This window comes from Dendropsophus ebraccatus, chromosome 3 (assembly GCF_027789765.1).
Source record: "Dendropsophus ebraccatus isolate aDenEbr1 chromosome 3, aDenEbr1.pat, whole genome shotgun sequence".
Lineage (NCBI taxonomy): Eukaryota > Metazoa > Chordata > Amphibia > Anura > Hylidae > Dendropsophus > Dendropsophus ebraccatus.
Window position 1 is genome coordinate 21,528,651 of NC_091456.1, and position 144,179 is coordinate 21,672,829.

Genomic DNA, 144,179 nt, shown 5'->3' on the forward strand with positions numbered 1-144,179 from the left:
CTTGGGAAAAGTCATAATTCACAGTCCAATATTAACGTTAATTGTTCCATGCTTAGACTGGTCACATAGGTAAGGACTCATCACTTTTAATGCATTCAGAACAGGATACCTTGTGGAATAATAATAGATGACAACATGTTCTTCACAGCCGATGTCCTTTTGTTGTGATGGTACAAGTAGATTATGTTTGGTACCTAAGGAAATGACACCATGTAACCTGTTTCCTGTTTGTCATCATGAAACTCAGGAAATGGGGCTGAGGGGTTCCGCCATGCCCCCTTTCACTGGCAGCCAATAAAATTTATGACACAGATACAATTTCTTTATTGGTTCTTCTGAGTTTGCGGAATCCTAAAGCCTTTAGTTGAATATTCAGGTTTGTCATATGTTGGATGAGTCCCCAGAGTGTTCTGCTAGAGGAAGCAAGATGAGGATGCAGCTCAGAGATGGATGTCCACTAAATCACGGCACCTTGTGTATATTCTGACCCCAAGTTCACAGCCAGATAATGCATGTAAACCAGGTGCTAGGAAGTGAAAGTTTATAGGAAAGGATATATACTGCAGTAACGTAATGTAAATGAATATAAATATAAAAAGCATAAAAAGTAGAAAATACTCACATCATCTACATATAAAAAATGGAGTCAATTACTGCAAGTGGAGAAGAGTCTGTTAATAAATTTGCACAGAGTATTTAGAGTAAACTAGGGCGATCATTATTTCCTTATTCTATTAATAACCCTTAATCGTATTGGGAAGAATCCAATGGCAGGTAACAACCCATCATTGATAGTTATGAGCAATATCTGAATTGTGTTATTCATAGACCGTTCCAAATACTGACACTTGCCGAGCTGGCGGCACCTTTGGATAGATATCAATGAAGCATTCAGAACATGCCCTGATTATGCAATTTTTTTTTTTTTTTAAAGAAAATGTGCAACATACTGCTGAATTCCAAGTTTGCCTTGTTATATAGTGATAAATCCACCATATCTAGCAAGAAGGACTTTCTGTTCAGGCTGCTGGAAAAGCTGAGTGATGACACTGTGCCACAATGGTGACCACCGAGCTGGTACTGATATATACACACAATATACCATTGATGCATCCTGCGTATTTACCGTCAATTTATCTTACATCACAGCTCCACAGAGGTTGTTACCCAGCATTCCCAAACCACAATGTCTGCCCAGGTAACTAAATAATAGACAGATTTACCTTTTTGGGTCTGGGTAACATTAAATCTACCTAGATAAACACTCTTGCTTAGAATAAAACCAAAGAACACACAATAATGGCACAACACATTGTAATAAGGTGTCACATTTTATTCAAAATTACATGACATTGAAAAAAATGGCAAACCCCTGACTCATGAAGAGTCACCCTCCAACACTCAGGTGAGGAAAAACCCCCTGTGGAGGAAACCTCAAGGGAGTATAGGACAGGGTAAGGAGTCAAGCTCAAGATCCTCTGGTGTATCCAAGATGGCACTGATCCAGGCAACGGGCCTTTCTTTTATGCCACCTTCTTTATGACATAAGCGATTTCAGTCAATCACCTTCTACTCTCTGGGACTCACTACCTATCCATCAGGCTGGTTTCACACATTGCAGTTTTTGAGCCAAAGCCAGGAGTAGATCCGGCAAGTAGGAGACATATAAGTGTTTCCTTTATTTTACCCATTAAAGGAGAAGTCCTGGCTCGGGCTGGGGAGAAGGTGGTTGAACATAACAATGTGCACCTACCTCCTCGACTCCAGCGATGGGGTCCTTTGTCCTCCGCTCTGGTTCCTGGTTTCCTGGCTGCTTGTTGGTCTGAACTGTGTTGTGACTTGTCACGCCTGCTCAGCCAGTCAGCATCAGGGTCCCTGCTTACTGATGGTCGGCTCTGTCAATTATTGGCTGCCACGAGACAGAGCAGTGATTGGCTGAGTGGGCTGTCAGTGAGCAGGGACCTGGAGACTTGTGCAGGAGCGCACCAGGGCATCACGGGCAGGTAAGCATTTGCCGTTTATTATTTTTAATCCCACGGCAATTAAATAGTTAAATATGGCCGTCACTACATTCTCTCAGCTGACTGAAAATCTGCTGCCGGATGTAGGCCATAAACTATAATGTTATTGAGTATCGCAGCCAACTCGCTAAGTGTGAACGCACCCTTAGAGTACACCCACACTCCCTCCACCAGCTGGATCTCCGCAAGGAAAAACTTGGCATTTCACCCAACCAATCAGCAACTTGCATCTCATTTCAGGGAGCATTGCTTGGAATGGCCTCTACACCATCTGGACGAGAGAACCATTACCTTCCCAACACAGTTCGCTTTACAAATCACAAGCGACACTAACATCAAGCGGATTGTCCGTGCAGTGACTGTCCCCAGCTGGAACCCAGGACCTTAACAATCACCACCATGCTGTTTGCACTGTAACTGGAATATGGTGATTCGGTGCCTAATTATGTGACAAAAATTGTCAGGGCTGATGAAAGCCGTAGAAATGACCCATGGGAGGCGCTGATGAAAGACAGGTCAGGGTGAGAGTCTGGCTACTCTGAACCTCCCCGGCATCACCAACAAGAAACCTGAGTCCAAACTCACACTGTGGTTTTTCAACAGCCCCCTGAATACACAGAAGTTTTGCCGTTTTAGACGTATTAGAGGGCTGGAGATCCATGTAAAATTAATAGTAACCAGAGTCCCTCAGTCGTCTTTCATTTGGGTTTCAAATCGATAAAGATTCTTTTTTCCGCCTTAAAGAAATGTGCATTATGAGCAGACCACACAGGAGGGTGAAATGCTACCCTCCCCGAGAGGGGCCCGAGTGCCCATCTGTTCCAGGGCGTCCAGATGAAAAATAACCGTCTCTAAAAAACAGTAAGGTAAAAATAAAAACATTGGATACCTATTGGTGTGGCGTATTATTGCAGAACATTCCTGGCTGAGACGCCATCAGGGCCGGGATTCGTGTTCTACTATGTGATCAGTAATTAGAATGGTGCGTGAAATTCTGCTTTTCCTTAGACTATGAATATATATATATATATATATATATATATATATATATAAATATATATAGAGAGAGAGAGAGAGAGAGAGAAATAACGCATGTATGCTTCAGTACAAATCAGACAATGTATTGTATTTACTGATCTGGAGCTTGCTATATAAGGCTATGTTCACACTACGTAAGTTCCGTAGTAATCACGGCTGTTGTAACAACGGCCGTGATTTCTACGGCACTTACGTAGTGCTGCCTTCTGAGGAATCGCGACCAGAGTGTATACACATAGTATACGCTCTGGTCGGGATCCCTAGCAGCGCCGCGAGAAACTGACATGTCAGTTTTCTGAAGCCGCTATTCAGTGAATAGCGACCGCAGAAAACCCTGTCAGTGCACACAATGGAGCGTGCGGCTGCGGCCACTCGCTCTATAGGGTGCAGTGGGGAGTTCTGATGCGGGTGCACATGGATGCGCCAACATCAGAACTCTGCGGCGCTAAAGATCATCCGGCCGGTACTGCAGTACTGGTAGGGATAATTTTTTCTGAGACCGGCCGTTCAGTGACCTGGCCGGGTCACGGAACGGCCGGTCTCTTACCAAGTGTGAACAAAGCCTATAGGTGTGTGAACCCAGCCTTAGGTTCTAGGTCAGTGCTGAAGTAATGCTGAATGGACTCACCGAAGCCAAGCAATCTGCATTTGACCCCTGGTAACTGGAGAAGTTGGATGTCGCCTTAAAGGGGTAGTTCACCCCCAAATTTTTTTCATTCAAATTAACTGGTGCCAGAAAATGCCAGAAATTTGTAATTGACTTCTGTTAAAGAATCTCAAGTCTTCTAATACGTATCAGCTGCTGTACGTCCTGCAGGAAGTGGTGTATTCTTTACAGTCTGGGAAGCAGAAGAGTTTTTTTTAATATTTAATAGGGATTTTCTGCTGCTCTGGACAGCTCCTGACATGGACAGAGGTGGAAGCAAAGAGCACTGTGTCAGACTGGAAAGGATACACCACTTCCTGTAGGACATACAGCAGCTGATAAGTAATGGAAGACTTGAGATTTTTTTTTTTTTTTTTAAATAGAAGTAAATTGCAAATCTCTGGCACCTTCTGACACCAATTGATTTAAAAGAAAAATTTTAACAACCCCCTTTAGGGCTCCCATTAAAAAAATGCTGAGCGTTCGGGTTTGGAGAACGTTGCTGAAATCAAACAGTTTGAAAAGTCAGGTCAACACTAGAGATACGTATAACTTTTTTATTTTGTTCTCATCACCTCCTGCCCATCATTTTTTATTTATTTTTATTTTGCCTGGACTACTCCTTTACTCAGGTGAAATAAAGTAGTTATCAAATCAACAGATGTCAGAAAGTTATACAGATTTGTAAATAACTTCTATATAAAAAGCTCAAGCTTTCCAGTACTTATCAGCTTCTGTATGTCCTGCAGAAAGTGGAGTTTTTTTTTCCCCCAGTCTGACACAGTGCTCTCTGCTGCCACCTCTGTCCATGACAGGAACTGTCCAGAGCAGTAGCAAATCCTCATAGAAAACTTCTCCTGATTTGGACAGTTTTAGGTTGGACAGAGGTGGCAGCAGAGAGCACTGTGTCAGACTGGAAAGAATACACAATTTCCTGCAGGGCATACAGCAGCTAGTAAGTAATGAAAGATGTGTGATTTTTAAAAAGAAGTCATTTCCAAATCTGTATAACTTTCTAGCACCGGTTGATTTGAAAGAAAAACATTTCACCTGAGTTCCCCTTTAAAGGAAACCTGTCACATTAAAACTGCACCCCAAACAGTAGGAAGCATGACATAGAAGAGGAGGAACAGATCAGATTGATATACAGTGGTGCCTTGGATTACGAGCATAATTCGTTCCGGGGCCATGCTTGTAATCCAAATCCACTCTTAAACCAAAGTAAATTTTCCCATAAGAAATCATTGAAATGCAGACAATTGGTTACACACACCAAAAATAATGATTTTTTAAAATTCTTAATACCATGTAAAACAAATAAAAAAAACATTGAGAAACAGCAGAATATGTGATATTATAAGTTACTGTACAGTTTAACAATCAGCATGTGGAGTATAATGTATAGTAAGGGCATAACCCTGATAACACAGCAGCAGTTTGTAGATACAGGATGGAGCCGCAGATCCCCATAATGCAGTAGCGTAGTACAACAGGCTAGAATAGAGAAGCAGGGCTGCTGTCAGAGGTCTGTGTGGTCACATGACAGCAATGGAGAAGGGGTGTGTGTTCAGCACGGACCAATCAGGAAGTGAGAATCACAAAGCTGTGCTGGAGGACAGTGACAGAAACTTTATATACAGCAGTTTGAGTGTGAGTGCAGGTACATTATAGCAACAGTGTGCATAGCTGAGTGTAAGTGCAGGCACATTATAGCAGCAGTGTGTATAGCTGATTGTGAGAGCAGGCACATTATAGCAGCAGTGTGTATAGCTGAGTGTGAGAGCAGGCACATTATAGCAGCAGTGTGTATAGCTGAGTGTAAGTGCACGCACTTTATAGCAGCAGTGTGTATAGCTGAGTTTGAGAGCAGGCACATTATAGCAGCAGTGTGTATAGCCGAGTGTGAGTGCAGGCAGATTATTCTAAGGGCTGACAGAGACTGCAGGGAGGAATAAGCAGGGCATATGTGGGCACATAAATGCAGCACTCTCTGTCCGGGGAGAGAGGCGTTACAGTTATAAATAGATTACCTCCACAGACCTGTCCCCTGATGCACGTCCCAGCCTGAAGAGGATCTAGTATGACTTGGAAGGTGACGGAGACTTCCTGGGTCAGAGTACAGTGCTGTAGACCCTACTATGCAGGCCATGCCCCTCCCCCTCCCACCCAGTACAGGGAGCTCTTAAACCAAAACGCTCTTAATCCAAGTTACTCTTAAACCAAGGTACAGCTGTATAGTTTTGTTAGAAATGCTCCAGGATAACTTATCATTTAAATAAAGAGATTCAAATAAATAAATGAGAATTCTATGAAATATCCTGTGCATTTCAACGTGCTCAGCTTCTCTATAACGTGCCGCCTGCAGATGGGACTGCATTTAAGCGGCAAGTTCCTTTCAATCTTAGCAACAATATTTCAAAGCTTTCAAAATATCCGTCTTAATCTTATTAGATTTAATATTTCACCAGGTTCTAGACTTATATAATACAAAGTGTTCTGGGAGTCTAAGGAAGAGATCATGGGCTTTATTCATAAATCACATATAATAACATTATTACACTATTATCATAAATTGTGTAGGCATGAAAAGTGTGTTTTTTTTTTTTCTTAAAGGGGTTCTCCAGAATTTTTTTTTTTCATATCAACTGGTGTCAGAAAGTTATACAAATTTGTGATTAACACCTATTTAAAAATCTCAAATCTTCCAGTACTTATCAGCTGCTGTATGTCCTGCAGGAAGTGGTGTATTCTTTACAGTCTCACACAATGCTCTCTGCTGCCGCCTCTGTCCATGTCAGTAACTGTCCAGAGCAGTAGACATTTACTATGGGGATTTGCTACTGCTCTGGACAGTACCTGATATGGACAGAGGTAGCAGCAGAATGCATTGTCTCAGACTTGGAAAAAAACCAACACTTTCTGCGGGGTATACAGCAGCTGATAAGTAATGGAGACTTAAGATTTTTAAATAGAAGTAAATGACAATCTATGTATATTTTTTCAACAGATTAAAAATAAAATATGATATTATTTTTATTATTATTATTATTATTATTATTATTATTATTAATAATAATAAAAATAATAATAATAGCAGTAGGGGGTTAAGTGGGCACCTCTGCCACATAAGACGACATTAGCATACCGTATGCACATGGGGGTCCCTGTTACACATAAGAGCGTATACAGTTGAAGGGCCAAGTGCAGATCCCGGTGGCAGTTACCTGGATGATGATGTTGATCCGGGGTGCCTAGAGACTAGAGATGAGCGAACCTGGAGCATGCTCAAGTCGATCCGAACCCGAACCTTGATTAGCGGTGGCTGCTAAATTTGGATAAAGCCCTAAGGCTATGTGGAAAAAATGGATATAGTCATTGGCTGTATCCATGTTTTCCAGACAACCTTAGAGCTTTATCCAACTTCAGCAGCCCCCAGCTAATCAAATGCCGAACGATCGGGTTCGGATCGACTCGAACCCGAACGCGGTTCGCTCATCTCTACTACAGTCACATCCAGAAATCCGTGCAGTTTCCAGATGCGCATTGGTCAACCATGCCAGAATAAAAAATTAAAAAAAATGGACAAGTTCTAGTTTCCAGAATGGACACCTTTCAGGAAAAGAACTGAAGGGTGTCCCTGTCTAATAGAAGATAATGGTTTCTGACATGTATAAGGCTGGGTTCACACTACGTTTTTGCAATCTGATTTTGCAATCCTTTTTTTTCATCAGTTTTTCATTTGTTTTTTGCAAATAAAGGATTGCAAAATCAGATTGCAAAAACGTAGTGTGAACCCAGCCTAACTTTATAAATTCTAAATTTAACGGACGTGTTCATCAGGCCTGACTTTTATAAAATATCAATGTATATTGTGCTTCATACCATATATCATATTCACATAGAATCTATGGTGAGTCATGGGTAAATGTTTACCAATTCTAAATTGCTTTAGGGCGAAAATATTAATTTTACCTTTACTTAATAAAAATTTTAATAATAATTTTTACTGTCATTCACCTTAAACCATAAATTACAATGACTTTATATCTTCACCACCTAACATAGCCTTACAGATCCCTGAGGATACCGGAGTAAAAGCAAAACATGTCGGGGGGGGGGTTGCAACATGTGTGAATGCTTCTGACAGGCCTGGCAAGCAGTAGTGACTATCGTAAATGTATAATTATGGTGCGAGCTGCAGCCCCACTCTCATAGACAAATGAACGTACTAATTGCATAAAACACTTAACAGCAGATGTAACTACAATTATATAGTGTGTCATAGCTGGATGGGCAGACAGTAGGATAGCAGCAATATTTTAATCATGGCGAAGGTGTAGAATTTATTGTAATTTATGGTTTTAAGTGAATGACAATAAAAGTTAATTTTAATAGGTGTGGGAAAAATGGATTTTTTTTTTTGCCCTAGGGCAATTAGGAACTGACACGCCAAATATAACGCAATGGAGGTGATTACAAGAACGTTTGCCAGATGGATTATTATGCCAGGTTGTATGTGGACGTTGGTACTCGCATTTTGAAAAATAACTAGGCACTGGACATGAGATCACTTCCTAAGATGAAAAATACACAACAGCAAATAAAATAAACAAAATGAAAATAAAATGGGTATTCCCATCTCAATTACAGTTAAAGGGGAGCTCCGGTGAATTTTTTTTTTTTTTCATTCAAATCTACTGGTGCCAGAAAGTGCCAGAGATTTGTTATTTACTACTAATACAAAAATTTCCAGTTTTCCAGTACTTATCAGCTGCTGCATGTCTTGCAGGAAGTGGTATGTTCTTTCCAGTCTGACACAGTGCTCTCTGCTGCCACCTCTGTCCATGTCAGGAAAAGTAGCAAATCCTTATAGAAAACCTCTCCTGTTTTCCAGACTGGAAAGAACACATCACTTTCTGCAGGGGATACAGCAGCTGATAAGTACTGGAAAAATTGAGATTATTATTATTATTTTTTTTAATAGAAGTAATATACAAATCTCTGGAATTTTTTGGCACCAGTTGATTTGAAGTTCTCTACATGTAACTTTTAAATGTAAATATTTTCTGCCAAAGGAAATGGTGTAAACTTTTTGTTTAACTAATGTTTTATGTTAAACATATTCTTAAAGATTTTTTTGTGAATTTTTTCTTTTTCATTTTTCTATCTATATTATAAAATAATCCTGAGATCTTGCAGTTTTAATTCTCACCACTGGGGCTAAAACGAAGTTTAGACTTCCTGTTGTGTCTGTAGTAATAACAGGAGGCTGCTGTAAAGTGATCCGTGCAGCGTTATGTGACACCACTAAAAAGAGGAGACAATAGCAGCTCCCTGTGAAATGACCGCTTCAAAGGTCACAGAGTATACTCAGTAATGTTTCACATTCATCTCAGAGTCTGTCTATTGTCGTCTATGTCCATGAGTCTTGCTGTAAAGCATGTCACTAAATGCTGTTAAGAACAACCTAGGCAAGATGGCAGCCCCTCTATCAATGTACAAAGTGAAATAAATAAAATTACAATCAGAAAAGAAAACAGAAGCAGATTAGAATATCTGTTTCAAACTAATCATTTAGAAAAGAAGAAGAGGAATATGTGTGAGCAGCTGTATAACATCAGCATGCATGGTAGTGCTTGTAGGCAGAGAATGGACTGAATAACAATGTTTTATGAAAGACAGCTGTTTGCCAGGAAAATGAAGACCTGTGAATTTGGTTACACACCCACAGTCCCTCACACCCACCATTCAGCTAGTCACCTACGGAATATTTTTAGCAGCCATTTCTTTACAAGCGGGTGGAACTTTGGCACGCAATCCCCAAACCGTATAATTTATTGCACATTTCTATAACGCGAACACATCTATCAAGTCATAATTTATATCAAGCCAAAGAAATGTCTTTTTATTACACAGCGCCTGGAGATCGCCCCAAAAACGATTCGAGATATTAGAAGGAAATGATTCATTACCTGTTATTTACCAGAAAGCTGAGGCGAGCTGTGGACAAATTCAATTAGAGAATCGCAATCATGGTTTTTGGGTGTCAAGGATCTTCCATGCTCACTAAGGACTTCGTTCTAGAAATTCTAGACGTAGAGGTTGTGTTTTAATAAAAACTAAGAAAAAAAAATAAAAATTTCTCAGGCTGGTATCACACATGGCAGTTTTTTTTTTTCTTTTGGGACAACTGCCATTGCAGTTTTTGTACCAAAACCATAAATGGATCCAATAGGAAAGAGAAGTACAAGTCCTCCCTTTATATTTCCATCCCATTTGTATCCATTTCTGGCTTTGGCACAAAAACCGCAGTGGCAATTGTCCCCAAAAAGTTATTTTTTTTTTCATGAATAAAACGCATGGAGAAACACATGCAATTGTGTGCATCCGTTTTGTTTCGTTTTTCCATTGACGTCTATTATAAAAAAAAAAAAAAAGGATTAAAATACATCACACATGTACAAAAATGTACTTGACCTTATTTTTGTGTACATTAAAAAACGGATGTGTTTTGATCCTTTTTTTTTTTATAATGGAAGTTGATGGAAAAACGGATCAAAACGGAAGCACACAAATGCATCCATATTCCTCAGTTTTTTGCAAAACCAAACGGATTGCAAAAACATGGTGTGAACCCAGCCTAAGGCTATGTTCACACTACGTTGCCGATGGCAACAACGGCCGTACTTTGCACGTTGTGGTACACTGCCTCTCCTTTTATGGGATCCCGTCCGGACCGTATACACATCGTATACGCTCCGGCCAGGATCCCATGCGGCGCCGCAAAGAACTGACATGTCAGTTTTTTGCGGCCGCAATTCAGTAAATTGCAGCTGCAGACAACCTGTCAGTTCACGCAATGAAGCGAGCGGCTCCGCTTGCTTCATTGTGCGCTATGGGAAACTGCCGGTCTCTTACGTAGTGTGAACATAGACTGGATTCTCACTGTTTTTGCGGTCAGTTTTTTTTCATCAGATTTTTGCAAGAAACGGAAGAAAAAAACAGATGCATTTGTGTGAATCTGTTTTGATTTGTTTTACCATAGACTTCCATAATAAAAAAAAAAATGGATCAATAAACATATAATAATACATCAGTTGTTTTAGCATACTGAAACTCCCAGACAGAGGAAGATTAAGGGTCGATGGCAGCCCGATCAATAATGTAAATTACACGGCTCGATGATCGTTTAGTCTGGGTTCACACTATGTTCTTGCAAACCGTTTTTTTATCTTTTTTTTTTTGCAAAAAACTGATGAGAAACGGATGGAAAAAACAGATGCATGCGTGTGTGCATCCGTTTTGATCTGTTTTTCCATTGAATTCCATTAAAAAAAAAAAAAGATCAGTTTTTTTTTACGGACACAAAAATGAGGTCGACTACGTTTTTGTGTACGTAAAAAAAACGGATCCGTTTTGATCCATTTTTTATAATGGAATGCAATAGAAAAATGAATCAAAACGGATGCACAACTTCAGAGTTGACAGGCCGCTCTACCAATCACTGGCAAGTGAAAGCAGAGGGCAGGAGAAGACCGGGAGGGTGAAGAGGTAACGTATAACAGTTTATTCAATGGTTAGCCGTCGGCTGTACATCATTCCGTGTAATAGGTGCCGGCAACCGATATCACCGACTGATCGTTGTCTCTATTACACTCCATGTAATAGGGCCCTAAGACTATAAAATATACAGAATAGGCCACACTTGTCAATCTGCCGGCCATAAGCCACCAACCTAGAATGACTTAGAACGTGATACAATCTTCTGTGGCTGACCCAAACAATGGCCACAGCTAACCAAACTACATGTGGGAGAAAGTCACTCTGAAGGGATCCAAACATAGTACATAGTACACTACCAAAAACACAGAACATTTACTATAAATCCTGATCGGGACAGCAAGCCTTGGGAATGACTTTCAGCAACAGGAACTGGAAGGCCGGGGCCAGGGGGTAAAACACATGCAACAAATCACCATCCTAGGGGAAAACCTGTTGCACTCTCCAAGAGAGAAGAGACATGGCGCAAGATTTATTTTCCAGCAAGAAATGTGAAGACAAGGTTGGATGTGTTATGTATTCAGAGGTGATTCTTCGGAGTTATTGGCTGTTACATTGCACTTTCACATATAACTAATACTCAATGGAAGTTTATCCTTCTTTCCACCATTTTCCACCATAGATACTGTGTGGTTCAGTAGATACTCTACCTCCAGTCATCCCTGGGATAAACCCATTGCTTTACTGGTCATTGCTTCTATCTATCCGAAGCTGTTTTTAGGCATAGAGTCACACAGATACAGTATATTGACTGAGCTTGTTTTGTCTTTGGTTTTTCTTAATGGTAGGTGGGTCCACACATTGTGATAATAATTTGTGCATCATTCTGTTCAGCCGTTCTCCTAATGTGCAGGAGAATGGGATTTGTGCTGCACCCCTCTCCCTGTCCTCCAGCTGTTGACTGACATTTGACTGCTTATACAAAACATGGATAGATAGCTGCCAATCAGCAGCTGGTGGGCGGAGTTTGCCGATGCTCATGAATATCCTGGACTACTGGGCTCATGCACATAATAGAGAGGGCTACTAGTTGTCTATGTTATTCAGGAGGAGATCTCCGAATCAGCTGCACAGAACAATGTAAGTGATACATCATTCTGTCCGGCTTCTCTGTTACTAGTTTATGCTACACTTAGATAGATCAGCATAGAACTACCGACCGAGTCTCTTTAAGTATTTGACCCTTTCCTGAATTTCCACTTACATGTATGTCGGAGATACAGTACAGTGGAGTGAGATGGAGCAGGCTGAATTATTACAATAAACCATTATTGATTCCACACAGTGATTTCCCATTTCCCAATTTTTAAATAAAAATTCTAAACTGCCCCTAAAAAAACAATCCAAAAACAACATGCCAAAATTTCAGTAATTAAAGGAGAAGTCTGGCAGATTATAAATTTATAAATGATTATAAATTGAGTACAAGTATTAACTTACCTCTGCCTGTGCAGAGTGGCAGGACCGGCTTTGGGACCCCCACCAGACTACGGGATCTCTGGAGCTGACACGTCATGACCCGGCTAATGGACTGGCCGCTCAGCCAGAGGTAAGTTAGTGCTTGTAATCAGTTTGCCCCCTGCCCCTGCCGGATTTTATAATTTGCCAGACTTCTCCTTTAAAAAGTAAATAAATGATCAAAGAAAGTTCTAAATGTTATGTATCCCACCTGATCCATCTAATCTGCCCTTTTAGTGTCTCCCTTCTTATTATCTTAGGATAGATATATGTATAGACCAGGCAGGTTACATTCAGTTATTGTAGATTTACCAACCACATCTGCTGGAAGTTTATTCCAAGAATCTACTACTCTTTCAGTAAAGTAATATTTTCTCATGTTGTTTCTTAACTTTCTTTTAACTCACTGCACTGTTTATTTTAATTTTTTTGCATTATGGTAAATTTCAGGGCATCAAGAAAAATGACAATTGGTCAAACGGCTGTATCCCTGTTTGCAAGGAGCAGCACTTCTGACCTGCTTTATCCTATTTAAAGTGACTGTACCACCAGGCCCAGGCAGAAGCACTGGAGGCGGGCCGACCCACCCCCAGTGGGAAGAAACCCCAGCCCCTCCATGACGTGACTCCATTAGAATCAATGCAACCCTATCATAGAGGGGCAAGGGTTTCTTCCCACTAAGGGTGGGTCAGCCCACCTCCAATGCTTCGGCCTGGGCCTGGTGGTACAGTCACTTTAATGGCTTTGTTTTTATTTAGGAGAAGGTGAGTGGCACTATTTTCCTTCATTCTTTTGTTATATTTTTATGCATCTACAGCAGCCGGGGATGGTGTACTGGATGCTTAGTGGGATGCAGGTGGATGATGAAGGTGGTAGTTGATCGCGTTGCAAAGTCTGTTCTAAATCTGCGCTCGCTTACACAGCCTTTTACACGACTCGATGATCGTTCGTGACGTCCGCATAGCCCTTGCAGCATATTTAAAAAAAAATAAAAATAATAATAATTAAAAAATTACATTTACACGCTGCCGGGTGTCCTCCCGACTTCTCCTCTCTCACTGCAGCCGCCACTGACACGTCTCTGCAGTGACAGGCTACTCCACAAATCACTGTCCAAGACGAGACAGTGCCGCAGCCAGTTATTGGCTAAGTGACCTATTAGTTCAGAGCAAAAAGGATGGAGGAAAAAAGGGTCTTTCTGCGCAGGCCGTTATTCACACACACTTTATTGGTCCTTACAAATAATGTGTTTCAAAGTCATCAGACTTCTTCTTCAGATTAATAGGACAGCATACACACTCAAAGGATTCCCAACATTAAACGGAGCTGGCCCAGGAAGTAGGTTGCGGCTTTTACCCCACCCCTGCTCCATCAAATAGCAAAACAAATAACAATGTCCAGACCTTTCAGAACAATACAGCAATTGCATCCTTATGGGAAAGCATATATATATTTTGTAACAAAACACTTACATTTAAACTTGCAGCTTGTATTCCCCATGTGTATCTCTCTGGAATACAGAGAGGTTGTTCAGGACCTTTGCACATGTGCAGAAAGCCCAGATCAGCAATCACCTTCCAGGACCTTCCTAGGGCAGTGAGGTCGTAAAGGACCTTTGCACATGTGCAGAAAGCCCAGGTTGGTATTGACCTTCCAGGACCTTCGAAAATCACTACACAAACACTGTAACCCTTTTACAGACTGCAGTGAGCTTCCCCAGTGCATGATACATCAAAAAATTGGACCATGAAAAGTATATAAATAAATACCAAATATTTTTAAAAAACATATCTTGCATACCTTACATGCTCTGTTCATAAAAATTGTGTGTGTAAAATTACATATATATATATATATATATATATATATATATATATATATATATATGATTTAGCTAATATGTTGCATACCTGATTTTAGATTATATTGTATGTTCTTTCTCTAATTATAGGTAGTACATACTACAGGACGACATAGTCCAATTTTTTGATGTATCATGCACTGGGGAAGCTCACTGCAGTCTGTGAAAGGGTTACAGTGTTTGTGTAGTGATTTTTCGAAGGTCCTGGAAGGTCAATACCAACCTGGGCTTTCTGCACTTGAGCAAAGGTCCTTTACGACCTCACTGCCCTAGGAAGGTCCTGGAAGGTGATTTCTGATCTGGGCTTTCTGCACATGTGCAAAGGTCCTGAACAACCTCTCTGTATTCCAGAGAGATACACATGGGGAATACAAGCTGCAAGTTTAAATGTAAGTGTTTTGTTACAAAATATATATGCTTTCCCATAAGGATGCAATTGCTGTATTGTTCTGAAAGGTCTGGACATTGTTATTTGTTTTTTTTGTTTTTTTTTGTGGGGTATTGAAGCCTATTACCCTATGAGGCACTCTGCCTTTTTTCTTTCTGTTTTGTTGCAACTATCAGTTCAGAGACGGCCCACAGAGTGATGCACAGCCAGCAACGATGATTAACCAGCTGAAAGTCAACTTTTAGTAAACTCTTTTGTTGACCATTGTCTTTATTACACATGGCAATATCTGAATGATTCTGCCTGATTGGGCATACATTCGTCCCATGTATTAGGACCCTAATACTCAACTTACCATCCCTCTGCTTGCGTCAATTTACCTAGCTCCAAAGACGTCATGTGACCCTTGCCGGCTGCAGTGGTGCCCTCGGCATTGTTGATACCTTAACGTTAAAGTCAGTATCGCTTAGACACGCTTAGTTATACGCGGAGCCCAATAAACAGATACCAGCACTGGCAGGGGGCAGCAGCAGGGCATTGTTAAGGTGACGTTTACTCTTGTTATTTTATACCATTGTAAACTGTTTGCAATTTTTTTATGAGGTTGGATAACCCCCTTTAATACTAGATAAGCGCGAAGCAGGTGAGCCATACACGACTGCAGAATCAAGCGGCAGACTGTAAACAGCTGCGCGCACCTGGAACACACAGGCCTGCATAGAAGCTGTATACGTAAAACGAGATTAGATGTCAGGCTGATTCACTGTTTATTGTAGATACATTGGAGCAATGAAAAATGGCACAAAAACCTTAAACACGGCATAAAAGTAATACAGACCTCACGTGTCACATCAAATTCATTACAAACACATTCTGATATATTATAAATAACAAAAAAAATCATTTGTTATATTCACACATAATACTCACAAAATCCACCACCATCCCCAGTATAGTTCACTGCGCGGACTTGCACCCACATGTGGAAGCTGGCCGTACAACCTCCAAGTCATTTTTCAAAGAAAAGGGCCAGGTTGTCACCCATGAAAATAAACAGTAGGCAGCAATTAGTGTGTGAACTTGTGAGACTCGGGAACGGCGGATCTGAACGTACAACGTCCGTGAGCGAAACTAACTGAAATATAAAATCTATGCATTGTGGTATATTAGGGAGTTTCTTATTATTAGGCCTCATGTATGTATAGTGTTTACCCTTCCTTTTTATTCTTACTTCACCTTAAAGGAATCCACTGTGTCTAAGGAGGAAAAAAAAAACTGAGAGTAAAAACTGGGATAAAACAAACATAATAATAAAAGCTATCTAGAATGGTGGGATCCTGCCGCTGGAGTTCTAAGGGCTTCTTCTATCCCCGCACACTGGAGTCAGGTTGCAGAATGTTTTGTCTACTGGGGAATACTGCGCCTACTACTAAGCCCATCTACTTTAAAGAGGAAGGAAGTTAAAAAAAAAAAAGATAAAAAAGTTTCAAGGAAAATGGCGGCTTAAGTGTTCCAGTAATCAGGGCTGCAAAGTGGAAGCTCTGGGAGCACAATCTGTGGGAGGGTCCATCTTTGAAGTCTGGAGGCTCGTTCCTATCTTACCACTGACTGCTTGGTGCTAGAAAAGCGTAAAATCATTTCCAAGGGTTATAGACACAAATGTTTTTTATAGTGTGTTATTATTATGCAATCATTCATTCTATAGGATTTTTATGTTGGTCTTGTACTGTCTCCATCTGTTTGTTTTCTCAGTTTAAGGCTATGTACACACCACCGTACAAACAACAGCCGTTCCCCGCGAATGGCCGTTGTTTAAAGCTACCTATGTCCGCAATTAATAATCAGGATCATTAATTCCAATCGTAGGTACTTATCCATTCTTGCAGAAGCGCCGTTGTTTGTACGGTGTGTGAACATAGCCTTACGGAAGACTCACACATAACGAGTTTGCAGCGGATTTCACCCTGTACATATCACTCCAAATCTGTTGTGATAGTCGTTACTAGTACAGGCTATAGCCCTGCATTCTCGTTGTGGATTTTATTTCTGCTGCGAGAATGTAGTGGTAACTCCCCCCCCCCCTTCTGAGACAGAAGTCACGTGATCTCTGTCTCTTTTGTTGCCAGGCAAGCTGTGATACCTCATCTGTAACCCCCCCCCCCCAATACTGACATCACACAATGATCACCTGGCCAAGGACAGGGAAACAACAGCCTCTCCTGAGTATTATAGGGGTAAGGAGACACTGTTGTTTCATTTGTTGACACTGTTGTTTAGAGCGATAGATAGATAGATAGATAGATACCATGTCTACCGGCAGTTGTTTCTGAGGTGCAATGCATGCTGGGGGAAGTAGTTTGCCGGCTAGGTGCCATGATGTGAAACTGACATAATTTTAAAAGTTTGAATCTGGGTCTATGAGCAGTGTAGACAAGAGGGATAAGTGTCAAACAATCCATGAGGGATCTATATGCTTTTGTGCATTTAAATTTTTTCATGGAATCACTGGAGTTCCCCTTTAAGGAGCTGTATGCCATCTTGGCTCCAGTCTGCAGGGTACAATAGGTCTGTGTTAGTTCTATACTGAAGAACACATGCTGCCATTGTAGCCATGCCTCGCATAGGTGACACTGTCTGTGTGAAATATTGCAATAGAATAATCTTTTCATTACTTCGATAACAGGATAAGTCTTATGTACATACTTACTCGCTCATTTTTACCACTGCAGATTTGGCCTTTTGTTTTTCTGTATATTTAAAAATGTCAAATCAATGGCACAAAGACACTCTGGAGTGCGGAGTTAACATGGTAACCCCATGAGTCACCATACTCTCAGATCTCTGTACACATCGGGAGGAATATTTGATGCCCTAGCAGTCCTTGGCATTTCATACTAGCAACTGGTGTTAAGAGAATTTTCCCCTCTAAACTGATCCCTATTTGGCTTAAGACCTCTGACCTCAGTCTAGAGGTCACCGAGTTAATGCCGCTGAGAAGCTCCACCTGTTGATGTCCACAGCTGAGGAGGATCCCTGGAGGAAAGCCCAGGTGCTGCCTGTAACCCTAGCTTATAATCACTCGGGTCGGCCTTCTCCCAAAGTCCTACCAAATGTACAGCTAGCATCTAATTAATCAGCCCTAATAGCCATTAGTGTAACCGCATTCATTGTTTGGCTAAAGCAGCATAGCTATATAACGCTTCTGTTACTTAGTAGACGTCCGCCTAATGTCCACCTGCCAGGATTGGAAAAGAGGTAGTACCGGCGTGGTGTTATGTCACAAATTGGTTCCTTGCTTTCTTTTAGTTATTGTATAAGACGTTTTGGAGGGAGGGAGGAAGAGAAGCCGCTGTTGCCAGTACATATAATGGGGGAGATTTATCAAACATGGTGTAAAGTGAAACTGGCTCAGTTGCCCCTAGCAACCAATCAGATTCCACCTTTCATCCCTCACTGACTCTTTGGAAAATGAAAGGTGGAATCTGATTGGTTGCTGGGGGCAACATAGCCAGTTTCACTTTACACCAGATGATAAATCACCCCCATAGTATACACAGGAATGGGGCTATTTTGAATTGGGCTCCATTCTTCAAGGTCTCAAATAGATATACCCATATTTTATGTCCATTCCAGATATCCTAATCTACAGAAGGAACGGCTGCTGGATACTATCCTTTTCAATTATAAGATGGGACATGGATCTATGATCAATTTAAGGACTCCAAATATAAATATAAATATATATATAAATATATATTTTTAAATTAACCGCTAACAGAAAGTTATATAGATTTGTAAATTACTTAAATTTAGAAATCTCCAGTCTTCCAGTACTTATCAGCTGCTGTATGTTCTGCAGGAAGTGGTGTATTATTTCCAGTCTGACACAGTGCTCTTTGCTGCCACCTCTGTCCACGTCTGACTGTTTAGAGCAGTAACAAATCCTCATAGAAAAGCTCTCCTGCTCTGGACAGTACCGGACATGGACAAAGGTGGCAGCAGAGAGCACTGTGTCAGACTGGAAAGAAAACAACATTTCCTGCAGGACACACAGCAGCTGATAAGTACTGGAAGACTGGAGATTTTTATATAGAAGTAATTGACAAATCTATATAAGTTTTTGGTGCCTGTTGACTTTGGAAAAAAAAAGGATTTTTGCTCGAGTACCCCTTTAAGATGCATAGATCTTAATAGTCTGTAAATAGTTATGCTTACAAAAAAAAGAGAATAAAAAACAAGAACATAGGTTATGGAATACTGCATATTACACTAAAACGACACATACTCTATTTAAAGTTCTGTTATTCTTTCTTTTATTGATCTTTAGTACAGTACTTCATTACTTGCCTTTTGGATCTGAGTTGTAACTTATTATATATGTAGGTTTAGGCTATGTTCACACAACGTATGTTCAGTGGGAATCACAGCCGTTGTTACGACGACCGTGATTCCCACGGAACTTACGTAGTGCTGCCTTCTGAGAGAATCCTGGGCGGAGTGTATACACATATTATACGCTCCAGCCGGGATCCCTAGCGGCGCCGTAGAAAACGGACACGTCAGTTTTCTGTGGCCGCTATTTAGTGAATAGCGGCCGCAGAAAACCATGTCAGTGCACACTGAGGAGCAAGCAGCTCCAGCCGCTCGCTCCATAGTGTGCTGTGGGGAGTTTAGATGCGGGCGCACACGGATGCGCCCGCATCAGAACTCTGCAGCGCTAAAGATCATCCGGCCGGTACTGCAGTACCAGCCGGGAAGATCTTTTCAGAGACTGGCTGGTCACGGAACAGCCGATCTCATACGTAATGTGAACATAGCCTTAGTGTATATTACCATCTCTTATAGTAGTAGTTTGCTTTTCTAATTTGGTTTGCCTCTTCGTTTTCCCTTTTTTGTGTCTGTATTATAGATGCGCTTCCCAGCCTGACCGCCGGTCTGCAGACAGCTGCCTGTCCAGGTCATCAGACTTATGTTCCTAATACAGACAGAAACATACACATGTAATATGCTAGTGTGAATATGGCTGTATTTTGGACTTGCAGATGGGTAGTAAAAGTAAATGATCTTTTGTCAATTAGTCTATGAACAAGCTATGATCAGAAGAATTTTTCCTGGGATGTGTACATACAATGTTGGATAATAGAGAGGATTCAGTGTACAGGTGTACACAGGAGGTGGCTACTCAGTGTCATCCTATGGTCCTGAAGTTACTATTAGGACAGAGGTGGGAGAGACCAATGCATTTATTATATCAACTTATATATTATTATTATTATTATTATATACAAATTCCATAGAGACAAAAATGAAAACATGTTGACATACTGGTGGATAATAACAGGGGTCTAATTTACCTTAAAGGGTATGTTCACACTGAGTAAATGTGGCAGAATTCCACAGCGGAACTCTCCACCGTGGCAATCCTGCCTACCTCAGTGTACCATAGCCTGTCTATGAAAGAGCTTGGGCGTCTCCCTTCCAGCCGCTCTCTGCGCAAAGAACTGACACATCATTTTTTTGCGTGGAGAGTGGTGGGAGCGGAGGCTGTGGCACACTGAGGCAGGCGCCACGTTCACTCAGTGTGAACATACCCAAAGAGTTTATAAAATTAACCATTAACCATTATATTTATTATTCTTGTTACTGTTACTAATACCTTATTATCGCTAATTTATTGTTATTTGTGCTTTTTGTTATTGATACTTCTACTGATGATGATAATTATGTCTTATTACTGCTATGTTATTGTTATTATTATGTAAGTAATATTTTATACAGTGATATAATATGTTTTTAATACAGTACAAAACAGGATTAAAGCAAGAGAGTCCGATCTGTCAATAAGCTTAGTACTTGCCTCTTAGCAGAACTAATCCTGGACGCATTATTTTAAGGCTATTGTTTCACACAACGTACAAAATTAATGTTTGTGTCATTAATTCTCGGCCGTTACTGCACAAACAGTGGCCGTAATTTTAAGTTGTTCACACATGGTGCTTTTGTTTCACTGTCCTTTATATTAAAATTGATGGTACGTTAGGTAAACTCAGAATTCCTGATTCACATATTTAAATATTTAATGCTCACTGAGCTCCTTTTCCCGACTTCAGATAGGGGGAGTGACGGGCTGATCACATGCTCTGTTTTTAGTTTTTTTTTTCCCTCTTTGTTTTTTGTTTTGTCTTTTTTTTTTTTTTTCTTTTCTTTATTATAAGGGATATATTGTTCTATGTCATAATGCTGCTTATCATTTTTATATACGGCATACTATCCGTACAATTTTTGCTATACTCTGCGATGCTCTCCATCTACGGACAATATTACTAAATTAGGCCTAGTTTACATATATAAATGTTGCATCTGTTTCCGTTTTTTTGTAAGATATTATCCACAACTGATGTCACAACTGATGCCAAACTATTAGTTTCTATTAGTTAATATAATTTGCCATACGTTTATTTCATTAGTTGTCATCGTTTTTTTCCTATACGGCATTACTGGGGGCCATCGATATAGGGGGGCAGCAGCACAGGGAGCCCCCTACCTTGGGCAGCAGGACATGGGGACATCTCCTAGACCAGGGGTAGGAAACCTTGGCTCTCCACCTGTTGCAAAACTACAACTCTGTATACACACTACACTGTATAGAGGAGCTGGGGGGCTTCCCCCCTGCAAGGGGGCACTCTGTTGCACAGCCAGGGTCAGCCAAGGGTTAATGGGGGGCAGGGACAGGGACTACTCTATAGTCCATAGACTTTAATGGATGCGGTGCCGGATGAGGGAGCTGGCCTCACGTCAGAATGCTGCAAGCTGCGTTCTGATGTGCGGTCAGTCCGGCGGCACTAATCAGATTAGTAATACTAATAAATCAGTAATACTATGTATGTTTCATCATTTACTAAGGCAATGAGCTTCTGTACTTTATACTTATCTTTGTCAAAATGACAAAACTTTCACTAAAATTTTTAGAAAAAAATAAATAAAATAAAATATAATCGATAGACCTTTTAAATAAACACAGATCCAAAAGGACCATCTTTGACTTTGAACTACAGTAGAATAATGTTTCAACAACCTTTATTGCAATGATGGCCTCTGGAACATTCTAAACCACCGCCGTTGTTTGGTACTAAAAACGACAGCCATTATTTTGAGTATCAAATAACGGCCATAGAAAATGGTTGTGTGAACATAGACTTAGGGTAATATTACACCAACAGATTTATCTGACAGATTTCTGCAGCCAAAGCCAGACCTTTTGCTCACATGACCAGTTATTCCTATGGACTACATATTGCCAAGAAGTAGGCGGTAAGATGAGATCATCAAAAAGTTTATTTTATGCCCATAGAACCTTGGGAAATCCCCTTTAAGCACCTGTGTTACCATTAGCAAACATAACATACAGTATATAGCAGTATATCACCATTAAGGGGCTGCAATGAAGTGCAAATAGCACCTGCAAAGCACAACAGTGATAAATGAGGAAAGTTACAATCATTCTTGTCACTGGAGTTGCCCTTTAAGGTGTATTTTTCCACTTCAATTCCTATGTAGTCCTTTCCAGGTGCATTTATATTCCCATCCGGTACATGACTAATGAAGTTCGCTAATCAGTCCCCGCAATAAAAGAAAAGCAGGCCGTGGCTTTGTACAAGGAGGGGCGGGTTTTCAGCATTGTAGAAATATTGTGACAGTTAAGTGCGAGTGTTTCTCCAGGATGTGTGTCAGTCGCTGAGACGCTGTGAGAATAGAAATATGAAAACAGTCTGAAGAAAACAAAGAGTCGCTCATGAAAGCAAATATTTAGAGACACAAAAACTCCGAAGTGGACTAAGAAATGGCCTTTCAGCACCCGCTAGATTTGTGTATACAAGCCTGCACCTAAATACTACCTGGCTCTTTTATAGTGTATTCTAATGGATATGTACAACATGACTGAGTCAGCCTCTAATCTCCCACTATCAGTCCACATGGCCAGAAAGCACATGACATAATATGTAGCATGGGGTAAGTAAACTATGGTCGTCCAATAGTGGTGGGAAGTCGTGTCCTAGCAGGCCCTGCCATCCTTAGGGTTTGTCTCATGTCTAGTAAATCTACAGTATAGACTGTATTAGGGTGCGTTCACACGTACAGGATCCGCAGCAGATCCGATGATGCAGATTTGATGCTGTGTTCAGTTATTTAGATGAAATCTGCTGCAGATCCGGTACGTGTGAACATACCCTTACCTGACGTTGTGTATGGTGGTCACTTTGGTGATAGTCTAAGGGTCCTATTCCACGGGCCAATGGGGGCCCGATCAATAATGTAATTGAGCACCGCTCTGCTAGTTCGGCGCTCAGTTACTGGGCCTATTACAAGGCCCGATAATCGTTTAGCGAGGGCTGCAGGGGCATCGTTACCGATGTCCTTGCAGCCATTGTTTAAACACCATACATTACCTAAGCATGTTGCAGGTCTTCTCCTGCGCTCCTTCTTCCTCGCGGTCCCGCGCGCAGCAGCAGCTTCGGTGTGGCCTGTCTGAGCTGACAGCCCGCTCAGCCAATCAGTGGTCCTGGTGGTCCTGGCCAGTGATTGACTGAGCGGTCTGTCAGCTAAGACAGGCTGCACCGAAGCTGCTGCTGCGCGCGGTACCGCGAGGAAGAAGCGCAGAAGAAGACCTGCAACATGCTTAGGTAATGTATGGTGCTTGTGAAATCATTGGTTGCTATTCCACTCAGCGATGCACCGTCGGTGCCCGATGATTTTCAGTTTGAACCTAAATAAGCAATCAGCCGATCGCTGATCTTTGTCTCTATTCCACGGAGCGATAATGGGACGAATCTGGCTGATTCGGCAGATTATCGCCCCGTGGAATAGGACCCTAACTGTGACTGCTCTTCGTTACTTTATAGAAATCTCAATCCCTATAGACCGGTATAGACCGATGCCGTGCACAGGAACCAGGCAGTGGTTCAAAAAAGGGACTGCGGCACCGGCATCCCCGCACTGGCAGCGGTCTATTCATGTAAAAACACAAAGCAATGTACATAGTGGTACATTCGCTTTATAGGGGTTATCCAGCATTAGAAAAACATGGCCACTTTCTTCCAGAAACAGCACTGCTCTTATCTCCAGTTCACTGTTCGCTGTGTAATAATGGTAAATTTCCTTCTGTTGATGTAGCAGAACTACTGGATAATTACTGTTCGATTCTTCTATTGCCGGGGTCCAGGCAGGAGGACACTGTGGGGGACATTTATCAAGGGCTTTGCGCCTATTTTTCAGTGAATAAGTGTTTGGTGCCCCTATTTTCTGGTATAAGTGGTATTTATGAACCAGTATTCAGTGTGCGAATAATTATTAGCTACAATCTGTCCCTTTTGTAGATTCACCTAAATATTCGCATAATCTGGGATTTGCGCCTTATTTATCATGTGCTCAAAAATTTTAAATTTGCACCTAATGGCGCAGGCCAACGTCTAGTCCAGACCAGGTGAACACATTTCACTTGTTTCTTTTAAATTTTAAGCCATGTGCAATTTATTTATTTATTTTTTAAACTTGCACAATGTCTGATAAATTTACCAAGCACAACGAGAAATACAAATGGCTAAAACGAGTAAGAAAAAGTGCTGCTATTAAAGGGGTACTCCAGCAAAAAAAATAAAAATTATTTCAAATCAATTGGTGTCAAAGTGCCAGTTACTTCTATTTAAAAAAAAATCTCAAATCTTCCAGTACTTATCAGCTGTTGTATGTCCTGCAGGAAGTGGTTCATTTTTTTCCAGTCTGACACAGTACTCTCTGCTGCCACCTCTGTCCATGTCAGGAACTGTCCAGAGCAGTAGCAAATCCCCATAAAAAAACCCTTGCTCTTCACACTGGAAAGAATACACCACTTCCTGCAGGACATCCAACAGCTGATAAGTACTGGAAGACTTGAATTTTTTTTTCTAAAATAAATGATAAATCTCTCACATTTTCTAGCACCATTTGATTTGATAAAAAAGTGTACCCCTTTAAATTCAACAATAATTTGTGATCAACTCATCATCAATGGATCATTCAAACAAGATGTGATAGTAAAAATGGACAAGCCCTTTAAGGAATTACTGAATAATAAACTAGAAGTGTTTACCATCTTATCATTATTGAGTCAAATGGTTTGATGCATTTAGAACAAACACACAATTTTTTTTTTTCTTTGACCTAACCCCTTTAAGAAAAACTATTTGTATTCTCCTAAAATACCTCTAAAACAAATCTTTTCCAGAGCAAAGTGGGTAATTTGTCCTGATGTGGCGCTTTCCGCAGGTAGATGGAACGACAAGCGCCCACTGCTTCATAAATTGTCTTTCTGGCCGGGATCCAAGTCCTGTACAGACACACAAAAAATGATCTTTACCCCCAGGCAGGTTTTTGACAAAGAATATAAAAGCAATCATCGAGATAAATTACTGCGCTGCTAAAATATTACTGTTTCCTGCCAAATCTTGTAAACCAAGAGAGAAGTATTTTGGGATTCATGCTGGTAAATCTGCTGTTAACACAGCGAAGCAAAATAATCATTTAGTCAGCGGGGAAAGCATTAATATGGCAGCCGAGACGTCATGGACCAATGTCAGGTCACCGTGGAACTGGCAAGTGTTTGGACAATCCCGAGAATTCACTGGAAACATTTCGTGAATTAAGCTGCATACACAATATACAATGTAACAAAGGTGTTTAGATAGCGGAGACAAGTATCACATTTACCATTTACCTTTTCACCTCAATAACGAGAAGCCCAGCAAAAAAAATAATTATTTCAAATCAACTGGTGTTAGAAAGTGGCGTAGTTTTGTAATTTACTTCTATTAAAAAATATCAAGTCTTCCAATACTTATCAGCTGCTGTGTGTCCTGCAGGAAGTGGTGTATTCTTTCTTCTGACACAGTGCTCTCTGCTGCCTCCTCTGTCCGTGACAGGAACTGTCCAGAGCAGTATAAAATCCCCATAGAAAACCAGACTGGAAGGAATACACCACTTCCTGTAGGATATACAGCAACTGATAAGCACTGGACGACTGGAGTTTTTTTTTTTTTTTATAGAAATAAATTACACTTTCTTGCACCAGTTTATTTAAAATAATTTTTCTTTGCTGGAGTGCCCCTTTAAACAATATAGTAATTAGACTACTGTATATGATATACATACTTGTGTCTGTACTGGGAAAGATTAATTAATCAAGGCCAATTGGGCGGGGAGATTCCTTCTGGGACCACCTATTTGACTTTTCGCTCTCTTTTTAAGTTACAGCCTATCTAACCTAACTAACTCATGGTTTGTTGTACAGACAGTAGAATTGTAAAGGCCAAAACACACAATAAGTTGTAAATCTTTTCATTAGTTTTTCTCTCAGGTGGTTCAACTCCTGGTTTTAGCTAAAAGTACTGACTGACCGACTACTGGAGTAATTTTTTGCCCCTCTGTGAATATTCTTAGGAGGGCTTAGTAGGACGGTCATGGCCCCTTGCTGCCCAACAGCTTTACAATAATTTATGCCAAAAAGATCTGCTTGGGCTCCTGGTCTATGATGCTTTGGCCAGTGATTGCGGCTGCGGTGAGTGGGGAACAGGCAGGAGGACACCAGGGTAAGTATGCAAAGGTAAGTATACTGTTTATTATTTTCTACATACTTTCTTCTTCACCAACCATGGACCTCCTATTACATGGAGCAATGTGTGGTCGGCGGCCAATGATTTTTAAACTTGGTGAAAGACAATGATCAGCTGATGGTCGGCTCCTCGGCTGATCATTGTCTTTATTACATGGGGCGATATCTGATCGATTCTGCCTCATTGGGCAGATATTTGCCCTGTGTAATAGGACGCTTAGTCCAGTGCCAATACAGCAGTGTGTAAAATACTGGTCTGTAGTAAATACATGTGAATCCAGCCTAAAAGATTTAGCTTAAAGCGAATGTACCACTTCACTACGTAATTTTTTTTTTTTTACAGGACCTGGTCGGCACAAGTGCGTAGATCCCGGTGGTGCAGTTCATTTTTTAAAATGTCGCCCAGTTCACGTCATCTGCCCCAGTTTCTTCGTATGCAAATAGGGCGGCTCTATGCACTGGAGGCGGGCCCAGTGCCCCCAGTACACCAATGTCCTCTCAGTGATGTAGTGCATCCAGTGCATTTTTTCTGTGGCTTTTTTCTCTTTGGTGTTTTTTCTGGCTCTGTGGCAGTTTTTCCAGCATGCAGGCTGAGGGTTTGGCTTTTTCTCTGTTTCCCTCCCAAAGAGTTCAATGGAGTTTCTTATTTTAAAGCAACGGCCATTGTTTTAAAATAACACCAATTATTTGCCATTAATGGCACTAAATTTCAGCAGTGTGTGAACATAGCCTTTCTGTGTTTTCAATCCACACCTGGTTTTGGTTAGAAACATAGAACATTGTCGGCAGAAGAAGACCACTGGGTCCATCTAGTCTGCCCTTTTAGTATTTTCTTTCTTATTATCTTAGGATAGATATATGTGTATCTCAGGCAGGTTTAAATTCTGTTATTGTAGCTTTACCAACCACCTCTGCTGGAAGTTTGTTTCAAGTATCTACTACTCTTTCAAAATTTGGTTGCAAAATACTGAGCAAAAATACTGTGTAGAAACAAAGCCTTGATCTGTATTCTTATACAGAACTGTGAATGCATTTTTTTTAATGTTATTTGAAGTGTAATTCCAGTCCTAGGCCATGTTCACACACAGTATTTCCGTCAATCTTTTTTCAATCAAAATCAGGAGTGGAACTGACAAGGCAAAAATATAATGGAAAGATTTGCACAGTTTATTGTTCTGTTCATCTCACTCCTGGTTTTGGTTAAAAAAAAGGCAGACCAAAAGACTATGAAATACTATGTGTGAACATGGCCTAACTGTACCTTTTAGAGAGAATACTAGTATTCATCTTGATATCTATTATGGTATGCCCTGGAAACAGTACTGGATGTCAGTGGTGAGAAGCATGCTAGTGATAACCCCTCGTATATAAATAATAAGGTGGTAAAAGAAACAAATAGCAAAGGCTGCACATACTGATACTGAGATCCTTGGCCTGTTTCAATGGCAGGAAGCATGCAAGTATATAAGATTGTAAAGGCCATTATTAACACTCCAGAAAATTATATTGTGGCTTCCGTTTTATCTGTTTACTCTATTAGCTGATAAAGTATAAGGCTTTTTCTTCTCTTCAGACCTCTGGTTGTCTATCACAGCGGCTCTATGCCGGGTATGAGGCCTCCACTAGATCTGGAAACATTAGTTTTGGCATTTCTCTGGCAGGAAGTGAGCATTGTATTGTGCATTCTGGAAGCCGGCCATTCCAAGCTGTATTTACACATATCCAGAGACCGAAAAGAACCCTTGTTGTCCAAGTCTAAATTCAGGGATTATGCCTAGAATCTTCACACCATTTCCTTCATGTCACAGAGGAAGCTTTTATCATTACACCGCCCCTATCTAACCAAGGTGACATTTCAATGACAATTGGGTAATATGGAAACCTAATCTCCGTCCAGGTATTTGTTATGTGATCCGAGGAATAGAAAAACCACCAGGAAATGTGTGGGGATATTATTATTGATGGGCAGAGGGATGGATGTCTGTGCCACTAGGTGAGGATTAGTGATGCCAATGCACAAGTGGAATGACTGTCACTGGCATGGATAATAATTGTCTCCACTAAAGGTTATATATAGGACCCACTGCTATATTCCATCACCATAGTGGAGCGCTGCATCTGCTAGGCCTGCTCGTTATAATGTCAGATGAATGTATAGACCAGGGGGGGGAGATTTATCAAGCATGGTGTACAGTGAAACTGGCTCAGTTGCCCCTAGCAACCAACCAATCAATCAATGAGATTGAGAAAGAGATGAGCGAATCACTCAGAATTTCATTTTGCAAAATTTGAGAATATTCGTGGGAATTTGCGAATTGCATACAAAGAAATCTCATTCAAACAGTCAAACTATAGTAGCTACAATAGCGGGACTGTTACAGAGTAGACATTTTTTTAACAGCTGTTGCTGTGACAGTGTCAAAAATTGGAGAATGTAATTTTTTTTTTTTTTTTTTAAAAAGGTCAGTCAGCCTGTCAATCATTCCATTTCTGCCATGGACAGTAGTGGTCACTGTGACCTCCTATAATACACACCTAGCACCCAGTGACTTCCTATAATGCACACCCAGCACCCAGTGACTTCCTATAATGCACACCCAGCACCCAGTGATTTCCTATAATGCACACCGAGCACCCAGTGACCTCCTATAACACACACCCAGCACCCAGTGACCTCCTATAACACACACCCAGCACCCAGTGACCTCCTATAATGCACACCCAGCACCCAGTGACCTCCTATAACACACACCCAGCACCCAGTGACTTCCTATAATACACACCCAGCACCCAGTGACTTCCTATAATGCACACCCAGCACCCAGTGACCTCCTATAATGCACACCCAGCACCCAGTGACCTCCTATAATGCACACCCAGCACCCAGTGACTTCCTATAATGCACACCCAGCACCCAGTGACTTCCTATAATGCACACCCAGCACCCAGTGACTTCCTATAATGCACACCCAGCACCCAGTGACTTCCTATAATGCACACCCAGCACCCAGTGACTTCCTATAATGCACACCCAGCACCCAGTGACTTCCTATAATGCACACCCAGCACCCAGTGACTTGGTATACTGGACAATGGCTCCAGTGCTCCCACAGAAAAGCACCCACAATACTCCTGCCTCTCCTCTCTGTCCCTATCTCTCTGTATTTCTCTCCCTGCTGCAACCTGCTCTCCACTATACGCAGCCGACTGGCCGCCTCCAGGAAGCCAATCACCTTATATTGGGGGGGAGTTACTAACATTACAGTGGGGTTTAAAGCTGATTGGATGGGCACAAGGCATTATGGATAATCCCTTGCTCTTGCCAAAAGACACTACTGTAAGCTAACATGTGCGGCCGCCATGTTTAGCGGATTTGTAGAAGGAATCACTGTAAATTTGCTTCTCTCATCTCTTATATATATATATATATATACTGTATTTGTGTATATATATATATATATATATATATATATATATATATATATTAGAGATGAGAGCAGCGAGTTCACAGTGATTCCTTCTACAAATCCGCTAAACACGGCGGCCGCACATGTTAGCTTACAGTAGTGTCTTTTGGTGATACAATATAGCAGTGGTTCCTATATAAAACCTTTTGTGGAGACGATTATTATCCATGCTAGGTGACAGTCATTCCACTTGTGCATATAATACTTCGCTGAGTAGAGTTGCTCTTTGTTTATTATAGTGCCATATAGACGATGGGGCTGAATATCTTACCTGTTTCCGGATGTACTGCAATAACATTTTAATGCTGGATCCCATAAATCATGCAGCATCACCTTGGCTTCCTTGTAGCGTGTAAGAGGACCTAGTCACTATCAAAATATTACAAGCAGAAAACGTTGCTACACAGATTATTAACTTGTGCACAACCAAGGGTTTATATACTAGTAAATAAGATCATTAAAATTGAGGTGAAAAAGGGGCGTGGCCTGCAGCGAATGGCGGCGGACGCATAGATCAGCAGCTCCGTCCTGTGACCGGCCAACTTGCGGCTCATAACGGCTTAATGCGGACATAACTGACCCACACGACTGCTCTCACACCCGAGTACTCACCGGGACCGATGAGAACCCGCAAAAGACCAAAGAAGAGTCCAATGAAGCTGACACACTTCTTCCCCGCCGCGGAGCACAGCCAAGATGGCGCCGGTTCCCCGTCTGTCACACAACGGGACCGATCCTCTCTGGAACTACAAATGACCTCCAGTGGCGGTATCTCGCCCTCAGCCTCCTCGTCTACTTCAGACAGCCATGGATGCTCGCCCCGGGGCAAGAACAGCAAACATTCCGACAGGGAGCCGAACCTCATGCAGGGTAGAGGTAAGCAGGCGCCATCTTCCTCCCCTCACATGGCATCCCTGTCCGTGATCCCCGAGGCTATGCCCCCGCACTCTCAACACTCCAAATCCCCGATAACTGAAGAGCTACTAAGAGAACTCCTGGATGACATGAAATCTGCTCTCCAGGCTGATGTTAAGTCTATGCACAAAGATATAATGGCTATCGGGGCCCGCACCTCCCATATTGAAACCAAAATGGCGGAACTTACACAGTCACATAATGAGGTGGTGGACACTACTAATGCATTGGAGGACGAGGTAGCTGTCCTGAAACTAAAGATTGCAGACATGGAGGACCGCTCGAGGCGGAACAATCTGAGGTTCAGGGGCATACCGGAGGAGGTCAGAGCTGAGGATCTCCAAGAATATCTTATGGATTTCTTTACAGCTCTGCTTCCCGAAGCCAGCACTATGGATCTCCTTATAGATCGTGTTCATAGGCTCCCCAAACCAAAAAGCATCCCTGCCTCCATACCGCGGGATACTATCGCACGCATCCATTTCTTCCATATGAAAGAAAAATTACTTGAAGCTTCACGGCGGCACCCGACCCTACCAGAAAGGTTCAGCAACATCTCCATCTACACTGACCTGTCAGCGGTGACATTAGCCCGACGGAGGGAATTTGCCTTTGGAACTAGACTGCTCCGGGATAATAACATTGCATATAAATGGGGATTCCCAGTGAAGATAATTATCTCCAATAATGGCACCAAGAAGATTGCGGCCTCGCCTGAAGCGCTGATGCGCATTTGCAAAGAATGGGATCTTGTCTCTGAAGATAACCCTGGCTCCATATCGCCATCAGGGCGCCCGCATGGAATACAGGAAGAGTGGTCAACAGTGGCCACTAGGAAACGCAGACCCAAATGAAGCACTGTGTCCCCATTTCTCTGGCATGGAAGAGTGCCTTCCACACACCTGCTCTGGTCACCAGTGCCTAATTATATGGCACATTAATACTGTTCCAGTTTATGGTTGGTTTATAGTCTGTTAAAGTTCTACTATCATAATGGCCAACACAGCTCACTGTTTATGATGCTGCTACAACTTTTCCTATTCCACCCCCTGTACGTTTACGTACACTATGTACAAATGTTATTATCACTACTGCATACCTGTTCCTGTTCTCCAGAGATGCTCTGGTACTTGTTTTGTTGTTTATATGTTCTCACCATCACTAGCAGAGTTCTACTTAACAGGGATCTCTACCTGGGGACCACCCCGCGAGGACACCCAGTACCTCTCTATACAGTTAAAGGCAACCTTAAAGCTTTCCACACGCTAACTTATAATGGGTCTTAAATTTCTATCCATTAATGCTAAAGGGTTAAATACTCCTTATAAACGATCCATGCTGTGGAAACAAGCGCTTTCCTCTAATACTGATGTACTATATGTACAAGAAACTCATCTCCTAGATAAAGATTCTCACCGCTTACAACATAAACGATTTCCACATATCTTCTACTCCCCTGCACATAAAAAGAGAGGTGGTGTCGCTATTGCTATCAGAGACACAATTGCTTTTCAGAAGCAAATGGTGGAGGTGGATTCCGGAGGGCGATTTATCATTCTCCAATGCATAATAAATAATGTTGCCTACACCCTTTCCACATTATATACCCCTAATAAGAAACAATGCGCCTTCTTAAGGGCCACATTGCGCAAAATCACCTCCCTGACAGTTGGGTTGCCCATCATAGCAGGGGACTTTAACTGCACTCTATGGCCCTCCATGGACTCCACCTCCAAAGCCCCATTCACCGAACCGACTGCAGCCTTCTCATTAGTCCAAAAAATGGGGCTCTTCGATGCGTGGCGCGTGTGTCATCCCACAGATCGGGAATTTACTTTTTTCTCCTTTCCCCACAAAATTTATACCCGTATAGACCTCTTTTTGGTTGATAAAACCACATTACCACTTGTATTGTCCACCGATATAAAAACCATCACATGGTCAGACCATGCCCCTATCACCATGGAAATTAAAGAAAAATTCCCCAGTCACCCATCCCCCCTATGGAGATTAAACAATTATATTCTTCAAAACCCTAAATACCAATCGCCTACAAGCACTGCTATTAAAAACTACTTCGATCTGAATGACACACGCGCCACGTCCGACTGCACTTTATGGTGTGCCTTCAAGGCTACAATTAGGGGTCACTTTATAAGTCAAACTGCCTATGATAAAAAAGCGAAGGCCCAACTGCAGCTATCTCTTCAAACCACCCTTGCCACCCTGCACAGGCAAAATAAAATTGCATATAACAGGGAAAGGGCGGCAGAGATAGCTGGTGTACATGCCCAACTGCACTCTCTCAACATGTACAAATATGACATGGCTTTGCGTAAACTCAAGATGAATTTCTATTGGCAGGGCAACAGAGCCAGTTCACTACTAGCTAAACAACTGAAGCGCAAAGAAGCTAAAACTAGAATACCCTTTGTCTATAATAGCTCTGGATCCAAGGTCTTTGACCCACAAGGAATAGCAGACTGCTTTGCCCAATATTATTCCTCACTATATAACCTTAAAGAGGATGACTTTACCCCCCAACCCACCAAACAACTCATCACTAACTTTCTGGATAAAGCCCGCTTACCCAGCATCACGGCCGAGCAGGTGGCACACCTTGATTCTCCCTTTACAGAAACGGAAGTATCTGCCCTATTTAAAAGCCTAAAACCCAATAAGTCACCAGGCCCGGACGGGCTAACAAATGAATTTTATAAAATGTACAGCCCTTCCCTAACACCCTATCTCACCAGAATTTTCAATGACTTCGCAGCAGGCCACTTACCTCCTAAAGAGATGTTAGAGGCCGTAGTTGTGACCCTTCCGAAACCTGGAAAGCCGACTGACTCCCCCCCCAACTTTAGGCCCATCTCACTCCTCAACACGGACCTAAAACTCTACGCAAGATTGCTGGCAGCGAGGTTATCGGGCATTCTCCCATCAATAGTTAATAATGACCAGGTGGGATTTGTGGAGGGCCGCCAGACTGTTGATGGTACCCGCAGATTTCTAAATATAATACACTCTGCGCACGTTGGTCGGACGCCTTCTCTGCTGATATCTCTTGATGCCGAGAAGGCGTTCGACCGTGTACATTGGGATTACCTTAAAGCGGTCTTGAAACAAATTTCTCTCCCAGCGCACTTTATTACGGCTATTATGGCCCTCTACTCGCAACCCTCAGCGAGAGTATACCACGTAGGGACAATGTCCAAACCATTCAATATCACCAATGGCACACGTCAGGGGTGCCCTTTGTCCCCCCTGATCTTCGCCCTAATGATGGAGCCTTTTGCTCAAAATGTCAGACTCTCGTCGGACCTGCGAGGCATACACATAGGCACTGTAGAACACCGCATAGGTCTGTTCGCAGACGATGTTATTATATCTATAACTGACCCCATGACCTCGCTGCCAGCGGTTGTGGCTCTGATAGAGGAATTCAGTTCCGTCAGCTATTATAAATTAAATGTTACCAAGTCAGTAATACTGGACGTCCACATAGACCCTCTGATGAAACTCACCTTGCAAAGACAATTCCCCTTTAAATGGTCGGACGGTTCCATATCATACCTGGGCATTAAGCTCTCAGCCTCCCCCAACAAAATTATATCCATTAACTATACATCCTTATTGGCACAACTTAACAGTGACATTCTATCATTCTCAACCTTGCCTATTTCCTGGGTAGGCCGCATCGCGGTCACTAAAATGATATTACTCCCCAAAATACTCTACATCTTTCGTAATCTCCCAGTTTTTATCCCCCTACCCCTCATACGCAAACTACAAACTACCATTATGAAATTTATTTGGCTCCATCAGAAACCCAGAGTAGATATTGGCACCCTATACTTACCGCTCGACAAAGGCGGATTAGCATGCCCCTGCTTAATCTCATATTATAGGGCAGCAATTATGGAACAAGTAAAGAAATGGTGGTGGTGCGACCCCTCCTCGGCTAAATGGGTTCATATAGAACAACAATTCCTAGGATCTGCAACGCTGCAAAACCAATTATGGGCTGCAGGGATATCCCCCCGCACCCCACCCCCCCTCCCACCCACGGTTATAGCAAGCTTAAAGGTGTGGTCCTTGCACTCTCCTATGAGAGCTATATGTCCCTTGCGCCTTAAGGACCTTCCCTTAGGAGCCATCCAACTCCTACTCCCGCACACCGACCTGACCTCTTGGATAGAGGCTGGAATACTGACGCTTGGTGATATTAGCCTACAAACAGGCTTAAAATCCTTTGCCCAAATAGTTAGCGAACATAACATATCTCAAAAGGAATTTTTTAAATACCTGCAAATAAGGCACCTAGTCAACACCTTTGAGTGGCAATGGGATTCCAGGCCCACAACTTATGAAAGTTACTTTTATAATAAAAGCAAAACCACAAAGGGTATATCCACGACATACACTGCTATAATGGATGTAAGTAATGACTTTATACCTAAATTTCGCATTCGGTGGGAGCAGGACCTAGGAGTTTCATTTACGGATGAGCAATGGCGCTTCACATACCTACTCCCCAAAAAAGTATCCAAATGTGTGAACCACTTAGAAGCCTCTCGTAAACTACTTTACCGGTGGTACTATACACCCCTTCGCCTTTCAAGGATCTACCCCACGGTATCTCCTATGTGTTGGCGCTGTAATGCTCACACTGGTTCTCTCCTCCATATCTGGTGGGAATGCACCCCCCTTCGTTCCTTATGGTCCCAAGTTGAAACAAAAATTAACAAGGTCATTGGATACCCAGTACCGTGGGGCCCTGAAGTGGCTCTATTATCTCTTAAACTAGATGATTTACCCCTGCAGCACCTCACCCCAGTGTTCCATATTTTAACCACTACCCGCACAGCTATTGCCAGAAGATGGAAAACTAACCATCTACCCACCCTGGCAGAAATACTTGCTATTGTACAATCTAATTGCGCCATGGAGGATTTACTTGCGCGCCGAACAAGCTCATACAAAACATTCCTTAACAAATGGAATCACTGGCAGACTCATTGCTCCTAGGTCCAACTATCCGTACTGACGTGCACTGAAACCTCTGAATCATAGCTATAAAGTAGAGAATACCCACAATACACTTATCTTTATCCCCTGCAACAATGACATGTATAAGTGATGGTTTAGTTAGTTATGTTAACTAAGTTACTGTAATGTTGTTCCCCCTTTTCATCTATTCCCCTCCCCCTCTCCCTCCCTACCCTGGCTTAACCAGCCCCATACGCCCCCCCCTCCCCTATCTCCCTCCCCTTTCCCCCTTCCCCTTTCTCACCCTCCCCCCCCCCCCTCCCCCTACCCCACCATCATGACCCCCATCCCCGAGCCTTCCCCTCCCCCTCTACCTTTCCGTCTAATATAACTTGTCATTACCATAACTGCTTCTAGGCTTGGAAGTACTTTACTCTCAATATTACGGAAATGTACATGATTGTAAAATCGGCAACAAGAAAGTATACTGGTACAAGATAACATGTATGACGGAAACGCAACTTACCTTCCTTTCCTCTGTATTGTGTATAAATGAAAATAAAAATAAAGTTTTACAAAAAAAAAAAATTGAGGTGAAAAAAAAAATACAATAAAAAAAATAATAATAAATCAATAAATTGAATAACCTTTCTGAAGCCTTTGGAAATTTCACCTAATACAAGGAATGTGTACGGGCCCCTAACACGCCCCTCTGAGCAAAAAATTTAAAAAAATGTAAATTGCTCAAAAACAGCAAAAACTGCTTCATAAATAATGGCCAAAATGTTACGCTCTGTGCAAAAACACAAAACATGCCAAAATAATGAAGCAGAAAGAATGATACATGTGTTCCACAGTACTTATATTCTTCTAGTGGTGCCAGGAAAGCCGCTGATACTCGGCCTTATTGCATGAAATGATTTAATGATTTTCTACTGTGGATTTTGGTGTAAAGTATGCAGTCAGTATGCAATATGATTTTGCCACAGATCCTCAGTGTTTCTGGAACAAATTCTTAACACTGCAAATTTATTGTGGATTTTGACTTTTCCTCTGAAGTCAATGAGGAAAACCTGCAGCATTTTTTTTTTGAGGGTCTTATGCATTTCTTTCCCTCCACTGTTCATCACCGTCCTCCCAACTTGCCTTCTCCCCTCCCACAGCACTCCCGCCAGTTCCCCGCCCAAAGCTGTTTCACTGCAGACTATTGCAAAAACAGTGTGGTTGCAGCATCTGCTGCTTTCCCTCCCTGTCTGCTCATTCTATAGCATCATGTATCACAAGGCAGAATTCTGTAAACATAGTTTCCCTAAGTGCCTGTTCAGACCTCTGCCCCTAAAGTAGGTCCAAGACTGTGCTTTTAGCCTTGGTTCGGTGTGCGTGTTTTAAACCAGTCTTTTTGCAGTACTTTCTCTGTGGTAATTGACAGGTTCCATCACATCCTTCTGGTTTCTTCTATCTTCGCCGGACTGCAGATGGTCTAGACTGAGTGGTGACGGACAGTTGCCTTCTCCACGTATCTCCCTTTCCTATCTGTCTGTGTTCTGTGTGGTCTAGATGTCAGAGGGCTGGTCCAATCACGCCTTGGACCGGAACTCTGGCGTCTCATAAGAAGTCCACTTGTGCTCTTGGACATTGCTCGCAATAGTCTCTTTTAGCTAGAGTTGGTGTTTTGTATAAATCTCCGTTTTTGCCTGCTGTTCTCGTACCGTTCTGCTATCGCCTGTTTGACCTGTATCTATCTGACTAATCTTTATTGTGTTTGTCCATCTTGTTTTGTTCTGTGTTTCACTTACATAGCACAGGGACTGACGCCAGTTGTCGTTGACTGCCTAAGGTTAGGCTGGCAAGTAGGCGAGGACAGTCTCGGGGGCCTAGCTCTAGGGCTCAGATTTTCTGTCTGACCATGTATTCTATATATGTATTAGTGTATATGACGGGGAGATGGTGATGTAGGCTGGAAGGGCAGGTCAGGGATGGTGACATCACTCAGGGGGCGGGGCTAGAGCTCAGAGACAAGATCCATCCAGGTCTCCAGTGACATCAGAGGATGAGGGCATTGTCTTGGCAGAGAGGGAGGAGTCACGGAGCTGGAGACAATGAACATTTTATAGTTCTTCTATTCATTTTTTGTCAGTGGTGAAGCAAATTAAAGCATGTATTAGTGATAACACTATATTAGAAAGCCATGCATATCTAGGAGTAATAATTGTATTGTAATTTAATTTTCTGATACTGAAATAACCCTTTAGGGTGCCTTCACACCTACTGGATCCACAGCGGATCTCACTTCTGCGGATTCGAAGCGAGAACCGCTGCGGATCCGGTATCAATTCACCCCTATGATAGCACATATTCGCAGCGGGGTTAACATCCCGCTGTGAATATGTGCTTTAACTCCCTGGTGCCCGCAGCCCCGCCACCGCATCCCCCATCCCCGGCGGCGGCACATCCCCCCCCTCCCGTCCACATCCCCCCATCAGCCCATCTCCGGCCCGCCGGCGCGAGCATACATTACCTGCTCGGCGGCGCGGCTGCAGTGAGACTCCCGGATCCGGTCCCGCTCAGCTGATCTGAGAGGGACCGGAGCCGGCAGCCTCACTGCCGCCAAGCAGGTACTGTATGCTCTCGGGGGCGGGATGCGGGCAGCGACGGGCTGGGGGTGGGCTGATGGGGGGATGTGGCCGGGATGGGGGGTGCGCCGGGGATGCGACGGCGGGGCTGTGGGGGAATAAAAGCACATATTCACAGCGGGATGTCAATCCCACTGCGAGTATGTGCTATCATAGGGGTGAATTGATACCGGATCCGCAGCGGTTCTCTCTTCGAATCCGCAGAAGTGAGATCCGCTGTGGATCCGGTAGGTGTGAAGGCACCCTTAAGGTCAAAATCTTTCTCAAGGGGATGGGGAAGAATCAGTCATGATATGGTGGATACTCAATAGGGTATAAAAAAGAGAATAGTACTCACACTATTAAACAAGATAAAAGAGACTTATTGGATATACCAACAATATATAAAATAAAAGAACTCATTACTTTCCATAAAAGCATGAGGCACAATGAACTTGGTCTGACCCGGGGTTTTGCCTGTTGCCGCTTGTTCCAGGATATGTTCGGTATACAGCTCTCAATATATAGCCACAATCATTTTTACATCATAAAATCTCCCTATCCATAGATTACATATAACCAGATGATATTATATGTAAATTTCCAAGTAGTACTAGTTTCCATATTGATTACACTGGTATACATCAATTTTGCTGACTACAAGATAACATGTGATCTTTATGTATTGTAACGCCTGGAGTAGTGGATCCACTGGACCGTCACCAGCGATGGCACTAACCTCACCAGGGAGCGGAGTCTAAGGGGCCGCTGGTTTTCACCAGAGCCCGCCGCAAGGCGGGATGGACTTGCTGCGGCAGGCGACCCCCAGGTCGCTACCCCTGGCTTGGTTGCTGGTGATGGCAGGCGAGGCGTGGCAGGAGCAGTAGGCAGGAGATGGTAGTGGCAGAGGTCTGTAGTCGTGACCGCAGGAGACAGGCTGAAGACAGGAGCAATAGAGTAACGGGGAAGCAGGAACCAGGAACAAGGACTAGGGACCAGGTAACGGGCAGGAATCAGGAACAAGGACTGGGGACCAGGTAGAGGACAGGAATCAGGAACAACAGGGAGCTGGGCCAAACGCTATGGGAAGCATGTAGAGGCTCCAACACAAGGGACAGGGCATGCTGGGATTTATAGGGGAGTGATTGGTGCAACTAACCAATTAGGGACGCACTGCCCCTTTAAATCTGAGACAGCCGGCGTGCGCGCGCCCTAGGAGGCGGGGACGCGCGCGCCGGCCGGCACAGCGACGGACAGGAGCGTGGAGAGGTAAGGCGCCCCCCGGGGCCGAAGTGACAGCAGCGCCGGGTCCCTGCCTACGGACACCGGCTGCTGCATGGGGCAGTGGGGAGTCGCGGCGGCGGCCCGGAGCACGGGACACCGCCGCGGCCGTAACAGTACCCCCCTTTGGCCTCCCCCTCTTTCTGGCCTGTAGGAACCTCTTGATGAGGTCTTGGTCCAGGATGTTAGCCTCGGGTTCCCAGGACCTCTCCTCAGGACCAAATCCTTTCCAGTCCACTAGGAAGGATAGTCTGCCTCTGACAGTTTTCATAGCCAGAATGTCTTTGACAATGTAAACGTCATCAGAGACGGCTTGTGGAGCAGAGAGCGAAGCCATATCGGAGAACCGGTTGAGGACCACTGGCTTTAAGAGGGAGACATGGAAGGCGTTTGGAATCCGCATCGTAGGGGGTAGGCGGAGTTTGTAGGTGACAGGGTTGAGGCGTTTTAGCACCGAGAAAGGACCGAGGAATCGAGGACCCAACTTGTAGCTGGGAATCTTGAGTCGGACATATTTGGCCGAGAGCCAGACTTTGTCACCAGGGAGAAAATTCATGGCGGGTCTTCTTCTCTTATCCGCCTGGTCCTTCATGCGGACAGATGCCTTGAGCAGAGATTGTCGAGTCTGTTCCCAGATTGACTGCAGGTCAGATAACAACTCCTCCACGGCTGGGACCTCAGAGGATGGAGAGAGAGGCAGAGGAGGACGAGGGTGACGTCCATAGACCACATAGAAGGGTGACTTGCCTGTGGAGCTTGAGTCCAGATGATTGTAGGAAAACTCTGCCCAAGGAAGCAGACTGGACCAGTTGTTCTGGCGAGCGGAGACGAAATGTCGAAGATAATTGCCAAGGACCTGATTGACCCTCTCCACTTGCCCATTGGTCTGGGGATGATAGGCCGAAGAGAAGTCCAGCTTCACTTGGAGTTGAGAGCAGAGAGCACGCCAGAATCTGGAGACAAATTGTGAGCCTCGGTCAGAGACTATATGAAGAGGAAGACCATGGAGGCGGAAGATATGCTGAAAGAACAGCTGGGCCAGGCGAGGGGCTGATGGTAATCCAGGAAGAGCCATGAAGTGGGACATCTTGGAGAAGCGGTCCGTGACAACCCAGATGACTGTGTTACCCGCAGATGGAGGTAAGTCTGTGACAAGTCCATGCCTATATGGCACCAGGGGCGGTCTGGGACTGGCAAGGGCTGAAGTAGGCCGGCAGGTCTTTGATGAGAGGACTTGTTTCTGGCACAGATGGTACAGGACGCCACAAAGTCTTTGACATCCAGGAGTAGGCTAGGCCACCAGTAGTGGCGGGAGATCAGTTGCCCGGTCTTTAGAACTCCCGGATGCCCGGCCACCATAGAGGAATGACCCCATTTCAAGATGCGTTTACGGAGTGCGGGGCGCACATAAGTCTTACCGGGAGGCAACTGCTGCAGAGTAGAAGTGGCAACTGGTACTAGGCGATCAGGAGGTATTATGTGTCGAGGAGATTCCTCTTGCCCCATAACATCGGATGCTCGGGATAACGCATCGGCCTTGATATTCCTCTCGGCTGGACGGAAATGAATGGTGAAGTTGAACCGAGAGAAGAAGAGGGACCACCTGGCCTGCCGGGGATTGAGGCGTTGAGCCGATTGGAGGTAGAGGAGGTTCTTGTGGTCCGTGTATATGTTAACGGGATGTTTAGCCCCCTCTAGGAGATGACGCCACTCCTCCAGTGCCAGCTTAATAGCCAGGAGTTCCGGATCTCCTATCGTATAGTTCCTCTCGGCAGGGGAAAAAGTCTTAGAAAAGAACCCGCAGGTTCTGGTCTTGCCTGATGTGTCCCTTTGCGAGAGGACTGCTCCGGCGCCCACAGAGGAAGCATCAACTTCAAGAGAAAACGGCTTGGAGATATCCGGGCGAACTAGAGCAGGAGCGGAGGCAAAGGCAGACTTTAGGCTATTGAAGGCATGTTCGGCCTCGGGAGGCCAGCGTCTAGGATCCGCCTTCTTCTTAGTGAGAGCCACTATGGGTGCAACCAGGGTAGAGAAGTGAGGGATGAATTGCCGATAGTAGTTGGCAAATCCAAGGAATCGTTGGATAGCTCTAAGTCCCTCAGGACGAGGCCACTGGAGAACAGCTGAGAGCTTGGCAGGATCCATCTGTAGGCCCTGGTCGGAGACAATGTATCCAAGAAACGGCAGGCTGCGCTGATGGAAAACGCACTTCTCCAGCTTGGCATACAAACGGTTGGCCCGTAGTCTCCGTAGAACCTGTCGTACATGGGACACGTGGGTCTGCTGGTCGTGGGAGAAGACCAGGATGTCGTCAAGATAGACTATGACGCAGACATAGAGGAGATCGCGGAATAAATCATTCACGAATTCCTGGAAGACCGCTGGGGCGTTGCATAGGCCGAATGGCATGACCAGATATTCGTAGTGCCCATCTCTGGTGTTGAAAGCGGTCTTCCATTCGTCTCCTTCACGAATACGGATCAGGTTATACGCTCCCCTGAGATCCAACTTGGAGAAGATCCTAGCTCCACGGAGACGGTCGAATAGTTCTGGGATTAGCGGAAGAGGATAGCGGTTCTTGACAGTCACCTTATTTAAGCCCCGGTAGTCTATGCATGGGCGGAGGGAACCGTCCTTCTTCTGCACAAAGAAAAATCCAGCGCCAGCGGGAGACGTGGATTTACGGATGAAGCCCTTCTGTAAGTTCTCCCGGATGTAGGAGGACATGGCTTCCGTCTCGGGCACAGAGAGAGGGTATACTCGACCTCGTGGGGGAGAAGTTCCAGGAAGAAGGTCTATAGGGCAATCATAGGACCGATGAGGTGGTAGAGAGTCTGCCTCCTTGGCCGAGAAGACATCCATAAAGTCTTGGTATTCGTGCGGTAGACCAGACAAAGGCTTGGCATTAGCAGGTGACCTCGTAGAGCACTTGGGTTGAGGAGGTCTCAGACACCTATTTGGACAGTCCTGGCCCCAGCTGAGAACCTCCCCAGTTCTCCAGTCCAGCTTAGGGGTATGTAATTGCAGCCAAGGAAGACCCAGCAAGATGGCGGAAGAGGAATGGCGCAAGACGTAGAAGGAGATCCTCTCCTGATGTAAGGCGCCCACCTGGAGGACTAGGGGTTCAGTCTGGCAGTGCACAGCTTCGGTAAGAATCTCGCCCGTGATCGAAGAGATAGACCGGGGTTGGGCTAGCTGTATCACGGGTAGCCGCCATCTTTGGACCAACGAAGCAGAAATGAAACTGCCAGCAGCGCCAGAGTCGATGAGGGCAGTAGTCTGGAGAACTTGCCCTGAGGGTGTCTGGATGGAGACTGGCATAGTCAATCTTGGAGAGGTGGCATTCACACCTAGGGAGACCTCTCCCACTGGACCTAGGTGCGAGCGTTTCCCGGACGCTGAGGACGTTGGGGACATCTCTGCCGAAAGTGATCAGCGCCACCGCAGTATAGGCAGAGATTCAGCTCTAGTCGACCGGCCCTTTCTTCAGTCGTCAAGCGAGCTCGATCCACCTGCATAGGAACTTCTGGAGACGACTGGGGCATAGGAGCAACGGGATTTTGGAATACCGGTGCCAACCGAGGATGGCGACGGGGCAGGCTCAGACGCCGTTCTTGTCGGACCTCCTCCTCTCTCTCGGAAAACCTGGTGTCGACTCTGGTAGCCAGTAGAATGAGTTCGTTCAAGGAGGTAGGAAGGTCTCGGGCAGCGAGCACATCTTTCACTCGAGTAGAAAGGCCCTTCTTGAAGGTGGCTAATAGGGCGGCCTCGTTCCAGTCCAATTCAGCTGCCAGGGTGCGGAACTGGATGGCATAGTCACCAACAGAGGAGCTCCCTTGAGAGAGGTTGAGGAGAGCTGTCTCAGCTGAAGTAGCACGGGCAGGTTCCTCAAAGACGGAGCGAAACTCGGCCAGGAAGGTTCGGAGATTGGCAGCAACAGGGTCATCTCGGTCCCACAGCGGCGTGGCCCAGGCCAGAGCTCTACCCTCCAATAGGCTAATGATGAAAGCCACTTTAGAGCGCTCGGTGGGAAACTGACTACTTAAAAGTTCAATATGCATGGTGCACTGAGCCAGGAATCCCCTGCACAACTTGGAGTCACCAGCATATTTAGTCGGGAGGGCCAGTCGAAGTCTCGAGGTGGCTGCTGGTGGTGGTGAGCGCTGGGCTGTAGCATGCTGCTGTAGGGTGGCAGTCAATTGCTGGATTTGCTGCGACTGTTGCTGGATTTGTTGAGCCTGTTGCGCGACCACTCTGGCGACGTCACGGAGATCAGGCACCTCGCCGGGATCCATGGTTGGAGCCTACTGTAACGCCTGGAGTAGTGGATCCACTGGACCGTCACCAGCGATGGCACTAACCTCACCAGGGAGCGGAGTCTAAGGGGCCGCTGGTTTTCACCAGAGCCCGCCGCAAGGCGGGATGGACTTGCTGCGGCAGGCGACCCCCAGGTCGCTACCCCTGGCTTGGTTGCTGGTGATGGCAGGCGAGGCGTGGCAGGAGCAGTAGGCAGGAGATGGTAGTGGCAGAGGTCTGTAGTCGTGACCGCAGGAGACAGGCTGAAGACAGGAGCAATAGAGTAACGGGGAAGCAGGAACCAGGAACAAGGACTAGGGACCAGGTAACGGGCAGGAATCAGGAACAAGGACTGGGGACCAGGTAGAGGACAGGAATCAGGAACAACAGGGAGCTGGGCCAAACGCTATGGGAAGCATGTAGAGGCTCCAACACAAGGGACAGGGCATGCTGGGATTTATAGGGGAGTGATTGGTGCAACTAACCAATTAGGGACGCACTGCCCCTTTAAATCTGAGACAGCCGGCGCGCGCGCCCTAGGAGGCGGGGACGCGCGCGCCGGCCGGCACAGCGACGGACAGGAGCGTGGAGAGGTAAGGCGCCCCCCGGGGCCGAAGTGACAGCAGCGCCGGGTCCCTGCCTACGGACACCGGCTGCTGCATGGGGCAGTGGGGAGTCGCGGCGGCGGCCCGGAGCACGGGACGCCGCCGCGGCCGTAACATGTATTTTGGGGTGCTGAATCCGTTTCCTTCAGTAATGTCCAGTTTTCCCGTGAAACGATGTTTACTAGTGAACTTTTGCAGTCATAACGTAATATTATATATAATTATTTGGAAAAGCTGAGTGTGAAAAAAGATAATAGTGTGCAGAAAGATATGCAGTAGGTATAACTAAATGGAAGAATACTGCATAAGTAGTTTAAAACTGCTGATATCGGCATTTTGTGGCTATATATATTTATGGAACATAGATATCAGGGCAGATGGAACACAAACATGATGGCAGACTACTGCTGGTGTTTACAGCATCACAACCCTGATCATAACTATTACAGGGCATCCAAAAAGAGAATTGCGGAGGGGAGATCCCTTCATCTCACCCGGCCGGACCTCAGAGTCACACTGACACTGATCCCAGCTCGGCAATCTGTAGATCTGAGCTACAACAGCCCAGAGTAATATATCTCTGATCTAATCAATCAGTGCTGTATTATTTATACTGCAGTGATCTCTATGATAGACCAGTGCAGTTGTATTAGAATTCTCACAGGGGGAATTTAAAGCAACTCTGTACCCACAATCTGTCCCCCCCCAAACCACTTGTACCTTCGGATAGCTGCTTTTAATCCAAGATCTGTCCTGGGGTCCGTTCGGTAGGGGATGCAGTTATTTTCCTAAAAACAACTTTTAATCCAGTATTGCTGTGTCTAATGGCCGGGGCTTACATTTGTATATGCATTAGGCTGGCACACCCTCTCTGTCCTTCCTCCCCACCCTCCTCATCATTAGGAATGATCCAGGAACAACATTTACTGCTGTTTCAGCTTTGCACAGGTGTATTAACGATCCAGCCCATGTTCATTATACACACAGGTGGGGAATAGGAAGCAATCTGCCTGGGGCATTCCTAATGATGAGGAGGGTAGGGAGGAAGGACAGAGAGGTGGTGCCAGCCTAATGCATATAGAAATGTAAGCCCCGGCCGTTAGACACAGCGCTGTAGGATTAAAAGTTGTTTTTATGACAATAACTGCATCACCTGTCGAACGGACCCCAGGACAGATCTTGGATTAAAAGCAGCTATCTGAAGGTACAAGTGGTTTGGGGGGTCAGATTGTGAGTACAGAGTCGCTTTAAATTAATGTATGTAAAAAACTATTTAAATCACCCCCCTTTTCCCTTTTTACAAAAATAAATAAATAAACATATTTGGTATCGCCAAATGCGTAATAGTCTGAACGATTAAATGATCACATTTCTCATCTTGTACGGTAAATGGTGTAAGCGAAAAAACCCGCCAAAGTGCAAAATTGCAGATTTTTGGTCACAACAAAGTACTGATAGAAAAAACAGACCATGGTGTAAAAATTGACACCTCACACAGCCACATACACCAAAAAATAAAAGCGTTATAAGGATGGTAATAGGGCAATTTGAAGAATTTTTTTTTTTTTTTTTTAAGTTTAAATTTTTTTTAAAAAGCCATCAAATAAAATAAAAGTTATACAAGTTACATATCGCTGTAATCATACCGACTTGAGAATACGGGTGAATGGTGTAAACAAAAACCCCCTCAAAATAAAAAGAATTGCACTTTTTTCAATTTCAGTGCACAAATAATTTTTTTCTGGTTTCACAGCATATTTTATGAAAAAATTAAGGCTGCCATTGCAAAGTATAATTGGTGTTGCAAAAATAAGGGCTCATGTGGGTCTGTAGGTGAAAAAGATGCAAGCGCTATGGCCTTTTAAAGGGGTAGTGCGTCACAGAATAACACACATTACAAAGTTATACAACTTATGTCTGTGAATCGCCCCCTTCCCGTGTCCCACCACCCCCGCCCGTGTACCCGGAAGTGTGTGGGGCATTATACATTACCTGATCCGTACACAACTGTGCTCAGCCGCAATTGGCTGAGCACAATTATGCTCCGCCAATCGCGGCTGAGCACAGTTGTGACGCGGCGGAGGGGGGACAGCCCTCGACACGGATCAGATAATGTATAATGCACCACACACTTCCGGGTACACGGGCGGGGGTGGTGGGACACTGGAAGGGGGCCATTCACAGACATAACATACATTACAAAGTTGTGTAACTTTGTAATGTGTGTTATTCTGTGAATAATTTTTTTGCGCCGCACTACCCCTTTAACCCCTTAACAACATCGGGCGTAAATTTACACCCTCGCGCCCTGGTACTTAACGCATCAGGGCGTAAATTTACGCCCGATGTTTCCCCGATCGCTGTGTGTTCGCACACAGCGATCGGGGAAGATGGCCTGCTATAAATCATAGCAGGCCATCTTAGCTTCTCGGCACGGGGGGGGGGGGGGGGTGGTTAACACCCCCTGTGCTTACGATCGCCGCTATTGGCTGATTAATTCAGATCAGCCAATAGCGGCGATCGGAACCTTTCCGGGTCATAGGTGACCCGATGACCCGGAAAAAATGGCGGTCGGTGCTGTCCGATGATGGCACCGACCGCCATTACTGTAAAAAGTAATGGTGATCACGGTGCCACCGGCCCGATCGCCGTGAACGGCCGACCGGTTCACAGCGATCGGGCCGGTGGCACGGCGATCAGAGTCCCCAAAAATAGTAAATACCTGCTCTGGGCCCCTCAGCTAGGTAGCTGGTGTTTTTTTTCTATATTCTACTGCCACGGTCTGCTGATAAGTGCCGCGCATAAGTGCGGCATTTATCAGCAACTCCTTTGTTGGCGTAGGTTTTTTTTTATACTTACTGTAAAAAAAAAGTAAAAAACACTACATTACACCACACTACATTGAATAAAGTTTGACACTACACCACTACATACCCCATATACCAATCCCCGTATAAAGATGGCCCCCAGGGTGTTTTTGGCGTCGGACGCATACGTTATTATTGCCTCCGACACGAAACAGCCAGTGAGGATGAATGGGGGGTCCTTCTTTCCTCCATTCATCCTCATCATCCAGTGACGTGTCTGGGGGTAGCGTAGTGTACGCTGCCCCCCAGACACGTTTTTTCCGCCAGTACCGTCCCAATTAGAGATGACGGTATGGCGTAAAATTCTACAAACTCTGTGAGCGTACCTCTGGGTACACTTACAGATTTAGGGTACGTGCACACTGCGGAATGGCGAAGGATAACCCTTCGTGCATTCCGCAGCTGGCACCCGCCGGCGGACTAATGCCGCACGTGTCTCCACCCATGTCATAGACTCCAATCTATGCATGGGCGGATTCCATTGTCCATCCAAAGAATGAACACGTTGGACGGAGAGTGGAATCCGCCCGTGCATAGAATGGAGTCTATGACACGGATGGAGACGTGCGCATGCATCACTCCGCCGGTGGGTGCCAGCTGTGGAATGCACGAAGGGTTATCTGTCGCGATTCCGCAGTGTGCACGTACCCTTAGAGTGTATGTAGGAAGGGAAACCCGAATCCAGCCCCAGATGCCCCCAGATGCCCCCAGATGCCCCCTCCCCCCCATCCTCGGAGTTAGTGGGGAGATCATTCAGGAACTGATCTTCCCACTGCTGGATAAAGGTTACCACCTGTACGGGGATAACTTTTATACCAGCACCCCCTCTTCCGGTTCCTCGCTGCCCGAGCTACTGTAGCTTGCGGCACGATCCGAACATATCAGAAGCAGTAATAGAGCCCTAATATTTAGCAGCCATGGAGCGGACCCAGCGCTTCTGGATATGAAGGACCCCGGATCGCCCCCGGGCAACGTTTTCCAGGTGACGTCCCCCACACTGGAGAACGGGAGACCCCAGAAGAAGTGCAGAGTGTGGTGTAACAGGGGGATCAGGAAGGACACCATTTTTCAGTGTGACACCTGTCCTGATCACCCCGGCCTCTGCATACTGGATAGCTTCAAGGCGCACCACACGTCATTAGGGTTCTACATTATCTAAATTCTGTCCCTTATTCCTATTTCAGGGGTCACATTGATCCAGGGATTATTCTGATCGCCATTATGGAGTCGGGAAGGAATTTTTCCCCTGTGATGAGGCTACTGTCGTCTGCCTCACGAGGGTTTTTTCCTTCCTCTGGATCAACACAGGTTGAATTTGATGGACACCTGTCATTTTCAACCTTATAAACTAATAATTGGCCTAATACCCCCAAATAAATTAGAATTGTCCCTTTTCCCCAGCTAAATAGGTATGGCCGCCATTTCCATTAGAGACTTGCCATGATGCAATTACAAAGCCTCTGTGCGGCCAGGACAGTAGAAACCCCCCACAAGTGACCCCATTCTGGAAACTACACCCCATAAGGAATCTAACAAGGGGGGCAGTGGGGATATGGCCCCCTGGTGACGGCCACATTTGGGACGTGAAAATGAAAAAAATTGTATTTTTTATTTTCTCGGCACATGTTCTACGTAAGTGCCTGTCACCAGTTGGGTCCATTTGCTCACTGCACCCCTTGTTAGATTCCTTATGGGGTGTAGTTTCCAGAATGGGGTCACTTGTTGGGGGTTTCTACTGTCCTGGCAGCACAGGAGCTTTGTAATTGCGACATGGCCTCCATCCTCCATTCCAGCCTCTAAATGGCGCTCTGTCCCTATGGTGGCTTGCCCTGCGCACATATGGCACATTATGTCCACATGTGGGGTATTTTCGTACTCAGGGGAAATTACTCTACACGTTTTGTGTTCATTTTCTTTTTTAACCCCTTGTGGAAATGGAAAAAATCAAGGCTAGACCAACATTTAGTGTAATTTTTGTAAAATTTTTACTCAATCATTAATCTTGTCATGATTTTTTCATTTTCACAAGGGGCTAAAAGATAAAAAAAAACAGTAAATGTGTAGTGCAATTTCCCCTAAGTACGGAAATACCCCACATGTGGACATAAAGCGCCATGCGGGTGCAGGGTAAGCCTCCGAAGGGAAGGAGCACCATTTGGTTTTTGAAGGCTGGATTTGGATGGAATGGATTTCGAGGGGCCATGTTGCATTCAAAAGGCCCCTGTGTTGCCAAGACAGTTGAAACCCCCCACAAGTGACACTATTATGGAAACTACACCCCTCAGGGAATGTAACAAGGGGTGTAGTGAGCATATGGACCCCACTGGTGACGGGCACAAATGTGGAACAATGTGGCGTGAAAATGAAATATTACATTTTTTACACTATGTTGGTTTAGCCTTGAATATATCATTTTCACAAGGGGTTAAAAGAGGGGGAAAAAAACAAAATGTGTAGAGCAATTCCCCCTGAGTCCGTAAATACCCCACATGTGGACATAAAGCGCCATGTGGGCGCAGGGCAAGCCTCCGAAGGGAAGGAGCGCCATTTGGATTTTGGAGGTTGGATTTGGCTAGAATGGATGATGAACGCCATGTCGCATTTACAGAGCCCTCGTGCTGCCAAAACACTGGAAACCCCCCACAAGTGACCCCATTCTGGAAACTACACCCCTCAAGGAATCTAACAAGGGGTGCAGTGAGGATATTGACCCCTTGATGACGGGCACATTTGTGCCATGAAAGTGAAAAAATGAAAATATTCCTATCACGTCATATTGTTCCACATTTGTGCCCGTCACCAGTGGGGTCCATATGCTCACTGAACCCCTTGTTAGATTCCTTGAGGGGTGTAGTTTCCAGAATGGGGTCACTTGTGGGGGGTTTCCAGTGTCTTGGCAGCACGAGGGCTCTGTAGATGCGACATGGCCCTTGAAATCCTTTCCAGTGAAATTCAGCTTCCAAAAGCCAATTGGCGCTTCTTCCCTTTGGAGGCTCGTCCTGCGCCCCCTTGGCGCTTTATCGCCACATGTGGGGTATTTCCGTACTCGGGAGAAACTGCTCTACACATTTTGTGTCTTTTTTTTCCTCTTATCCCTTTAAGAAAATGAAAAATTGAAGGCTAGAACGTTTTAGTATAAAAAATTTTTTTTTCTTTTTTCACGCCATATTGTTCGGAAAATCTGTGAAGCACCTATGGGGTCCAGATCCTCACCGCACCCCTTGTTATATTCCTTGAGGGGTGTAGTTTTCTAAATGGTGTCCCTTTAGGGGTGTTTTTTTAGGTTTTGTCACCCCAGAGCCTCTGCCAACCTGAAGTGGTACGGTCAAAAATGACCAAATATAACGGAGGCGTTGAAATTCACTAGGCGCTCCTTTATATCTGAGGCTTGTGGTTGCGTCAAATAGCGCAATAGGGCCACATATGGGGTATTTCTATAAACTGCAGAAACGGGACAATAATTATTGGGGTGCATTTGTCTGGTAATAGGTTTATAATTATGAAAAATATTGGATTACAATAAAATCTCTGCACAGAAAATTAAAATTTTCAAATTTCTTACACACTTAGCTTTTATTTCTGTGACTCCCCTAAAGGGTTAAAAAAAACTTTCTGTATATGCTTTTGCAGAGTGTGTGGGGGGGTGCAGTTTCTGAAATGGGGTGCTTTGTGGGGCTTTCTAACATACAGGCCCCTCAAATACACTTTAAACCTGAACAGGTCCCTAAAAATATCTGATTTTGAAATTTTACAGAAAATTTGGAAATTTGCTGCTAATGTTTTAAGCTTCCTATTGTCTAAAAAAAATGAAAGATCGTTTAATAAATGCCGCCAACATAAAGTAGACATGTTGCTAATGCTATTTAATATATTTATAATTTATGTGGTATAACCTCTTTCTGAATCAGCCGGATAGGTAAAAGCATCCCAAAGTTATTAATGAATAAAGTGACACAGGTCATATTCATAAAATTTGTCTCTGTCATTAAGGCCATTTCAGGCTCTGCCCTTAAGGGGTTAAACACAAGGAAGACAAAATAAAAGCACAAAAAATTAAATTGTCTCAATCAAACATTTCTCATTTGTTAAAAAAACTGACGTATTGCTAATTTTTTTGCCTTCAAATATGAAATCAGCACCTTTTATTTGGGTAAAATCAGCAAAAATATTTAGGTCAGCAGAGGTTTTTTAAAAAAAATTAAATAACGGATGTTTTTTTTTTACAGCGGACGTCAAAATAATGAACATGATCATTATTTTTGGACATCTTTTGCAAACAGCAGACATTTTTTAATTAGTTGTTCACCCACAGTTTTTCTTTTGTCACCCTCCTTTCTTCGTTTTTACTGATAAATCCAATGGACTTTTCAGTTAGGCCGCAGCCAAAGGCCAATTAGTAACCAAACTAGAAAAATGTACCTACAGCCGTCATTGCACTAAGGGAAGGCCAGACAGCTAAAGGACATCTGTTATTTTAGACTCAAAATGACGGACGTAATTTTAAACGGAGCTGAAAAAAACGTTGTGTGAACATAGCCTTATAGTGTTATCGCTGGTATTACTGGCATCAGTGTACTTTGGTGTGATTGACCCCTGAACGGAAGTTAAAAAACAAAGAACTACCAATATGTATGGTCCACAGCTCCCAGCTGCTCCCTCTCTGAAGACATTGCTAAATTAATGTACTTGCAAAGTTATTTAAAGTGAATGTACCATAAGGTACAGACAATTTTATTTGTTACTAGATGAGCGAACCTGGAGCATGCTCGAGTCGATCCGAACCCGATCGTTCGGCATTTGATTAGCGGTGGCTGCTGAACTTGGATAAAGCCCTAAGGCTATGTGGAAAACATGGATATAGTCACTGGCTGTATCCATGTTTTCCAGACAACCTTAGAGCTTTATCTAAGTTCAGCAGCCCCAGCTAATCTAATGCCGAACGTTCGGGTTCGGATCGACTCGAACCCTAACCCGGTTCGCTCATCTCTATTTGTTACATTACCCTGTCAGCACCAGAACAGTGATCATGGTAGCACAGTCCATTTTTCAAAACTCCACCTTGTTCCCATGCGATTTTATTTTTTCCTCTTGGTGATGCGCCATGCTTGTCTTAAAAAAATACTTTTAGTAAATTTTCGGCTGTCCAGGCATGATGGGAATTGTAGTTTTGCAACAGCTGGAGGGCCGAAGGTTCCGCATACCTGATCTATAGACAGAGAAAAAGCCACATCTGCAGATCCCCCCCAGAGCAAGGATATCACCAGACCAATCACTTATTATCAGTTTTGCAGAAGAATGAGAACTAGTCTTAAGACACAGATGTCAACTATTACAAAAGGCAACAAATTCCTTGAATTACCTGAGAACTGATCAAGCAGGTTTATCTCGGGTTCAGGAGAAGGAACCAGGTGACAGCACCCTGAGCCTGTAACAATGGTTGTCCATCAAGTATTTAGACAATACACAATTTCTATAATAGTCTGCACTTCATCCAATCGGTATTGTACCTGCTTTAGTGTTTGGATAGCTATATGTTTCTTTTGATGCCCAATCCAGCATTTGTCACCTATTGCACCCTTTTTCTCCTGAGCTCAGTTATATTTGAGGTACCCACTGAGTAACCACTGGACTTCCACTGCCTCAAACTGACCTTGTGGTTAAAGAGATACTCCAGCTAAAAAAAAAAGAAAAAGAAATTTCTATCAAATCAACTGGTACCAGAAAGTTATATAGATTTGTAATTCCGGTACTTATCAGCTTCTTTATGTCCTGCAGTAAGTGGTGTATTATTACCAGTCTGACACAGTGCTCTCTGCTGCCACCTGCTGTTCAGAGCAGGAGAGGTTTTTTATGGGGATTTGCTACTGCTCTGGACAATTCCTGACATGGACAGAGGTGGCAGCAGAGAGTACTGTGTCAGACTGGAAAGAATACACCACTTCCTGTGGGACATACAGCAGCTGATAAGTACTGGAAGACTTGAGATTTCTAAAACTAAGTAAATTACAAATCTATATAACTGACACCAGTCGATTTGTGCAACCAGACTAATATAGGAATAAAAAAATATGTTTTTTTATGGGTAACATGGGTAATGGACAAAACGTTTGTTAGATGTACCAGGAGTATGACATGGTGGAATAGCACTGGGCACATGAAACAAGTGCTATAGTATAGAGTATTCAGGCAGGATTTGGGGATTTTGATGTAGGAGAGCTGGGTATCGGGTACAAAAATAGTTGTAAGAAGGATAGTCAGGCAATTCAGGGTTGAGTAATGGTGGTGTGGCAGAGACTACTATATAAATCCAATAGACTAGTTATAGACCAAATTAGTCAAAACAGCAAGAGACTGGTCCAAAGTCTAAAAGAAAAAAACAAACCAAAAGCAGTTAGGAACTCAAACTTAGGTTGTGTTCAGATGTAGTATTATGGTCAGTATTACAAAAGCAGATCACAAAAAAGTAAAAAAAAAAAAAAAAATCTTTTCATTGCAGTTTCTCATACTGGTAATAACATTCCTGGATTTGGCTAAAAATACCATAATACGGGCCAAATACTATGTATGAACCCAACACCTATAGGTGGCCTTAGGGCAAGCGAACAAGTGACTGAAATACAATGCCTATCTCTCTGATCATATAAGTGGAGTAGACAGTAAGAGCTATGTACTATATAAGAAACCTTTTAAAAAAAATGACAAAGAGAGTGGGAAGAGAATGACTGTAAAATCTTCCATTTTAAAATAATAATAATAATAATAATAAATATAATTAAAAAAAAATCTTTTTGAAATTTTGAGCTGCTTGATTTCCCAAATATCTTTATAGTATTTTTTTTTTATGACCCAGGTCTCCAAATGTCCGGCGTAGACATATATTAAATCATAGCAATTACAGCCACCAAGAAAGGAAAGTTTGTATTCTGTAAGTTTCTAAGCTCCCCCTAGTGGTGGCTGAAGGCAGCTATAATTTTATCATTCAACTGCATATCTTGCTAGGAACTTGGAACTTTGAAAAACCATATTCTGACCTATGGAATGAAGTATTAGGTCATGGATTAGCACGGCATGTTGAACCTGAAAACACCATGGTCTTATTATATGGTTATTCTCTAAGAATTATACTGTGCCTCATCCATCTACATGTCAGGTTTTAATTTATCAGCTCAATGTATTGGATGGTATAATGGAAGTACAAGTTGACGCATCATACCCGATTAGATCACATGTAATACAATCATCTTGGCTTCTTAACTCCCATTTGATCGGGAAATAAGTAGTATAACTGTTACTTTTGTAGACCAAGTATTTGAGATGCTTTGGAGCATGTCGCAGACAGGTACGCACACCAGTAACCGATCCTTGCAGCACGTAGGCACATGGTAAGAAGAAGACATATCATGCACCTCTTGGTTTCCTTGCACCCTGAGCCACCTCTCTCTGTACTCTATGAGAAGGGGGGGGGGGGGGTATATACCATCCAAAGCCACAGATTACAACACGGCTCCAACTCCAACAGGAAAGGCTCATGTAATACAATGTTTGTCTAGCATTGTGTGGACTCCAAAGCAAACAGGCAAGCATGTATTCTGAAACCTCAGCTTATACAAATGTTAAGGCGCCCATGTTTGCAATAGTCTCCTTTTTTTGCTATTTGCTCAGACAGAAGGTAAAGCCACTCCGGGGAAGTAAATAAGCTAGGAGAGAACATGTCATACCAGGCGATGAAGATTAATAGTTTGTATATGCTGGGTCTCATGTGCAGCCTAGAAGGACACATGATGAATGATAGCCTTCCATGACTTTGACTTTTTGTTCGGTGGCAGGTCCAGAAAATTAACTCTTTGTTTTCCTAACCTTGATAGAGGCGGGCGGCCAAACCCTGCACATAATACTTTGTTTCGGCACCCTAAGAGTTACGAAACTTCATAACATGGCGACTAGAGAGGAAAAACCCAACTGTCCAATGTTCTCCATCCAATGACTGCTAACCTTCAAGGATGGAGTCAGAGTGTAAATCATTGTTTCTTATAGGCGCCAGTAAGGTGAGAAAAAACATTCTTCATACCACAACTTCTCACATCACTTCTGACTGCCACGTTGTCCATAGTGTCAGGATCACTAACACAATACACTTCATTTAATTCATTCATTCTTTTGCATATGGGTTCATAAAAATCCTAAAGTGTTTGCAAAGAGTTAATGCATAGTGTTTGCATAGAGTTAATCTCATTTAAAGGGAAACTCCGGGGGATGAAAAAATATCTTTCTAATCAACTGGTTTCAGAAAGTTATACAGATTTATAATTTATTCTATTTAAAAATCTCCAGTCTTCCAGTACTTATCAGCTACTATATGTACTGCAGGAAGTGGTGTATTCTTTCTAGTGTGACACAGTTCTCTTTGCTGCCACCTCTGTCCATGTCAGGAACTGTCCAGAGCAGGAGCAAATCCCCATAGAAAATCTGTGTTATAATTCTAAGTACATTATATTTTTCAGCAACATAGTTCACCTCTGTATGTGATCAATCCAATTGCTGCTGTAAGAAGATTAGCACAATGTCCTGTTGCTTTGTATAATTGGTCTGGAATAGAGATCAGCGAACCAGGTTCAGGTTTGAGTCGATCCAAACTGGAACTTTCGGTATTTGATTAGCTGGGGCTGCTGAACTTGGATAAAGCTCTAAGGTTGTCTGGAAAACACGGATACAGCCAATGACTATATCCATGATTTCCACATAGCCTTAGAGCTTTATCAGAGTTAAGCAGCCACCGCTAATCAATGCCGAAATTTCGGGTTCGGATCGACTCGAGCATGCTCCAGGTTCGCTCATCTCTAGTCTGGAACCTTCTACAGGTATTTTTACAGTACATAAAGTTTACATGCAAGTTCAGAAAAGGCCTTTTCTGCTTGGTGTGGATTATACATCACAGACTGGAGCACCTAGAATTTCATATTCAGAGCTTCCTTCTGTATGTTGGGATGATTTGCAAATGATAAAGTGTACCTGTCGTTATAACTTTTAAAATCTAAATCAGCAGTAGATGTGATGTAAAGCATATCCGCAATATACTGTACATTCATTATTTTTTTAGTTCTCATGCTGTAAAACAAAGCTATACTTACTAGTATCTAGGTCGAGTCTCTTGAAGGCTGCCATATAACAGTTATACTTACTGTATCCAGGTCTAGTCTCCTGAAGGCAGCCATATAACAGCTATACTTACATGTATCCAGGTCTAGTCTCCTGAAGGCAGCTATATAAATGCTATACTTAGGCCTAGTTTACATAAATCCGGCGATCCGGCGGCGTTTCCCTCCGTTGCAGGAGAGAAGCACCGGAGGGAAACGCATCTCTGAACTGATCCCATTGTTTTCAATGGGACAGTTCAGATCATCCGTTCTGCAACTGATGCCGCCGGATCGCCGGACTGGCCGTACGGCAGAACGCAGCATGCAGCGTTCTGACGTACGGCCAGGTCAGCTATTCGGCCTGCATCCACTAAAGTCTATGGGGCGCTGGAGGCATGCCGTGCACAGACGCATGCATTATGCATCCTCCGGCTTTTGCCTCCGGCGCTCCATAGAGATGTCCCTGCCCCGACATTAAACTCCTGTGACCCCTGGCCCCCCAGCCCCTCTATACAGTGCAGCACCATTTAGGACAGGGGTAGGAGCCTTGCATCTCAAGCTGTTGCACAACTACAACTCTTATCATGTCTGGGATATCCAGGCATGATGGTAGTTGTACTTTTTCAACAGTTGAAGAGCCAAGGTTCTCTACCCCTGCTCTAGAGGACTCCCATGTAAAAGTTGTGCACGATATTTTATCTCCTGTTCTGGTGCTGCCCCCTATATAGATGGCCCCCTATATACTGTAAAGAAAAAACAGATTGACAACTAAAGGAAAAAACTGATTGCAACTGATATTAACTGATGGCAACTGATGGTTTTTCATACAAAAATGATATAAAACCTGATGACAACTGATGACCTTTTTGCCATCAGTTGCGATATCAGTTGCAGTCAGTTTTTTTACAAAAAACAGAAACGGATGCATCTTATATATGTAAACTAGGCCTTACTGTATCCAGGTCCAGTCTCCTGAAGGCTTCTAGATAACAGCTATACTTACTTTTATCCAGGTCTAGTCTCCTGAAGGCAGCTGTATAACAGCTATACTTACTGTATCCAGGTCCAGTCTCCTGAAGGCTTCTAGATAACAGCTATACTTACTTGTATCCAGGTCCAGTCTCCTGAAGGCTGCTATATAACAGCTATACTTACTTGTGTCCAGTCTTCTTTTTAGTGTTGGGCTCCTTAAAAAAGAGGGCTCCTTAAAAAAGAGACTAAACACATGAATTTCCGGCCAGTCCAGAGAGTCATGGCTAAAAGCGAATGTACCATCAAAGCGAATGTACCACTGTCTTATTACCAAGCACCGGCCTGGGCTGAAGCACTGAAGATGGGCCGTCCCGCCCCAGTGGGAGGAACCCCCCCCCACCCCTCTGTGACGCGACTCCATTAGAATCAGTTTCCTGCCCCTAGCAACCAATCAGATTCCACCTTTCATTTTCCAAAGAGTCTGTGAGGAATGAAAGGTGGGATCTGATTGGTTGCTAGGGGCAACTGAGCAAGTGTCACTATACACCATGTTTGATAAATCTCCCCCATTAATGTATATACTACAGCAGCTCACACTGTCCATTCGTTCCCCGTAAATGTGATGACATTCTCATCCTAGGCGACACAAGCCATCACAGCTTGAAGCTAAACGCCAAATATGAAATCGCTGCGAGGACGTTATCAGATACGTAAATAACTATGTATAAATCTGGATTTTATATCATAGCTATAGTATTCCCATAGAAGGAAGAGGACATAGAACGCAATTGGAAGTAAATGATTAGCTGTGGATGTATCTATTGCAGGATAATCTGACACTGATGCAGTGATCCTGGTAAGCAGCTGGATAGTGAAGACACAATGCTTAACCCCATTTAACCTGCTCTCTCTGCTTGGCCAGTCCGTGAATCGCCTATATTTATTGAAGTCTCTTTGGGAAGAGCGTTTACTTTCCTTTAGATTCTTCATTAAGTTTAAGACGCTACATCTTATGCCAAAATCCTATATAACATGTATACGATGTCAGCTGTTCCCATTCCGTTCTACAGAGCGAAGGTCGAGCGCGGGGTTGTCATAACAATTACGCAAGAAACACGTAAAAACCTGAGAACAAGATCCATCCTTGCATAAAGCTTTTAATCTAACCTTTTATTAGGCATGCACTTATGTAGAAGGATAAATAGTCCGAAAAGCACATCTTCAAATAAAAGTCATCGAAAATTATGGAAAATCCCTCTAAATGGCACGACTTAACATTTCAGTTTCAAGTAATAGCTTAGAAGCGCAGTATCCATCGGCTGATGCTAATTACTGTATGTAACTTTGTGTCTGATTTTTTTTTTTGTGTCTTCTTTTCACTGTTAAATTTTATGTACATGGAAGAAGCGCTGTAGGCGCTGTAGTCCTCTGTAATTCAATATCTCCAATGGAACATGCCATGATATTTTCTCATCCATATATGGAATCCAATGCAGTATTAGGCTATGTTCACACTTTGTAAGAGACCGGCTGTTCCGTGACCCGGCCAGGTCATGCAATGGCCGGTGTCAGATAACATCATCCCAGCCGATACTGCAGTACTGGCCGGATGATCTTTTCCGCCGCTGAATTCGAATGCGGGCACATCCACACGCACCCGCATCAGAATTCCCCACTGCTCACAATGGAGTGTGCTTCCGGAGCCGCACACTCCATTGTGTGAACTGACAGGTTTTCAGCAGCCGCTATTTATTGAATATCATTGACATGTCAGTTTCTTGCAGCGCTGCTAGGGATCCCAGACGGAGTGTTTACTGTGTGTATGTATATACAGTACTATGGATTCCTTAGAAGGTACCACTACGTAAGTTCATAGTAGTCACGGCCGTTGTTACAATTTGATTGATTATTATGAAACTTACGCAGTGGGAACATGGCCTTAAAGCGGAACGCCAGAGAAATTTGTTTTCTTTCAAATCAACTGGTGTCAGAAAGTTATATAGATTTGAAATTTACTTCTATTTAAAAATTTTAAGTCTTCCAGTATTTATCAGCTGATGTATGCTCTGCAGGAAGTGGAGTATTCTTTCCAGTCTGACACAGTGCTCTCTGCTGCCACCTCAGTCCATGTTAGAAACTGTCCAGAGCAGCAGTAAATCTCCATAGAAAACCTCTCCTGCTGTGGACAGTTCCTGACATGGACAGAGGTGGCAGCAGAGAGCACTGTTTCAGACTGGAAAGAATACACCACTTCCTGCAGGACATACAGCAGCTGATAAATACTGGAAGACTTAAAATCTTTAAAGTGTCACTGTTGTTATAATTTTCAAAATCTAAATCAACAGTAGATGTGATATAAATCAAGTTAGCCATTTACATTCATTCATTATTTATTTATGTATTTTTTAGTTATCATGGAAAACACAGCACTTCCTGTTTTCTGACTGTTTAAGAAAAAAAAACTGCCAGAAAAAGAAGTCCTGTGTATCCCAGGCGATCTGAGCGCTCACAGAGAGAAGGCAGTCATGTGACTGATGGATATTGAGCCGTGACTCTCTGTACTGGCCGGAATTCCTGTGTTTAGTCAGTTTTTTTTAAAACCAGCACAAGTCAGAAAATCTGCCTTCAGGCCTGGACCTGGATTTCTGGTAAGTACAGCTTTGTTTTACAGCATGATAACCACAAAAAAAATAATGAATGTAAATTGCAAACTTGTTTTATATCACATCTATTGCTGATTTAGATCTTGAAACGACAGCGAGACTTCAAATAGAACTAATGTACAATCTATGGCAATATTCTTCCTGTATATAAATATTGTCTTCTGAAAAGGGGATTGGTCAGGCAGGGATTTGACATGGACTCCATGATAATATGACTCCGGTCACTGAATTCAGCTGATTTGCCACCTTACCATTGTTTCCCTGATCAGCCATCTTGTTGCTGGTGGTATTGCTTGTGCTATGAATAATTAGTTGCATTCTGCACTTCTGATCAGAATCATTCTGTATCCCCCCCCCCCCCCAAACCATTGGTACTGTTCATTTACTCACATTCCTATCGTCTGTTTGAAATTGTTCCTTGTACCATCCTTAGGATTAAAAGACTCTATTATTAAGTGGGAGCAGTGTCAAAGAGGTGGGGCCTACTGCATCTGTGCCCTAGGCTTATGATGCCCCTCGGGTCTTCCTCCCTGCCCACCATAGTTTTAGCCAAGCCCCTGGGTGGGACTTCTTTTATTCAGCACTGTTTAAACATACATGCATTGTCATTGCAACTAAGCCATAGCCATAGGCTGTATCCCAGTTTTCCAGGCGTTCCTCCCGCTGTATCCACCCGCTCCACTGAGCGGGCAGACAGCGGGAATCTGATGCCGAGCGTTCGGGTTCATACGAACCCGAACCTTGGCAGGTTCGGACCATCCCTAGCTGGTTTATTACCGAGCACCAGCCGGGGCTGAAGCACTGGAGGTGGGCCGGCCTGCTCCCCCATGGGAGTAAACCCCGCCCCTCTGTGACGCGGCTCCATTAGAATTAGGTAATGGACCGGTGTCGGGCAATGGTTAAAAAAAAACAGCAGCATCGGCTTCTCCGCAACGTTGCCGTTCTATTCACATGCAACACTTAAAATGAATGGAACATTCGCTTTAAACCCTTAAAGGGGTGCTCCAGCGTGGGGGCACTTTTTTGGGGGGACCAAGGAGGAGGTGGCTGAAATAAAAGATGTTCACTCACTTCCCTGGTTTCAGCGGCGGGTCCCGATCACTGCGCTCCGGTGCCCGGTTCCCGGACGCTTCCGGGTGTCTGACGCGGGCCCGAGACGTGACGTCTCAGGTCTGCTCAGCCACTCAGTAAAGGAGGTGGGATCCATTTGAAGTCCGCTCGGATCCCGCCTCCTTCACTGAGTGGCTGAGCGGCCCTGAGACGTAGCGTCTCAGGCGGCGTCAGCCACCCGGAAGCGGCCGGGAAGCTGGGATCGGAGCGCCGTGATGCGGGACCCGCCGCTGGAACCGGGGAGGTAAGTGGACGTCTTTTATTTCAGCCACCTCCTCCCCATCCCCCCCAAAAAGTGCCCCCACGCTGGAGCACCCCTTTAACATTGCACCAGGAATAATTTGAAACAGACAACAGGAAAGGACTTAATGTCAGCAAATGAACAGTACCAGTTGTTTGGTGGTGGGGGGGTTGGGATTTACTTTAAAGCTACAGTCATTTACAAATACATAATCTATATAATGCCAGATTATGATCATTTTGGGAATAGGCTTTCCGTGAATTAATCTATAGCACTTTAGGAAAGGTTGCGGTATAGTACAGACATCTGCACAAATATTGTGCAACTGAATTCAGAACAAAAATTTGGGTTTTTACCATGCAGATTATACCTAATTTCATACACATGAATTTCCAAAGGGATCACTTTACATCGCCTTTACTGAGGGATTACTGAAACTGTAGCTAAGGCACCATCCCCAAACTTCCATCAAACTTTATTCGACTCTGCTGCATTGTGTGTGTGTGTGTGTGTGGGGGGGGGAGATGGAAGCTCGTTTCTTATCATGACCACATTACCCACTGAACGATACCACCAGTGATGAAAGAGAAGGACTTGTAAGTGGACATAAAACAGAATTCTAAATGTTATTTTAAATGTTTTTGTGGTACATTTATAACTGTTATATTATTATGACCAATGAATAAATCATGTCATCGTGTTACACAACACACAGTGATAGCAAGTACGTTTCAGAGTATGTTTCGGCATTTTAAATTCTCCTCTTTTTTTATTAAATTTTTTTTTTATTTAGACCTCAGTATGTAAGAAATGAACCAATTAATAACAGTCAAACGAGTTAATAAAAAAATAGGACAAGAAATACTGCAACCATGAAAAAGGTCGATAAATAACATGTCTGTAGAGCCCATAAGCGAGGGACTGTCATGGTGGTGTACTGTCTACAACAGCAGATTTAGCTGCCACCCTGAGGGGGTAAGCAAGGAAAGAAGGGAAATACAATGTTGTCTGTATATACAGTGGTGAAAAGAAGTATTTGATACACGTCCGATTTTGCAAGTTTTCTGACCCACAAAGAATGGAGACGTGTAATTGTTATCATAGGTACACTTCACATGTGGGAGGCAGAATCTAGAAAAAAAAATCCTGAAAATCATATTGTATGATTTTTAAATATTTATTTAGACTTTTATTGCATGAAATAAGTATTTGATCACCAACCAACCAGCAAGAATTCTGGCTGTTAGACTGACTGTTAGTTTTTCTTTAAGAAGCTCCTCCTACTCTTCACTCCATGGCTAAGACCAAAGAACTATTTAGGACACCAGGGACAAAATTGTAGACCTGCACAAGGCTGGAATGGGCTACAGGACAATAGACAAGCAGCTTGGTAAGAAGGCAACAACTGCTGGTGCAATTTTTTGAAAATGGAAGATACAGAAGATGTCTGTCAATCTTACTTGGTCTGGAGCTCCATGCAAGATCTCACCTCATAGGATAGGGATGATTCTAAATTTTTTTTTTTTTTAAAAGATCAGAAATTAGCCCGTAAATACATGGTCAATGACCTGAACAAAGCTTGAACCACAGTCTCAAAGAAAGACACTACGCTCTTACGGATTAAACTCCTGCAGGGCACAGGCAAAAAAGGTCCCCCTGCTCACACGGCACATGGATGGGGACATGTATCACGAGACTTTGTCCAACAACCTCCTTCCCTCAGTTCCCTCAACCTCCTTCCTTTCAGCATGAAAATGACACCCAAACACACAAATCAGTGGCTCTATAAGAAGCATTTCAAGCCTCTGGAGTAGCCTAGCCAGTCTTCAGAGTTGTACCTAATAGAAAATGTGATTTTATAGAATTTTTTTTATCAATTCTCTCTCTCATAGTTGAAGTGTACCTACGATAAAAATTACAGCCCTCTCCATTCTTTGTATAGCATATTGGTGTACCCATATTTTCCAGGACTCCGTATGGCTTCAGATTAAATAAATCATAGGGCTTGGGCACCCCATTCCCTAGCTTTGCCCTGCCACAATGGCCCATATTTACTAATGTGTCTAGAATTCTGCCCAAAAAGTGGCAAATGGGACATTTTTCCATATTTTTTATGCATTTTAGAGAAATATGAAAAAGGGACGTTGTTTCATAAAAAGATGACTAGGCCTAAGACTATGCGCCAAACAAGTGCCAAAATCTGTCTGAAAATTCTGGCAAACGTAAAGCAAAGTAATAAAGTAATACAAGAAGATGGTCTGTAAGGCTATGTTCACATTAAGTGAACACCCGGCCGTTCCGTGACCCCCGGCGCACGCCCGCATCAGAGCTTCCCATAGCGCACAGTGAAGCAAGCGGCCGGAGACGCTCGCTTCACTGTGTGAACTGACAGGTCTTTCTGCGGGCGGAATTCACTGAATTCAGTTTTTTCCGGCGCCGCATGAGATCCCGGCCGGAGCGTATACGATGTGTGTACGCTCCGGCCGGGATCCCATTGCAAATAAGGCTATGTTACACACCGCAAAACTACGGCCGTAGTTTTACATAGTGTGAACATAGCCTAAGAGTGTGACACAAAATTGTCTACTCTGGGCCAATGTGTCTATAGTCAGCACTTCGGCTTTCTTTGCCAGACACCAGGCAAGGCCCCTAATTTTTTACACACACCTATACTTACCCTCAAGCACTGGGTCCTAATGCCGCTCGATGGAAGAGAAGTTCAGGAGATAGAGGAGGATGAGAATTACCGGCTGCTAAAAGTGGCTGTGTATGGCATAGGTCCACATGGCAAATGGCATTTATTATTTAGTATATTTACCCTTTTTTTAGTTGTTGCCATAAATGTTTATCCATACTTTGCATTGCAAGAATGAGGAATCAGAATTTTTTATGTGTAAACGGGTAAAAAATAAAAAACGGGCTTATTTTGCAAAAGAAGGGGGTAAATAATGAGCATTTTAAGGATATGTTCACGCATAGTATTTCCATCAGTATTTCTATCAGTCTTTTTTCAACTAAAACCAGGAGTGGGCTGAAGACACAGAAACTGGGCAAATCTGTCCATTATAATTTTGCTCTGTCAGTTCCACTCCTGATTCTGGTTGAAAAAAGACTGACCAAAAGACTGATGGAAAGGATGTGTAGACAAAGCCTTTGGAAGATCCTAATCAACTACGGCCCTTATTCTATAAGGTGTGGGCACTGCTGGATAATTTCCCGATTTCAATGGAGTGCATTATTGCATTGAAAATATGGCTGTATTTTACCTCAAAATTACAGCTGTATTTTGGTATTACAGTGGTGCCTTGGATTACGAGCATAATTTGTTCCGGGATCATGCTTGTAATCCAAAGCAAATTTTCGCATGTGAAATGACTGATATGCAGACAATTGGTTCCACACCCCAAAAATAATGATTTACTATTCTGAATAACATGTAAAACAGATGAAACAAACATTCAGAAACAGCAGAATATGTGATATTATATTATAAGTTACTGTACAGTAATGGAGAGGATGGGAAACACAAGGGCGGACAGAGACTGCAGGGAGCATGAAGGAATGAGCAGGATAGATGGGGGCACATACATGCAGCGCTCTCTGTCCGGGGAGAGAGGGGTTACAGCTATGGAGAGATTACCTCCACAGTCCTGTCCCCTGATGTAAGCCCCAGCCTGAAGTGGATCTGCTATGATTTGGAAGGTGAGGGAGACCTCCTGGGTCAGAGTACAAGGCTGTAGACCCCACTATGCAGACCATGCCCCTCCCCCACTTGCGCTACCACCCAGTACAGGGAGCTCTAAAACCAAAGCAATGCTCTTAAACCAAGTCACAATTTTGAAAAACTGTGAGCTCTTAAACCAAAACGCTCTTAAACCAAGTTACTCTTAAACCAAGGTACTACTGTATTTTACTATGTGTGAACATAGTGGAAAAAAAATAATACAAGTGGATGGGGACAGTCAGTAAATAAAGCACAACCAACAACCATGTATATAAATTATATTGTACACAGAAACAAATGGACAGTGTGAGGAGGAACAGCAGCAAAAAATATATAGCAAGGTAACACAAAAATAATATAACATGAGAGAACCATAAAACCACATCCAAAGACAGGATAAATACTTACTCTATGACATCATCACGGGCTCTGGACTTAGCTGTAACGTTATGTTTGTACAGTGACATGACTTTTTACCTAATCCTTATGATGTAAGAGTGCTGTGTAAGGCTATGTTCCCACTTCGGGAATGTGCTGTAATTTATTGGCAAAAGGCGGCCATCTACTGATAATGACGGCCGCAAATAATGATCGTGATCAACCATTATCATCAATAGGCTGCTGCTAAAATCCAGCCTATATCATCTGCATACCGTGACATCAACGTGTGTATCATCTTTATAGGCAAATAATACACAATAGGCTAAGTCCATACCATGGGATTTTGCGTCCGCCGTTGCCAACACCCATAAAAAAAACATATAATATTTGCTAATGATGGACGTCTATAATGATCATGATCATTATAGACGGCCGTCATTAACCAATATCAAACGAATGTTTGATGGCCGTCGGCAATGTCGGCCGCAGAATCCCGAAGTGCGAACTTAGCCTATTGTGTATTATTTGGTTGATATCAATGTGTGCATTATCCCTTTAATATGATATGTCCATTATTTCTTATTAATTGCATTTTTTTTTCTTTTGTTCTTCGGGTGCCCCCACACACAGCCTACAAAAAATGCCAGAAAAACAGCTTTTTTTGGCAATTGCATTTTTTGCTCTTTCTTTTTTTTTTTTTTTTTTGCTTTTTGTGTTTTTATTTGCTTCCAGGAATGGCGTTTTTTTTTCCCCCCAGAATTAGTGATAGAATAGGAAAGGTGACGCCTTCTTTTGATGTCATTTCCTCAATAGAGTTCTATGTATTTCTGCCCCTGCGGATTCCTGCCTGGTGGTTCATGTTACATACCTGCTTCATTTTTCCACCTACAGGGCTGGTTGGGGTGTCATTTCTTGCGCCATCATCTCCAGCTTTTATAGTGTCATATTGGTGTAAAGAAAAAATTTGGATTGCTTTTTATTTATTTATTTTTTTTGATACATAATAAAAAAAAAACATCGGCAATCGTTCACCGTGGGGGAACAATAATGTTATATTTTACTAGATTGTACATTTCCGCACGCTACAATATATGTTTATTTTTTTTTTTACACATTTTTTTTATAATGGGCAAGGAGGTATTTTAAACATTCATGGGGGGGTTATAAGGGTTTTTTAAATACTTTTAAAAACTTTTTTTCTAATAACACTTTTTTTTTACACTTTTATTTTACAGTTAAACATGCAATCAATAGATTGCATATACTGATCTATGCTATGCCGTAGCATAGATCAGTACCATCTGCGATCTGTACATAGAGTCTGCCTGAGAGCAGACTCTATCTTCAGAACGCTGATCCAACAGGACGAAGGTAAGTCTCTTACCCCTGCCTGATCAGTTAGAGGCAGGTACTTAACCTGTCACAGACTTCCTTAAACGCCATGATCGCTATAGATCGTGGCGTTTAAGGGGTTAATGACAGGAAGCTGCGGGATCGCAGCTGCCTGCCATTATCCTCGGCTCCAGACACACTGATGTGTGCGGGGCTGCTCTCACTGCAGCGGTCCCAAACACATCTAAAGCCCCTCACAGCCAGGAACCTATATATACATTCCTGCCACACAGGGCATCTACAGCAGCAATGTACAGCATATATACGTATTGCTGATGTGAAGGGGTTAAAAAAAAACTTACAACCTCAATTGCTTTGTATTGCTGTTTTCTGACCCCTATTCGCTGCCCTGCTTGCACCTGGCCTGGTGAGAGCTATAGGATACTATAGGCCCACATTGTGTCTATGTGAGCAAGATAGGCCCATAGACCCTAATTGTGCAGATTGTGCAGCCATCTTAACCATGTGGCTGGGAGAGAATGCCATAAGTTTACACTTTTCCCCACTTCACTGATCAAAACTTTTCATATGTCTCTTTGACATATATACATATTTTTAAATGACAATGCCCATTTAAAAATGAGTTTGTCTAAGAAGTGGCGGTGTCAGTGTTCAGCAGGGGACCCTGAGACACCGCAGAAGGACACCAGGGGAGCGTGGTGAGGTATAGGGGCAGCATTATATAAAACATTATAAAATGCCGGAGTGCCCCTTTAAGTTCCCCACAGAACAAAAAAAACTGTATCTTTAAAAATATGGAACTATATATAGTGTACAGACTATATAAAAGAGACAATTCCATGTTAAAACTACCTACTACATGACGTAAACCTCCCGCATTAACAATTCTCATAAAAGAACTACACCTCATCCCGTTAAACAATCCCCCAAACATCTATGTGGAGGGCAAGAAAAAAAAGTAATAGTTCTTATATCAGAAAAAAAAATTGCAGTCTCCTCAAATTTCAAATGTGCCCTTGTCCTCAAGGGGTTAATAAAATGCCTGTTTAAAGTTTTCTGCACTTTTCCTACACTCCCTGATTCCATCATGTGCCGCACATAGGCCTAATATGTAGAGGCAGGATTGATCTCCCAAGACTCCCCCATCCCACCCCCACACACTGTATCCCTCCGTAACTAAACCTTGTGATCCCCAGACAGCTTGTGATGGCTTTATGATGAACAGCATACAGGTGCAATCAGCTGAGAGCCGCTCTCTCATTGCCTGAGACCCGGGGCACAGACGGAGCTCAGCACCATGTATCCAGCAGTAGGCATGGGATAAAAGCTTGTAAAACATTTGTTTTAAGTCTTAAAATATCGAATTCCTCACAGCTCGTAATTGCAAGGCCTGAGCCGAGAATGTTTTTGTGATTAAAATAAGCCGAAGGGGACAATAACGTAACAAATCCTACGGGGAGGGGAAAGCCGGCCGTTCTGATTCGATGTCTGGGTAATCGGTCTCACGTTGCCAATTTAACCCATTGGGGAATAAAACGGAGCGTTATTCCAATAAACTCAAGGATAAAAAGGTTAATATGGAATTTTATCTGGCATGGTTGACCTTCACTCCTAGCAGGCATTCTCCCAAGCGACAGAATGAAAAGGATCATTGTGGCGGGTCCTTTCTCCTGGCACCACCAGTCTCACTCCTGAAGATCCAAAAGACATGTCCTCTATCTAATACCTGTCTTGGGTTTCTCAGGTGGAACAGAGGATCTCTGTGACATCGGGTAGAAGCTCCTCTCTGAAGTGACTCAATGATTCTCCCGTTGCATGGTGGGACAAAGCCATGTTTGACATTCCACACTCTGACCGTAATTGAAATTCATTATGAACTCAATAGGTTTGGGTTCTCAGCTCGGTCGGGTGAAGTGGCTTTGACAGCTCTGGAAGTCACCTCTATAGATTGGCTGCCCCAGCAATCAGCCAGCCGCTCATGCGTGCATACTGCTAGTGACATCCCCTTTAAGTGACTGTCATCATTATACATTGGGTTACACGGCCTCAGCTCGATTCAGTCTGCTAACACCAATATTCTTCTATGGTATATTGTAGCTTTTTTTTTTTTTTGCAAAATTTACATTTTGCATACAGAAATAATCCCTATTCTAAGTAAAGAGTGGCATAGTGGCATATGTGACCCCACAGGAGATAGGGGTGATTTGTGCCGAATCCATTAACAGGTTGATTGTTCTAAATATCTTCAATACATAGAGCAGAAAATCGGCTAAAAGCAGCCGTAGATTGGTGACCAACTGTGTGCCAGTCTTATGTATTCCATTTGGGAATTTTTTTTTTACATTTAATTGTAAATTGGAGGTCATGCCCACGGGCTATCCAGGTAGGGTGAGTGATGAGAAAAGTTAAAATTTTTAAGAAAGTTTGTCACTTTTTGCTTTTTTTTTATGCTGCACTTTATGTCAAAACGTTGCGTAAACTGCTTAGTAAATTTGGGCTGTTGTGGAATTATAATTTTCTCACTGATTGATGTGGTAAAATTTTTTAAATCTGTCATTGTTAAAATAAATAAATAATCCATCAGAGAACAATTGGTCATGAAAATAGATGAGGGAACCTCGTTTGTCTGGATCCGAACATGCGATATTTAAATACCGATGGCTGAAGAAGTTGGAGGCAGCCCTAAGGATCCTAATACATGGGAGTCCGATAAATACTGTAAATGAGCGCTGATCTGCTAGATCGGCGCTCATTTACTGGGCCTATTACATGGTGTGATAAACGTTTAGCGAGGGCTGCATGGACATCGCTACGGATGTCCTTGTAGCCCTTGCCCAAACAGTATACATTAACCATCCACACGCCAGGGCTTCTCTTACGCTCTGCTTTCTCCCCGTTCCTGTGAGCTGCAGCTTTACAGCGGCCTGCCTGAGAGGACAGGCTGCTCAGCCAATCACTGTCCAGAACAGACGTGGCTAGTTATTGGCTAGGCCGCTTTGAAGCTCGCAGGACTGGGGAGGAAGCAGAGCGCAGGAGAAACTCTGGAGCGTGGATGGGTAATGTCTGCTATTTATAGAATCATCAGCCGCTGGCCACGCATCGCTATTACAAGTAGCAATGTGCGATCGGTGCCCGATGATTTTAGGTTTGGGCCTAAAGAAACAATCAGCCGATTATCGTTTCATCAGCTGATCGTTTTCTCTATTACACTAAGCAATAATTGTCAGAAACGGGCCAATTTGGCTGATAATCGCTCTGTCTAATAGGGCCCTAAGGCTGTCTGGAAAACATGGATAAAGCCATAGGCCGTTGGCTGTATCCATGTTAATCAGGACTCCCTAGGGCTGCATCCAACTTTTTCAGCCAGCCCTAATCAAATGCTGCTCGAGGTTCACTCAACTCTATTCATGAACCACATCATACTTCCTTTCTGGCATGGAGTGGGACCAGTTTCGATGGTGGACAGAGAATAAACTACTTACAGTTCACGTTTCAAACTCCTGTCTCTGTCAGATAGCTCGAAGAGCAAGAAGACACATTCATATATCTGTCAAACACAAACATATGGACCATGCACTGTCTATTACATAAGTAATTGATTGGACGGCTTAAATCATCTGTTTTATTATATTATCTTTTAAAGGAGACCTGTCACCCCCCGTGCCGGGGTGACAGGCTCCCAACCCCCTGTTAGAGCCCCCTATACTCACGTGATCCCGCCGGGTCCCGCTTCCTGAGCCGGTGGGGTCACGGAGATATCAGCGCCCGAAGCCCGGCGCGCGTGCTGACAGCAGAGTCACATGCCCATAGAGAATGAATGGGGAGTCCGATGCTCCGTCATTCTCTATGGGCATCGGACTCTCCTGTCAGCGCGCGTGTCGGGCTTCGGGCGCTGATATCTCCGTGACCCGACCAGCTCAGGAAGTGGGACCCGGCGGGATCACGTGAGTATAGGGGGATCTAACGGGGGGTCGGGAGCCTGTCATCCTGGCACGGGGGGTGACAGGTCCTCTTTAAAGGAATTTATTGTTAAAAAAAAAAAAGTTTCCAGATTTGTAACTAATCTACTAAGTGACATGAAGAACTTTACAAAGGTTTTTGTGTGTTAAATGCTGCACAGTAAAGTCCCTATTACACCAAGCGATTTATCGGTTGTATTTGGCTGATTATCGTCCGTTACGGCCAATAATCAATTGGTGTAATAGCTAGGGTTAAAAGGCAACGATCAGCCGACATGCATAATGTCAGGTGATCCTTGTCTTTCAACATGTTAAAAAAATTCTACCATCATGACAGTCTGCTGGCCGTTACTCCGATCAGAGTGGTGGCCAGCAGACCGTCGTTATTGTTGAATTTTTTTTTTGCTGTGTTATATACAGTGTTATAACTATAGAACATATCATTCACAACTGAATGACTACTGTATACCATCTCTCAAAGTACAAGTGGAGTTAAAGAAGGAGGCAATGATGTGTACTGGACAGAAGGTATCACTGAGACTGATGCAGTACTGCTTAAGGGGCAAATCACTGACCCATAGTAGTGTCTGCGAGAAGATATAGCCTTGTACATGAACTACTAACAATGCACCCGCCCTGTGATAGTAATAATGACCACAATGGGATGTCATCCACTTTTATGGTCTGTCTATCTATCTCCTATCTATCTATCAATCTATCTATCTGTGGTGCTCGACATTCTAAAATGTTACAGGTGACGCCACTTCTGTGGTGGTTGGTCAGTTCTGTTGTCCAGCTCAGCCAGAGGTGTAAGTGTTATGACGCCAGTGCTAGTCCAGCACACAGGTGTGATGTTGGTACCTGCTTTGTATTGGTGGCTGGCTGTACTTCCCCAAAAATGGTTGGTGACCTGCCGAGCTGTGATGGGTCCCTTGGCTCTTGACACGATAGTTCTGAGTGGCAATCGACAGAAAAGGGAAAAATGATTCAAGGTGTGTAACGGGTGTGTATAGGTGCTGGTGCCAATGAAGAGATGACTGAATCCCAGTGAATAAATAGAACAGCTTTACTATACAGTCTCTTGAGAATACAGAACACTTTGGCAGTAGATAAAAAATATTGGTATACAACCGGATCTGTGCTGCGGAGATACTTGAAAGTGCTGAATATAGTAGAGGTAGTTATAGCGGTGCTTGTATAGTTTAGAGTAGAGTGAAGCAGCGTAGAGGAGAGGAGTTTGTCAAGGGAGCCCAACCCAAAATAGTACTGTGCTCTGCCGGAACTTTTAGAGAAGAATACTTGAGAGATACTTGAGCTTAAGAAGTTAACTTGTGCCCGTGTTTTGACTATAGTCTGACCACCTTCTACCCTATGGTGTCAAGTTACCCGTCCTAATAGGGTGACACAAGCCCCAACCATGGTTAAGAAAGAAGAAGAGATCCTCTCCAGCTCAAATATAATTGAATGCTTTATTAGATGTGCATATAACACCGACGCGTTTCAGACCCCACTGGGTCCTTAGTCATGGTTTTCTATACATAAAAACATAGACACACAATAAATAGCCATCCCCATAAGTTAGTGACAAAGATGAATTTTAACAATAAACAAGTTTTTTTTAGTGTGTTAAATAACAAAACTACACAAAACATATAAAAGTGTATATACAGATCATGATACTATTGGTATAACGTCAACAGTCAGATTCATGGGCATATGTGGATGTATATATAATCAATAATCCTATAAATTCTCACTACCATACCATGAGTTGTGCTGATATTTATACCATATTAAATTACAAAGGATTCCCCTATAAAGGTGGATAACTCTACATATAAATTCATAAATGAAGAGATTTTTTTACCTGCAGTAATATCCTGCTGTATGCATAACATCCAAAATACGGACAGATAAAGTGATTACTGAGGAAAGAACATGAAAGTGTAATTCCCCTCCTCATTTATGCATATTTTATCAGGGTTTTATCAGGGTTTTGTTTTGCTTTGCTTGATATGCATCCTACATTAGAAGATCCTATGTAATTACCAGGGGGTGCTATATGATTATAGAACGATATAGACAGGCGACTGCTACGGGGCTTAACATGATCATAGAATACCATTGCAGATATGCGCTCCAGCTTGGAACGCACAGCGGTCATGTGCCTTTGGAAAATTTGTTTGTAATTCAGTTGCTATGTGATGCGCTCTGCTATACTGGGCGCTTGATGTGCGTCCCAGGCTGGAACGCATATACGTCATAAGACATCCGACGGAAGTGCAGTTTACAATGAAGCTATTACGTGGCCTTTGTGGGTTAGATTCGGACGTGCGTTCCAGTATGGAACGCATATACGTCACTTATCCTGTGCCGGAAGTCCATCCCACAATGTATTTATAAAGCGGCGCTTTGCATTTTAAGGTCAGACGCCCCTGGCTGTGCCTGGCGTCTACTATATATTCCCTACAGGATGCTTCATAAGGTATGTTCTGATCTATTTGTCCGACTACCAGTAAACCTCATGCCTTTCATATTGATCTCGATGTTCAGTGAAGAGGGGGTGTAATTACACTTTCATATTCTTTCCTCAGTAATCACTTTATCTGTCCGTATTTTGGATGTTATGCATACAGCAGGATATTACTGCAGGTAAAAAAATCTTCTCTTCATTTATGAATTTATATGTAGAGTTATCCACCTTTATAGGGAAATCCTTTGTAATTTAATATGGTATAAATATCAGCACAACTCATGGTATGTGTCACGATAGGCAGGTGAGGACAAGACACGAGACAGTGGGCCCTAAATCTGCGCCCACCCACTGTCACCTGCCTACTTGCCTCGGTCGACCCTAAGCGGTCGCGGACAACCACGAAGACAATCCCTATACTGAATAGGTGCAAAACATAAAACGCAGACAGACAGACAAACACAATGCGGAAGGTCAACTAGCCAAGTCAGAACCGAACGAGCTACGCAGTACAAAATCAGGAAGAAGCGGGTAGTCAAGGAACAGGCAAAAGGTCAGAATCCAGGCAAGGCGATATAGAAGGAACAGGCCAGAGTACAGGGAAGGACTGGGGAGCTGGGATCAGAACAACTAATAGCCAGCAAAGAGAGCTGACAGTGATTACACTTTATACTGGGTCAGGAGGCCGGACCAGCACATCATTGGTCCAACCCCCTGATCCCAGATATCTAGCAGCTGATCTGCTACAGACCGAGTGGCGGTGCGATCCGCCCCTCAGCCTGAGCATGATGCCATTCAGCTGCACAGGCTGGACGGCCGCCACGAGTGACTCGGAGCCGCGGCGTCCCTGGTTACCAGGGACACCGTCGGGTCTCCATGACGTCACCCGGCTCAGGCGGCCGCCTCGCCGCTGGGTCCTAGCGCCGACAGAAGAATCCGGGACCGAGGAGGACGCCGCAGGAGCCCTGGCAGGTGAGTTTCTAACATTACCCCTCCCTTTATGAGGGGCCTCAGGACCCTTATTTAAAGGACCCGGCTTGAGAGGGTTACATGAGTGAAATTGTCGAACAAGACGCGGCGCATGCATGTCCCTACTTGCGACCCAAGTGCGTTCTTCAGGGCCAAATCCCCTCCAATGAACCAGGTACTGCAAAGAACTCTGGACCCAACTAGAATCCAGAATTCTCTCCACTTTGTACTCCAGCTCTCCTTGAACGACCAAGGGAGCAGGGAGGACAGATGGCAACACCGGATCAACATATCTCTTTAGCAGAGCTTTATGGAACACATCATGGATCTTCATACTCTTGGGTAGTTGCAACTTAAAAGAAACTGGATTAATGATCCTTAGAATTACATAGGGACCGATGAATTTAGGCGACAGTTTACCGGATGGGGTTCTCAATCTCAAATTTCTGGTCGAGAGCCATACCTTATCCCCCACCTTGTATTCTGGGCCAGATATGCGTCTTTTATCAGATTGTCTTTTAGAACATTCTTGGGCTTTAACCAGGTTCTGCAGAGCCTGGGCCCAGACTGTGCACAGTCTTTTGTAGGTCTTTTCAGCGGATGGGTTGATTGACTCGGCAGCATGAACGGAAGAGTACCTAGGGTTAAACCCGAAATTGCAAAAGAAAGGCGACATTTTTAGGGACTGATTTTCACGATTATTTAGTGCAAACTCAGCTAAAGGTAAATATTCCTTCCATTTGTCCTGAGAACCTGCAACAAAACATCTTAAAAACTGTTCTAATGACTGGTTTACTCTCTCAGTTTGCCCATTAGACTGAGGATGGAAAGCTGAGGAAAAAGACAAGGTTATACCCAGACGACCACAGAATTCTCTCCAGAATTTAGATACAAACTGTACCCCCCTATCAGAAACAATATTTTCGGGCACCCCATGCAGGCGGAGAACATGATTAATAAATAGGGAAGCCAAACTACGTGCAGTAGGGAGTTTACTAAGAGGGATTAGATGACACATTTTAGAGAATCTATCGACGACCACCCAAATTACTGTTTTACCCTTGGATACTGGTAGATCCGTTATGAAATCCATAGAGATATGGGTCCAGGGTTTGGTAGGTACTGGCAAAGGTTGAAGAAGTCCCTCCGGCAATCTACGAGACACCTTAGACCTAGCACAGACCTCACATGCATCCACAAACAATTTTGTATCTCTGGCCCAAGATGGCCACCAATAATGACGAGCCAAAAGATATCTAGTTCCAGCAATGCCTGGATGACCTGCTAGTACAGAGCAATGAGTCTCTTCAAGCACTCTAAGGCGGAGGTTCGGGGGAACGAAGAGTTTATTTTCTGGGGTGTTTTTAGGGGCCATGGCTTGCGAGTCTATCACTTGAGCAGCTAGATCGGGCTGTAATATGGCTACCACCACCCCAGGGGATAAAATAGTTTCAGGGTCCTCTGTGGAAGTACTACTGCTATTGAAACTACGTGATAAAGCGTCTGCTCTTACATTCTTGGAGCCAGGTCTGAAGGTTACCTCAAAATCAAAGCTTGTGAAGAAGAGTGCCCATCTGGCCTGCCGAGGAGTAAGACGTTTAGCTTTATCTAGATACACAAGATTCTTATGATCAGTCAATACCTTAACCTTGTGTTTAGCCCCTTCTAAAAAATGCCTCCACTCCTCAAAGGCCCATTTTATAGCAAGAAGTTCTCTATTGCCTATGTCATAGTTACATTCCGCTCTAGAAAATTTTCTAGAAAAATAGGCTATGGATTTGAGATTGGTGAGTGTATCTGAGCCTTGTGAGAGAACAGCTCCCACCCCCACCTCTGAGGCATCCACCTCAACAATGAAAGGTTGCTCAAAGTCTGGCTGAATCAATACTGGAGCCACTGAAAAACATTCTTTAAGTTTGTCGAAGGCCAGAACAGCTTCAGGAGTCCAATTTACCAAATCCGCTCCCTTTCTAGTCATATCAGTAAGAGGTTTAGCAATTACGGAGAAACCCTGAATAAACTTCCTATAATAATTAGCGAATCCCAAAAATCTCTGTAAGGCTTTAAGATTGTTGGGACGCTCCCATTTCTTAATGGCCGCTATTTTAAGGGGATCCATTTCAAAAGAATTGGAGGTGATTTTGTATCCCAAAAATGAGATCTCCTGAACACCGAATTGGCACTTCGACAACTTAGCAAACAAATGGTTTAATCTCAGTAGTTCCATAACTTTACGAACATGATAGATGTGGGAAGACCAATCAGGAGAGTAAATCAGTATGTCGTCCAAGTACACCACTAAGAACCGACCTAAGTACTCACGAAATACGTCATTCACAAAGTGTTGGAACACTGCAGGGGCATTACATAGCCCAAAGGGCATTACAAGGTATTCGAAGTGTCCCTCAGGGGTATTAAAGGCGGTCTTCCACTCATCCCCTTCCTTTATCCTAATCAGATTATAGGCTCCCCGAAGATCAATCTTGGAAAACCACTGAGCCCCTACAATCTGATTAAACAAATCCGGGATCAACGGAAGAGGATGTTGGTTCTTAATAGTGATTTTATTTAACTCCCGATAATCAATGCAGGGACGTAGACTACCATCTTTCTTACCAACAAAGAAAAACCCTGCCCCTAGTGGAGAGCAGGAAGGACGAATATGACCTTTGCGTAAACTATCCTTGATATATTCACGCATAGCCTCCCTTTCTGTCCTGGATAAATTAAACATCCGACCTTTGGGATATCTAGACTCAGGAATTAAATCAATGGCACAATCGTATGGGCGATGAGGAGGTAATTCGTCCACTGATCTTTCGTCAAACACATCAGCAAAATCAGATAAGAATTCGGGGATCTCCCCTTCCAACAAAGAACATATTTAGTTAAATGCAAAGAAATACAATGGGAAGCACACCCCGGTCCCCATTGGATGAGTTCCCTGTTTGACCAATCAAACACCGGGTTATGCTGAGTCAACCAGGGCAACCCCAAAATAATGTCTGAGGACAAATTATCCATAACCAAAAAATCAAGAAACTCAGAATGAATAGAACCTACTTTTACCTCAAGATGGGGGGTGATATATCTCACCTTACCCTGCGCCAGTGGTGTAAAATCCGCCCCAGTGATACTCAGCGGGCAATTAAGCTGAAGTGGACATACTCCCAGACTGGACCAGAAACCAGAATTAATAAAATTAGCAGATGCCCCAGAATCGATATGGGCCGATCCTGAAATACTTCTTTCCCCTAAAGAAAGAGTAATAGGCACCATCAATTTGTTTTTTCTATCGAGCGGTACCTGTGCGCCTGAATGACCCCCTCGATAGTCATTCAGGCGCTGGAGTTTTCCGGCGGTGATCCAGGCCTGGAGGTACACTCCCAAACACGGTGTCCAGCTTTGCCACAGTATAGACATAGATTGTGCTGTAATCGATAGGCTCGCCTTGCCCTCGCATCCGTGGCTCCAAGCTGCATGGGTTCTTCTTGAGGAGATGACAGAGAAGGAGCAGGTTTAGGAGGAGAAAAGACAGAGGATGAGGACTTACAAGGATCAGTGGTTAACTTCTCTCTACGTCTCTCCTGCATGCGCCTATCTACCATTATAGCTAATGTCATGGTCTCTTCTAAGGACTCAGGAGGTGGGTAAGCCACTAATAAGTCTTTTAGCTGATCAGAGAGACCGACACAGAATTGGTATCGTAATGCAGAGTCATTCCAACCAGATGGGATACACCACTGACGAAATTCTGCACAATAGTCTTCCACTGGTCTTTTTCCCTGTTGTAGCGAGGTTAATTGGCGCTCAGCCACTGCAGTCCTGTCAGGGTCGTCATATAGCAGGCCAAGAGCTGAAAAAAAATAATCAACAGAACTTAACTCAATGGCGTTGGGAGGTAGGGAAAATGCCCATTCTTGTGGTTGTCCTTGCAGAAGGGACATGATAATTCCCACCTTTTGGTTCTCGTCCCCAGAGGAGCGTGGACGTAACCGAAAAAATAATTTACATCCCTCCCTGAAGGTCCGAAAATCCTTTCTATCCCCCTTAAACTTTTCGGGGAGTTGTACCAGTGGTTCGGGCGGAGAAGGGGTCGTCATAGTCACTTGGCGGGGAGCAGCCTCCTGTTCCTGGACACGTTCCGCAAGTCCTTGGACCAACGTGTTCAGGTTCTGCATCTGCTCTACCAAGGTCTTAATGGGATCCATGATACCCCTCGGGAGACGTATAAATAATATTGGGCTGGCTATTCTGTCACGATAGGCAGGTGAGGACAAGACACGAGACAGTGGGCCCTAAATCTGCGCCCACCCACTGTCACCTGCCTACTTGCCTCGGTCAACCCTAAGCGGTCGCGGACAACCACGAAGACAATCCCTATACTGAATAGGTGCAAAACATAAAACGCAGACAGACAGACAAACACAATGTGGAAGGTCAACTAGCCAAGTCAGAACCGAACGAGCTACGCAGTACAAAATCAGGAAGAAGCGGGTAGTCAAGGAACAGGCAAAAGGTCAGAATCCAGGCAAGGCGATATAGAAGGAACAGGGCAGAGTACAGGGAAGAACTGGGGAGCTGGGATCAGAACAACTAATAGCCAGCAAAGAGAGCTGACAGTGATTACACTTTATACTGGGTCAGGAGGCCGGACCAGCACATCATTGGTCCGACCCCCTGATCCCAGATATCTAGCAGCTGATCTGCTACAGACCAAGTGGCGGAGCGATCCGCCCCTCAGCCTGAGCATGATGCCATTCAGCTGCACAGGCTGGACGGCCGCCACGAGTGACTCGGAGCCGCGGCGTCCCTGGTTACCAGGGACGCCGTCGGGTCTCCGTGACGTCACCCGGCTCAGGCGGCCGCCTCGCCGCTGGGTCCTAGCGCCGACAGAAGAAGCCGGGACCGAGGAGGACGCTGCAGGAGCCCTGGCAGGTGAGTTTCTAACAGTATGGTAGTGAGATAATTTATGGGATTATTAATTATATATACATCCACATATGGTCATGCAAACTGCCTACATATATGCCCATGAATCTGACTGTTGACGTTATACCAATAGTATCATGATCTGTATATACACTTTTATATGTTTTGTGTAGTTTTGTTATTTAACACACTAAAAAAAAACTTGTTTATTGTTAAATTCATCTTTGTCACTAACTTATGGGGATGGCTATTTATTGTGTGTCTATGTTTTTATGTATAGAAAACCATGACTAAGGACCCAGTGGGGTCTGAAACGCGCCGGTGTTATATGCACATCTAATAAAGCTTTCAATTATATTTGAGCTGGAGAGGATCTCTTCTTCTTTCTTGTACATGCAACCCCGGAGTCCAGGGGAAGTCTCTCCATGCACAAAACAGCCAATTGAGCCAGGAGACATGTTTTTCTATTCGTCTGAGTGCTGACCTCACATACGTATTTCTCTTCTCAAACAATGGTTACCTTGGTGAAGCTATGTATCCGAGCCTTCCCGGTGTCACCTGCAATGTGAGATAGGATACGTAGACCCTCTGGTAGCTTTGTCCTATCCAGGCTAGTTTCTTTGTGTTTCAGGATACTGCCCTGCACTTTGTAGAGTGGTTCTCGGCGTGAGATGATCCCCGACTTTCTCCCTCTTGAAGTGTCTAGCACTGCATCGTGGATATAGGAGATAGACTGGAGAAACTGAGTGTATCTGGTTGCTTCATGCACGTGTCTCACCTCCTCACTAACACACTGTCTAGAGTAGACAAGACTGTCCCAGACAGGGGCCCTGGCAGAGCCAGGCCCTGGCTTGACTACAGCAGGGACATCTGCTTTGTGTCTCCACCTTCCACGAGAATCTGAGTAGGACTGAAGCTATACTCCCTCCCACTAGTGACTTCTTCTTACAGGGGTATGTAACAGACCCTGTGAGTGGTGAAAAGGAATGAGTGCAAAGAAGAGAAAAGAAAGGATAGGTCAGAAAAGAAGAGTATCTCCACTGGACCACAAAAGGACATAATATATAAGAACAGTAACCTTTTGTTATTTTCAGCTGTGCAAGAAATAAGAGCCCACATACAAAATACTGACATCTTGTGGTGAAACCAATAAATACCTTCATCACCACTAAACTTTTAGTAAGAGGCTTTTGTGACAGGTGTGACATAGGAAACACCCGTGGTGGAACACCACATATCTATCTATCTATCTATCTATCTATCTATCTATCTATCTATCTATCTATCTATCTATCTATCTATCTATCTCCTATCCATCTATCTAATTTATCTGTACCTGTTTGAGACATGGACGCCACAATACCTATGAAGGTTCCCAGCTACATCTTAGAGACCATCTATAAAGCAGCATATTTCTTTTGTTGTTTGTTATGGTTTTTTATTTACTTTTATGCAGTCATATCCAATAAAACTCCAGACTGACGATTCAGCAAAATCCCTTCATTTATTCTTGTACAGTTGCAACTTGCCAGGATACAATAACTCCCCTCCTGTCACGAGGTGTGATCTTTCCCTTCCAGCTAGTGCTTGATTTACCTAAATACTTAACAAGGGACTCAGTAGGAGTCTGCGATACTAATGAAATGTAAGACTTTAATAGCTACTACAGAAAGTGATGGATTTGGCAGCAATTATGAGTACAATTCTGCTGAAGTGTTAATTGCACATGATAAGTAATACAAACACACAGATTGTTAACTTCTTCATTCGTTGTGTTTGGAATCATAAGAAGTGTTGACTGGCAGGCTGATTGGCATTTACCCTCAGACAGTCAGACAGTATGCAGATCCTGCTCATTTACTATTGACAATCAGTTACTGAACTACATCCGCCTGGGTTCACACTAGTGTTTCCTTTTTGTGCAATTGTTGATCTTTTCTGCGCAACAAACCCAAGTAAATAATGTGATATGTATCTCATTTTTAGGTACGCTATCAATTTCTGTTGCATTAGAAGTCCCATGATATTGCATGTCATATTTGGGTTAGTTTAGAATAGGTGCAACCCCACAGAAATGGTATGGATCCATAAGGTTGACTTCACATATATTATTGTTAGTGCAGTTCTTGAAGATTTTTTTTTTTGAGCCAAAGAAGGGTCCTAAGGTAAAGAGAAGTATAAAGGTCATATATTCATGAGGACCTGCTGAACATCTGAGGGGTTCACCAGGCAGATGATGTTGAGGGACAGAAGGATCAGACATGTTACATTTCAAATGCCCTAACCTTTTGTCCTCACCAGAGAAAACTTACAGCAGCTTACCCTGCTGTGTCGTTCCCTTTTAGAAGGTGACCTCCTTGGTAGTCCTCTTATAGTAGATGGCCCCCTGTGTAGTCCTCCTATAATAGCTGACCTACTGTGTAATCCCCTTATAGTAAATAGGCCCCCTTGTAGTCCCCCCTAATAGTAGAAGGCCCCCTTGTAGTCCCCCCTATAGTAGACGGCCCTCTGTGTAGTCTCCCTATAGTAGATGCCCCCTGTGTATTCCCCTTATAGTAGATGGCCCCTGTGTAGTTTTCCCATAGTAGATGTCTCCCTGTGAAGTCCCCTTATAGTAGATGGCCCCCTGTATAGTCCCTCTATAGAAGATGGCCCCCTTTGTAGTTCATCCATTGCAGATGGCACCTGTGTAGTCTACTTATATTAGATGGCCCCCTATGTAGTTCCCCTATAGTTGATGGCCCCCTGTGTAGTTCCCCTATAGTAGATGTCCCTCTGTGTAGTTCCCCTATAGTAGATTGTCAGTATTCCATCAATTGTGCGTACACACACGATTTAATATTGCGCTTACCCAGGAATCCAGGACGGCCATGCAGAGCTGCCCTCCAGATCCTCCGGTGGGCCAGAGTCACTTGCCAACCAGCAGTTTATGACCATGATTTGTGCCGTTTGGACTCAAAATTGCCCACATTATAATCTGGATGGATCCCCTTCTATGACATCTATATGCCCTAATAGGGTCAATGAGGAAACCCCTTGAAAGGACTCTTTATATTTTTGTTTTATGATTATACTGTTAGACTGTATGTGTGTCTAACAGTATATTCTTATTCACACAGTAAGGCTGGGTTTACATATATCAGTTGGCATCAGTTGCGTTTTTTGCCTAAAAACTGACCACAACTGATGTCACAACTGATGCCAAAAATGCATCAGTTGTCATCAGTTTTTCTATCCGTCTTTTCATTAAAAACCATCAGTTGCCATCAGTTTCCATCAGTTGTCATCAGTTGTCACAAGTTGCGCTCATCAGTTGACATTTTTTTCCCCAGTATGTTTTCCTGTCATTTTCAATGGGATTTGCGGGGGAGCGCACGGGGGCTATATACTAATTGGGGGAGCTCACAGGGGGGCTATATACTACAAGGGGAGAGCGCACAGGGGGGCTATATGGGAGGGGGAGAGCGCACAGGGGGGCTATATGGGAGGGGGAGAGCGCACATGGGGGGCTATATACTATTGGGGGAGAGCGCACAGCAATGCTGTATACTAATTGGGGGAGAGCACACAGGGAAGCTAAATATTACTGGGGGGGGCAACAGGGGGGCTATATACTACTGGAGGAGAAACAGGGGGGGGGGTGATATACTACTGGGGGACCAAGGGGGGACTATAGGGGAGGGGGAGAGCACACAGGGGGAGATATATGTTTATTTTGTGTACTATTTGCCTGAACGCCGGATGCCAGAGCCGAACGGCATACGTCCTGCCCGGCGAGGCATCCGGCGCTCTATTCGATTGTATTGGTGCGGCGCCGCATCACCGGAGCGGCGGTCCGCCAGGACGCTGCAAGATACGTCCTAACGCACCGACGGTCCGGCGATGCGGCGGCCACTATTTCCCGCCGCACATTTTGAACGATCCCATTGAAAACAATGGGATCAGTTCAAAGATGCGTTTCCCTCCGGCGCTTTTCTCCTGCGCCGGATGGAAACGCCGCCGCACCGCCGGACATATGTAAACCCCCCTAACTTTACAGATTTTTACTTCTGTGTGAATCGGATGGAATTATGAGTCAGAGTCAAGTGCACTTTGTAAGTGTCTGTTAAATGACGGTATTAAAAGGGTTTAAGAACGTCCTTTTTGACAAAACACACAAGGAAAGGAAAGTTAGTGATTGTGTCCTTGTCAGGGAGCTCCGCTAAACACCTTATTACTTGGGCAACAAGGAACGAGACTGGATTATACAGGGAGGCCAGTTATGAGAGCGAAGTTGCTAAGTAGGTGAAATGTTTGCCTGATGGTTGGAAGAGTCTGAGGGACCTACCTCATCAGAACAGAGGAGCCCCTGTGCGCTTCCAACATGCCAGAACAATGTCACTAAGCTAATACCACAGGCCAATCTATGTGAAACCGACTGTGACTTCATGCATGACAGATATGAAGTCAGGCATGGGGCAGGTCAACTTAGGCTGAAACTGTGACTGGCTGTGAGAAAAAGAGGCACACGTGGCTATCCTGAGAGCAAAATGTCGGACGTCACTTCCCTTTTATTAGTTATTCATCACTATGGTCCATAGTTCCTTATTAGTCATTCAGTGACAGTAACAGGTTTCTTACTGTATTTGCTATTTAGTGGTAAGGGCTTCAGTAATATCATTAATAAATATCTAAAAATCCTATCTGAACCTTTAGTAACCAATGATTGCTAGAATAGTAATTCCCATGTTATTGCGGGGTCCATATTAGCTTAGGTGTCACGGTCCAGGCTGGGCGCTTGGCTCCAGAGCACATGGGAGGCCTGTCGGATGCGCTGACGGCATCCCCGGTAACGGGCTCGGGCCATTGCTAGGGGCGCGGCGACATCCTGTGAGACGGGCGGGGCCAGGGTTTCACCACCCCCAGCTGAGCGGCACGGCTGCATTAAGTTGTAGATGTCTGACTGGCAGCCAACACCACTAGTCAGTTTGTAGTGTGGGGCTGGGGCTGGGACTTCAGGCTTCATAATTATCCTCCCTTGTCTGTTGTGCCCTGCCTGTGTTAGAGCCCATGTCATGTCTACCAGTCCCCTATCCTAACATTGAGACCCTACTACATGGGGAGATTATCTGCCCAATGTGGCCGTTTCAGGCAGATATCGCCCTGTGTAATAATTACCCGATCATCAGCTGATTTAAATATCATCGGCCACCGACGGCCTCTGAAGCTGTCTCTGCAGGGCAGGCCGCTCAGCCAACCAATGGGCGCCGTCCTGTCTCGGACATGGATACGCTGAGTGGCTTGTCACTTCATAAACGTCTCAGATGGGCCAACGGTGGCTGTTGGAACATGGAGATAAGCCAGCTGTTTTAAAATAATGGCCATTATTTGCCATCCACTCAATTTCAACAGTGTGTGAACATAGCCTTTCTGTGTTGTTAATCCACTCCTGGTTTTGGTTGCAAAATACTGAGCAAAAATACTGTGTTGGAACATAGCCTAAAAAAGTATTATTTTTATTTTTTTTTAAACTTAAAATATTTTTTTATGTAAAACAAAGCAAAAATCATCATTGGTAGCACTGAAATTGTACTGACCCGTAGAATAAAGCATGTCAGTTTTATTGTAAATGAACTTTTTCTGGCATAAAACATTATAGGGGGAAGGCAATACAAAGTACATGGTATCCAGCTATAAGCCGTTCTAGAGTTCTAGAAAAATACGCAAAAAAAATGGAGGGGGGTCGGGAAGAGGTTAAAAGCTATAACATAAAACAACACAAAGGGGGGGATTTATCAAACATGGTGAAAAGGAGAATTGTCTCAGTTGCCCCTAGCAACCAATCAGATTCCACCTTTCATTCCTCACAGATTCTTTAAAAAAAATGAAAGGTGGAATCTGATTGGTTGCTAAGGGCAACTAAAACAATTCTCCTTTACACCATGTTTGATAAATCTCCCCCAAAATGTTTCTAAAAAGAACAATATTGATCAATTAAATTGATTATATTATTATATATATTATGGTCATTAAGGCTATGTTCACACGGCGTAAAAGTACGGCCGTCGTTGCCATCAGCAACAACAGCCGTACTTTGTACGCCTAGGCACGCTGGGTATTCTTCTATGGGATCCCGGCTGGAGCGTATACACAGTACATAATATAAGCTCCGTCCGGAATCCCAAGCGGCGCCGCAAAGAACTGACATGTCAGTTTTCTGCGGCCGCAATTCAGTGAATAGCAGCTGTAGGAAACTGTCAGTGCGCACTATGAGGCGATCGGCTCCGGCCGCACACTCCATAGCGTGCTATGGGGAGTTCTGATGCGGACACGTGCTAATGTGCCCGCATCAGAACACTGCAGCAGGAAAGATCATCCGGCCTGTACTACGGTACATGATCTTTGCAGAGACCGGCCGCTCCGCGACCCGGCTGGGTCACGGAATGGCTGGTCTCTTACGCCATGTGAACATGGCCAAAATAAATACATATAAATTTATGTATATTTATATTACTGTTTATATTGATTAAGTTATCTCTCTCTCTCTCTCTCTCTATATATATATATATATTATTGATTATATTATATATATTATTATTGTATTTAATTAATATATATTATTGATTATATTGATTAAATAATCTCTCTCTCTCTCTCTCTCTCTATATATATATATATTATTGATTATATTATTATATATTATTATTGTATTTAATTAATATATATTGATTATATTGATTAAATAATCTCTCTCTCTCTCTCTCTATATATATATATATATAGATTATATTATTATATATTTTTAAGTAATATACATTATTCATTATATTGATTAAATAATCTCTCGCTCTCTATATATTTATATTTAAACTATTAATTTTGATATTATGTCTTTACCCTATGTCTTACTATCCAAGCTTCCTTTCCACACAAGTTTTTGCAGGCCATACTTCTGAAGACCTTGAAATTGAGGTTTACTTCCATCAACATTGCCGGCTACTCCTCCACAGCCCTTGGCAGCTTCTGATTACTTTGGGTCTTATTAATGATAGTGGCGGGGGCAGGGAGTTCAGAGAGAGTAAGAGGAGTCAAAATTCTCTCTTGACAATGACCACAAGGCCTAACCTTGGCTGGTCTGTGAGTGACAGTGATAAATGCTAATAGGTATCGGAGAATCCTCAGTCATGTTTTGCGTTTTTTCTGGTATTTCTTTCCAGACCTGAGGCTAGATTCTCTTTTCTTCCTCTACTGCAATTTATTAATCAATAGGAACCTAAAGCGGCAAGTTTGTACAGACAAGATAGGAAGCAGTCATACTGTCTATGCAGAACGGATTGCATACAAAACATATGAAGTTATTTGTAAAGATTTGTCAACCAGAGTTGACAGGTGAGCTTACATGTCATGGACGCCAGCTGTTCGCTTTTTATACAATAATCTTCATCTATTCTGCAGCATTTTACAATTGGAGAAATATAGGCAGAGAGGTCCCGGCCTACAATCTAATATCAACCATAGGAATAAACACGAGATGTCAATAGAAAGGGTTAACATTGTATTCCAGTAACAACAACTAAAGGCTTAAAAGGTTTGTGTTGGATGTTGGATTCTCATTGCTGGCTGGGGCAAGCTCATGTTATTATACTTGGGATTTTATTCCCATCAGATGCAAACAGAAAAAAGCTTTAAAAATGTTGAAGAACAGGAATAGGTTTAACTGGAGTGTTCAGGATCAGGGAGCGGCCCTGCGTAGCGGTGGTAGAAAGGACTTAGAGCAACACTCTATGGAGGATCTGCAGAGGTATAGGCCAAATAGCGTATAACAACGGAAACAGTCAGCTTTATGTATGGCAATATGACAAGATGGAAACCTTTAGGTATGGGAAAGAACTAAATAAGGGTCAGCAGGGTAGGGACTGAGCTGAAGAACAAGAGGACACAGTGAGAGGTTAGTTGGGGGAAAGATCAGAAACAACGTGAGAAAATATTACTTTAGGCCGGGTTTACATATGTCCGGTGGTGCGGCAGCATTTCCCTCCGGCGCAGGAGAAAAGCGCCGGAGGGAAACGCATCATTGAACTGATCCCATTGTTTTCAATTGGATCGTTCAAAACATGCGGCGGGAGATATTGGCCGCCGCATCGCCGGACCGCCCGCTCCGGTGATGCGGCACCGCACTCATTGAAACAAATAGAGCGCCGGATGCCTGGCCGGGCAGGGCGCATGCCGTTCGGCTCTGGCATCCGTCACTCAGCCAAAGAGGAGTGCCCTGCAGCGCCCAGGGGGAATGCCCCCCCGCAGCCGTCCAGTCGCCCCCGCCCCCGCTCTCACCCCTTCCCTCTACACCCGTCCGGTCCAAGGCCCCGTCCAGCCGTCAATTCCGGTCCCTGCACACACAGCACATTGACAGGTGCAGCGCTCGCCGGCTGAGTGGGGGGGGACTGGTGCCTGTCCCCCTCCCCGGCACCAGTCCTGTTCGAGCGCCTTCCCCCACACACACCAGGCCGGCAAGCGCTGCACATGTTATGTACTGTGTGTGCAGGGATGCCGGTATGTCACAGCTGGAGGAGCAGCTGACCTGTAGTCCACAGTGCTGTAATATAGGAGGAATGGATGTGCTGCAGCAGGCAGGATAAGGTATTGCTGTGTTTGGCATCCTGCCTGCTGCAGAACATCCATTCCTCCTATGTTACAGCACTGTACTGTTACTGAGGGCACTACAGGTCCCAGCATGCACCTCCCTATATAGTAATGCACCCCTATCTGCCCCCCTATACAGCAATAAATCCCTATCTGCCTGTTGCTCCCCCAGTAATATATAGCCCCCCTGTTGCTCCCCCAGTAGTATATAGCCCCCCTGTGCGCTCTCCCCAGTAGTATATAGCCTCCCTGTGCGCTCTCCCCAGTAGTATATAGGCCACCTGTGCGCTCTCCCCCAGTAGTATATAGTCCCCCTGTGAGCTACCCCCTTTGAAAATGACAAGAAAACATATAGGGAAAAAAATGTCAACTGATGAGAGCAACTTGTGACGACAACTGATGGAAAATGATGGTTTTTAATGAAAAGAAGGATAGAAAAACTGATGACAACTGATGCATTTTTGGCATCAGTTGTGACATCAGTTGTGGTCATTTTTTGAAAAAAAAAAAAAAACGCAACTGATGCAAACTTATATATGTAAACCCAGCCTTACTGAAAGAGTAGTAGATGCTTGGAACCAACTTTTAGCTTTTTTTGCCGACAATCTTCTATATTTCTGTGGAATTGTTACGCACAAGGGGGGAGATTTATCAAACATGGTGTAAAATGAAACTGGCTCAGTTGCCCCTAGCAACCAATCAGATTCCACCTTTCATTCCTCACAGACTCTTTGGAAAATGAAAGGTGGAATCTGATTGGTTGCTAGGGGCGACTGAGCCAGTTTCACTTTACACCACATTTGATAAATCTCCCCCAGAATTTACATTTTCTGAATGACAGCTACCGTTCAGAATACAATATTCATGAAATAATATACCTACCCAGAGGCATAATTTGCACTATATTGTGGTTTCACGCATATCATAATAACTATTATATAAAACCTTACTATGTATGCTAATTTAAGAGCCACAATGTATGCATGTTAGATCCAGCGACCATACAGGTTAGATGGCCAACTGGTCCCACTACTACAGGTTTAGATTCCATTTATCCAATTGTTTAGGGCTATTTTTAAATATTCACAATTGTACATTTAGCTGAGCTAGATTTAGATATCATAGCGGAGCCCCAACGGTGCATAGCCTGTAGTGCTGCCCAAAGATATTGACTTAGGGTACGTTCACACGTACCGGATCCGCAGAGAATTTTCTGCTGCTGATCCGCAGCAGATTTCATCTAAATAACTGAACGCAGCATCAAATCTGCAACATCAAATCTGCTGCGGATCTGCTAGTGTTGAAAACTTAATAAAGAAGTCTTACTTACCCATAGTGCAGCATGACTGGTCGCAGTCCCCCACCGGGCTCCCAAAGATCATGCAACGTCACAGTCCCACTCAGCCAATCAGTGACTGAGGAGGGATACATCTGCAGACACTGATTGGCTGAGCGGGTATTTCCATGATGCAGTAAGGAAACAGAAACTCACGAGATACAAAATGATGAAAGAGAACTGCTGGCACTATGCTGCCGGAAAATGGGAATGCCTAAGTAGGAATTATTATTTTGCCAACACCCTCTGCTCCCCAGGGATTTTTCACTGTTGCTTAGAATGCCTCTTTAAATGGGTACTCCGGATCTTTCAGATCAACTGGTGTGAGAAAGTTATAAAGATTTGTGATTTACTTCTATTTAAAAATCTTAAGTCTTCCAGTACTTATCAGCTGCTGTATTGCCTACAGGAAGTGGTATTTTCTTTCCAGTCTGACACAGTGCTCTCTGCTGCCACCTCTGTCCATGTCAGGAACTGTCTAGAGTAGGAGCAAATCCCAAAAGAAAACCTCTCCTGCTTTGTTCCTGTCAAAGACAGAGGTGGAAGCAGAGAGCACTGGGTCAGAATGGAAAGCCTACACCATTTCCTGCAGAACATACAGCAGCTAATAAGTACTGAAAGACGAGATTTTTAAATAGAAGTAAATTTATATAACTTTCTAATTTGATAGAATTTTTTCCCTCTTTTAAAGAGGATCTATCACCACTCCTGTCATGTTCGTTGTAGTAAGTACACGCAGTGCCCATGAAATACCAAATCTGGATCACCTATTTTGATAGCTCTGTGTAGTGCAATTCCTCAGTTATTCTTACTAGCATGTATGACTGAATAACCAACTGGGTGTTACCAAGTGGAGGGGGTGTCCCCAGACTGTCTGACACTATCCAATCAGAGCTGACAATGCTAAATTGTGTAGGGACACGCCCCAACTAGTAACACCCAGTCGGTTAATGAGTCATACATTTCCAGTAAGAATAACTGAGGAATTACACTACACAGAGCCATCAAAATAGGTGATTCAGATTTGTTATTTCATGGACATTGCATGTATTAACTAAAACATACAGGTCAGGAGTGGTGACAGGTTCCCTTTAAATTAATCCTACAATGGCACATATTCTTTTTTTTACAAGTAATATGGAATATATGAGAAATGTGTTGGTTTTTTTTCCTACAAAGATCCCATAAATCATAGCACTATCAGAGTTTTCTTCTTACAAGGTGTGTTCTGGAGTGTCAGGAAAGTGTCGCTGAGTAACTTATTGCCGGGGATAGGTGCAAAGAAAACCAGATGAGAAGGGGGCCGTTATCTCCTGGATAAGAAATAAGGTTTTGACCTTTGTGGGATGATCTTGAAGGAATCTCTAAAGATTTGCAGCTGTAGGAAATAGAGGTCTGAAGTTCAGTGCACAACATTCCCATCTATTATCTTTTATTTCCCTATCCATGGAAAAATAGAAATTCTATTCTTTCATCATCTTATTTTGTTTATAGGTACTAGTACCCTAAGTCTATGTTCACACACCATACTTTTTAATAAAACAATGGCTGTTCTTTTCATAATGCAATGATTAGTAAGTCAATGCAAACAACGTCCGGTGTTTTACGCAATGTATTGAACAACGGTCGTACGGCTGCGGCTGTCGAAATAATGTCATTTATTTCCGGCCGTTGCCCATAGACTTCAATGCAATTTTTCATTGAAAACAACGGCCGTTGTTTGATCCTCGAAACAATGACCATTGTTTTGAGTGTCAAATAACACCCGTTGTTTATACATAGAGGGAACATAGCTTAAGAGGGAACTCCACATAAGGAAAAAAAAAATTCTATTAAAAGTACATTAAAAGTTATATAGATGTGTCTATATAATGTATTACTTACCTGTACAGTTCTACCACACTGGTAGCTGATAGAAATCCAGGAAGTGAAGAAAAATGGCCTCTGTGCCAATCCACATTGTCTCCTACTCTTACTGCTCTCCCACCTTAGGAGACAAATCTTCCATGCCTCTGTCTCACATTGTGTATGTTTGCTGAGCACAGACTGATGATGCAGACAGGGGGCAGGGTGTGATGTCACAGGAGGTTTGGCTGGATCCCCCAATCCCCTAAGTGATTCACCATCTCTGACCAGCCAGAAGCAGCTGCTGCACTAATTTTACTAATTGTGATGGGTGGGGGACTGTGATAAACAGCTGAGGGAAAGCATTGCATTCTGGAAACTGCTCAATCAGGAAGGACAAAAACACAATACAGAACAAAAAAAACCAAAACAAATGGATTTTTGGTAGTTTTAAAACTGGGATAGACACGTAAGTAATGCGTTATGCTTCTGCAGAAGTTTCATTTTTTTAACCTCTACCTGGAGTTCCCCTTTAAAAGTACCTATTTAATTTATACTAAAGTTTACTCAACATATAGCTGTAAGGCCGGGTTTACATATATGCGTCGGTGCGGCGGCGTTTCCCTCCGACGCAGGAGAAAAGCGCCAGAGGGAAACGCATCACTGAACTGATCCCATTCTTTTGAATGGGACAGTTCAAAATATGCGGCGGTGAACTAGTGGTCACCGCATCGCTGGACCGTCGGTGCGTTAGGACGTGTCTTGCAGCGTTCTAACGCACTGCCGCTCCGGTGATGCGGCGCCGCACACATTCAAACAAATAGAGCGCCGGATGCCTCGCCGGGCAGGACGCATGCCGTTCGGCTTTGGCATCCGGCGTTCAGCCAAAGAGTAGCACAGTATACAGAAATAAACATATCTCTCCCCCTGTGTGCTCTCCCCCTCCCCTATAGCCCCCCTGTTGCTTTCCTAGTAGTATATAGCCCCCCCTGTTGCTCCTCCAGTAGAATATAGCCCCCCTGTTGCTCCCCCAGTAGTATTTAGCCCCCCCCTGTGCGCTCTCTCCCAGTACTATATAGCCCCGCTGTGTGCTCTCCCCCAGTAGTATATAGCCCCTCATGTGCGATCTCCCCCACCCAATTAGCCCCCCTGTGTGCTCTCCCCCTCCCATATAGCCCCCCTGTGCGCTCCCCCCTTGTAGTATATAGCCCCCTGTGAGCTGCCCCAATTAGTATATAGCCCCCCTGTGCGCTCCTCCGCAAATCCCATTGAGAATGAAAGGAAAACATAATGGGGAAAAAAATGTCAACTGATGAGAGCAACTTGTGGAAACTGATGGCAACTGATGGAAACTGATGGCAACTGATGGAAACTGATGGTTTTTAATGAAAAGAAGGATAGAAAAACTGATGACAACTGATGCATTTTTGGCATCAGTTGTGGCATCAGTTGTGGTCAGTTTTTAGAAAAAAAACGAAACTGATGCCAACTTATATATGTAAACCCAGCCTTACTTTAGTCACTTTAGTCACATGTAACTGTAGTCTTTTGTTCTCAGAGACAATCCCACAATCCCTAAAATAAATGGGCAGCAACACTGCTGAACACTGTAACATTTTGCTTCTTAGAGAGAAGTGAGTACAGATTATTTGTGTAACATCAATGATAATTTTTGAGCAATAACTAATTTGCTCAAAAAACTGCAGAAAAAATTTGAGTGCGTAGGGCAAAAATGTGCAACTTTTTTCAAACTGGTTTTCTGGTTTTGCATTGATAAGTTCCTACTATGTGGTTCTGTCAAGTCAGACACAGCTCGCACTACTTACCCAGCAATGATGATCAGAGAAAAGCTCCTGGCTGATAGACGTCCAGTGTAAAAGGCCCTTAAAGGAGAAGTCCGACGAGGGGATTTTTAAAAATATATATAGCCAGGGGCAGGGGGGAACACGAAAACAATCTTAACTGGATTGACGTTTCAGGACATCCGCTGGGCTCTGGGATCGTCTCCCAGCCGGGTTGATTGACTGCCCACTCAGCCAATCAGTGACTGGAGCGGGATGCTGCTGCAGTCACTGATTGGCTGAGCAGGCACTTTATCATCCAGAAAGGCATTTTCCCCCTTATTATGACATCATCAGGACTCGGGGGGAAAATGCTATCCGGCAGAGGTCCCTAAGCTGGTGTAGCGGGGCAGCGCGGGCACGTGGATGGGTACGTTAGGATTTTGTATTGTTTCCTCCTGCCCCTGCCGGCTGCCAAAAAAAAATGGCCGGACTTCTCCATTAAGATACTTTGTCAAATTATTAAAATATATTTGTTATGGTCATTAGACCTTGAGGACGCAGTATGATATGACCACAGAGCAGTAATAGTTTTCAGCTTTAAAGCAGGCATATGGTAGCGGGCTACCGTCATTTAGATAGTGGATGGGCTAAATGTAAGATTCCTGTTTCATATGACTGTCTAAGGCCGGGTTTACATATGTCCGGCGGTGCGGCGGCGTTTCCCTCCGGCGCAGGAGAAAAGCGCCGGAGGGAAACGCATCTTTGAACTGATCCCATTGTTTTCAATGGGATCGTTCAAAATGTGCGGCGGGAAATAGTGGCCGCCGCATCGCCGGACCGTCGGTGCGTTAGGACGCATCTTGCAGCGTCCTGGCGGACCGCCGCTCCGGTGATGCGGCGCCGCACCAATACAATGGAATAGAGCGCCGGATGCCTCGCCGGGCAGGACGCATGCCGTTCGGCTCTGGCATCCGGCGTTCAGGCAAATAGTACACAAAATAAACATATATCTCCCCCTGTGTGCTCTCCCCCTCCCCTATAGTCCCCCCTTGGTCCCCCAGTAGTATATCACCCCCCCTGTTTCTCCTCCAGTAGTATATAGCCCCCCTGTTGCCCCCCTAGTAATATTTAGCTTCCCTGTGTGCTCTCCCCCAATTAGTATACAGCATTGCTGTGCGCTCTCCCCCAATAGTATATAGCCCCCCTGTGCGCTCTCCCCCTCCCAATTAGCCCCCCTATGTGCTCTCCCCCTCCCATATAGCCCCCCTGTGCGCTCTCCCCTTGTAGTATATAGCCCCCCTGTGAGCTCCCCCAATTTAGTATATAGCCCCCGTGCGCTCCCCCGCAAATCCCATTGAAAATGACAGGAAAACATACTGGGGAAAAAAATTTCAACTGATGAGCGCAACTTGTGACAACTGATGACAACTGATGGAAACTGATGACAACTGATGGAAACTGATGGTTTTTAATGAAAAGAAGGATAGAAAAACTGATGACAACTGATGCATTTTAGGCATCAGTTGTGACATCAGTTGTGGTCAGTTTTTAGGCAAAAAACGCAACTGATTCCAACTTATATATGTAAACCCAGCCTTAGTGGAAGCCGGCAGTGTATTCCCACATTCTCTTTATCACCGCTGTCTGCACACAGGCGCTCGGCCTCCACCATCAGAAACTCATTATGTTCATTGGGAGGTAATTAATTTTTCTTTTAAGCTGCCAAGTTTAGATGATCTCGGAGAGCCGGTTCCTTGGTTGATATCCCTGAGGAACCATTACTGAGAAAACTAAGAAAACAGGACATTATAGAAAACAGATCCCAGTTTGCGCCTTAGACTCCTCTCACTGTGTATAAACACCTCAACCTTCTCCATACGCTAAAGGGAAAAAGTGAGGAATGTTCAGAGTTAAATGAAGGAATTGTTAGAAAAAAACAAAAATTCTGAACAAGCAGTTAAAGTTGTGACAACCAAAGGTACGCGTCAGGCTACATTCACACGTTAGTCGTTCTGTAATTACGGACGAATTTGGGGCCCATTGATTTCAGTTGGGCTGTTCACACTGTCCGTATATTTACGGATCCGCAGTCCTCAGAAATTGCAACCGCAAAAATTACTGACAATCTCTAATATGGACCGTAATAGCGGCACAGATTGTCCTATAGAAGTCTATGGTAACATCCGTAATTTTTACGGATCCAGAATTTTTTATACAGATGAGACGTCTGTAACACCCGCAATTTAAAAAAAAATAAAATAATGATGAATAATTAATTTGGAACCATTCCGATTTATTGAACTATAGTCTTTTTTTCTTTTTTTTGCTGATTTGCAAAAATATGTATTAGGCTGGGTTCACACTACGTTTTTGCAGCCCATTTTTTTCTTCAGTTTTTTTTTAAAAAATGGATTTGTGTGTATCCATTTTGAAAAGTTTTACCATTAACTTCCATTATTAAAAAAAAAAAAGGAACAAAGCAGATCCTTTATTTTTTAACCGACACAAAAATAAGGTTGACTACGTTTTTGTGTACGTTTAAAAAAAAACAGATCCGTTTTGAACCATTGTTTTTCATAATGCAACGTAATGGAAAAACGGATGAAAAAAATGGATTGAAAAAAGTGTAGTGTGAACTTAGTCTGACTGATGCAATCTGGATGCATTATGGATAATTTTTTTTGCAAATTGCAGATGAAGATTGCATATACGGTCATATACGGACCTGAAAAACTACTGAACGTGTGAATGTAGCCTTACACAAGGTACAGACAATGGTCATTGTATTGAGTGTCAATTCAGTGCATTGAAAATTGCATTGAAATCAATGCACAACGGCCATTGTGTGAATGACAGTTGTTTACATTGACTTTAATGCAACCCATTTCACTATGAAAACAACGGCCGTTCTTTTCATAAAACATATGTTGTGTGAATGTAGCCTTAGGCTATGTTCACACGCCAGAAGAGACCGGTCGTTCCGTGACCCGGCCATGTCACGGAACGGCCGGTCTCTGCAAAGATCATCCCGGATGATCTTTAAGTTCGCAGTGCTCTGATGCGGGCGCATCAGCGCGCGCCCGCATCAGAACTTCCTATAGCGCACAATGAAGCTTGTGGCCGGAGCCACTCGCTTCATTGTGTGAAGTGACAGGTCTTTCTGCAGCCGCAATTCACTGAATTGCGGCCGCAGAAAACCGACATGTCAGTTCTTTGCAGCCCTGTGTGGGATCCCGGCCGGAGCGTATACAATGTATATACGCTCCGGCCGGGATCCCATAGCAGATAAGGCAGTGTTCCACTCCGTACAAGGTACGGCCGTTGTTGCCGATAGCAACAACGCCGTACTTTTTCATAGCGTGAACATAGCCTTAGGCTGGGTTCACACAGTAGTTTTGCTCAGTATTGTGGTCCTCATATTGCAACCAAAACCAGGAGTGGATTAAAAACACAGAAAGGCTATGCTAACACAATGTTCAAAATTAGTGGATGGCCGTCATTTTATGACAAATTATGGCCGTTATTTCAGAACAACAGCTGATGGTTTAAAATAACGCCTATTATTTCCCATTAAATGACGGCCATCCACTAAATTTCAACATTGTGTGAACAGAGCCTATCTGTGTTTTCAATCCACTCCTGGTTTTTGTTGCAATATGAGGACCACAATACTGAGCAAAAATACTGTGTGTGAACATAGCCACATAGTGTTACAGGGTCAGATACTATGCAGGAGCTCTTGCTGGCACTCTTTGGGCTCTGTTGTCTAACCTTATTAGTCGGCATAGTTTACACCGATAATTTGCACCATTTTGATTGACAGTTTGGCATCCAGTGTCATATCTGAAGTCACCAGAAGACTTTGTGGATGGAAGTCCAGCACCAGATTAAATCCCATAAATCTTAGTTTAATCCTTAAAAAAGATTTAATAAAGTGATCCCCCATAAATAACATGTTTCAAGCCTCAATAGACCTTAAAGGGTTAGTTCACAAAAAAACACAAATTCTTTCAAATCAACTGGTACCAGAACATGCCATAGATTTCTAATTTACCTTTATTAAAAAAAAATAATCTTCAGCCTGTACTTATCAGCTGCTGTATGTCCTGCATGAAGTAGTGTATTCTTTCCAGTTTGAAGAGCAGTAGAGGTTTTCTATGGGGATTTGCTACTGACAAGGACGGAGGTGGCAGCAGAGAGCACTGTGTCAGACTGGAAAGAATACACCACTTCCTGCAGGACATACAGCAGCTGATAAGTACTGAAAGATTTTTTTTAATAGAAGTAAATTACAAATCTCTGGCACTTTCTGGCACCAATTCATTTGAAAGAATTTTTTGCGAACTATCCCTTTAATCACAGTTACTATGTTTTAAGGTCATTCAGGCTTCAAAAGTGTTAGTTTGGGGGGGGGGCACTATACTAAGTTGTTTGTAATGGATTGGAACAAAGTTTTAATCTGATGCTTGACTTCTGATTATCCTATGACCACAAGCCTGATACTATAAATGTGCACCTGCTCCCTCCATACTGGATCTACTTTCATCTGGCTGGGTGAGCAGGGCCATAAAAAGAAGATGTATGCCTCCAGTTCCAGTATAATGAAAAAAAAATGCAAAATGTACTCGATTTTTTTAAATATGTGAATATTTTTAACGTGATTGGATGAAGTTTTGCAATGTTTACGACTTCTCCATGTATCACTTTGTGTATGCTTGTGTTTGCATGCGATCACAAGAGGCAGGCTAGGATGGGCCCCCCGGCTGACGTGCGGCTCCCCGGCTCTGTCCCGTCCCCGGCAGCACAAGCATCAGTGAGCTCTTTGTGCGCCGGGGCTGTTACTTCCGGTTCAGGGAGCATCTCTAATACGCGCTCCATGTGCCGGAAGTTACAGCCCCAGCGCACACAGAGCTCACTGATGCTTCTGTTGCCAGAGATAAGAGAGAGAGCCGGGGATGGAAGAGAGCCACGGCAGGGGAGCGAGTTGTCAGGTGAGTTGTGTTTCTTTTCTTTTTTTTCTATCTGCTTTGCACAGACTAGGGGGGGCATCTATAAGGGGGATAATAGGGGACATCTATAAGGGGGATAATAGGGGGGTATCTATAAGAGGGATAATAGGGGGCATCTATAAGGGGGATAATAGGGGGCCATATATAAGGGGGATCACATGGGGGCATCTATAAAGTGGGATATCATGAGGGGGATATCATGGGGAGCATCTATAAGGGGGATAATAGGGGGCATCTATAAGAAGGATAATAGGGGGGCATCTATAAGGGGGATTACATAGGGGCATATATAAGGGGGATAACATTGGGCCATCTATAAGGGGGGTAACATGGGGGGCATGTATAAGGGGGATTACATGGGGGCATCTATAGGGGGATAACATGGGGGGCATCTATGAGGGGGATTACATGGGGGCATCTATAAAGTACGACAATAGGGGGGGCATCTATAAGGGGGATAACATGGGGGCATCTATAAGGGGGATAACATGGGGGCAACATTAGGGGGACAACACGAGGGGGCATCTATAAGGGGGGTAATAGGGGGGCATCTATAAGGGGGATAACATGGGGGCAACATTAGGGGGATAATATAAGGGGGCATCTATAAGGGGGGTAATAGGGGGGCATCTATAAGGGGGATAACATGGGGGCCATGTATAAGGCTGACTACACAGGTATGCAATAGGGCATGCACAGAGGGATGCATGTACTGTACTATAGTGGACTACACAGAGGGGGCATATACTATAAGGGGGATCCCATAGTGTCAGCCTACCCACTAAATGAGAGCGTAAAAGGGCCAATACAGATGTGCAGTTTGTAGAGCGATGAGGATGGCGCCAGAGTGAGGAGCCTAATATGTCTGTCTGGCAGATTCTGTGGATTCGTGCTTCTGAGAAGTTCTCATAATGGGCCAGGGCAGATGGAGAAGAAGATGAAAAGGGGAAAACTCTGATCAGAGAAGACGTGAGTCACTTAAAGGGAACCTGTCACCCCCCGTGCCGGGGTGACAGGCTCCCGACCCCCCGTTAGAGACCCCTATACTTACCTCATCCCGCCGGGTCCCGCTTCTGGATTCGGTCGGGTCCCGGAGATCTCAGCCGCTGTAGCCCGGCGCGCGCGCTGGGAGGTGAGTCCAACGCTCATAGAGAATGACAGAGCGCTGGACTCTCCTGTCATTCTCTATGGGTGTTGGACTCATCTCTCAGCGCGCGCGCCGGGCTGCAGCGGCTGAGATCTCCTGGACCCGACCGAATCCAGAAGCGGGACCCGGCGGGATGAGGTAAGTATAGGGGTCTCTAACGGGGGGTCGGGAGCCTGTCACCCCGGCACGGGGGGTGACAGGTTCCCTTTAATATAACTGCACTGTAATGTATATAGTGTATAGAACCTGTGTAGAGCTGGGGCTACCTCTAGATGACTGTATGAGGTGATAGTGGTCTGTTTAGGGTGGATTTTATTCACTAGCAGCAGTGGTGTCAGTGAGCATGTGGTAGTAATAGTCAGTAGCATCAGTGGTGTCAGTCAGCATGTGGTAGTATTAGTCAGTAGCAGCAGTAGTGTTAGTCAGTATGTGGTGGTATTATTTGTTACTTGTTATCTGGTACTGTGTTTTATTGGATTTAGTATACCGGATTTGGTCAGTAACAATATGGTGGGGATGGTAGTGGTGGTGGTGCTAATATTTGCCCCTTGCATACTGGTATTATTGGTCTCAGTATACAGGATTTGGTCAGTAACAGTATGGCGGTAATATGTAAGGTGATAATATTTCCTATATACTGAAATTATTTGTAATATTGGTCTTGATATTATATATATATATATATATATATATATATATATATATATCTATACCAATATAGGAAGGGGGGCCAAGGTGACCTCTTGCACCAGGGCCCAAGAGACATTAGCTACGCTGGCTGTTGTTGACAGCATTTAGGGACATGCTTTACAGCAAGACTCATAGACATAGGTGGCAATAGACAGACTCTGTCCCCTTGGGATGAATGTAAAACATTACTAAGTGTGCCAGTCACCAAAAATGCTTTAAAAATATGTATAACTTAAAAACATTATTTAAGCAATAAGTCGTTTTCTTATGACACATTCCCTTTAATCTCAGTATTGGTAAATCTTGACTAGTTTTTCGGAGAATCAATAAAATGTGGAACCCAAACTAGTTTACCCAAAGAAAAGTTAACCACATAAAATATCTAAACTTTCCCTGGTTACACTGGTCATACTACAGGCGGCAGGCCTGATCACTGTGCCGCCCGGCATATTCTACTATAAAAACGTCCATAAAACTCTTGTGATCTTTCAGTGAGCATTGGTATTTTAAGTGCTGTATAGCCTAGATGTTGGGCTGATGTATTTCTCCAGGTGGTTAGCGGCATTAGATCTCACTCCGCATAGATGGTGGCCACGCTCTGTGGTTGGTTTGGAAACCACTTATGATAAGTGCCTAGTTTTTTTTTTTATTTATCATGTTCATTATTTCATATTGTGAATGTAACATTACCTGCAACACCTGCCGGCTGTCTGTCTCCTGTCACCTGGAATCCTCTTTACATTCTCTTTCATCATCAAGATTACACGGATCTGTTTCTGTAATTTATGGCAGCACATCGCAGCAGTTTCATTTAAAGTCTTTTCCTTTGTTGTATTTTGTATTTATCCTGTTGTCCTGTCCACATTGGGGCTAAAAATAAAAAAACGCTACAAAAAAATCCTATCAACTGCCAGGAGTTCTTTGAGCTTTTTGGTGTTTTTGCTTTTCTGGTGTTTTTTTTCATATTAGTGTAAGGCTAGGTTCACACAACATCATTTTTTGGCTGTTTGACGGCCGTCTTTGAGGACGTCCGTCATTTTTAGGTCAAATAACGTTGATTAGTTTGTAATTAGTTGAAGTTAGGGACCATTTACACAGAAAGATTATCTGACAGATTATGTGCCAAAGATTTGAAGCCAAAGCCAGAAACAGACTATAAACAGAGATCAGGTCATAAAGGAAAACTTGAGATTTCTCCTCTTTTCAAATCCATTCCTGGCTTTGGCTTCAAATCTTTGGCAGATAATCTGTCAGATAATCTTTCTGTGTAAATTGACCCTTAGTTTGAGGTTATTTCACAATAACAGACGTTATTCAACCTCAAAATTACAGACGTCCACAATGACGGCCAAAGAACGGCCAAAAAAAGACGTTGTGTGAACCTAGCCTAAATTAGTATGTGTCTTTTTCCTCTTTTATGCCTCGAGTGCAAGTCATGTGATTCTTTATCATGTGATTTCTGTATTTCTACTGAAGGGCTCTGGGAATAAAATTCCAGGAAAATGCCAATATGCATCTAGTTATGTCATTTTTTGTTGTTGTTGTTGATTTTATTCCCCTATAGAAATCAATAGGGGGAAAAAAACAACTTGTCTGTGGAAAGACGTAGTAAAATGTAAAATTTTGTAATTCAAAAAATGTAATAATGCTGCAATAAAAAAAAAACAAAAAAAAACAAAAACAAACTACAAACTCCCTGAAAGAACGACAAACTGCTGTAATGAAACGACAGAGCAGAAAACATCAAGTTGATATTGCGTTTCATATTCCCTATTGACTCTAACATCTGGCCGCAGCGCTTTTGACCCAAAAACGCCATGTGCCAAATCTGGCAATTTTAATTTTTTTTCTAGTCTGATTTCACACTGAGTAAAACAAGCGGAATCCCGCCTTCCTCAGTGTGTCAATGGAATGTGTTGCTCGCCCCCACTCTCCGCTCAATTGATTGGCATGTCGCGAGGCATCCCATTGACACAATGAGGAAGGCGGGATTCCACAGTGGGGGCTCCACCTTTTACTAAAACTGGCTTTTGATATGTTATCAGACATGTCAAAAGTTATTGATCCGAGCAGTTCTCACAGCTGACACCCACTCTGATCAGAAGACATAGGAAAGATTGCAACAGCCACATCCTCTCCCGGCTGGCCCTGCAGTCCTTCAGTATTGCCCATAGAAGTGTATGAGAACTTACTGAAGGACTGCAGGGCCAGCCGGGAGAGGATGTGGCTGTTGCAATCTTTCCCCGGCTATATCTTGTGATCAGAGTGGGTGTCAGCAGTGAGAACCGCTCGGTTCAATAACTTCTGACATATCTGATGATGCGTCAAAAGTTCGTTTTAGCGACAGCATCTATTTAAGGTTTTATTGAATATTAAAGGGACACTCTGTAGATCAACTCGTGTCAGAAAGTTATACAGATTTGCAACTAAGACAATTCTACTTTACACCAGTTTGATAAATCTCCCCATGTCTTATTTTCAGGGGATGTCTTATTTCTCTCCCTCCGGCTCTCCACCCCCAGCTCTCAATCCCGGCTTTCCCGCCCTGATCTCCCCTCCTGGCTCTTCCCTACCGACTCTCGCCCCCATCTCTCCCCTCCCGGCTTTCCCCTCCAGCTCCCCCACCCGGCTCACTCACCAACGTCCAAGGTGTAGGAGAGAAGCAGGAGCGCGGCAGCAGCAGGACCAGGAGCGTGCGGTGGAGCATGCGGAGGGATGTGAGGCGGGTGTTGCGCGGCAGGACAGCATTGGCTGGGAAGGTCCACAAAAGGGTTAGGTGAGTAGCAGGGTAGTCCTAGGGGTGGTGGATAGCGGCCTTACTTTCGGTGGGGGTGCCTTATTTTCAGGGGGATGTCTTACTTAAGGCTAGTTGGAAGGATAGTGGGGGGGGTCTTATTTTAGGAGGATGTCTTACTTTCGGGGAAACACGGTGATATATACCCCTTTGTTGGGACCTGGCTTACCATTGCAGTTCCTGCCAATATGGTAGAAGGTCAGAATCTCTATTGAAGTGAGAGCCTGGCTGTCAGTACCCTATGGACCTCTACAGTGATCACAATGATGTGGTTATATGTCTAGGTGGCCAATCCATACTAACAGATATGATATGGATGCTTGTGTGTTCCCTCCTTATATACTAGAAAAATTATTTATACTGGTCGGTGTGTCCCTATGTGGCCAGTAGCCTGGCTATGTGGCTACTTTGTTGGAGGTTGTGGGTGATCCGGAGACTTCCAGAGAGAAGGAGAGTGCACTCCGAGCAGCAGAGTACTAGATAAGACTTGCCTTTCTCTCTTTAATCTCTTCTCTGTCATAACATCACTGCTGGTTCTCATTCTGCAAACAGACACTTGGAAGAACAGAGAAAAAATGCTGAAATAACACGCACTATCACTACAGAGAGCTGGCACACAATAATCGGGGTTAGGAATGAGGTTTCTTCAAGACCAGAGATATTAGGTGTTTTTAGACTTCACTCTATAATAGCTTAATAAAAATTTAAGACCCCATTCACACATGTACATTTTGTTTCAAATCAACTGGCGTCAGAAACTTAAACAGATTTGTAATTTACTTCCATTTAAAAATATTAAATCTTTCACTACTTATCAGCTGCTGTATGTCCTGCAGGAAGTGGTGTATTCTCTGCAGTCTGACACAGTGCTCTCTGCTGCCACCTCTGTCGATGTCAGGAAGTGTCCAGAGCAGCAGCAAATCCCCATAGAAAACCTTTCCTGCTCTGGACAGTTCCTGACATGAACACAGATGGCACCACTTCCTGCAGGACATACAACAGCTGATAAGTTCTGGAGGAATTGAGATTTTTAAATAGAAGTAAATTACAAATGTATATAACTTTATGACAACTTTATGATACCTTGAACTAAAAGAAAATTGCCAGAGTACCCCTTTAATGAATTGCACTAAAACAGCTAAATGATTGCAGGCGTTTAGCTGTTCTAGTGTGGTTCAAAAAATTTAATCATCAATACTTAACCTTTCCACCTTCCACAGCCGCCAAAATCCTGTTCAGCCAATCAATGGCTGAGATAGGACAGCACCGCAGCCAGTGATTGGCTGAGCGGCCTTTCACTCTTGCCTTAAGAGCATTTCAAGAGAAAATTGACAAATTGGGCAAGATTGGGCATGTTGAAATACACGGGACTGCCATCAATACACATTAGGTCAGCCAGTCCCACCTATGTCTCTGTATAGCCCAGGCCTTAGAGATGACAGTTGAGGAAGGCTTGAGGAAGACAGTAGACAGTTGAGGAAGGCTGGACGCCAAAACGTCCTGTTGCCGTTGTACATTTTTATGGATTTTTTCTACAATAAAAATTTATGAAGCATTCTGGTGAGTGCCGAAAATGAACTTTTATAATACTGTTGGAATTTTTTCTTACTACGAGCGCCACCCTAGATACAGAAGTGCCGTCTAAGACTTTTTTTTTTTTTCCAGAGATGAAATAGACTAGATTTATTCGGTCATTCCAAGTTTTGTTCGGCAACATCATCCAAACCCGAATGCGCAGCGTTTGATTTGTCGTAGCTGCAGAAGTTGGATGCCACCCTATGGTTACAGCCATAGGCCATAGGCTGTGTCCGTGTTTTCCAACTATCCAATTTCTGCAGCCGCGGGGATTCAAAGACTGAGCGTTCAGGTTTGGATAATGTGGCCGAACCCGAACATTTTGACAGGTTCCCTTACCACTATTTTTTTATTACAACACACCATAGATGAGTGCTAGGACTGGAGTTAGGGTATGTGCACACTTTGGAAAATGGACGGAAAATCCCTCACGCAATCGTGCCGCATGCAGACTGCGGCGGCCACACGTGTCTCATGTTCATCCTTTGGTTGGAAGACGGAATCCTCCCATGCATAGAATGAAGTCTATGACACAGACGGAAACGCGCACGCCCACTGCGGATTCCGCTAAGGATTTTCCGTCTATTTTCCAAAGTGTGCACATACCCTTAGTGAGGCATCCTTACAATCCTTACTGGAAGCATAAGTGTTAAGGAAGGGGGTGTGATCGGTGCAAATCCAAAAGTGATACAGAGTGCCAAGTCCGTGGTTAGAGAAGCTCCACCTTCCCTGGCCGCCATCCAGCTCTATTGTGCAGGCCAGATATTTTGCAATGTATTAGGAGCCCTAATGTATGGCTGGGATTTACCTTGTCAGGCACAGAGCTGTTTCTGTATTTTCTTTGCGTTGTGCGTCTGCAGCATATAATAGTGAGGGATTACTCCCGTCTATTCCAATGTCATGCAACTATTCCACTGATCACTAATTGCATTGTTCTAAAGCTCCTGCTTTTCTCCACGTAACTTTCTATCAATTTTCCTGGGCACCGCTCTTTATCTTTTCTTGCTACCTGAACGTCCCTGGTTTGGCAACTGAGATCTGTTTAATCAATTTAGCTTTAGTGCTTACGACCTCATTGCTTTGTGTTTACCCAAGTGATGTTGGAGCCATACGTTTTATATTAACAGCGAATCCTGCATTACCTCAGATTAGCTTCGACTTTTCACTCGTTCATTGTTCCCTCCTCTCTGCACTTTGCCAGACTATTCTCTATTCTGCTTTTAGATTTGTAGTTGTTATGGTGGGCTAAAAATATTGATAGTTTTTGATACTAAAATATTGTTAGGCTGGGTTCACACTGCGTTTTTGCAATCTAAAAACAATGTATTAGGCCTGCAAAATAACATAACATATAATAACAACATACAGAATAAGGCCATGTTCCCACAGCGTACTGTATGTTTTACATAAATTACGGCCATTGTTGCAATTTGCCTATGGCTATGGCTGTATCCCAGTTTTCCTGGTAGTCCTCCGGCTGTATCCACCCGCTGCACGGAGAGGGCAGACAGCGGGAATCATTGCCGAGAGTTCAGGTTCGTACGACCCCGAACCTCGGCAGGTTTAGACCATCCCTAACTAGAAGGCTTTTTTTTTTTTTTCAAAATAGTAATTTACAAATATGTGTAATTTTCTGGCACCAGTTGATTTGAAAAATATTTGCTTTTTCTGTGTACTTCTTTAAATTTTGACCCTGTGTCAGAGTTTACATTAAGGCTGGGTTCACACAGCATTTTTGCAAAACGTTTTTTTTCACCCGTTTTTTGCAAAAAAAAAACGGATGAAAAAAACTGATGCATTTGTGTGCATCTGTTTTGATCCGTTTTTTCATTGACTTCCATTGAAAAAAAAAACGGATCACAAAAGTAGTGTCAGCTACGTTTTTGTGTCCGTAAAAAAAAAAATCGGATCCGTTTTGATCCGATTTTTTTTTACAATGGAAGTTAATGAACCCATCCTAATTTGATGGTTAAAGGTAGTGTATAATGTAAAGATTTACATGTCTTTTCTGATCCCTATGAATTGGTCAATTGAGGATCCTGTTTAAAGGGAACCTGTCACTAGTTCTATGCTGCTGGAACCACAGGCAGCATGAAATTGATTCAGATATTACACTGACAGGCTCAGATATTACACTGACAGGCTCAAATATTACACTGACAGGCTCAGATGTCACAATGTGCATTATGGCCAAACGTATCTACTTTGGTTTTGTCTACCCAAAGGACATTGTTGTAGAACTCTTATGGTTTGCTCATTAACAAATTTGCAAATTCAAGGTGTGCTTCCATGTTCATTTTCAAAAGAAGAGGCTTCCTCATGGCAACCACTTCCAAAGTAGCCAGAAGCCTGATGTCTCTTATCCTTGGCATTGTGATAACACGTCTGAATGCTCCAAACCTAAAAACTACCAAAACTTCTGCTTTTATAATGGTGGTCACACTTGCAGACGATCAATTAATCAAAGCCCTTTCATTGGCGGCACCTGGCTGCTATGTACCTTCTTAATTCCTATTGGAGCAGTAAAGGGGTTGTCCGGGAAAAATATATACTTAGCCATGACATGACAGTAATGTATACTTACCTATCCCACTCCCCCTCTGCTTTCGGTTCCCGGGCTGCCCACTCTGTGCCATTGTCAGTGTTTTGTGCCGCTCTCACTGGAAATGGCCGCTCAGCATAGAGTCTATGATGATTGCCTATTTCCCAAGTGAACTGGATGTCAGCGGATGTTATAACAGCGGGGCAGAGCATGCAGTCTGGGAACCAACAGCAATGGGGAAGTGGGACAAGTAAGTATACATTACTGTCATGTCCTATGAATTTTTTACGGAAAAACCCTTTAATTTTTCACACACTGCTTCTGCATTTTAACCTATTTTTTTATTTCCCAATATATTAAACATTAAAATTCTACTTTTTCTCATGACTGTCTAAATATATAGCAAGGGATCATGACAGATGTTGTGTGAAGTGTAAAGCTGGCCTCTCGACAGGAAAAGATCGGTATGAATAAGAAAAAATTAACATATATATATATATATATATATATATACATATATATGTGTATATATATTATATATATATATATATATATATATATATATAATATTATAGTAGTTGTTATCCCAAACCAGCAAAACCAGACAACCCACCACCTCTCTCCACTCCCCTACCCTTAGCGGCATTTTGGCAAAGGGTGGCAGCGGGGATCTTACTTTTAGGGGATACCTTATTTTCAGGGGGATGCCTTATTTTAAAGCGACTCTGTACCCACAATCTGACACCCCCCCTCCCCCAAACCGCTTGTACCTTCGGATAGCTGCTTTAAACCCAAGATCTGTCCTGGGGTCCGTTCGGCAAGTGATGCAGTTAATGTCATAAAAAACAACTTTTAAACTGGCAGCCCTGTGCTTTTTGGCCGTGGCTTACATTGTGTATGCATTAGGCTGGCACAACCTCTCTGTCCCTCCTCCTCGCCATCCTCATGATTAGGAATGCTCCAGGCAGATTGCCTACTATTCATCAGCTGTGTCAGCCCGGCACATGGGCTGGATCGTTAAGGCACCTGTGTAGTTTTCATTGCAGAGGAATAGGAAAAATGGTGGCTGGGGAGGAGGGACGGAGAGGTTGTGCTAGCCTAATGCATTCACAAACTAAGCCACGGCCAAAGGGCACGGGGCTGTCAGTTTAAAAGTTGTTTTTTATGACAATAACTGCATCACCTGCCGAATGGACCCCAGGACAGATCTTGGATTAAAAGCAGCTATCCGAAGGTACAAGTGGTTTGGGGGGGTCAGATTGTGGGTACAGAGTCGCTTTAAGCTATCCTGTAAATCCTCCACTATGCCTTATTTTCTGAGGATGTTTTATTTTCGGGAAAACAGGGCATATTAGTATGCTATACATTCAGCCACTAGGTGTCTCACTAACTGGAAAACTGCAATTGAGACTCTGTCACTAAGGCTATTTGGTCTTTAGTAAGAGCAAAAAAAAAAAAAAGACCAAATGCAGGAAGTGATGTCAGTTGGCCCAGTGAGGATGAATGCTGATGAGTGAGGATGAATGCTGATGAGTGAGGATGAATGCTGATGAGTGAGGATGAATGCTGATGAGTGAGGATGAATGCTGATGAGTGAGGATGAATGCTGATGAGTGAGGATGAATGCTGATGAGGGAGGATGAATGCTGATGAGTGAGGATGAATGCTGATGAGTGAGGATGAATGCTGATGAGTGAGGATGAATGCTGATGAGTGAGGATGTGCACTGCTGCAGATTAGTAAACTAACTGATCTAAGGGCCCACCCACCAGTTCATAGAGAAATGCGGAAGCATCTAAATCAAAATGGATAGCATACATAATACAGGCATTAACAATATATTTGCTGTTTTTTTGTCATGGCAGGCGCACTTTAACTTCTTACCTAACAATAAAGGTTGTGTTTGGGAATCCAATTTAAGGCTATGTTTCAACACAGTATTTTGCAATCAAAACCAGCAGTGGATTGAAAACACAGAGGGGGACATTTATCATTTGCACCTTTTTTTGCGAATATTTTTAGCACTGTGCACTGGCTTATATGTTTGCAGCCTAGTAAGGTATTTATGAACATTCACATGTTGGTTCATAAATCACCTGCTATAGCTTCCCTGGCGCTGTGCATTTTACTGCAGGTATTCATGAATTGACCCTGGTTAAAAAAGTTCCGCTACCCTGGGACTGGAGTACAGATGCGAACGAAAATGCGAAAATTTCAAAATTCTCACATGATAAATCCCGGCTGAGAATATTCTTACGGATAACCACGCCCACAAATGTCAAGAAGGCAGAAAACTGGAGTAAGCTGTCATATTCACACATACACCGAGCTACACTGTTTAGTAAATCTGACGAAGGGCTGTGCACATCACACTTACGCCAAAAAATACTAAGGAGCACAAGGTACACTGCTTGATACATGTCCCCCAGAAAGGCTATGTTCACACACTGTTGAAATTATTGGATGGCCGTCATTTAATGGGAAATAATTGCTGTTAAAATAACGGAAATTATTTACCATTAAATTATTATTATTATTATTTACCCAAAAAATTATTTAAATGATGGCCATCCACTAAATTTCGACAGTGTGTGAACATAGGGGGATATTTACTAACAAATCTAAAAACACGATTTTGTCAAAGATGTTTTATCATAATTTCCAATCTAATGTGTTTAGTCAAATTTATGTAAATTGTCTAATAGCATAGTAAATGTGTCTTAAAAATAATGGTCTTTTAATTAGTCTTAAAAATTCACCTGGTTCGGAGCAGACGTAGCGATGCGCCAATATATGCGCAGTTATTAAATTTAGCTAAAAAAGAATTCTGGCGCACTTTTTTGGCACAAAAAATCTAATTCAAAAAGTCGCATCTAATTTGGATAGTCTTGTCTAAAAAAGCTTCATAAATTCATATTAGATTTATTTTGAGCGCAAACTAGATATATTAGACTAAAAACAGGCGCAATTAGTTTGATAAATGTCCCCCATAGCCTTTCTGTGTTTTCAATCCACTAGTTTTGGTTGCAAAATACTGAGCAAAAATACTGTGTGGGAACATAGCCTAAAACTGAAGTGATTTTCCAGCCAGGTTCTGTACAATCCAATCCGATGCATGTGAACCTATGAAAATATATAAAGTAGTAAATATTCTGTATGTGACATTTGTTAATATTCCAAATATTTGTTTAGTGTTTCCTTGTTTTTTTTAAAATCGGCAAAAAGTTTACACCTTTATAAAACGTACAACAAAACACAGTTGCCAAGTAATACGTATGTTTATTCCAACATTAAACTCCCCCATTGAAGCCAACTTGCTCCTCCTAGAGGAATAAAGTCAAAACAACAAGTTATCTCACATTACTGGAAATATGTATTCTCTATTATTAATACTTATTTGTGCAGTTTTTTGACGATTATGGACTGGAAGATTATGAGGATCAAGTTAGGAACAATGATAGAACATTTCTCTTCTATAATCAGTGATGCTCTGGGTTGTAATAATTGCTTTACACTGTATATAGGAATAATAAAGTGTATTTTATGTTGTGTGTTAAGTTTTTATTTTTTATTTTTTTTTAATTAAATAAACAATACATTTGCTGTACTGTGCAATTTCAAGGTTTAACAAATGAATGCACCCTTTTTAGGTAAATAGTACAAGATATGAATATAGATATAGATTGTTTAATTTGTTCGTGGCTGATTTCTTAAAGGAAAACAACAGTCAATATAAATCCTGGATCTGTTTACTATATAAAAGGTCGATATAAATCCTTAATATGTTTAATACTATACTGTTTCTAAGTTCTTATGCACACTACTATGTTGAGAAGATCTCTATTATGGTAACCATTGATCTTATTCTCCCTTAGAAGCATTAAAGGGGTACTCCGACGAAAAAAAAATATTTTAAAATCAACTGAAGTCAGAAAGTTATATAGCTTTGTAAATCATTTCTATTAAAAAATCTCCAGTCTTTCAGTATTTATCAGCTGCTTTATGTCCTGCAGGAAATGGTGTACTCCTTTATTCTGACGCGGTGCTCTCTGCTGCCACCTCTGTGTGTAACAGGAACTGTCCACAGCAGACAGGATTTTCTACTGCTCTGGACAGTTCCTGACATGGACAGAGGTGGCAGCAGAGAGCACTGAGTCAGACTGGAAAGAAAACACCACTTCCTGCAGAGCATACAACAGCTGATACTTAGATTTTTTTTATAGAAATAAATAACAGTTTGTGACTTTCTGATAAGTTAGTTTGAAAACATTTTTTTTCTGCCAGAGTACCCCTTTAATTGTAAGGAAGAGTACAGTACTATCGCTCTGCTTAAAATAGTGAACGATTTTAGGTTAACAATAAAAAATCTCGTTTGCGATCGTTTATTGGTTCTGCATCTGAGCCCAGTTTTCTGGAAATTCCAAACTCATTGATCCCCTCCTATGATCTCTTGTGAAGACAATAGTTATAAGTGGGATGAGTATCTGATGTTTCCACCGCTATGACAGCCCCCTTTTCATATTTTTCTCCATCGATCAATAACTTTCCGCCTATTAATAAATGACTGGTAAGTTCACTATGTTAATTCTGACGACCTGTCCATTCTCTGTTTATGTTTTCACATAGCAGAAAAAAATCCTAAAAAATATTCAAAAACACATCATCTTGGAGTTTTTCAAAATGTCATCCCTTATGTACGCTGCTGGCTGTCTGAACCTGAAATGAACCAGTCCCTGGGTTTTCTGGTTGAACAGGAAGTGATATGGTGTCACTGTCTGGGTTCCTGGCCTCCAGGGCAGCGATCAGGCTCACCTGTCAGGCAGCAAACACACACATAGGGGCCTGGACACACTAGCTTTTTGTCGACACTTTTGTTTTTCTTAATATATAAGCAGGGCAGCGTGTCAAGTGAGATTTTGTCGTTGGGCAATTCTAAAGCATGGCTTCATCATGATATACGGCTAAGGAAAACAGGGCAAGGGGTCACATCAGATGTCTTAGAAAAGGAAAAAAATAATCCTAAATAAAGCTATATTATCATATGTATTACTCTGAGCTAGCACATCAGAGATGAAATATTCCCACTACTGGATATAATCTTAGGGGGAGATTTATCAAACTGGTGTAAAGTGAAACTGGCTCAGTTGCCCCTAGCAACCAATCAGATTCCACCTTTCATTTCCCAAAGAGTCTGTGAGGAATGAAAAGTGGAATCTGATTGGTTGCTAGGGGCAACTGAGCCAGTTCTATCTCTACTTTTTTCACACTTTGATAAATCTCCCCCTTAGATCCTATAATAAAGAGTAAAACTAAAGAGTGTTGTGATGCTGGGGATCCCTGCATACATATACCCACCAAATAGGAACTGGAGATAGAAGAACAGTACAAGTAGTGATATGCAAACATCCCGATGTTTGGTTCCCGAACACAAAAATAAAAAAAACTGTTTGTGATCAGTGCATGTTTGTGTTCGCCGAACATTCACTAACAAATAACGCATTTGTGTACGCATTTCATTTGTATTCATCTGCGTTTTGTTCTAGAGTTACACACGCATACAGATGATCAGGTACAAAGAGTAAGCCACGCAGTTGCGTACGTTCGCAAGTTCGAATATGTTTGAAAATGATCGTTATAACCATTCCGATCATTTAACAAAGTGTTCGTGATCGACGAACAATTAGCGCCATGTTTGTACGAACATACAAACATTTATGAACACGTTCTCTCATCACGGAGTACAAGACCAGCAAAAACAGAGGTCAGGACAGGCAAAAACAAAATCCAATCCAATATGAAACGCCAGCTCAAACTACAGAAGGCTATCGCAAGCAAGTGAGTTACTTATGAGATGCCGTTGCACTGGTCCAGAGTATGATTGGACCAGTCCTCTGACATCCAGACCACACAGAGGGCAAAGACTGGCAGGGAGGGGAGGTTAGTGGTGTAGGCATCTGTCTATCACCAAACAGTCTAAACTACCTGCAACCCAGGAGGAGTTTCATAGTAAGTTAGTATGGTTGGAAAAAAGACATCAAGTTCAACCAAAGAGGGGAAAGTTCAACCAAGGAGGGAGTTAGTAGAAGAAAGCAGACGGGTGTGGTGGAACCTGTCAATCACCACACAACAAGTACTAACTTAAGCCACAGTTTAGACTGGTGCAAAGTAAATCTCCAATTCAGGCAATGAATCATGGCCAAAACTGCAGTCTCAGGCAGAGGACCACACTGAGGCCTGAACAGGCATGGACATGGACATGCCGCCTACATTACACTATTTTGTGCCAAAAATAACTACGTATGCCATGAGTATATGTGATGACTCCACTTAGTTAAACCCCTTTGGTGGACACTTTCAAACCTGTCTAGTTAAAAGTAAAAGTGCTAATAGGAAATTTGGTGCATGGCACGTCACAAGATGCTTAGGATGTTGTACCCATGGAGGCACTGTAATTTTTCAGTATACAGTGTAGAGGTACAATATCATAGTTCTAAGTAGTTCTAAGTAGCATAGTATAGCAGTGTGCACAAGGCCCAGAGGACCAGAAGTTTTTTTTATATGTATTATGTATTATGTATATGTAATATGTATTATGTATATGCTTTTATATGGAATATCAATGATTGGCTTTCCTCAGTACACAGCTATTCAGATGTGGAAGCCTCTAATAGTTTAATACAGTAGTGGACGTTGGGCAGTATACTGAATGACCTTGTTAGGATCTGTGCACCTTTTCCGAATAGAAAATAATGAAGAAGCTAATCTTATCTCTACAAGGTTGAGATCTGGTTTGTGAAACCTTCTTTTGAGGATTTTGTTCTTTTGCTCTTTCATTAGTGAAGTAATGAGAGCAAATGTATGGCAATTGTCAAGTCATTTTATGTACAGTGATTTCCGGACTTCTCCCACCCACCTCTCTCAGTCATCTAAGGAAACGTGTTAATGTTGTGTGTAAAGCTTCATTAAAGTCATCATAAATCTAGGAGGCTGTATCCATCATTCCTCAGCTCTGCATCTCATGGTCACTATAGAGAGATTGGTCCTAACTAATAGATATGCAAATTAGCTTATGGTTCCCACAACTTTTTTCCTGGTCCGTTTATAATTTTTTAAAATGACGTCCGTTATTTTGCGGTTTGACCACCCATCAGTGCAATAACGGCTGTTGGTTCATTATTCTAGTTTAGGTGGACTGATTGCCTTTTGGATGTGTCTTTAATTGAAAAGTCCATTGAATTTAATAGTAAAAACAGTGAAAGGACAATGGAAAAAAAAAAAAACTTTGGGGGACATTTATTAAGGCTAAAATTGCGTTTTTAGGCGCAGATGGGCAATGCGCCTCTACATAAATCCGCTGAGCTCCGGAGCTGCGGAGACATTTGTAAGCATGGCTTAAAAAATGCCGGACCTAATAAATGTCCCCCTATGTGTGTGACCAACTTACAAATAAATAATAATATAATTGATATGATCATTATTTTGAAATCCATGCAGAGTCTGCCATTTAATACACTGTGTGCCGTTTCGAGTCCGCTCAGATCCCGCCTCCTTCACTGAGTGGCTGAGCAGACCTGAGGCGTCACGTCTCGGGCCCGCATCAGACACCCGGAAGCGGCCGGGAACCGGGCACCGGAGCGCTGCGATGCGGGACCTGCTGCTGGAACCGGGGGGGGGGGGGGGGGTGAGTGGACGTCTTTTCCCTTGGCCACCTCCTCCCCGGTCCCAGCACAAAAGTGCCCACCCCACTGGAGTACCCCTTTAAGTGACACCTGCTTTTCTGCATGCACTTAGAAACCCAAGAAGACAAAACCCACATTTTTATTCCTTGTCTTCATGGGAAATTTGGAGAACAAAGGAATCATGTCTGTTCCTTCCTTATAAACGCCTTAATGGGCTTCTAGCAGGTTACATAATAAATGATATCTCTAAATAATTAGTGAATTTGGCGGATTTGCTATGTTTACATCCAATTATTATAAATTAATTCTGTAATATTTGACGTATTTATTTCGTCCCATTGACCATCTCGGAGTCAGTGTGGGTGAAGCGGCATTAATAAACATTAGCTTAGCTGGAATCGATATAAATAGATGGATGAATAGACAGCTGCTCATCACTGGGCACCAATCCCACAGCTTTGTACTGTGCATAAGAATGTGCTCACATGGCAGGCCGCTATGGATCCCAGGCACAGTCAAGGCCACTGCCCGTATGTTCTCATGCCCAGAGTAAAAGGGGAAAAAACAGGAATTTGTTTCTCAGAAAAGTCACCCAGAAATGTGAATGGCTTCTTCATTTAACATATATATATATAGCCATATTTTCCATTCATTGCTTATTATTGCTTAGCCTGGTATTGCTTGAACCCATTGCCCGTCCCTAATATTTATTTGACATAAAACATCTATACTGTATGGTGACTATTGGGGCATAACATCATTGCAACTACCTTACTCTGCCAATTTTCTTTAAACCTTCTATAGTCCAGCACTGGCTATTATTAGAGAAGGATGTAGCGGTTCATGTGTCTGACTCCAGTATACTTATTTTAGTTTAGGTGCCATTTATAGGTTGTCTGCTGTCTTGATTCATTCTTTCCTGCATTTCCCTTAATGCCGCTTACATTCCCTATAATGGCTTTGCGAGGACAGAGGGGTGAAGTCTCATGATTTTACCTATTTTATGTGTCCTCACAGAATTTGGTATCATATGAGATGCAGCTACAGCCTGGCTGTTTGTTAAAAGTTTCTCCCTGTCAGCTCTTACAAGCATGAGACAGGGGAGAACAATGCCTGGTATTATCTGTGGGCATCCGTGTGAGCCCGCATCAGAACTCTCCACTGCACACTATGGAGTGTACGGCCAGAGCCGCTCGCTCCACAGTGTGCATTGACAGGGTCTTTTGCAGCCGCAATTCACTGAATAGCGGCAGCAGAAAACTGTCGGTTTTCTACGGCGCCGCAAGAGATCCTGGCCGGAGCGTATACTATGGGGGACATGTATCACGTGGCGTATCTTTTTTGTTCGGCGGAAAGAGCCGATTTGCGAATATTTTATCCGCAAATCGGCCGTTTCGCAAATAAAATATTCGCAAATCGGCTCTTTCCGGCGGGTACGCCAGGGGGTCGGGGAGGGGGCGGAACGGGGGCCGCAGACTCGTAGTCCGCGCGATTCAGCATTTTTTTCACTTAAAGATACGCCGAAAACCTACTCCAGCCCTCAGCTGGCGTAGGTTTTTGGCTGTGCGCACCAGAGCGCACGGGATTTATGTAGAGGCAGTCCGCATCTACATAAATCTCCGTAGCGCCGGAGATGCGGGGACATTTTTAAGTCCGGAGTAAAAAACTTCGGACTTAATAAATGTCCCCCTATGTGTATACGCTCCGGCCGGGATTCCATAGAAGACAAAGCAATGTATCTTTTCGTGAAAAGTCTGGCCGTTGTTGCCGATTGCAACAGCGGCTGTACTTTTACAAAAGATACGTTGTGTGAACATAGCTTTACAGTCCAACTGAGAGTGGCAAGCAGGATTTTACTTTATTAAGCCAATAACTGAATACTTATTTAGCCGCTCTCTAATAATGTAATTGCTGTAACCAGTATGTGTGTAGGGCTATGTAAAGCCTGCCGGCAGCATACCGGGTCCAGCACTTGTGACCAAAGTCTTGCCCTAGCAGAACAGCTGTGGGTATTGCTTACATAATGAGTGTGCATGCAATTTATATATAGAGAAGATAGGTGCCTTTATCTAGAAGAATGTGGCACGGTTCCTATCATTATGACTGGCAGACTTTGCTGTACTATTCACACTTCTATCTGTTGCTGTGAAACGCTTTAATGAAGATCCTTGGGTATGAATGACATGTTTGTTGTTGGAAGCTAGAAGTCTGGTGGAAGCGAGACATCACAATGCACATTCTGTCCCGCAAAATTTTCCTGTCCTTTTATTTTGTGGAACAGACATTGTTTTCATCTGCATGACCTCAGGATTTGAAATGCTTCCAAGTCACAGGGTCTGAACCATGCACAAGTGTCCAGTGATTCTAAGCAGCAAAATCTCTACAGTCTCCTGTTAGGATCAATTATAGATATCTGAGCCCAGATTTCTATAGGGCAGAGGACCGCTCCTAATCCAGAGCCAATGGAAGACTGCATGAGCCAATGTATGCAGTGTCTACAATAAGAATTTACTCCATCCAAGTCAAGTCCAATGGAGGATCGGGGGACAGTGTTGGATTGGCCCACTGGAGGACCAGAGGATCTTCCAGTTGGCCCCAGCTTCGGAACCTGCACTAACATTGATTGACACATTGTTTCTCACTGTACATTGATTTGCAACCTCTCATTGGTTCCTACATACTTATCAGACTTAGGGTACTATTATACGGAACGATTATCGCTCCATGTAATAAATACAACGATCAGCCAATGACAATGATCATCGGTTGATTGTTGATATAGGTTTGGACCTATTTTCGTCGGGCGCCGACCGTGCACCGCTACGTGTATAATAGCTATGCGCAGCCGGAAAATGACGATATACATTACCTATCCACGTTCCAGGGCTGCTCCTGCGGTCTTCTCCCCGGGTCCCACTTGCTATAGCTTCAGAGTGGCCTGTCAGCTGACAGGCCGCCCGGCCAATCACAGCTGACAAGCCACTCTGAAGCAAGAGCGCGCAGGACCTGTGGAGAAGCGAACCAGAGGAGCAGCCCTGGACCATGGATAGGTAATGTATGTAGCTTAAACAAGGGCTGCAAGGAGATCGGTAACGATGTCCATGCAGCCCTTATTAAACGATTATCGGGCCGTGTAATAGGTCCAGTGAACTACCAACGATCTAGCAGATCGCTGCTCGTTTACAGGTATTATCGGGCCCCCATCGGCCCATGTAATACCACCCTTACAGGTCAGCCATTACAGACACCAATGGAGTCACCTGGAAAACAGATACTGTTTCATGGTATTTTTCTCCACACCCAGTAAGATTCTTTCAAAACTGAATCGATCATTTATCAACCATTTTAGGAAACGTGTTGGTCAACAGCCTCAATTCCTCTGCATAAAGGGTAAATTTTCTGAATATAGAACAATCATTTGTGGAATTCTGAATGGTTAGAGTTGGAAAATTTGGTGAAAGGTCATGGAAGAACAGGACAAAAACAAGATGTCATCAGTGCACGGCTGAAACTGCAAACTGATTTATGGAAAATACATGTTTAGAGCAGAAAAGCTCACAGGAGAGATCCCTTGGGCACTGCATGGTCTACAAAAAAAATTAAAGAGGTTATCCAGGCTAAATTAACTTGTCCCCTATCCACAGGATAGAGTCCAAGTAAGAGATCACGGAAGGTCCGATCTCCGCAGCCCTGTCAATCTCCATATCTGGTTCCCGACTTCTTTGTTATTAATACATCCACGGGTACGGCACGTAACTTATGGCTATCCATTCTTATGGAGCCACTGAAAATAGCCGACTAAGCACTTTCTGGCTTACAGGGCTCTTTCCAGCGGCTTCATAGGAATGAATAGAGCCACAGGTCAATAATATGGACGTTGGGGGCCCGATATGGAGATTGGCAAGGGTGTGGAGATCGAACCTTCTGTGATCTCTGATCTTGTTCTCTATCTTGTGGATAGGGGACAAGTTAATCCAGGACAACCTCTTTAATGAACTCAGAACTGGACTTATACCAACCCTCAGGATTAAACGGATATTTCACTTTAAAGCGGTATTCCACTCAAACATAACTTTTGATCAGTTGCTGCCCATGATGAGACTAACAATTCCTTCCATACTTGTTATTATCTATTCACTCTCCTTCCCCCAGTTCTCAGCTGCTGCTTTCTGCTGAAGACACAAAAAAATTGTGTGTGAGCTTTTCTCTCTGTCTTCCCCTCCTCCCCCCTCCCTTCTGAGACAGCTGATGTAAACAAGTCCCTAACTTGCTTTATCTACAACTTTGTAGCTTCTTTGTAATGCGGGAGGGTTAAGTTGCTGATGAACTCACTGTGATTAATTCTACTGACATTAAAAAGTTGCAGATAGGGACTTGTGTACACCAACCTCCTCAGAAGGGAAGGGGAGAGAAAAGCTCACACACAATTTTTTGTGTCTTCAGCAGAAATCAGGAGCTCAAAACTGGAGGTAGGAGACTGAATAGATAATAATAAGTACGGGCAGCAACATATGAAAAGTTATGTTTGAGTGGAATACCCCTTTAAATTGAATCTGTCCCCCCCCCAACCACTAATACAGTTCATTTAATGACATCAAATCCGCCATTTCATCAGGTCTTCCATTTCAATTTGTTCTTGGTGTTGGCTTTAGGGTTAAAAACTCTCTTTCCTTCAGTTGGAGCAGTGTCAATGAGGTGGGGCCTAGCACATCCCTGGGAGGGATTTCTCCGCTTTCACAATGTTTAAACTCTGCGCATGAGCCATAGCGATCCAAAGCGGGGTAGGCACTCTAACACGGCCAGGCTAATCCCATTGCACTGGCGCCATCTTGTCCATCAGCGTTGTGCTGCACAAATGACAGATCTCAAAAGCTGGTGAAAAAAAAATGGAGGAGGCGCAATGACATGATTGCTGGAACAGAGAGTCTGGCCGCATCAGTCTACCTGCGCCATTGTGGCTTGTTATGCTGCATGCGCAGAGTTTAAACAGCGCTTAAGAGGAGAAATCAGGTCCGGGGTGTTGCTAAAGACTAGGAGGACAGGGAGGAATACCTGAGAGGCAATGCAGGCCTAGGACACAGACACTGCTCCAGCTGAATGAAAGTTTGTAACCCTAAAGATGCCACCAAGAGCAATTTAAAATGGCCAAGAGGAAAGGACTTGATATCCGTGAACAAATGGTACCAGTGTTTTGTTTGGGGGGAGGGGGGCTGTGGATATGATTTAATTAAGAATATGATGATCAACAGTGTTATTAAAAAAAAAGAATTAAACTTCCAATTAAATCCACAAGCTATATTCCCACTTCGAGAACATGTCAGGCAGACGCGGCCATGCTGTTAAATAAACAGCCGCTAATAAAGATCATGATCATTGTTAACGGCCATCTATGTTACGAGACTGCTGCCTTCCCCAATATATTCCCAAAGTGGGAACATAGCCATGAGAAGCATCAGCAACCTCTAAAGCATTATTTAAAGGGGTTGTCCAGCGAAAATATTTTTGTTTCAAATCAACTGAACAAATCAACAGATTGGTAAATTACTTCTAATAAAAAATCTCAAGTCTTCCCATACTTATCAGCTGCTGTATGTCATGCAGGAAATGTTTTATTTTCAGTCTGACACAGCGCTCTCTGCTGACATCTCTGGCCGAGACAGGAACTTTGTCTCGGTTTTCTATGAATCCCCATAGAAAACCTCTCCTGCTCTGGACAGTTCCTGTCTCGACCAAACATGTCAGCAGAGAGCACTGTGTCAGACTTAAAAATAAAACAATATTTCCTGCAGGACATACAGCAGCTAATAAGTATGGGAAGACGAGATTTTTTAATAGGAGTAAATTACAAATCTATATAACTTTTTTGATACCAGTTGATTTGAAAGAATAAGATTTTCGCTGGACAACCCCTTTAAGACTGAACATGTTAGCCTAAGGATAAAAACGTTGTGTAACAGACGCAAGAATTCAGATCATTTCAAAATTCTCTGGAATGTTATAAATCTCCCACATAATAGTTAATAAGATGCGGGCGAATACATTTCTCCTGATTATACTACTCTGTGTGCAGGCTCTGGACTTGACAATTGAGATAGATCACTCCCTTGCCTTTGCCTTTTCTCCCCAATCGTATCTATCTCCACAGAGCTCTTCCTGAGGAAGCGGCAGCATTAAGAGTGTCCAAATGCGAAATCCTTCTGCTGACAGACAGTCTTTTTAAGAAGGGAGCTGCTTTTTAATCATTAAGGCATAAGTCATTATCCTCTGATGCAATGGTAAGCCTGGATGTCTGCACTCTGGATGCTGACCTGATATCTGTCAACGCCACAAACATACCGTGCACGTTGTTGTACCCTAAGTATTGATTGTTAGTATCCGTACCCGGAAACCAAAGCAGATGGGATCAAAGCATATACTAATATACATTTACTGTTAGGCCATGTTCATACGCTGTAAGAGACTGGCCGTTCCGTGACTCGGCCGGGTCACGGAATGGCCGGTCTCAGAAAAGATCATCCCGGCTGGTACTGGATGATCTTTAGCGTATTAGTGCGCTCCCGCATCAGGACTCCCCACTGCACACTATGGGGCGTGCAGCCGGAGCCGCTCGCTCCATAGTGTACACTGAAAGGGTTTTCTGCGGTCGCTATTCAATGAATAGCGGCTGCAGAACACTGACATGTCAGTTTTCTACGGCGCTGCTAGGAATCCCAGCCGGAGTGTATACTATGTGTATGCACTCCGGGTGGGACTCCCTCAGCCTGCAGCACTACGTAAGTACAGCAGGAATCACGACCATTGTAACCACGGCCGTGATTTCTGCAAACTTACGTAGTGTGAACATAGCCTTACTGTGTATTCTGCAGAGATAACCACCAACTATATACTGTAAAGCCCCTATTGCATGGGCCGATCAGAGGGAGCAAGCGAGGGACGACCTGTCAGGTGAGCGCTCACTTGCTGCATGTTCCCCGCTCGCTGCTGGCGCTATTAACGCCCTATTACACAAAGCAATTATCGACAGTATTTGGCCAATTAATGGCCGTTATGGCCAATAATCGCTTTGTGTAATAAAAGGCAATGATCAGCCGACATGCACAATGTTGCACAACATGCACAATATGTTGAAAGATGAAAGACAATGATAGCAACGATCTGCTGCCGTCGCCCTGTGTAATAGGAACAGCGGCATCAGACCGGCACTAACTCCTATGGGCTCATCCAGACAATCTAAAGATCATCCAGGGAGCCCCCCCCCCCCCCCCCCACACACACACACACACACACACACACCGCAGCTCCCCACACTTACCCACTCGCTGTCAGCACATGTAATGGCGTTGAGCGGGGAACGAGGAACAAGTGAGCACTGACCTGACAGGTCGCCACTCGCTTGCTTCCTCTGATCACCCTGTGCAATAGGGGCTTTACACAGCCAGCCGGTAAAGCACATAGGAGATAGTGGCGATGTGCCGCCGCTCCTATTTTACGGAGCAACGGCAGGAGATTGTTGCTATCGTTGTCTTTTGTCTTTAAACATGTTGAAAGTTGTTAAAACACAACGATCATCCGACATTGTTTAAGTCGGCTGATCATGCCTTTTATTACACAAAGCGATTAGAGGCCGTAATGGCTGAAAATCGGCCAAATACGGCCGATAATTGCTTCATGTAATAGGGCTTTAACTCTCTTTTTCCACTGGATGGGAGAACTCTGGACACCATAAGCAAACATGAGAAAAACTAACTAATTCCTTGCAGATGGTCCTCTTCTTCAGATTGAAACCCAGGCCCCCCATTTATATCGCTTTGGCTACCATTACTTTTGCTGTAATTGTTATGATATGCCCTTACATCTTCGCACTCCCCATTTTATGCCTACTGTCCTGTATTGTTGCACGGGGACCTTCTCTCCTGCCAACACCGCACCCATGATGTGACAGCAACCACTGTAGCTTATATCTATGCTATTGATGCCCTGCAAAAAACCTAAGGATCAGTCACCAGACTAAATTTATGGCATCTTGAAGTCAATATGCTCCACAGCAGAGAAAGAAAATTAACATTTCAAATAAGTGGTATTCCTTCCAGGGAACAATATCATGAAAAATGATGTTTTAAAGGAAAAGTCTGCAGCCTTCCCGGTTAACCTGGAGCGTATACGTCACCAGGTCTCCGCTCCGGCTTGTTTCGGGGCTCCCGGTGTCTTCACGTCCCGCTCAGCCAATCAGGGCCAGGAACGTGCCAGGAACCGCCGAAGCAAGCCGGAGGGGGACCAGGTGACGTATAGGCTACGGCAGCCGGGGGGTTAACCGGGCGAGCTGCGGACAAACTCGCAGCGGGATGTGCATCCTGCTGCGAGTTTGTATGCCCATAGGGGATACAGGGCAAGGATCTGCAGCGAGTCTCGCTGCAAATTCGCCAAGTGTGTTTGTACCCTTAATAAGAATAATAAGAGAAACACAATAGGGCTGATTTACAGTTGACAGTTTTTACCAGTTCTTCTTTTTCTTGTTTCACCAATTACTAACATTGTGCGCCACACAAATATTTAAAAAAAAAACTACACAACCAGCATTTTGTGTGTGAGCGTGTCGTGCCATAACCAACATATTTATTAAACAAAACAAAACAAAACAAATGATCCATTGCATTCAGTCTTCACTTCCCCTCCCTCATAAATAACATCCATTTTATTGAAGTTAGGTTATGTGTTCCCTATCCCAGAAATCCAGCTTATAACCATTTTATTGAGTAGACTTAGAGTGTTCTCAGAAGAGCTGCCTGCCAATCATTCAGACATGGGGGGGGGATAAAAGTAAATAAATACCCCGGGTAGTAGGTGTAAGGAGATCCTATGTACTCTGTTCTAGGAGAGAGATTAGAAGAGTGTGTAATAGATCCCTGCCCTGCATGTCTCCTCTCCTCTGTCTTGGCTAAGGGCTGGGGGTGATGGCTCTATGATTCGTGCCACCACCTGTTGTCTCGCAGTTCTGAAGAAGAAGAAGAATATAACAAAGCCCAAGTGGGTCGGGATCTTGTGAGCTGGAGATTCTGCTGTACTTCTATCCCCTCGGAGCCTATGTGCTAGATTTTCAGAGCAATTACATGCTATATACACATCTGTCATTAGGCGAGATCCCCTCAATTTGTATGACACGCTTTAACGCAGGCCCCGCCAAGCCTGCTGGAATGACAGCTATACCCTCTGGGTGCACTTCATCCTCCCGCTCCAAGGGCTGGAAAAGACTAGAATATAATTACCAAGTTGTCATCTAACTCCAGAACTGTTATTATACTGTTTAGGAGTGTCTTAACCCTTGCTCTTCCTGACACTACTAGATGGGTAAGGCTACATATTACATATCAGCCTACAATATGTATATATATATATACAACCTATCTGATCCAACCTTACATTCCTCACAGACTCTTTGGAAAATGAAAGGTGGAATATGATTGGTTGCTAGGGGCAACTGAGACAGTTTCACTTTATGCCAATGGTTAATAAATCTCCCGCTTCATTACCCTATAACCCAATAACACATACTGTCCACCTACATTTGGACCACCCTATATATATATATATATATATATATATATATATATATATATATATATATATATATATATATATATACACTGTATATATATATATATATATATACCGAATATGACGCAGCAATATCATATATATATATGATATTGCTGTGTCATATTCTGACAAAGAGCGGGATTACAGGCGCTGTCATTCACCGTGCACCACAAATATTGTTTTTTACAATAAGAACTTGCTCTATTGTATTATCCTTGCCTGCAAGTGGGATTTGTAGACTTTTCCACAGGAGGAAAGTCTGTAGAATTTACTTTATATAAGTGTACAGTATGTAAAAGACATGCACCTATGTAGATTGCTACTGGTTGGGTGAAAGGGAAAAACCTCATGTTTCCTATTATTTGGGGCAAGTGGAAAAATATCATCATGTAAGTGGGTTGTGCACCAATAAGTAGGTATGGAGTCTTTTTCTTTTTTGTTAATGACTCCTTTCTGTATTCCATAGACTCTTGTATATTGTTGAGCTCTACATCTATACCCTGTTTCCTCTGAAAATAAGACCTAGTAGAGATTTTGCTGAATTGCTTAATTTAACACCTCACCTGAAAGTAAGACCTAGCAAAGTTTTTGTTTGGAAGCATGGCCGCCGAACAGAACATCAGGCTGTGCAGCTGGGATTACACACAGATGCACACAGGACATAAAGACAGTCACCTGCCACCAACCCCAATGTTTACTTCCACGGCTGTTACTTGTAAATGTGCATGCAAGGCATCAAGAGGCCCGTTGCCTGCCGCTGACCCTGTTGTCCCCTACCGCCAAATGTTGAGCTTCACACAGTCTGCTGTTATCCCATCGCCTGCCTCCATACCCAGGGGCGTAACTAGAAATGGCTGGGCCCCATAGCAAACTTTTGATTGGGGCCCCAACCCCCTCAATCGACCACTACGCCATAAACACACTCAGCTCTACACAGGTTCTGTACACCATATAAATTACAGTACAGTTATATTAAGTGACTCACAGGGGATGTCTTCTCTGATCGGAGTTCTTTCCTTTTCATCTTCTCCATCCGTCCTGGGCCATTATGAGAACTTCTCCGAGCCACGAATCCACAGAATCTGCCAGACAGACATATTAGTCTCCACACTCTGGCACCATCCTCATCTCTATACACACTGCACATCTGTACTGTCCCCTTTACACCCTCATTTAGTGGGTAGCCCTGACTCTATGTGACCCCCTAATAATATATGCCCCCCTCTGTGTATTCCCTCTCCCCCTATGTTGCCCCCCCCCCAAATAGATGGCCCCTCTCCCCCCATGTTGCCCTCCTTATAGATGGCCCACTCTCCCCCCACCCTCCCTTATAGATGGCCTCCTCTCCCCCTCCATATAGATGGCCTCCTCTACCCCCTCCCTTATAGATGGCCTCTTCTCCCCCCTCCTTATAGATGGCCCCCTTTCCCCCCACCCTCCCTTATGGATGGTCCCCTCTCCCCCCACCCTCCCTTATAGATGGCCCCCTCTCCCCCCACCCTCCCTTATAGATGGCCCCCTCTCCCCCCACCCTCCCTTATAGATGGCCCCCTCTCCCCCCACCCTCCCTTATAGATGCCCCCCCTTCCCCCTCCCTTATAGATGGTCCCCTTCCCCCCTCCCTCATAGATGCCCCCCTCTTCCTCCCCACCCTCATAGATGCCCCCTCTTTCCCCCTACCCTCATAAATGCCCCCCTCCTTCCCCCCACCCTCATAGATGCCCCCCTCCTTCCCCCCACCCTCATAGATGCCCCCTCTTTCCCCCTACCCTCATAGATGCCCCCCTCCTTTCCCCCACCCTCATAGATGCCCCCTCTTTCCCCCTACCCTCATAGATGCCCCCCTCCTTCCCCCCACCCTCATAGATGCCCCCTCTTTCCCCCTACCCTCATAGATGCCCCCCTCCTTCCCCCCACCCTCATAGATGCCCCCTCTTTCCCCCCCCACCCTCATAGATGGCCCCCTCCTTCCCCCCACCCTCATAGATGCCCCCTGCTTCCCCCCACCCTCATAGATGCCCCCCTCTTTCCCCCCACCCTTATAGATGCCCCCCTCTTTCCCCCCCCCACCCTTATAGATGCCCCCCTCTTTCCCCCCCCCCACCCTCATAGATGCCCCCCTCTTTCTCCCACCCTCATAGATGGCCCCCTTTCCCCCCACCCATATAGATGCCCCCTCTTTCCCCCCCACCCTCATAGATGCCCCCCTCTTTCCCCCCCACCCTCATAGATGCCCCCCTCTTTCCCCCCCACCCTCATAGATGCCCCCCTCTTCCCCCCCCCCTCATAGATGCCTCCCTCTTTCCCCCCACCCTCATAGATGCCCCCATCCTTCCCCCCCCCCACCCTGCAGGCTGATAAAAAACAAAACTTAACTCACCTGACAACACGCTCCCACGTCGATCCTCACTTCTCCTGGTCTGTCCTCGGCTGCTGCGCGGCTGCCGGGGGTGTCGCGTCTTATCCCCGGCAGCGCTCGCATCCCAGAGCTCCCTGCGCGCCGGAACCGGAAGTCAGGGCCCAAGGCGCGCAGGGAGTTCTGGGATGCGCGGCTGCCGGGGATAAGACGCGACACCCCCGGCAGCCGCGCAGCAGCCGGGGGGAAGACGGAGCCCGACTCTTGTGACCGCAAGCAAAACAATGCTTGCGGTCACAAGAGTGATTGATCGGGAGGGCCCCCCTTCGTGGCCACTGCCTGGACCCCAAACAGCTGTAGCCCCCGGGAGGCCTGCTCGGCCGCCGGGTGCCACAGGCTATGTGAGCTCCGGGGGCCTGCGCCACGGCCCCCCGATCCCTGCTGTGCTGGACAAGTGTGCTGTGGTGAACTCCCCCTGGTGGCTGGAATCTGCAGTGTACGTGACTTGTAAATTCCTCTTCATGGAAAAAAAAAGACATCCCCCTGAAAATAAGAAAAAAAGAGTAAATTGAGGGCACTCACCGTTAAAATAAAAAAATCTTTATTTAATCTTCATAAAAAACGTGAAAATAAGACCTAGTGCCTCTTTGAGAGCAAAAATTATTATAAGACTGTCTTATATTCGGGGAAACAAGGTATAACATAAATGACAGGCAGACCATTGGGTTGGCCAAGCTTGTTTTCTGTCATAGTCAAAGGAGGATAGGCCACTGACACCTGATGACACGGAATCTAGCGTGTATTTATTGTATAGCTACTATATATGATACATCATTATGAGTAACAGAAGTATTATGGTGTACCTGTCTCTAGTTCAGTAATTAAGAATATTTTCCCACCAAGTCTCCAAGGGTGTGCTGTGGGGGTTGCAGTGGTAGTAGTCAGGTGCTTGAGGAAGCCCAGAGACCCCACTGATGCATATGAACACATCAGTATTAGGCTATGTTCACACACCGTCTTTTTCGAGCCATTTGACTTGACGACTTTTAGGATTTGTGCAATCAAGCCTGTTATTTGACGTCCGTCAAACGGCCAAAAAGTGACGGTGTGTGAACATAGCCTTATAGTGGCAAATTGTAGATCAGGGATAGGGACCCTTTAGCCCTCCAGCTGTTGCAAAACTACAATTCCCATCATGCCTGGACAGCCAAAGCTTTGTTATTGGTGCAATCATTCCAGTATTGGCTGTATATTGGGTATGTATAGTGTGAACCACATGGAGAAGTAGTCTGCGGAGTCCCATGCTGGTGTGGCTTTAATCCTCTTTGCCTTAATTACTTTACAGAGGATTTATGTGTCTTTGTGTTAAAGGGCTGTAAATCACTCAAACAGTCGCCACCTCAGATAAGGGCCTGGAACATCTTTCCTTTTCACTTCCAGTTTAACAGGGTCATGAAAGAAGGTGCAGAGGAAGCCGCCTTTCTCTAGGAAATGTCACTTCCGCCTAATTGATGATAGACAGCTTTACCTCTTTGCTGGCAGACACCGAATGTGCATGTGCACTAATGAACTAAAAGCAAAAAGTTTTACATCCCCATCAGTTTATTGTGTACCTAACCTTGACCCTAGTTCACATTCTACTGTAGTTGATTTTCTAATTCTAATACTTTGCAGTGACAAGGCGACCAGAGTAATGAATTATTTTTTTTTTAATATTTTCGAGTTTTACCTATTAGGCTATATTCCCGCAACGTCTTTTTAGGTGAAATAACAGTGGTTATTTTATAATGAGGGCCATAAATAATGATCATTATTTAAAAAAAAAAAAATTAAAAGTTAAAAGTTTTTTCACTTCAGTTGTGTGCACATAGCCATAAGGCGCAAAAACAATTTTTTCTTTAATAAAATTTTCTACACAGTAAGGCTATGTTCACACACACACTGCAACAAAGACCGTGATTATTACGAAAATATACTTATACACATAGTATACGCTTTGGCCGGGATTCCTAGCAGCGCCGCAAACAACTGACATGTCAGTTTTCTGCGGCCGCTATTCATTGAATAGCGGACGCAGAAAACCCTGTCAATGCACACTATGGAGCGAGCGGCTCCGGCCGCACGCTCTATAGTGTGCATTGGGGAGTCCTGATGCGGGCGCGCACTAATACGCACGGATGCGCCTGCATCAGAACTCTGCGGTGCTAAAGATCATCCAGACAGTACTGCAGTACCGGCCGGGATGATCTTTTTAGCGACCGGTCGTTCCATGACCTGGCTGGTCACGGAACAGCCGGTCTCTTACGTAGTATGAACATGGCCTAAGGCCTTATTCACACGTCATATAAAGTTTCCATAACTGCGGACATATTTTTGTTGCAATTTGCTGAAAATTTCCTGCAATTTTGACAGGAATTGATCAATTGTAAAATTGTGAAATTTTTTCTACGGTTTTGTCTAAATTAGTGATGCGCGAACTTGCCAAAGTTCAGGTTTGACTGAACTGAGCTCGGCATTTGACATATGCCACCTCTGCCCATGTCCAGAGCAGTAGCAAATCCCCATACAAAACCGCTCCTGCTCTGGACAGTTCTTGACATGGACAGAGGTGGCAGCAGAGAGAACTGTGTCAGACTGGAAAGGATACACCACTTCCTGCAGGACATCCTGCAGGACATACAGCAGCTGATAAGTACTGGAAGACTTGAGATTTTTAAATAGTAACAAAATTGCTGGTAGTTTTCAACGTTTTTTAGGCCAAAAAAGCAACATTAAAAATTTGTGTCTGAAGGAAGCCTTATGCTATGTTAACACTCAGTAAAATGATACAGTTTGGGTGAAAATAAAACAATGTGGGGGGCAAAAAAGTCTGTATTTTGGTATTATTTCACTATGTGATCATAGCCTAAACCTCTAGGATGGTCAATTCAGTGTCTACGTTCCCTCCATAATTCATTCCCATCCTCTGATAAATGAGACCTACAATTTGTCAATTAGTTCCGCAATTATTTTTTCTTCACTTTGACTAAACTAAAGCCCCTGATGCAGCCGGTCTTCCTTCATCAGACACCCATGACACTGACAGCTTCCTGTGTGTCCTCTGCCCATAGCAGGAACGTGTGTCCTTCATTGCAGCATGTAATCACCATTCAAAGTGTGGCGTTCCACTCTAATTCCATGACCAAGATGGATTGGACTCCCAGGGGTCAGTAGCTCCTATACTGTTCAGTAAGAGCAGGAAACCTTTAGTGGATATTCTTTCAGGTTCTCTTTTTTATTCGTTCAGTATGTAGCCTGCTAACTTTTATTTTTCTTCTTAGACTTAAAGTCACATGATTTTTATTACGAGACGGAATCACATAGAAAACGGAACTGCGTGTGGTTATATTTTATGGCAAAAGCCGTGTGTGTGAATGGGAACTAACTAGAGATGAGCGAACCTGGAGCATGCTCGAGTCGATCCGAACCCGAACTTTCAGCATTTGATTAGCGGTGGCTGCTGAAGTTGGATAAAGCCCTCAGGCTATGTGGAAATCATGGATATAGTCATTGGCTGTATCCATGTTTTCCAGACAACCTTAGAGCTTTATCCAAGTTCAGCAGCCCCAGCTAATCAAATGCCGAACGTTCGGGTTCGGATCGACTCGAGCATGCTTAAGGTTCGCTCATCTCTAGAACTAACCTGTGATATAGTTATAACATGAGCTACCTTAACCCCTTAACGACCGCGGGCGTATATTTACGCCCTGCGGTCGGTAAGGACGTTCAGAGCGGGGCCGCGCGGTGACCCCGCTCTGAACCGCGGCGGTCCTGGGTGCCGCTTGTAGCCCGGGACCGCAGGTATTAGCGGGCACGGTCCGATCGCCGTGCCCGCTAATACAGTAATCGGATGCAGCTGTCAAAGTTGACAGCTGCCTCCGATTACCGTTTGCAGCGTCATCCCTGGTGTCTAGTGGCGGAGATCGCTCCCCCGGGATGTTATCCCGGAGGAGCGATCTCCGTTTCTGAAGTCGGCCTGGGACCGCTCCAAGATGGCGCCGTCCCCGGCTCGGCACTCGTTTACTTCCGGCTGCAGCAGCCGAAAGCAAACGAGTACCGATCTCATGGATCTCTGCAGCATATCTATGCTGCAGAGATCCCTATGAGAGATCAAAGCACTTATACTAGAAGTCCCCCAGGGGGGCTTCTAGTATAAGTGTAAAAGTAAAAAAAAAAAAAGTGTCATTATTAATAAAAAGCCCCCTCCCCTAATAAAAGTGAGAATCACCCCCCTTTTCCCAGGTTATTAATAAAAGTAAATAAATAAATAAACAAACATGTTTGGTATCACCGCATGCGTAATCGCCTGAACTATAAATTAATTACATTCCTGATCTCACACGGTAAACTGCTTAAGCGCTAAAAAATCCCAAAGTGCAAAATTGCGCATCAAATCCAGAAAAATGTTAATAAAAAGCGATCAAAGAGTCGTATATGCGCAATCAAGGTACCGATAGAAAGAACATGTCATGGCGCAAAAAATGACACCTCACACAGCCCCATAGACCAAAGGATAAAAGCGCTATAAGCCTGGGAATGGAGCGATTTTAAGGAACGTATATTTGTAAACAATGGTTTTAATTTTTTACAGGCCATCAGATACAATATAAGTTATACATGTTACATATCGTTTTACCCCAGGGCGAACGGTATAAAAACACACATCCACTAAAAACACAAAATGTGTTTTTTTTTTTCAATTTCACCACACATTGAATTTTTTTCTGGTTTCGCAGTGTACTTTATGCAAAAATTCAGTCTGTCATTGCAAAGTACAATTAGTGGCACAAAAAATAAGGCCTTATGCGGGTTTCTAGGTGAAAAAATGCAACTGCTATGGCCTTTTATGCACAAGGAGGAAAAAACAAAATCGCAAAAATCAAAATTGCCCCGGTCCTTAAAGGGTTAAAGTAAAGGCATTTTTATTTCTTTCTTTACATTATCCTATTGGTGCCGATGCGGTGATCCTGGTGACGCGGTCCATTTTTCAAATTCTCACCCTCAGCACCGTTTTCTTCTTGTGCACCAGGCCGGCTTAATGCACCGGCCTTCCCAGTGTACTGATATCCTCTCCCTTGGTGAAGCGCCTCCATAAATATCAAGCCTGGCGCATCACCAAGGGGGGGATATCATTAAACTGGGGGCGCCAAACCCATCTCCAATTTATAGAGCCAGGCCGATGCTCAACAAGAAAATGGGGCTGAGCATGGGAATCGGCAGAGTTTTGAAAAAATGGACCGCACCACTGGGATCACCGCGCTGACGCCAACAGGGTAAAGTTAAAAAAGAAAATGTGTTTCGTGATACATTCGCTTTAAACTCACTAGTCAAAATCAACGGGCCCTAAATTTTACGGAACATGTGAATGTAGCCTACAACTGATTTCATGCAGGCGTACCACAGCTTCTTTTTTTCCATACTAGGACAGCAAGTCTTGATTTGACTTGGGGTCTAATGTATTTGGGCAGGGGGGGGGACGATTGCTGTAAACCCAAACTTCCGACAAGTTCACTTATCTCTATGTTGTTTTTACTACTTATTGCCCCTCATCAGTACAGAGCATGTTGTTAAGAGGTCTATTGTCGTGGAACCAAAGGGATACTGATTCTCCTTGGCAGAGATCTTCCCAGTGGGCAACAAGCATCAAATCACATGGTCTTATTCCAAATTGTACAGGTAGAGAGTCACTGCTTGCTTCTTCACCAGAGACAATTTAGTCCATTGTGACATGCATAGGGCTGCATCAGGCCCGGGGTCACATGCTGTGCCTATGTGCTGGATACTATTACATGTCAGCCTGGCCTCACATACAGATAAAATTGATCTCTGCCACTACATTGTCTGATTATTGCACACCATCATGAGTAACCCTAGCTGATCACATGGTTATTCTCACACTCATGTAGCCAGATCAATTGTTTTTTTTCTTTTTCTTTGGTAGAGATGATGGAACAGCGCTGATGTTCAGGTTCGTACGAACTCGACCATCGGTATTTGACCCCCGCAGTCTTCCCGTTCCATGGGGAAGGTGGAGACAGCCCGATTCCCGCCTGAAAAACAGGAATACAACCTATGGCCCAGGCTGTATTCCAGGCGGAACTCGGGCTGTCTCCAACGGAACGGAAAGACTGCGAGAGTCAAATACCAATGGTTCGAGTTTGTATGAACCTGAACATCAGTGCTGTTCAATCATCTCTTTTCTTTGGCATCACCAGAGTTTTAAAAAAACCAAAGCTAATAACATAAATAAATAAGAAAAATAAAATAAAAAAAAAACAAAGCTAATAAAATAATAAATAAATAAAATAAAAAAAAAGCTAATAAAATAAATAATAAATAAATGGAAAAATATATAAATGAAAACAAAATAAAACATAAATAATAAATCTAATAAAATAATAAATATACTGTATAAAAAATAAATACTAAGTGGAACTAACCAACCAAATGCTGACTTACATTAAATGGGACATGACATTTGTATTGCCCCAACACAATAAGAAAGAATAGCGAAGGTAAAAGACAACAAATAGGTATATAAACTGTTGAGACTGTTTACTCTCCTTAACAAATAATTCCTGTTGAAAGGTCGGCGTTTCTCTGTGTTCCGGCATATGGAAACTGTAATCATTTCAAACACAATATTTACCTTCTCCTTCATATGTGTGGAACTCTTCACCAGGATTACACACCTGCCAGCGGCTCATACAGCCAGTGGACCCTTTCTATTTATTTAAATGAGCGATACATCTTCCAGGACTGGCCCGACATTAGCATGGAAAAAGTGAGAGAGCATAAAGCACCTTTATGATAATTGGGTTCTGGTCCCTGATCAGTGAAGGGGCATAGAAGGGAAGGGGGTGTCTGGGCTGCCTTGTTCTCGCTCACCTGCTGCCATCTTTCATTGCTTTTTTATTTAATCTCTTAGCCTTTTTTTTTTTTTTTTCATCAGTGGGAGTGAATGGGTGTCAGACTGCAGCTGCCCTCTGCATGCACGAGCCAAGAACAGGCCATTTTTCAAAAGGTTATCCTGGAAGAAAGCTGAAACTAATGAAATCCTATGAGGAATTAAGTCACAATCTAGGGGCAAAGCGTGTGATGCTTACGGATCAAAACGTACATCCATGCAAATATAGGAAAATAGGAAAAGAAAACAAGAATAATTGCAGAACTCACTATTCGTACAAAACTTTCCGTCATGAATTGCAACTTTATATACATAGAAAAAATAGGTAAAAGAATGTAGAACGCAATGACGAAATGCAATGGTATTAACATATAAAGAACATTTCATTGATCCTATGATATGGTTTAGGGGTGATGTATTTTAGCACATGCATTTCACAACTGTGCTGCAGCTTGTATGGAGTAAAAACCTTTTGATAGTTGTTTTTTTTTTTCAGAAAGCAGAGAAAATTGTCAAATCTGGGGGGGGGGGGGGGGTCTGGGGGATGATGCAATGGATTTTAGAGATTTACCAAGCAACATGTGGCACAAAACTGAAGACATGGTATGCACTAAATTTATGACGCGTTTTAGGCCGGCGCTTTTAGGCTTACATGGATAGCTCAGAAAAGTGGTGAGAAAAAAAGGGGTGACTAAAGGAGCCGTGAAAAAAGACAATTTATTATAGACATGCACCATTTGTTTACATCAAATAGTGGTATACATGCACGGCAATCGGGAGGTGGCGTAAGGTAGCAAAACATCTGTAATATGCCTTGTGCGTTGCGCCAAATATATAATTTAGCCGGATACAGGCCTAGGGAGTCTGGGAAAACATAGATACAGCCTAGGGCCTATGGCTGAATCCATGTTTTCCTCCTTAGGGCTGCATCCAACTTCTTCAGCCAGTGTTGGACTGGCCCACCAGAGGAGCGGAGGATCCTCGGGTAGGCCTCCAGCTTTCGAACTTGCACCAATACTGACTGACATGTTGTTTCTCACTGGTTCTTCATTGGTGGGCCCCCAGGATAATATCTTCTGGTGGGCACCAGATAGCCCACTCTGACACTGTCTTCAGCCAATGGTAATCAAATGCCAAACAACCGGACTCGAGTTGCACTCATCTCTAATATTCACACTTCCTATGTTCTTTTTACTTTTCTTATTTAATCAGTGCAGCGGGAGGATCACATAGTGCAGGTGCGTTCCATTGAGGCGACGTCTGTTTTGTGCAAGCGCGCTTCTTCCGGCTTTGTGGTACCCTTTTTATGTACTTGCAATACTAAATAGATGAAGGCCCTAGGTGAGCAGAAATTTATGTTCATTCAAAATTAGTCCTGATCACTATATGGAATTAACATAATAATAATAGTGGTAGACTGATGTTTTCTAAGCTCAATATAGAAGAGGCCCCTTAATATGTAGGGGATAAACCATATTAAAACAGAAAGGGCATTGGGGGGACCTATTGCCTATTACTTTCCATCTAGACTAGAAGTCTGAATGACATGTTACCTGTACATGTGCTGACTTGAGGCGAGTCTTATAGACTGGGGTATGTAGCACGTGTGCCTCTTATGATGGCATCATCGTGCTAAGCATTTGTGTTTACCTTCCTTGTGGTTTTCCTTCGGAAATTGTTTCCATTTTAACATTCGTAGAACAATCACCAGAGAACGAGACGAGTCCTTTCACCCCCCCCCCCCCCCCCCTTTCTGCTCTTCCATTCAGTGGAGCTTTTCAGGGACTACAAATAGAGCTATTTACCAACAATGGAAGTATAGAGGACCTGGGCCAGGGTTATGTGCTGTATGATGACAGCTCCTGTTATGGAACTATTATGTGAACATGGGTGCTAAGCAGAGATACTGTTTCAAAAGAACAATAGCTTTAAACTAAGATTATATATCTGTAGCTCCTAGGCACCTGTTATCATTGGGGTGCTCTTTCAGGATCCATCTAATACCTGGCTGCATCACCTGAGCTAAGAGTAACCCCTGAGTCTCCAGCACAAGGGTCACATCGGCCATTATAGCCATTAAAAAACTCTTTCTAGTAGACATGATCTTTATCTTTATGCAACATTCTTGGGGGGAAAAAATTTTGTTTCCTGTAATTTGTTTAGTGGCCCTAACTCATACAGAAAGGAGTTTTGACATGTTGGAAGTAGACGAAGTACCTAGGGGACACAGAAACATAAAAATAATACTCAAACCTCAGGCTAAAGTTACTTTGGATGGATCCAAACTCAAACCACCAGTGTTGTGAAGCATAGTAGTATTGCAAACAAATAGGGCTAACAGGAAAGGTCCTTGTCCTGAGGTGCTTAAAGGGAATTTGTCAGTACCCGGGCCCGACCAACAGTTTACCCTGGGTTCAATTGCCCTGATGGAAATTAAATATAGTTATTTTTTTTCTTATTATTTCTCATCATTGTATCGTTTTTAAAAGAGCAAAGAATTCCCAATCAGGTCAAAATTAGTGCACACTATTATAGGGTTACCTACTGCATGGGGGAAATAATGGGGTAACTACGGTGTGAGGGCACTGTTGTGGATAACTACTGTGTGGGGGCACTATTATTGATAACTACTGTGTGGGGGTACTATTATGGATAACTACTGTGTGGGGGGGCACTATTATGGGGTAACTTCTGTATGGGGTACAGTTAAGGCATCTAATACTCCATGAGCTACATAAGAGGGCATTATTACCACTTTGGGGCACTATGGATGAGCAGCTTGTATAGAGGTGGGTAGGTGGAGTTATAAAAGTACAGAGCCTAAGGGCCCTATTCGTTCAGATTATCGTTAAATCGTTCGAATCTAAACGATAATCGTTCGGTTGAAATGCAGTTAACGATTAACGACCGAACGAGAAATCGTTGATCGCTTTATAAGACCTGGACCTATTTTTATCGTTGCTCGTTCGCAAAACGGTTGCAAATCGTTCGCATTGAATAAGACATCGTTCGGTCGTTCACAATAGATACGAATGCAATAGCGAATAAATAGCGAAGAAAAACGATCGCAAATACGATCATAAGTAACAATTATCGTTCCATGGAAATGAGTAAACGTTTTAAGGTCTTTCGCAATAGCGGTCGTTTGAGATCGTTAATCGTTAACGATTATGCAAACGATAATCGTCCGGTGGAATAGGGCCCTAAGATGTGTGTCTTGACAGATTCTGGAGTGGTGACCAGAAGACGTCATCATGGCAGTTTGGGCCAAGTGGGGAAGTTCACTGACTTCATCTCTGGACGGTCAGGAGAGCCTTATACACCTTATTCTGATGGTCAAACCTAGTTACGGCTGTCTGAAGTCTAAAGAGTATGGGAACCTTTAGTTTAGGCGTAAGCTGTAGGATTTAGACTAGGAAAAGCTATACCCAGTATCCCCACCCATCCCGCTTATAGATCTAGTTAATCCCCTTCCCCATCATCCTTGTTTTCTATAACATTGTCCTTATGTTGTAGAGAGACCTGTGTATATAGGAATTTTTTACAAAACGTGTGTTGGTTTCTTTGGCCTACTGATGTGCCACTGCCATACTGATAGGCTTTTATATATACCCTCATATGTCTTTGTTGGGATTTTTTTTTTATATCTTTCAGGCAAAGTAACAAACATTGTTTTTTAGTCTGCTTTTTCTGTGACTCTGTCTCACAATGTGTTTTAGCATTTCTACCAATGCTGGAGTCCTGGGTTCAAATACAACCATGGAAAACATCTGTAAGGAGTTTGTATCATCTCCCCATTTGTACATGGGTTTCCTCCAGTTCTCCCAAAATCTAAAAACATGCTGATTGGTTGTTTTGGAATTTATATTGTGAGCCCCAATGCGGATCGGGACCAATATGGGGGATGACAAGAATATGTTAAGGGCGTTCACTGATCAAAACTAACTTGTCCCCTGTCTACAGTGAATAGAGCCGCAGAAAGGAGTTGGGGGTCGATCTGGAGATCGCTGTGGGGTATGAAGATCGGACCCCCGGCAAACTTTTACTTGCCCCCTATCTTGTGGATAGGGGACAAGTACGTTTTAATTGGAGAACCCCTTCAAACGCTATATATATATATATATATATATATATATATATATACAGGAATTATTATTAATACTATTATTGATGATTTTTAGGTAATATACTGTAGGATTAGTACGGTGTTCTGTGACACTGTTACTTGGGTTTTGACTTAGCAACAAAATTCTTACTTTAGCTTTTCATTTCCCAATCTTTTTTTTTTTTTTTTTATTCTTTATTTAAATTGACGTCAGGCAAAAAAAAAAGACATCGGAAACATCTCCGACAGTAGACATGAGTGAGAGACAATACTGCAATAGAGTTATTACATCAGCATATGACAGAATAAAAAGCGCAGCAGAAAGTGAAACCGTAGTGCCACTGAAATAAGGCCGACTGAAGGAGAAGCTCCAACCCCTCCGCCCAACGAACAACATTTCTTAGTGTATTATAAACAACATGTACACCACAAGCTCCAGGATCAAGATCCAGAGCCGTAGTGACGAGAAAAGAGAAAGATGGTCCCGAGGAGGGAAAGTAAGATAGGACAAAGTAAAAGGAGCAGATTAGCAAAAGAAAAAAGGAAAGGAGAAAAGAGAAAATAATTAAGTAAAGGCAAGGGAAGACTGAGAAACGAGGACAGGGATGGGGGGGGAATAGGAGGGGAAGGGGGGGGGATAGAGAACAGTCCGGGGCGGTGAGGGGGGGGGGGGGGCCCAAACCCAGCAACCCAAGGGGCCTTCAGGGCCGACAGCGAGCAAGGCCTCAAGCTGAAGTGGAGTCTCTCAGTAGGTCTTTATAGGACTCAGTATCTTGAAATTGCATCCATGTAAACCAAATGCGTTTGAAGCGGTCTTCGTAGTGTAGGACACTGGAGGTCAGGTCCTCCATGTACATCAGGTCATTGACTTTGGACAGCCAGAGAGAGGGGGATGGGGGACCTTGCTTTTTCCATAACAAGGGAATACAAGAGCGTGCTGCCATCACCAGGAATTTAAGGAGAGAGCGCTTATATTCACGTAGAGGAATCTCGCAGTGATGGAGGAGAAAAAGCGCCGGGCCCATGGGCAGGGTGAGACCAGTCACTTCTCGTATCACCCTAATAACTGTGTTCCAGAATGGAGAGAGAACTGGGCAGTCCCAGAATATATGCATCAATGTACCCTCAGCAGTCCCACATCGCCAGCACAACGGGTCTACGGACGGCATTAGGGCATGAAGCTTTGCAGGGACTCGGTACCACCGAGATAGCAGTTTATAGCCAGCTTCCTGGAATCTGGAGCCGATTGACGACTTATGGGCCAAACAGAAAATACGCGTACGCTGTTCCGCAGTGAAGGTAATCTGCAAGTCCGCTTCCCATTTAGCCATAAAATCAGGGATGGGTTCTTCGGGTGAGGACAGTAAGAGCTGGTACGTGATGGAAAGGGTATGTCTAAGAGGTCTCTTTTCAAGACAGAGTCTCGAAAGAGGTGAGAACCCTCGTAACCTGTGGGGGTGTGGGGAGAGAGGAAAGATAGTGACGAAGTTGCGCGACCCGAAAATGACCCAAAGGACAAGGGTCATCCCATGTCAAGAGCGTGCTGGTATCAACCCACGAACTCCCAGATAGGAAATCTGCGATCCTGCATTTCCCCGCCGCTACCCACCGTCTGAAAACCGGATCAGTAAAGCTTGGCGGAAAATTTGGATGGCCCAAGATGGGAGCCAGGGGGGAATGCACATCAAAGAAACACTGTCGTAACACCCTATCCGCACAAATTTTCAATGTGGGTCCTATGGTCGGGTGTGTCTTCAGAGAGGAAATGGCCGGGCAAGTGATTTCCCAATCTTTTGTATGAGGCGCACATTATGTATATCGTAATTCAATAAGGATACTACATGACAATATACAGACGTACAAGCATACATGAGGGCGTTCTTTCTTTTTACAGAATGCTTTAGTATGGCACGTGTGTCATTCCTCAAGAGGAAACACAAGCTATTTACAAGGCAATAAACCAAGCTAAGGTGCTACATTATAGCCTAATACCCTGACCTATGGAAGTACTTACAGGGCGAGGGCCGTAAATCAGAGCAACACTTACACACTTCTTATCTCTCTTCTGGCTACATCTCATGCCTGTCTGTCTGGTCAAGATGGATGGTCTTCATAGTGTGCCTCAGAAGAGGAAGGAACTCACTGATCATTCTTCACATCAGGAGACTTATTCCCTCCCTTCCACCACTTGCTTATTAACCCCTTGCTGAAGTAGGTTACATTATGCCAGGGTTAGGGAACCTTGTCTCTCCAGCTGTTGCAAAACTACAACTCCCATCATGCCTGGACAGCCAAAGCTAAAGCTTTGGCTGTCCAGGCATGATGGGAGTTGTAGTTTTGCAACAACTGGAGAGCCAAGGTTCCCTACCCCTGCGTTCTACCCTTCTACTGTGTAATACCATAGAAGCTTCCAGCCGTGCCAGCTGCACCTTTGTAATATTTGCCAACCTTCACAAGCTTGGATTGTCAGGTGTGAATAAAGTACTTCTCCGCAGTTCAAGTGCTCTGTGCTAACATACTTGAGCCGTACTTGTCACTATGGGTTTTTTTAATAGGCAAATTTTTTAGATTTTTTTTTTTATCATCGTAGTTCAGGTTATTAGAAGAGATAAGTGATGAGCGAGCAGCAAAACACTTTAAAGCTTGTTAGACCAGTCAAGTATTTTTCAATAGTCGAGTGCTCGATTTGAGTAACAAGACCCATTGAATCAATGAGAGACTCAAGTATTTAACCAGGTGCCCCCCCCCCCATCCCCCCAGTACAGAGTGGAGAGCACCTAGTAAATGTGAAAGTGACAGCCTGGCGCTATGGTAGTTATCTGTGCTTTGTTGGTGGGGAGGGGAGCAGGAAAATGCTACTTACCACTCTGGTCTTCCATCTGTCTTCACAAATGGATAGCAGCTCAGCCAATCAGCAGCTGAGATGGGACACAGTCAGCCTCTGATTGGCTGAGCTGCTATCCATCTGTGAAGACAGATGGAAGAACAGAGTGGTAAGTACATTTTTCAATTTTAAATGGTTTATTTTGGCCAAAATGTACTGATGAGCAAGGTATAGCTCATCAGTAACTGATCGGCGGGGTGCCGACACTCAAGCTGGTGTGAGGGGTCTTTTAAGCCAAGCAATACTGCATGGGAATAAAGCAAGCAAATTATCCCTCTTTTACCCTCTAAGGTAAAAAAAAGGTAGCTCTCTAGTGCCACCTATTGGCTGTTGCTAATAATCATCCACTGAAGAGCCTTGAGACATGACTGTGCATTACTAGCCAAACCAGACTCTCCCTCAGGGCCCATCTGTATACAGCTGTTTAAGGATCCCTTCCCCTCATCAGTATAAGAAAGGGTGAGCACAGAAACAGAGGTGAACATACAAAGTATAGTCACATATTATTTTTTTTTTTTAAATGTGTACTCCAGCGAAAAGCTTTTCCCAGTAATTGAAACACATTACACATTACACATTTCCCCCTCCCACCAGGAAGTGAAGTAAACTCATTCTTATCTAATGACTGTTGACCCCAGGCTGCTCTGTGGCAGCCATTTTGTGACAATGACATCATCTGCATAGGCACAGCTTCCTGGTTTGAGGTTTCCCATGATGCACTTAGTCTCCTGTGAGGTCTGACTGACTCTGTAGAACTGTTAGATGGCTTACATCTTGCTCAGCCAATAAGAGCTGAGCAACCGGAGTCATCTGACAAATGGAGGCTGGCCTAACAGGGCTTAGACCAGTTTCCCTCTTGATGATGTCATTGTCACAAAATGGCTGCCACAAAGCAACCTGGGGTCAACAGTCATTAGGTAAGAATGAGTTTACTTCACTTTCTAGTGGGAGGTTGAGGGGGGAAACATAGGGAAGGGGGGCAGATAGGTGAAATAAGGTTATATAACTTTATAATGTGTTTCAATTACTGGGAAATAGCTTTTCCGCTGGAGTACCCCTTTAACCTCAGAAAACCAAACCAACAGCTCTAGCCATCCCTCTAGCCATCGCCATACATGAAGAAAGACATTGCTGTTTGCATTCAGTCTTCATTTAGTGTTTTTATGATAATGTACCCGCTATGTAGGTACGGTATATATTACTCCCTACAACTGGCGCTCATGAAGTCCCTGTATGCTTCTAGATAAGGAACACGTAGCCTGTGAGCACCTGGGATGTCTGTATCTCACACATAGTCTTAGTACATAAACATTACAGGTCATTAATCACAGACCACCAGCCAGCAAAAGAATTGTCCTTCTCTCTGGGACTTTACTGCGACTGTCACTTTGTCTTTGTCAATATGAAAATCCAGCTCAGTAGCCTTGTCAGTCGTGTTCTCATCCACCCCTTCCCTCATATATGCTGTACAGTAACGTGGTGAGATTGATGTCTTGTGTGCGTTCCGATTCGTGTTGCCTGAGATGTAGGTAAAAATGAAGATGTCTCCATGCTAAAGACTTCATATATACTGTGTTCTATATACTGTATATATATATATTTTCTTTTAAGTCTGACACAGTGCTCTCTGCTACCACCTCTGTCCGTTTCAGGAACTGTCCAGAGCAGGAAAGGCTTTCAATAGCAATTTGTTATTAATCTATAGAGTTCCTGTCACGGACAGAGGTGGCAGCAGAGAGCACTGTGTTAGACTGGAAAGAAAACTCCACTTCCTGCAGGACATACAGCAGATGAAAAGTACTGGAAGACTGGAGATTTAATACAAGTAATTTATTAATCTGTATAACTTTCTGAAACCAGTTGATTTAAATGTATATATATATATATATTTTTTTTTTTTCCACCAGAGTGCTGTATAATGCCACCTGCTAAAAACACTAATAGATGGAAGTCTTGACATCCCTTAAAGGGGTACTCCAGTGAATGTTTGTTCTTTCAAATCAACTGGTTTAAAAAAATTATTTGAATTTGTAAATTGCTTCTTTTTAAAAAAAATCTCCACTCTTCCAGTACTTATCAGCTGCTGTGTGTCCTACAGGAATTGGGGATTTTTTTTCCAGTGTGACACAATGCTCTCTGCTGAATCCCTTTCTGAGACAGGAACTGTCCAGAGGAGGCAGCAGAGAGTAATGTGTCAGACTGAAGAGAACATACCACTTCCTGCAGGACATACAGCAGCTGATAAGTACTGGAAGACTTGAGATTTTTAAATATAAGTAAATTACTTTGCTTCTAAAACTCTTGGAATCATAGGAGTCTTGACAGGAATAAGAAGAACTTTTCTTCAATGGCTTTCTACAATTATGACCTGAAATCCCTCCAGCTCACTATGATGTGATGGCTGAGCAGATCTCCTTCAGTGATAAATGAGTCGAGGAGGCTGCTGGGTGTGAAGACGCTCTCATTACCTTCTACAGAAAGGGAAAGGAGCAGACAGGGATGACAATTTTTCAAAGATTAAAAAAACTGGAACTGGCTGTCGGCCTTGACTCTCTCTGCTGCGTACCATGAAAATTTTTTGTTTGGCCCCAGCAGACCGTGGCCGTTAGTAAATATCTGCACATGTATCCCTCTAAGAACAATCAGCACATCTCCATCTGTGATTACAGAACACAAGACAAACGGGGCTGCTATAATGGCAATGATGATGAGCTACCATTTTTGGTTCAGAATAGAAGGGGTCTTAAAGGGGTTGCTTTCAAATTAACTGGTTTCAGAAAGTTATATAGGTTTGTAATTTACTTCTATTTAAAAATCTCAAGTCTACCAGTACTTATCAGCTGCTGTATGTCCTGCAGGAAGTGGTGTATTCTTTCCAGTCTGACACAGTGCTCTCTGCTGCCACCTCTGCCCATGTAAGGAACTGTCCAAACTTAGTACTACTTTGGATTGTTCCTGACACGGACAAAGGTGGCAGCAGAGAGCACTGTGTCAGACTGGAAAGAATACACCACTTTCTGCAGAACATACAGCAGCTTTTAAGTACTGGAAGACTTGATATTTTTACATAGAAGTAATTTACAAATCTATATAACTTTCTGACACTAGTTGATTTAAAAAAAAATTCAATGGGGTGCCCCTTTAAGGTGGTCACATACAAAATCAGCACAAACAAAGCAGACAGCAGATTCCACATAGATTTCTGGGCAGCTTTCGCCCATGGGAAAACGTCTTAAACCAACTGTTATACTGTCGATACTGTAAAAAAATGTACTTTTTGTTTTAATAAAAATAACAGGATGTTTTAACAGGATGGAAAAAACTATAGTGTGTACCTAGCCTTATAGCGTACAGCTCGAAGAGCCTTTATATAGAGGCGGGGAGTGGCACAGATGGATGGGTACCATGATTTATAGTCACTAGATTTGTTTTCCCATAGGAAACTGTGAGAAGGGACTTGCAGCCTGAGCAGAGAGGTATGGACCTCCAGGGCTTTAACCACCCACATTAGGAGTGTAAGCGTAGCCTGTTAACCCATTGTAGTCCTTTTGCCTTTAATATTATGTATCTCTAATAGATTTTATTACTTTATTGTTGGTTTGTTAAGTGTAACGTAAACTGCTGTGGTGAGTCTTCTGTTAACCCCTTGCAAGTCTCTATTGTACTATTTTCAGCTCTGCCACTGTACAGTTTAAGGCTATGCTCAACCAAT

The 144,179-nt window shown here is 43.6% G+C and overlaps 1 long non-coding RNA gene across 1 annotated transcript; it reads right to left on the reverse strand.

Moving 5' to 3' along the window:
- Window positions 1-22,321: 22,321 nt before the first annotated feature.
- LOC138786968 (uncharacterized) lies at window positions 22,322-58,122 on the reverse strand. Its single transcript, XR_011362270.1, has 3 exons — window positions 57,941-58,122; window positions 25,212-25,335; window positions 22,322-22,714 (listed from the first exon to the last, which is right to left on the reverse strand). It is a non-coding gene; the product is annotated as an uncharacterized lncRNA (long non-coding RNA).
- Between the last annotated feature and the right edge of the window lie 86,057 nt (window positions 58,123-144,179).